The sequence below is a fragment of the Wolffia australiana genome, chromosome 15 (assembly GCF_029677425.1).
Source record: "Wolffia australiana isolate 7733 chromosome 15, ASM2967742v1".
Taxonomy (NCBI): domain Eukaryota; kingdom Viridiplantae; phylum Streptophyta; class Magnoliopsida; order Alismatales; family Araceae; genus Wolffia; species Wolffia australiana.
Genome location: NC_135849.1, coordinates 11,942,111 through 12,083,386, shown reverse-complemented (window position 1 = coordinate 12,083,386; position 141,276 = coordinate 11,942,111). Strand labels below are relative to the sequence as shown.

General features: G+C 42.3%; 10 protein-coding genes, 1 long non-coding RNA gene and 1 pseudogene across 13 annotated transcripts; 4 read left to right on the top strand and 8 right to left on the bottom strand.

Annotated features, from left to right (window-relative positions):
- Window positions 1-26,902: 26,902 nt before the first annotated feature.
- On the top strand, window positions 26,903-29,188 carry LOC144713045 (spindle/kinetochore-associated protein). Its single transcript, XM_078587525.1, has 5 exons — window positions 26,903-27,147; window positions 27,227-27,322; window positions 27,531-27,656; window positions 28,820-28,859; window positions 28,948-29,188. Exons 1-5 carry the CDS (start codon window positions 27,001-27,003, stop codon window positions 29,013-29,015), a joined length of 477 nt encoding a protein of 158 aa, XP_078443651.1. The 5' UTR covers window positions 26,903-27,000; the 3' UTR covers window positions 29,016-29,188.
- Window positions 29,189-29,897: 709 nt separating this feature from the next.
- WRI4 (Integrase-type DNA-binding superfamily protein) lies at window positions 29,898-31,677 on the bottom strand (the record flags this gene model as incomplete). Its single annotated transcript, XM_078586934.1, has 7 exons — window positions 29,898-30,404; window positions 30,625-30,701; window positions 30,977-31,027; window positions 31,117-31,190; window positions 31,260-31,348; window positions 31,429-31,437; window positions 31,539-31,677. Coding segments are annotated over 7 exons (774 nt in total), but the record flags the coding sequence as incomplete, so codon positions are not given.
- A 12,131-nt stretch (window positions 31,678-43,808) lies between these two features.
- NUDT3 (nudix hydrolase homolog 3) lies at window positions 43,809-66,280 on the bottom strand. Its single transcript, XM_078587053.1, has 21 exons — window positions 66,096-66,280; window positions 65,829-66,008; window positions 65,518-65,595; window positions 65,316-65,412; window positions 64,922-65,055; window positions 64,493-64,574; window positions 60,243-60,329; window positions 59,753-59,859; window positions 58,372-58,543; window positions 57,891-58,120; window positions 57,725-57,806; window positions 57,379-57,444; window positions 46,152-46,229; window positions 45,989-46,084; window positions 45,593-45,699; window positions 45,349-45,517; window positions 44,978-45,061; window positions 44,509-44,603; window positions 44,328-44,418; window positions 44,102-44,248; window positions 43,809-44,020 (listed from the first exon to the last, which is right to left on the bottom strand). The coding sequence occupies exons 1-21, from the start codon at window positions 66,161-66,163 to the stop codon at window positions 43,958-43,960; spliced, it is 2,313 nt and encodes a 770-aa protein (XP_078443179.1). The 5' UTR covers window positions 66,164-66,280; the 3' UTR covers window positions 43,809-43,957.
- LOC144712754 (uncharacterized) lies at window positions 66,248-67,746 on the top strand. Its single transcript, XM_078587054.1, has 5 exons — window positions 66,248-66,514; window positions 66,594-66,729; window positions 66,793-66,884; window positions 67,171-67,294; window positions 67,357-67,746. The coding sequence occupies exons 1-5, from the start codon at window positions 66,318-66,320 to the stop codon at window positions 67,516-67,518; spliced, it is 711 nt and encodes a 236-aa protein (XP_078443180.1). The 5' UTR covers window positions 66,248-66,317; the 3' UTR covers window positions 67,519-67,746.
- On the bottom strand, window positions 67,125-75,665 carry LOC144712752 (kinesin-like protein KIN-14A). Of its 2 annotated transcripts, XM_078587052.1 has the most exons (21): window positions 75,532-75,665; window positions 74,899-75,056; window positions 74,672-74,812; window positions 74,377-74,605; window positions 74,209-74,300; window positions 74,055-74,105; window positions 73,871-73,924; window positions 73,234-73,290; window positions 73,084-73,165; window positions 72,900-72,995; window positions 72,632-72,802; window positions 72,455-72,561; window positions 72,216-72,380; window positions 71,954-72,120; window positions 71,635-71,885; window positions 70,984-71,147; window positions 70,465-70,614; window positions 70,166-70,401; window positions 69,422-70,089; window positions 68,099-68,383; window positions 67,125-67,383 (listed from the first exon to the last, which is right to left on the bottom strand). In XM_078587052.1, exons 1-19 carry the CDS (start codon window positions 75,599-75,601, stop codon window positions 69,876-69,878), a joined length of 2,655 nt encoding a protein of 884 aa, XP_078443178.1. In that variant the 5' UTR covers window positions 75,602-75,665; the 3' UTR covers window positions 67,125-67,383; window positions 68,099-68,383; window positions 69,422-69,875. The 2 variants fall into 2 exon arrangements, with proteins under 2 accessions (XP_078443178.1, XP_078443177.1); XM_078587051.1 differs by having other exon boundaries at window positions 70,166-70,614.
- Window positions 71,826-72,684, top strand: LOC144712755 (uncharacterized). Its single transcript, XR_013583868.1, has 2 exons — window positions 71,826-71,955; window positions 72,057-72,684. It is a non-coding gene; the product is annotated as an uncharacterized LOC144712755 (long non-coding RNA).
- A 375-nt stretch (window positions 75,666-76,040) lies between the features above and the next one.
- Window positions 76,041-79,041, top strand: LOC144713194 (zinc finger (CCCH-type) family protein / D111/G-patch domain-containing protein). Its single transcript, XM_078587708.1, has 4 exons — window positions 76,041-76,275; window positions 76,429-76,749; window positions 77,065-77,125; window positions 77,784-79,041. Exons 1-4 carry the CDS (start codon window positions 76,135-76,137, stop codon window positions 78,818-78,820), a joined length of 1,560 nt encoding a protein of 519 aa, XP_078443834.1. The 5' UTR covers window positions 76,041-76,134; the 3' UTR covers window positions 78,821-79,041.
- A 13,656-nt stretch (window positions 79,042-92,697) lies between these two features.
- LOC144712666 (putative pentatricopeptide repeat-containing protein At3g25970 pseudogene) lies at window positions 92,698-94,584 on the bottom strand (annotated as a pseudogene).
- On the bottom strand, window positions 94,573-95,776 carry LOC144712757 (Peroxidase superfamily protein). Of its 2 annotated transcripts, XM_078587057.1 has the most exons (3): window positions 95,645-95,776; window positions 95,454-95,537; window positions 94,573-95,375 (listed from the first exon to the last, which is right to left on the bottom strand). In XM_078587057.1, the coding sequence occupies exons 1-3, from the start codon at window positions 95,648-95,650 to the stop codon at window positions 94,611-94,613; spliced, it is 855 nt and encodes a 284-aa protein (XP_078443183.1). In that variant the 5' UTR covers window positions 95,651-95,776; the 3' UTR covers window positions 94,573-94,610. The 2 variants fall into 2 exon arrangements, with proteins under 2 accessions (XP_078443183.1, XP_078443182.1); XM_078587056.1 differs by having other exon boundaries at window positions 95,454-95,678.
- Window positions 95,777-95,872: 96 nt separating this feature from the next.
- On the bottom strand, window positions 95,873-101,073 carry SDG4 (SET domain group 4). Its single transcript, XM_078587055.1, has 11 exons — window positions 100,641-101,073; window positions 99,625-99,771; window positions 98,739-98,900; window positions 97,798-97,824; window positions 97,548-97,659; window positions 97,353-97,449; window positions 97,163-97,256; window positions 96,844-96,922; window positions 96,556-96,727; window positions 96,396-96,476; window positions 95,873-96,080 (listed from the first exon to the last, which is right to left on the bottom strand). Exons 1-11 carry the CDS (start codon window positions 100,968-100,970, stop codon window positions 95,891-95,893), a joined length of 1,491 nt encoding a protein of 496 aa, XP_078443181.1. The 5' UTR covers window positions 100,971-101,073; the 3' UTR covers window positions 95,873-95,890.
- Window positions 101,074-110,924: 9,851 nt separating this feature from the next.
- Window positions 110,925-123,914, bottom strand: LOC144712901 (dynamin-related protein 3A-like). The gene is made up of 20 exons (XM_078587289.1): window positions 123,383-123,914; window positions 122,456-122,738; window positions 122,329-122,357; window positions 122,141-122,242; window positions 117,955-118,023; window positions 117,814-117,873; window positions 117,488-117,601; window positions 114,228-114,276; window positions 114,008-114,117; window positions 113,844-113,936; window positions 113,619-113,711; window positions 113,398-113,532; window positions 113,094-113,210; window positions 112,919-113,020; window positions 112,798-112,843; window positions 112,307-112,404; window positions 112,084-112,230; window positions 111,908-111,960; window positions 111,231-111,330; window positions 110,925-111,148 (listed from the first exon to the last, which is right to left on the bottom strand). Exons 1-20 carry the CDS (start codon window positions 123,785-123,787, stop codon window positions 111,041-111,043), a joined length of 2,313 nt encoding a protein of 770 aa, XP_078443415.1. The 5' UTR covers window positions 123,788-123,914; the 3' UTR covers window positions 110,925-111,040.
- A 14,348-nt stretch (window positions 123,915-138,262) lies between these two features.
- LOC144712665 (gamma-glutamyl peptidase 5-like) lies at window positions 138,263-139,670 on the bottom strand. Its single transcript, XM_078586933.1, has 4 exons — window positions 139,353-139,670; window positions 138,699-138,863; window positions 138,454-138,621; window positions 138,263-138,367 (listed from the first exon to the last, which is right to left on the bottom strand). The coding sequence occupies exons 1-4, from the start codon at window positions 139,668-139,670 to the stop codon at window positions 138,263-138,265; spliced, it is 756 nt and encodes a 251-aa protein (XP_078443059.1).
- Window positions 139,671-141,276: the final 1,606 nt, after the last annotated feature.

Genomic DNA, 141,276 nt, shown 5'->3' with positions numbered 1-141,276 from the left:
TGTAGCGCTTGGCGGCGCTCTAGTGGGGGTGGGTCTTTGCCGTCGTCATGTGTGCTGGAAGTAGTGCGCAGTGACGCTCTAGTCGGGGCAGGCGCGGTCCATGCCTCGTACGCTAGCGCTCCAGGCAATCCTCCAATCTCGCGGGCCAGTCCTCACGCAGAGGCGGCGTGTGCGGAGGGAGGGCAGGCCAAGACGATCGAGCTAATGGCATCCTCGGGCCATGGGTGGAAGCTCTTGCCAAGAATAGAAAAGTGAAGTGGGGGTGCAAGCTTGTACCGCATGGTTGGCAAGGGCATCAGCTGTTTGGTTGCCCTCTCTCAGCTGATGACGAAAGCACGCGATACGCGAGCGGCACCGCGTGATGTCTCTCCACGCTCGATGTAGTCGCCACTGAGAGCATGTGCCTGTACGAAACATATCAACTAATAGTTGTGAGTCCGATTCCACGACGATATTATGAAGGTTCCATTCCTCACAGAGGAGGAGACCGTCACGTATCACCATAGCCTCAGCTACCGTATTAGTTTGTACACCATAAAAGGAAGATAAGGCAAAAAGGAAACTCCCTGTGTGATCTCAGAGGATGCCTCCGCCTCCAGCTGGCCCCGGGTTCCCTTTCGCCGCACCATCTACATTTAGTTTGAGGTAGCCTATGGACGGTGGACGCCAATGGATAACTCGATACTGGATGGGGGTCACAGCGGGGGTCACCGAGATCCCAATGGAGCGGAGGAGCCTACACGCGAACTCTGATCGGCCGACTCGGGGGGGCAGAAGAGGATGAATCCGCCGAAGCCACAACTGAACTAGTCTCATGATGTCCGCTGCACGCATGGGTGTACCTGCAAAACGAGAGGAATTTTGCCCTTTCCAAATCTCCCATAGCAGGTAAGCTATGGTGATGGGGAGGATGGGGCTCCGTACAGAGCGAGTTGGCGAGAGGATAAACTTGCCAAAACACTCAGACGAGGTAAGAGGTCGAAGGCGATCGGTAATGAGATGCCAGCATGCCACTGCTGTCTCACTGTGGAAGAAGAGGTGGTCAACCGTCTCCATGTGAGGGTGGGTGGGACAGCAATGGCACTGTGAACTAAGGGAATAGCCTATGCGAGTCACGCGATCATCCGTCGGGAGGCCTCGGTGTATGAGTCTCCAAAAGAAAAAGGAGACTCGCGTGTGAATCACTGGATGCCAGATGCGCGGACCCCAGGCCTGTGGGGGGAATTTCTCGCAGTAATGCTCCCAAGAGGAGCGACACGTGTAGGTGCCATGGGGTGTGAGAGTCCAGATAGCATCATCAGAATGAGAGTCGAGGGGTGTTGTCTGGACCTCGAGGAAGGTGTCCAAGGGGAGACCGTGCTGCTCCCAGAGGTGGGGTGTGTTGCTTCTAAGCAACTGGGCTACAGTGAGGCGCACGTGGTGTGGTACAAACTGAGGATGGGAAGCAAGTCGCGCGTTGGCGTGCCAAATATCATACCACGCGCTAATGTCTCCTCGCCCGATTTGCCAACGGGTCACATGAATCATCTCGAGCCAGTGACGCTGCCACGTCCGCCACCTCTTGGAGCCTTTAATATCAGACTCGCGCCGGGCCCATTCGTCATATTTTGCTAGAATAAAAGTCCCCAATGGGGAGTGAGTGGTTCACATGCGCCAAACAAGTTTCTTTTGAAGCATGTCTTGGACGTCCGAGAGGCGTCTGATCCCTAGACCCCCCTCATCCATCGGCCGACACACTTTCTCCCAAGAAACCCAATGATGACGCCTCTCTCCCTCAAGGTGGCCAGACCATAAGAAGTGCGCGCAAAGGCGTTCCACAGAGTGGAGAACCGTAAGAGACAGGGAATGTACCGCCAAGGTATGTAGTGTGATACTCATTAGGACATGCCGGATGAGTTGGATGCGCCCTCCTGGGGATAGGAAACGAAGTTTCCATCCCTCCAATTTCTTTCTCAGTTTGCCTAGCACGGCATCAAAGTAATGATGTCGAGTAGGGCCGAGAAAGATAGGGCATCCAAGGTAGTCAAACGGAAGCTGTCCTCGTGAGTATTGTGTGAAATGCCGGATGATCTCCGAGCGCCTCATAGTGGTGGAGGGGCCCACAATGAAGCTGCTCTTTGAAGCATTGACGAGCTGGCCAGATGCTTGCTCGTACACTGTAAGGACACTCATAAATTCCTTAATGGACTTTTTAGATCCATTAAGAAATAAGATGGCATCATCAGCAAATAAGGAGTGCGAAAGAATCTGGCAGCCCCTCTTCGTGAAGTACGGTTGGATGAGGCCTTGATTGATCGCCCGTGTGAGCGATCGGCTAAAGGCCTCCTCCATCAATATAAAGAGGGTAGGTGAAATGGGGTCACCCTGCCGGAGTCCCCGCGTAGCCGTGAAAAAGCTAGTAGAATTTCCATCCATCAAGAGGGAGAAGTGATTCTCCCTAATGCAAGCATCAACAAGTGCGATGAATGCATCCATGAATCCGAAGCGCCATAACACTTCGAGGAGGAATTTCCACTCAACTCGATCAAAGGCCTTCTCCATATCAAGCTTGATGATGACATTGGAGCCCGGAATACGAGTGTCTATCGACTGGGCTAGCTCGTGTACTAGTGTGATGCTGTCATGGATTTGTCGACCCTTGACAAAGCCACATTGTTCTGGTGAGATAAGTCTATCAAGGAAGCATCCAAGTCGGTTTGTAATGATCTTTGTTGCGACTTTATAGCACACATTACAAAGACTGATCGGACGAAAGTCACGGAAGGAAGTTGGGGTATCCACTTTTGGAATGAGCGCCAAAAAAGTGGATTTCCAACTCCTTGCAAAGACTTTTCATTGGAACGCCTCCTTGATAGTGATGGCGAGGACGCCAATGCATCAGCCTGGGACACGTCACCGCAGGCAGTCGGGGTCAACACAGACGTTACGGATCCAAAGATGAAGTCAACAGAAGTCAACCCACCTCGGTCAACAGGAGTCAACGAAGAAGTCAACACGCCACAACCGTCGTCCGCCACGTCACCACCCGCCAAGACGTCTCCACGCGGCGTCATGACACGACGCCAAAGGCAGATCCACAACTGCCCTTTGGCGTGGCGTGATGCACGTTTTCCTTGCGTCTTATTTTCTAGTTATTTTCTTTCCTCCAAGGCCTATATAAGGTCATTTGTTTCAAGAACTCATTAGGCAATCATAATTCAAGAATTGAGTTTTCTTTCTAACTCTTCTTGGAGGATTGCCTACCCTCATCTTGCCTAACCTTCCCGCCGCCGCCGTCGCCGTCATCACCGTCGCCACCGCCTCCACCACCGCCGCGCTGCCGCTGCCGTCGTCATCACCGCCGCGCGCAGCCGCGCGTCACACGCCACGACCGCACGCCACCGCGCGTACCATCCCACGCCGCCGTGCGCTCCATACGCCGCGCGTCGCGCGGCGCCTCAAGCCGCGCGCTAGCGCGCGCGGAGTTCGCCGCGCCACCCGGGCGCCCCCGCTTCATAACGTCCACCAGGGCCGGACAACGCCCGAGCGCCCGTTCGATATCACGCCGCCGCCGCCACGAGCAGAATTACCTGCAGCCTCTACACGCACCACGGTGCCAGGTATACCTGAACCCTGTGGTGTCGGCGTGTTCTCCGCTCAGTATTTTCTCGAAGTTTCCACCGCCGTCGAATTAGACTTGGATTTCCTCTTCTTCTCTCCTTTTCTCGAGTGTTTCTTCGCGACGTGAATTCGAGGTATTGATTTCGGTGCTTAGGCATCGTCGCGGTGGGGGAAGACAGTACTCCCGCCCTCGATAAGGGTCGGAGCTGCACCACCAGATTTCATCGGTTTTAAGTCCGAGAATCGACCGTGATTTCTGTGGATTGTTTTATCCCTTAACCCATTCCTACCCATAGCCTCGTCATCCGCCCTAAATCGTCCATCCCATAGTCGTCCTACGTCAGATAGCTAGTACCAAGTCAGTGCCGACAACATCCCAGCATGCTATATAGAATTCGGCCGTGAATCCATCCGGTCATGGGGCTTTGTTACGGCCCAAGGAAAAGACTATCTCTTTGATCTCCGGTCGCGTCGGGGGGGCTAGCAAAAGTGCATTCTCTTGGTCTGTCACCAAGGAGGGGATGGAGGAGAGAATGGCCTCGCTCATAACAATGGGCTGCGAGGAGAGGATGGAGTGATAATACTCCACCCCTACGCCTGCTAGCTGATCAAGGTCCTGGTCATGCATCTCGAGTAGGGTCGTATAGTTTGATCGTGCTCTGTGGCAGATCGAAGCGTGAAAGAAACACGTGTTCCTATCGCCCTCTTGCAGCCATTGGATATGTGATTTCTGGAGATAAAAAATCTCCTGACGTCGCGTGGCATCCTCCAGCTGCTCTCTGAGACGGAGCTGATAGTCTCCCATGTCATCTGTCCAGCACTCCTGTAGGTGTCAGTCGACATCGACCAGTTTCTTTTTAAGTCCCTCAACGGGTGAGTGGACGTCTCCAAAGACATGACGGTTCCACCATTTGAGGTGGAGCTTGAGGTTCCTGAGCCGATAACTAAAGTTCTCCATAGGAGATGTAGAGATCGATCCGTGCCAGTGACTACGTACGTAGCTCTGGAAATCACTATGTTCCAACCACATAGTCTGGAATCGAAATGGTGGTCTACGGACTCGATGACTCGAGTCTGAAAGAAGGAGGATCGGTGTATGGTCCGAATAAAGACTCGGGAGGATCTCCACCATGAGGTTGCAATGCATCAATGCGATACTATTAGTAAAACAGCGGTCAAGCCGTTCGTATATACGCGCATCCGCTTGACGTTCATTGCACCACGTCCACTTCTCTCCTATGGTCGGCGGTTCCACTAAGGAAGTGTCGTGTATAAAGTCATTGAAAGCATGCGTAGAGCGCAGCCGTGGAGGGCAGCCCCCTTGGCGCTCACTAGCGTCCCGTATGCAGTTGAAATCTCCGGCTATAAGCCAAGGTAGATCAACTAGATGCGAGTGAGAGTGGATATGGTGAGCGAGTTCCTCCCAGAGGGCCTCCTGCTCAGTGTGTCTATGCGGAACACACACAATGGTAAATAGGTAGGGCTTTGGGGGATACAGCACGTCAAAGGTGACATACTGTGTCCCTTCAGCCAAGAATGCAATCGAATAGCCTTGCTTCCAGAAAAGCCAAAGCTTATTCGATGGATGGCAATAGACATGATCCATCCCGAGCTTCCTCGCAATGAATTGGGACTGGTCCGATGTAATCATCGGCTCGAGCAGCCCCACTATGCCTAAGCTGTGCCTATGAATAAGAGAGAGTAAGTGAGTTTGGGTGAGAGGGTTACCAATCCCTCTACAATTCCAAACGAGGCTGGGTATCATAAGTCTATCGGCTCGCGTGACGCACCCGAGAGCGGGTTTTATACGTACGACGTGAAGGAGATGATGCATCCGAGCGATGTGCCAGGTAGGGAAGTGAACCCATATCCGATTCCTCCGAGAGGGATTCCCCGTCCTCCTCATCGGTGGAATCCCGACCACTAGTCTCGTTGTACTTGTCCTATGAACTAGTGAGAGTGGCTTGACAATTTGTCAAGCTCTCCATCTGTTCTGAGGGTAAAGATGGGTGATGCAAGGGGGGTATGTGGGAGGAGGTGAGGATGGGTATGGAATCAAGAGGTGGGTGTGTGTGAGCGGGGGGATGGGGTGAGTGGGTGGGAGTGGGGGGAGGTGGGTCATCAGGTGGTGCTGAAGGATCATGGGGGGGTGGATCAGGGGGTAGTGAAGAGGGAGCATGGGGGGGCGGGGGGGAAGGAGGGGGTGAATCGGGGGGTGGGAGAGAGGGAGGAGGTGGAGAAGGTGATGGGGCGAGTGGAGAGGACTGAGAGGGGGGAGATGTAGAGTGGACGAGGGGTGTGGCGTGGGGGAGTGAGTGACGTGGAGAAGGGGGCAAGGGACACGAAGAGGTAGGCCGAGGGGAAGAGTGGCGAGGCGAAGCGGTAGGAGAAACCTGGGAGGATATACTAGGGAGGGACGTGGAAAAGTCGGTGGTAGATCTAGGAGAAGTGGTAGGACGGGCAGGGGGAGATTTACGTCCATCCGTCAGAAGGTCCCTAGTATGAGGCTCCTCGAGTACATCCAGAAGGGCAAAAGTGTTCGAGGTCAGTGGTGTGGAACTAACCTCTTTTCCCTTACAAGAAGGGACATCTCTAGCCCGTTGTGGGGTTTTGGGGTGCTTCGCAGCGCCCTTCTTCACCCACTGGGAAGTAGGAGCGGCAGCTTTAGCCACTTGGGGCTGAAGCTCGAGGGGGGGGAGGAGATACTACGGAGGGATGCGCCGATGTCACTACAGGGTGTGGGGCTAATGGTGGTCTCCCATAAGAACGTCGCCCTTGGTTGGTAGGGCTAGTGGCGACAATGTAGTTGTTATAATCCATAGGTGGGAGGTATTCCTCCTCTGTGGCCGAAGGAGCCTGCGTCGCCTTCTGGCGGCATGTCTGAAGAGTATGGCCTAATACGCTGTAGTGCGTACAAAATCACGGGAGGTTTTCGTAGACAATAGGTTTACTGATCATTTCGTCCCCATTACGGATGAGTATCATGCGATGTATGGGGGAGAGTAAGTCGATCTCAACGCATACTCTCGCATAGCCCGGACGACTGAAGAGGTGGACGTCCTTGTCCACTCGTATAAAAGTGCCTACCGCACTAGCGAGAGACTCTCCTTCAGATGAGAACAACAACATTTTACAATCGAATCATAAAACTACTGATGTGCTGAAAATTTGATCATTTATGCATTAAATTTAGATTAACTTATGTCTTCTTATTCAATTTCTCCCAACTAAGACCAAGCATTGGGCATGCTTCTGAATTAACTTGACCTTTATCATCATTAAATAGCCTTTTTGTATTGTTATCCATTTTATATACATGCATATTTAATTTAATTAATACTTTGATTTTTTGCTTTAGAGTGACCTTCTGATATTTCTCTTTGTTTTCTCAAAATTTTCTTCTTTCCCATTCTTTGTCATTCAAAGAGGCCAGTTTATATCCTGAAAAATATTATGTTTTAACTAAAATTATGTAAATTTAGGTTATATAAGGCTCAAAGTAAATAAAACTATGATTTTTCCATTCAAATTTAATTCGTCCGAATATTTTAAGAAGATTTGAATACTTCAAATATTGAATCAAGATGATGGGAAGTGTCTAAGACACCGTAAAGTTCTATAGATACTATTGCATCAAAATATGCTAAATGGCTTAAGTAAGCAAACTAGATTAGAAATTATATGAACTATAAATGCTCTGATACCATGCTATGGTGGAGACTTCTTTCTGATCAGAATGCATTTCAACTTCTTCCCTAAATTATGCAGACTTCTCCCTGATTGGAATACATTTGGGGGGATATGTCAAATAAATATATAATATCTGCTAGAATATATAAAAGTAGAGAAAATGAACAGATATTTGTGGTGGCAATACTGCAGAAATTTAAGAAAGGTATAAATCATTAGAATCATTAGTGAAAAAATCAAGAAGTAGATAGGGTTTAGACGAATGATGTGTCATTAATATATGTCATTTTGAAGAAAACGAGAGAAATTTTCATAGATACATATATGAAGCTACACAATGGCAGAGAATTTAAATAGTTTTAAAATGCATAGGTAACAAGAATGACTAAACTAATTATGATAAAATTATAATACTTTGATCGATAGTCTTTGAATGATTTTGCTAAATAGATTTATTCAAATGACACTAAAAAATAAAATAAAAATATCCATGAACAAATGGCAAATTCAAGTCCCACAGGTAATATGTCAGATCTTGTACTGATAAGCATGGAGACATGAAGCACAGGTAGTGATTTCTCTTTCTGAAAGTGTTCGTTGAACTGTTTTGTATGAATCAATGAACAATATTAGGTGGTAGTGCTGCTTTTTTTACTGTTACTCTTGTAGAGGAAAACTTAAAACTAAATTCTAATGTATCTTACAACCTTAACATCAAGTAACCTTATCATGGATTTGATATGTGACATGTGTGACTTGTTCATGTGTCCAACCTTTAGACATAGCCATGTGAGCATTGGAACCTTTAATCTCCTCCTCCATCTTGATGATCCATGTTATCTATCCATAGTTGTCTTCATAATGTTTCATATGCATAGACACTGGAGGAGAAAAATACTTGGCTTTTGGACCAAGCTTCTCTCAATGGCAATTTTTGGTTTTTGGGTTGTAACTTCTCAGTGTGACCTCTGATTGAGCTGAAATTCTTTTCATTGGATTGGGAAGGTCTGAATCTGTAGGAACTCAAAAAATTCACAAAATAGAGTTGTATAGCTAGGATTCTATGAGATTTAAGCTCTGATATAAGTTTTTTTTTCACAAACTTTTAATTCGTGACATCTCATGATTCTGAACAGGTAATTATGTCGAGTTTAGGTTATCCATTGATATATATATTATCATATGCATTTCTTGTTTTAATTAGATTATTAAGCACCAAAATTCCCTACATTGCACGAAATACGCTGCCCGCAATACAAGCTGCTACGTCGGATTGGATTCAAGTCCTGACATGACAGCCACATCAGCGGTCTAGCCTATCCCATCTGGACAACTGGCAGAGAAAGAGCAACAGTCCTCTAATTCAGTCTCTTCTAGGGACCATGTTCTCTCCATGTCAATAGGGAGATGCGTCTTGGCCATCGGATCTGAAAGCCTTGATGCATCCAACAATCCCCATAAATAAAAAAATAAATAAATCAAAACTAAAAAACAAGTAAATAATCTGCCATTGACTGCATTCTATGATGTTGAAAGAGAGAGAGTCCAACCCCATATCTGAACCGCTGGTCATGACCCGTGACATGATGGAATGGTCCAGATTATGGACCCACCCACAGTGCACCCCAAAACCATTTAAAAAGTTCACCCAATAACATTATATGTTTTTGGGTCAATTGGTGAGGAAGATAGCATCCCCACCATTGACGAGACCACATCCTACCAAGTGAATCACTCAAATCCATTTAAACAAATTTGAAAAGCGCATTAATTGCACCATTTTCCATTGGAGAACGTACGATGACCCCCTCATATCAGACGATTGGGATTCTCTGAGCTGAGAATATGGATTTAATTCCACCCCGTCAAGATGCCACATTGGTCCACACATAAAAAACATAGATTATTGCTTTGATTCCCACGCCGCCCGTAGTTCTCAACTTTTCCATTCTGTTGGGGCTATTCAATTCAATTCAACCACAACCATCGGAGGATCCCCATTTGCTCAATGAATATACTGACCTGGCTCATTCCTTGGCAAATCCCAAGGTGCCACATTAGCGAATGACCTAGTCCAATCGAGTAGGCTCGGCCAATTCTAACCAACTCGGCTCAATCGAGTCCGATAGACTCGACTCGGCCAAGTATGATTAGATTGACAAGCCGAGGTGGCTCTGCCAAATCGGAGTGACTCGGCTCGACCGAGTCTGACCCATTCAATTAGACAGAGTCTAAATTTTCTGGCTGGTTGGGTCAGACTAGGTTGACTCGGCTGACTCCGTTGATTCTGGAGTCAGTTGAGTCTGATCGGGGGCCCAGTCAACCCAGGCCCAAACAGGATGGGCAGCCCACACCCAAACAGGTAGAGCAGGTTGGGCCCAAAAAGGTCAAATGAGATGGGCAGACTAGCCAAAATAGGATCATCGAACTGAGCCTGCAAGGTCCGAACAACTAGGACCTGTAGGGGCTGAGCATATTGGGCCTAAATGGGTCACACAAACCGGGCTCAAGAGGGCTAGGCAGACAGTACCCAATATAGCCCAACCAATGACATGGGCTGCTCAAGTTGCTAGCCCTTCACATCGTGCTATTGTACGATAGCTACCGAAGACTATGTTTCTGCCTCGATACAATGATAGGATTTTGATGGTAGGTTACACTGAATTGGAGGGAGTGTGACTTGTTGCATTCTTCAAAAACAAGGTCTTGCTAAAGGCAAAGCCATTTTCCCATACCCAAGTAGGGAGATTTGCTACTAAGCGTCCCCTTATGAATGACCTCACATGGACATAATTAGCACTAGCTAACTTCCTTGGTCATGTGGTAATCGGAGCTCATAATCATCATAGTGTTTTTCTCTATTTCCAATTGGAAGAAGACTTTCAGAAGGCTTGGAGCCACACCACCTGGACGATTAGTGGCTCCATTATCCTCACTTTGTCCTAGAGTAAATAGGCTTCCGTGGACTACAACCCCGTCTCTTCATGCCCATTGCTTTTAATCATTGGCCAGTGTTGTAGGAACATTTATACATCTTGACAAAGATGTACATTCGTTCAACTTTCCTGGATATGCACTTGTGTGTAGAGATTAATCTACCAGAACCTATTCATCGCATGGTACTCATTAGGAATGGCGACGAGCCAATTCATCAGCCAATTGTGTATGAGAATATACCACAAATCTATACACAATACACTCTTGTAGGGTATACAATTCACATGTGTCACCAAAAGGCGATGCCAACTACCCCACCCTCTACAAATGACTTTCTTCCCCCTTGCCCTATAATGATTACATTGTAGAGGCAAGGAACACTACCCAAGGGTGTTGCCCTAATCAGCGGCCGCCCCCTGATAAATCCAAAATGATAGTAATATATATGTGCAATTTCAGCTAATTTATCTACTTCTTTATCTTTATCTAGATATATTATCAACATTTATGTTAAGTTGTGAAACATCATGAAAAAAAATCACCTTTTTCTAATTTGGAGTTAATTATTATCATTTGTGGGACTAACCCCACTTAACTCAATGGGTTAAGTGGAATGAATCTCACTCTCTTCTTAGTTTATGTGGAAGATGCAGGAATTAGGTGAAACTTTCATGAATAAAGGGGATAATTAAATGAAGAGGAAGCTATTTGGACCAGAGGAGCAGGCTCAGCCACAACCCTGGGCCAAGAAAGAAGGCCCAAAGCAAGACAGTTGGCTCTAGTCTAAAGGCCCACTAAGGAAGCTCCACTAAGCCCACTATGAGAGGCATGTTGGGCCAAAGAAAGGAGGGCAAGGGGAAGGTCCAGTCATGATTATTTATGAATATTTCAGGGACTTAAATGATGATTGGAGGACAACCTTGGACGTGGATCCAAGCCAAAGAAGAAGATCCAGCCATTCAATCCACAAAACATCCAAGGGTGGAGACTTAAAGATAGCACCTTTAATGCTAATTAAGGAAAGAAGCCTTGAACGTCCAGGGGGTATTTCAAAGGTCTCAATGCTGATTGGAGGACCATAATGGACGTGGATCATGACCCTGAAAAGAAGATCTGGCCATCCATTGTATTAAAAATCCAATGGCTCTCCTTTGCTCTCTCTCCCTATATAAACCCCTTCACCCTATTGTAAAATTCATCTTGTGATTCAATCCAAAGTAATGTTTGGTGGCCTAAGTGCAATTGAGTCATAGATCCATTCACCTCAGTGAGTGCCAGGCTGAGCAGGAAGCATCCAGGGCTGAAGAAGCTGGTGGAAAGGAGAAGAATAAGTCCCTTGGACCTTAGCGGGTGTGACAAAGAGGTTACCTTCTTATTTCTCCTTTTTCATTCTTTTATGTTCATCTTTTGTCTTTTGGTTAGTCTTAGATCAGCTAGCCAATATCCAAACGGTTCCAGTGCATCCAACCACGCTCTAAAATTCGTTCTAGAACTCATTCTAGAGTGATTTTAGTACAGTCCATTGTTTCTCTCTCCTCCACCAAGGCACCTTCCCCATTTGGCATCCGGACTTAGCCAAATTTTGACTAAGTCCAGAGCGCCAAACTGTTTCATTTCCTATTTTGTTTTAGTTTTTAAATACTCCTAAAAAATACCAAAAATTTATTTTCTGCCTATTAATATTATTATAATATTTTATTTTTCTTTGTTATATATTTTTATTTAATTAGTTATTTATCTTCATATGTAGTAAACCTACCTCTAAAATTATTAAAAAATACATAACTAAAGCAAAAATTCCTAAGAAAAAAACCCTTGCTCCCTGTGGATCGACCCTTACTCTCCCTACGCTAGTAAGGTTATTATAAATTTTTGTTGTTTTAATTCGGATAAACCAACAACACTAATTAGTGAAGTTAGCTCATCACTAATTACCCCAAAATCTGAAATATCACCCCCCTATAAATAGTCGAACCCTATACCCCACGGCGAGACGAATGCACGACCCCCCCTGCTTATGCTCTAGCAACCACCAAACCCACATCTACAAGTCAACAGTGGGTGAAAAAGGGCATCACCAAGCGCTCCATACCCCCTCCTAGGCGGTATCATTGGGCAATGACAAAGAGGCCATGATCCACGCACCAACCTCAGAGGCGCTTTCTCTCCTTAAATCCCTAGAAGGGATTGATGCCCAAGACTGCATTGAGGTAGGAGTGAGTCAGGCCAAGCATGCCTGTCCCGCCACTAGGCCCAATTCAAGTCACCCTTCTTTCTCTCGTACCCCATCATCACTTGTTTCTGGTCTGCCATCCTCTACATATCTCCTTATATGTATTCCCTTCCCGCCCTTGACATCCCCTAGCCCTAGCCACTTGTTTTGGAACAAATGCAATAAAATTCCACAGAAATGTAGATTTCCAGATAAGAATGCAATATATCCAATTTATCCTTTAATTAAATTCCCTAAAAATGAAATAAAATTTCAGAGAAATGTAATCAAATTTGAATTCTGAAATAATTCAATAGATCTGTAAAAAAATGTTCAAATTTGATTAATCAATCCCCACATTAAAGAACACTTAAATTTTTTTGTAGACATGCTATTATCACTTTAGAATAGTAACTCGAAACTCAATGCGTAAAATGAATGATGTAACAGATAATCAGGGGAAAAGGAGATAATTAAGCTTATTTAATCCGCAGATTAAATTGCCATAAAATTCAATGGATTTCCAAGAGAATGAGGAGAAATAAATATTCAATCCCTCATTGAGTAAGAATATAATTTATTTTTATACATGTCATTACCATCCTATTAATCACGATAAATGAATAATTTAACCCATAATTAGGGTAAAATCATATTTTTATATCTCATTTATCCTTTGTTACTTTGATTATAGATATATTTTAGTTCATAGGTAGGTATTTTTACATGTATAGTAATCTACATACTACTGGTTACTCCCTTTTTCTAATCCAAAATAGAAGGTAATTAATATAGGGCTAACCTATTTCTCTCAACAACTTAAGCACAAATATTGTAAACAATATGTGAAGGAATTTTTTCTGGGTTTCTGGAGTGTTGGATACAATCAATTTCATGGAATTATGTGACTTCTGATGTGCAGGATCGGTTACCCAAATTGGATCTAGGGGAATGTCAACATCTAAAATGAAAAACGAAGAACCCAAAGAATATCAACCTCCTGCAGTCATTATTCAACAGCCATCAAAATCAATCTCAGAATAATCAAAGTTTCAGTTAAGATCTCACCTCCCAAAATTTATCAATAACTAGATAACCTCATCCATTTGACTGAAACACACATGGAGTTAAGATAATTCTGAAGGCATATGGACTCTACCTTGTGATAATATGGATATGGAGTTGGGCTTCAGTAAACTCATTAAAACATAAACTGAGCTCTCTTTCACACCAACTATAAAGAGAAAATTATAGAAAAACAGAGACAGACCAACATGAAAAGAACCTTTTTAACATTGGTTAAATGTATATGTATAAGGGGGCAAACATCACCCACTAAAAAGGATTGTAACATAGAAAAAAATCAAGGGAGATAAATAAAGGAAAGAGAATGATCCGTTTAAGAAAAATGAATGAACAGTTTTACACAAAATCATACGAAAAAGTATGTGTGTTTCACACTAAAGCATAGAAATGTACGCCAAATCAAGCATAATTTTCTCCAGCTCCTAAGAAAATCTGATCTGAGCACCATATATATAGACTTCTGATAGGAAATGTGGTGCTCTGGAAATCTTTTTTTTTTCGTGGTGTAAGATTTTGAAGCATTACTTACATCCTCTGGACAATCATGCATCTATTCTAGGGTGTTTTAAAGGGAAGAAAGCCATTGAGAAAGATTTCTGAGAATAGGGAGTGTAGAAAAAGTCATTTTCATGGGTAGGAATTAGACTGATAAATTAGGCATAAATTAGTGGAAGTCTGCAATAATCTAAAAACCAAGAAAAAAATTTCATACCCTGGACTCATAAAGCATTAATTTCCATTGGTAATTTTTAGAGCATTGAAATTCACAAATGAGGGAATGTGAAAAAAATCAGCAAGGTTTTAGAATCATTTCCCACTGCTGTGTTGTTTTAAACAAAGGATGTGATGTAGAAAGATGGTGAACTAGCACAACTTACAACGAACTTTAGAATGTAGCAGCAACGTAAACCCGTCGACTGGCTTCCTATTTTTACCCCCTTACTCTGTTACATGGAATAGAGAGAGTTAAGAAAAGGAAGGATGCTTACGCACAGGTCAGAAAGAGATAGAACATAACGCACCATCAACCATCACACAAGCTGTCATCATCGGAGTCTGAGGAGGACTGGTCTACACAAAGGAACCATGCCCGAAGCATCATCAGCATCTCAATGCCCTCTACATCTAGGCATGATCTTTGATACGTGGTGATGCCTTGGCCACTTGAGTAATGACACTCCATGGGTGCACTGGTCGGGCTTACGGCGAGAAATAGGCCTGCAATTTTTTGTTAAGTTTGGAAAGTATTGCATCCCCACATCCTTCCACCAGCTTAGCAGATGATCCTCCTCCTCGCTGCATGGGATGTTTAGATACTTATCCAGCTCTTGTTTGGGCATGGAGTGTGGTTGCTGACGATTGCACATAAATGTTTATGGTCGTTTGAGGAAACATACTATGGCGGACGGTGGCTTTTTGACGGTTCTCCCTACTCTGAGTCACATTTAGTGATTTTTGAAAGAGATGCATATTCTAAAAGACCGCCAAGATAGGAAATCACATCTTGACGACATGACGAATGCACAACCTCTCTTTTGGAAAGGGATCCAATGTTGTTGCTGTAGCAAACTTATGATTGCCACAAAGTACCATTGCATATTGCGTCAACTTGGTATGTATAGCACTACACGCCAACCACAATGCATCCCTACACTTGGCATCCAATGATGCCCTTGCCTTGTACATAGCCTGCTCAAGGTGAGTCTTAAGCTCTGCAACCAATGATTTACCTCATTGATTAAAATTTTTTTGCCAAACACACAAATTCAGAACCCTCGCATAGTGGGCCGGGGATGCCCAGATATTCATCAATCAACTCCCAATCCTCCTGACATAGGACGTAATCCTTAGTCAAGGTCGAAAGGAACCTCATAGCCAAATGGTCCAGTACCTCTCTCTTGGCAAGAGCAAGCTCTAACATAATGAAAGTGGAGTCCCAACACGTTGGGTAGTCATCCTTTATCTTGTTCAAATTCGGGAGCTCAAACATTTTGCACATATCAACATATTTCTCCATTTGTTTTGTGGATCACTGAATGGCTTTAACGATGGCTCTCACGTGTGAAATGGCTTGTCCCATAGGTGCGATTGTCGGTCGGTTCATATGTGTCCAACGTTGTATCTAAGCAAAAATCTCGAAGGTGTAGCGTATTACTTCTTGGTGTCTCTAGATTACGAATGATCGTGAGTTCAGCCTGGACTACGAGGTTGAGTATATTGGCAATGTATGGTACGTGCCAGTCCATAGTGAATTGCGAGTTTACGATCTTCAGTTGATCCATAATGGAGGCCAGCATTATTCTATTGTTAGATTCATTGTCCATGTTGATGGCACAAACCTTCGACTCAATGCCATATTCGTATGCAACTTCCATGACGATCCTCGCCAAGTTGGTGCCGCAATGGGGTCCCTTGATTTGTTAGAGAGCAAGAAGTAGCTCATAGAGCTTCTAGTCGGTGACAATCTACTGGTCTGATACACCTAGAAGCCCGAGGCTATTTTGGGATGTCCAATCATCCACGGTAAGAGAGACACTATAGACGTCAGAAAACATCACTTATTTCCTGTGAACTTCTCTGTACATCTTTTCAGCCGTTGCTTTCCTCGCATCCAGACTAGGGGTGTCCCCAACCACTTGTCTCCCATAGAACCATGATCTTTGGAACGACTTCTTCTTCACAAGTCACCCAGGAAGATCGTTGTCGCAGATGAACCTAACAAACTCTTCCATCATCTGATCCATGTTGATGATGTGTAAGTACAACAAATGGGACTGTAATTCATAGTGGTGAATAGTTCTCTACTTTGTTGGGCCTTGACAAACCAGAATTTGGGATAAATAAGTCGTTTAAGGTTCTGATTTATGCAACAATATTTATAAAATTTTCCTTAGACTAGGGTAAGGTCGGATCCTCAAGAAAAAAGTAATGAGAAAGTAAATTGTAATTCAAATATATTTTTAAATAACTTTCTTTGGTGATTTTATATATTTTTGGATTTTAAAATATTTTGTAAAGATAAAATTAATCAAATGATAGAAAACTAGTCAAAACTATTTTAAATAATTAAAATAAGTATTTATGTTGTTCATTAAACCTTATAATATTTTTTTTATTTTTAAGAATGTTTCTAGGGCAATAAAAACTTTAAATATATATAGAACCTTAGGACGCATTTCCCGCGGTGAAATTACGACATAAATGAGTAGTGGACAAAATTTGTTTTAACTTTTGCAACACTACAAATTTTTTAGTGTCGTTTGATGCGTTGGAAAGCTTGAATTCTAGGCTATCCTCTGGAATTTCTACACAAAATTATAATAAAATTCAAGTCAAACGTTCAGGAGATCACACGGACCTTGTTATCACGTCACCCAAGGGCCAAGTGGTGCTCTTTCTCCACGAATCTTGATCACCCTTGAACTCTCTCTCCCACACTTTTGTAGAACAAGAATGGATCAAAAAAATTTGATGCACTAGGACTCCAACAACAAGTTGGGAGTTGAAATCCAAAATGAGATACAAAGATAGGGGAGAACAGGATAAATAAAAGTGACCTAACTCTCCCATCCATTAGATTTAATTCCAAGGGATTGGAGGGCTAAGATTTCTTGATTTCCAGCCTGTACCCACGTGCCCTACTTCTCAGATTTAAAAATATATCATTCAAATTTAAATTATAGGTTAGTTCCATGATTATTGACTTTAGTTGATTTGGTCTTTGAGGAGGTTTGAATGGACTTCTAGAATGGGCTTCTTGTGTATTGAGCCTCCTCTCATTATCCATTTGATTTCGAATTTCCTCCCATTTGTATCTCAAATTCACCATTACATTAACCTGAGTCCTGTCTATCAAATAAAACTCCAAGAAGATGTGATAAATCCACTTGACTCTAAGAGTCAAATGGGGTGAGTCTAAAAAATCAATAAAATATATAAAAATAGAGCTTCAGAAAATAAATAATAAATTTCTCATTTTATCCTTAAATGGGGAATAATGCTGGTACAAATCTAAAATATGAGGTAAAAAGTTAGTATAAAAGCATTGTTTTACTGATTTAATTTTAAGCCGTCAGGCCTCCCCTGATTTCATCGTGAAATTTATGGTGTGCTTTCTTTAGATGTCTCCAAAATACATTTGTGCTCTTATCTTTATTCCTCTTGATGATGACCTTATGGGTGGGGTTCTGCGATTGAAAAAGCGTACACTGGTACTCGTCCATGCCAAATTCAACAAATTGATTTAAAACTTTAGACTGATTATGTCTTTCGCTTCGACATGAAATGTTGTCATCAACTTATACTGGGAGGTACTCCACAAAGATTGATGATGTAGCCCTAGCCGTCAATTTTGGAGAGGTAGCGGATGTGGACTCCACTACTCTATCAAATTAATTCACAAGATGCAATCATTCTTACAGTGTGTGTGTGACATGCAATTTTCATGAAATACTACAGTCTCATTCAAATATAAAAAATGATGGTGATTTAAATAAATTTTTTTAGAACTCTAAGTCCACAAAAATAAAAATTACATAAAATAATGATGATGTATTACACTTAACCACGTGAAAGAAAATTATATCAATCAGATCAAACCATCCATCAATCAGATTTACTCCATGGACTGTTCAAATCCTAGGGCATTGAGTAGAACGGACTGATGGATCCATTACAGTAGTGCATATGACAAGGAAAATGGGTGGAAAGAACTCATTTCTTCTTCTATGTATTCTCAATCCCATTTAGTGATGAACATTAATAATCGAGCAAAAGTTTTTGACCGATTGAACTAACTATAGATCGACACCAAGTCTGAGTGACTCCAACACATTAATCACATAACACGTATGACAAATTGAGATATTTGTAATTAACACAGTGTAACTCTTTTGGGTCGACAACAGAGACGCAGGAGATCAGGTGCCTACGTTCGAGTTACATTTCAACCTGCTCAGTAGTGGTGGTATTGACGTGCTCAGCGATGCGGCACAGACTTCTCTAAAATCCAAGAAAGTTGAGGTAAAATTAGATATATGAACAATTCCAGACATATTAAGAAAGATAGAAAGCAAGACAAAGAGAGATTGAGCGAGATGAAGAGTGAGAGAAGGAAGGATTGAGAAAATTCGGAGAGATAACAAGCAATAGAATGAGAGATTGGAATCAATTGAGAATCAGATAATGAAATATTGAGAGATTGAGAAATATAGAAAGCAAGAGACAGAGATCGAGAGATGGAGAGAGATGAAGAGTGAGAAGATGAGATATTTAGAAATTCAGAGAGGTAGCAGGCAAGATAATGAGATATTGAGATGTTTGGAGCAATGGAGAGGGAGTGAGGGAGAGAGGGAAAGATTGAGAGATTGAGAAAAATAGAAAGCAAGAGAAAGAGACATTGAGTGAGATGAAGACATAGAGCAGGAAAGTTTGAGAAAATTTGGAGAGATAACAATCAAGAGAATGAGAGATTGGAATCAATTGAGAGTGAGATAAGGAAAGATTGAGAGATTGAGGATTATAGAAGGCAAGAGATAGAGAGATTGAGTGGTTGAGTGAGATAGAGAAAATTGAGGGAGGTATCAAGAAATATAATGAGAGATTGAGGTATTGAGAGAGATGGAGAGTGAGTGAAGGACAAATTGAGAAAATTCAGGGACATAGAAAGAAACAGAATGAGAGATTAAGATATTGAGATAGGTGGAGCGTGGGATAAAGAAAAATTAAAAAATTAAGTGAGGCAGAAAGTAAGAGAAAGAAAGATTGAGATGTTGGAAGATATGGGGAGTGAGTACAGGAGATATTGAGAAAATTTCGAGAGGTAGAAAGCACAGAAAGAGATACTGATATAATCAGAAAGATGGAGATTGAGAAAAGGAAATATTGAGAAAATACAAAGAAGTAAGAAATAAAAAAAGAGCTATTGATATATTAGGACAGATGGAGAGTGAGAGAAGGAAATATTGAGAAAATCCGAAGAAGTAAAAAGCAAAAGAAAGAGATATTGATATATTGGGACATAAGGACAGTGAGAGAACAAAATAATGAAAAAATCCAAAGAGATAAAAAAGCAAGAGAAAGAGAGATTAAGGCAGATTAAGAGTGAGATAAGGAAAGATTGAGAAGATTCAGAGAGGTAGAAAGCAGGATAATGAGATATTACAATAATGGGAGGGATGGAGGGTAAGAGAAGGAAGGATTAAGTGAATGACGAGTGAAAGCAAGATAAAGAGAGATTCAAAGAGATGGTGAGTGACTGACGCAATGATTGAGAAAATTCACAGTGGTAGAAAGCAAAAGAAAGATATTATTGAGAGATGGGAAGGGATGGAGAATGAGCAAAAAAAATAGTGAGAGATCAAGAAAGATAGAAAGCAAGAGAAAGAGAGATTCATAGATGAAGAGTGGAGAAAGAAATATCAAAAAATATAAGAGAGATAGAATGCAAGAGAATCATATATTAATAGAGTGGGAGCGATGGAGAGTTAGAGAGAGGAAAGATTGAGAAAAATAAGAAACATAACAAGAGAATTGGATTTTCAGAGGTTAAGACAAATGTCCATATGACATAGTGATGGAGCACGCCAGCCCGACCCTCAAGAAACATCTTCGAAGCTACCTCGTCGTTGATAACATGAATTTCTTGTGCCTTATATTATTATATCTATGTGTCTCTATGCATTAAATTATGCATATTTGCATGTTATCAAGCTTAAAAGGATTAAATCTATTTGTAGAACAAATTTCTGAATTTTTTGTATTTTTTAGGAATTTTCTAACAATATATTCTAAAAGAATATAACTTTTGAGACAGAATATGATTTTTCTGGGATTGTTTGATATTAATTTTGGAGAGATATGATTTTTTTGAGTCAAAGTATATATTTATACGTATTTTTTGGGCTTTTATTTTATTTAATATAAAATTTTAATTATTTTGGTTTTTTTATGGCATAGGGTGACGTGGCGCGCCGATGCGCTGCCACGTCAGTGTCGAGAAAAATATTTTTTTCTTTGTTTTTTGGTCCTTTTGTCATGTACATGTGGCACAGAATGAGAAAACCACGGAATACGAAAAACCATGGAATACAAAAAGCCAAATAATAAGAAAAGTCACGGAATATGAAAAGCCATGGAATATGAAAAGCCACGGAATACAAAAAGCCACAGAATACCAAGTGCTTTGACTTCTTAAATGGCACGAAACCGATGACATTGATGAGGAGAGAGAAGAAATTAAAGGCTAGGATTGCTTCAACTTCCAACGGCCATAACTTTTGATCTTCCCCTCCTCTTTCTATCCATACCCTCTGATCTATAATAGAGGCCTGGATCACTGTAAAATCATCTTGAACTTACTTCCTACTTGTGTATGCTGATTGAAAGATAGTGAGTTTTGAGATCCATCAAGAGTGTTCTTGATGTATAGAGTGTGTGGGAAGAAGCATTCAAGAAGAGGGGGAGCTTACCGGCACTCGTAAATCGCCGTGATCCTGGCGGAACGTAAGGATCTAAGGTAAGTGTCTTCGCCTTATGTTGTCTCTTTCCCGTCACTATATTTAACATAATTAGGATTTATCATCTAACTTGCACTCTCATTTCACTCTCGTTCCTCGTCTCTCCATCCTTGCCATCGTACCACTCCATATCTAACCACTATCCTCGTTCATACCGTCGTTCATCGTCATATCCATCACAATCACTTACTCTTTTCTTTAGATTAAATTAGCCTATAGTTACGTATCTTTTATTGATATCACTAGCTCTCGTCCTCAAATCTTGCTTTCATCGATCCTCTCGTCCATCATCACTAGTATAAGAAAGTAATTCATTAATCATCGTTCCCTGTGGAGACGATCCATACTCATCACTAACTAAGTATTTTTAAGTACAGTTAAATATATTTTTATTGAATAATCTCAATCACCAACGACGAATTTTAACCCTAAAATTGAGATTATCAGTTGTCATCGACAGCCCCGCTAGTCCGTGTCCAGCCCGACCGACACACGAAGGTACAAGTAAAGGTGCCCGGCTTCAAATACCCTAGGTGAAAGCACATTCGTATCTCTCTCGCGCAATGATTTTGCATTGTCTGTCATTTTTGTCTTTTTCATCGCCTTCGTCGTTTTCATCTTCATCATCACCGTCTATCGATCGTTTGAATTATTTTTATTGTTGTTTTAAGGAGGGTCCTCTTGTTAATGGACCCTCCATGTTGGACCCTCTTGTAGGGGCCCATCATGGTCCTATATAAGGCCATGACGGGCATCCGAAAATTTCAGATCTGTTGCATTTTGTGGAAGTTACTTTTGTTTTCAGATCTCACGTAAGAGAAGAGAAAAGAGGAAGAAGAAGAGGAAGAAGGAAGGCTAGAAGGAGGAAGATCTTGTATGGTCTGGTATTTCAACTGTGTTCGCATCCTCCTAAGAAGCCTGGCAAACAGTCGACTGATCTTCGATTGTGCCTGTTTGCGTTTCCCTGGTGCTATAACCGTAGTTGGGTTCTCCTGCGTGATACAGTGAGTGGTTGACCATTCCGTCATTGCGACTGACCAAGGGAGAACCTGTGGCGGCCACTACGTTCGCGTCCTCCCCACCATGCACGATCCGGCGACATCGTTGCCTGGTGCAACTATATCGATCATGATTCCTGCGCGACACGCTGAGGGGTCAACTGACCTGCGGTTGTGACTGATCGGTCACGATTTGCAACCCTCTCACTCTGCGCGACCTGGCGAGCGCTCAACCGATCAGTGGTCGCGGTCAATTGTGCAATCGGGGCCAACTGTTGTGGACGTGACTCTTGCGTATACCGAAGAGCCGCCAACTGATCAGTGATCGCGACAAATCGTGGTCTGGTGCCACATCTGCATGTGTGTTCCCTTCAACGATTCAGCAACCGATCAACCAACCATTGTTCGCAGCTGATTGCAATGCCTGGTGTAGTAAACACGATCACCACTCATGTTCCTTGTTCTGCCAACCCGCTGCCTCCGTCGCTTCATCTTACTAACTTGTTTCCCCTGTTGCAAGTGCCGCGCCCGCCTCGTACCACATTCCTGAATCGCATTGCATTGCCCTATTGCTGTTGCTTGCGACTATGCTTGTGTCACACCCGGTGCTGTTTGCAGCCGTCATTGCCTCTGTCATACTCAACTTTGACTATCTCTGGACAGCTCAAGTGCTTCGACTCCGTAGCATGTCGAGCAACGCTGTGTTTTCCTCCTACATTCCTCAACTACGTCTACTCGTAAGTGTACGTGCATTGACGATGACATCAACGACGAATGCCACCATCGACGAGGTACATTGTTCCCCTTGCTCATCAGTTATTTTACTTTTTACAATATATCTTTCGACTGCAATCCACCGTGCTCTGGATAGATAAGGTGAGAGAAATATATATCGAGAAAACTACAAATTGAGTGATTTCCTAAGGGTCAAACCCGTCCGTTACGTGCGAGCATTCCTTTCGACGACGTAGTCGCCATCACTGCTTCGACGAAGATCAAAAGGTCACCGTCATCATTATTGGTCGTCCATCCCACAGCTCAGTAATTGGCAAATTCCCATGAGTCGAGCCCTACACGTAGCTTCACTTTAGTCCCATCCTCATGTAGTTAGCTATCCCCTTAGGCATTTACACGTTGAATGACAACATTGACGACGTTCGACATCACATAGAAATGCACATTTCATCATATCAGAATGAATGCATGAATCATAGCTGAATGTGAGAATGCATATACATCGACCGTCATCGAGTCGTCGGTTAGTGAAGCGATCCTCGATAACAAAGAAGGGGCACATAGGGTGCCGAGAAATGAATGACGTAGACGAGGACCTCCCGTAGTAGGTTGGTAGCACCGGAAGAGATGGAGGACGGAGGCTGCAAACTGCTGTCGCCCTTATTCTTCCGTAAAAAAGGAAGAAACAACTAGGGCGGGCGTCCCTCGGCCTTGTTGTTTCAAAAGACATTTTATTAAATTAATGAAATATAACTGGTTTTTGTCCGAGACGAGAGACAGCATAGTTTCTTTCCTGGACGAGACAAAAAATCATCCTAAGAGGACTGGACGGGACGGTTTTTGAACCGTCAAATGAAAAAACCGTCCCATCATTCGTCCCTGAACTGACTCTAGACGTCCGATGGGACAAAATTCATCTCGTCCCGTCATTGTCCACATCTAAGACGATCTAGAACTATAGACACCAGGGACATCTCGTGAATGGATTCCTACAACTTACGCACCTCTAATCATGGGATTCAAACAAGTCATAGTTCAGATGTTGTAATAAGCTCATGGAGATGATTGAGTGGTCAGGGATCATCTGCCGTCGGTATAAGAGAATATTGACTCAAGGAAGTCGATGCAGAAAATCCTTGTCTAGGGTAGTGAGGATATTGGAGAAGATATTCTCTAATGATTCCTATTGCCTATAAAAGTACTAATCGAATGACGGATTAGGAAAAAAAAAAAGAATGACGGATTAGGGTTTGACGATAAACCATACCCTAAGTCATTTGAGTGTCTCACACGGATGATGGATTATACATATATGGTAATGGATGACGGTCAAGGTTCCATATGAAAGTTCAAACACTACTCGATATCTTCTAGAGCACGAGGTGTAGCTTGGCACCCCAAGGGTTGCAAACTTAACCAATTGATTTGGTTAAATCGATCCTTATTTGATTAATCTATATGTTAATACACCTAATTAATAAGGTTGGCCAATAATTATTATTGGGCCATTAAAGTTATCTACTAGAATGATACATGGGCCAAGAGGGTCACACGCATAAGGTCATGACGACATTGGTGAATATATTTCTTACGGGGTCATGCGTGGCTGCTGGTATAGATGATGAAAGGTGGCCCGCATGGGAGATATTCTCTTAATAGGCGGCAAGAAAAACTGAATAAGAAAGGCCCGACTTCAGGCGCGAGTTTACGAGCAAAGGGGCGAAGCGAATAAATTATTGAAGAACTTCTCTTGAAGATAATTATCCACTGGATGACATTATCCAGCAGATAGATGATAAAAGTCAAAGTAAAAGTAAAAAAAAAACAGAAAACATAAAATTAATCAGAAGAGAGTGCCCTTTTTTTTAGTCATCAATAGAAAGAGGGTCTCATGTGGAGACAGGCTGGCAATAAACAAAGAAAGAAGAGATGGGAGGGACTATAAGAGGCTGCTGCGGGACTACCAGAGGAAAGCCCACCCCCGCTAGCTAATACTTTGTAGGGTTTTTGAGAAAAACTTAAGTAAAATATTAATAGGGAAGGGGCACTCATTTCAAGCACCGAGGCCAGCCATATTTGAGAGCCCCCCCTTTTTCTACACTCTTCTCCACTCAACCAAGTAGAGTGTCTTCATGGTGAGAAAATCATCAAGATTTTCAAGAAGAGTTGAAGAAGATGAGGTGGAGATATAAGCACCAAGTGATCTTGTGAATACTTTTAGAGGCCGGACACGTGAACGGCTTCAGAACTATCGGAAAAGTCAAGGGTGGAACGAGTTTCCCATAAGTTACATTTGATTTATGTTTTAAAGATCGATTACAAATCGATCAACATACTTCCACATCCATGGAGGCATGTTTTCCATGGATGAACCAAGGCAAAGAACCCAACAAATTGTCCTTTAATTTTTTAACAAGTTTGATGATATGGAGCTTTAAATTTCATTTCCATATTCTATTCATTAGTTGTAAGTTTTAATATCTATTTCTTCATTTTGATCACTTTCTTTATCAACCGTCAGCTCTTTTCAAAACCACAAGGGCATTTTCATATTTCAGGGGGATATGCATAGAGGTGTATTTGATACTTTTTAAAAGTCATTCTCATTGTTTAGTTACCATGGGGAATGGATAATTCAATCAAAAATTAAAGTGCATTGATAAGGGACTTGCAATGAATTAAGTTTGGGGGATTGATAACACTTTAGTTATTAAATTAATAAATTAAAATTTTCCTTGTTTAAATTTATTAAAATGATTAAATATGGTTCAAATAATTTGGGGGAAAGGGGTAGACATATGGTACGTTACCATGCTGTCAAAAATTTCCCTCTAGTTTTTCTCATTAAGCCCATCAAGTGACTAACGACTAACAGTCACATTAATATCAGATTTCCATTTTTAAATGCACGAAAATGATTTGATATACATTTTCAAGATTAAAAATGAACAGATTTTTTTTAGAGTGATAGTATATTCGTAAAGACCGTAATGATAGATGTTTCATTATGGTATCATAGTTTGCAATCCCATAATGCACTAATCGTGGACTGAAATCTGCTTTTTTATGCACAGGGACACACGGTTGGAGGACAAAATTATCAAACTTTTATCTCTCTTTTGGATGCTCTTTCTAAAACTTCCATCTCTCTCTGCCTTTCCTTTTTCTCTCAAACTTCCATCTCTATCTCTACTAATATTTTTTCGTTTTGAAACCTCCATACATCTCTTTGCATATCTTGAGATATCTCAACCATCTATCTCTCTCTGACTATTTTTTCCCCCTTAAAATCACCATCTCTCTGTCTGTTTTCTTCTCTCCAAAAACTCCATATCTTTCTCTCTATCTATCTTAATTTCTGTCAAATTTCCATCTCTCTCTCTCTCTCTCTCTCTCTCTCTCTCTCTCTCTCTCAAACCTCCATCTCTCTCTCTAGCTGCTATTTTTTCTCTCTGAACACTTGTATATCAGTATCTGCGTATCTTCATCTCTCTCCCTAATTATCTTCTTCTCCCCCTCAATACCTCCACCTCTTTACCTATGATTTTTTTCTGTAAAATCACACTATCTCTCTCTGTGTATTTTCATCTCTCTCTCTCTATCACTTTCTAATATCACTTCTAGAAGCTTATATGAGATGCATACTTAAATGGGCTGGACCTCTCTCTATTTCACTTTGAATTTTCCTATCGAGAAAGATCGATCTGCCTGTTCTAATTAGCAGAGTAGTGGCTTGATTTACCAGGAAGTCAATTTCTGTCCAAATATAATATAATCATATCAATTATGTGTGAGCAATTGTAATGTATAGCTTCAACATGTATAAATGATATCTGAATAGCCCCTCTTTCTCTCCCTTATTATTGGAGGAATTGCCGCTCACACTCTTTCTTTATAGCTACAAAAAATCATATCTCATCCTTAGATTATACATATGAGATGAACCAATTGAGATTACAAGTTTCAAGAAATAGACTTACTACCTGTTCCAATGCGATTAGAAGATAATTATCCCTGCTTAATAACCAAACGTAGTCAAGTAAGATCAAGCAGTGAAAGTAGTGTTTATGGTTAAAATGAAGTTTAGAATCGGCTTTGAAATTTTAGGAAGAAAATTTCCATTTGAAAATCTTTGTCCCGTCCTCTCAGTTTGAACTTTGAAAGCTTGAGAGCCCGATAAAAACGACATTCAGAATCAGAGGGAAGATCGAAGGAAAGAAGAGGAATGGCGGAAACGAGGAAGGAGCGAGAGTGGCGACGTCAGCATCCTGCGCTCGACGAGGTAGCCAACCTTCTTGGCAAGGCCAACCGTGGCCTCTGCATCGTGCAGCACCATCTAGAGAAGGAGTTCATGCAAAGCTACCCAGATCACGTTTGTCCGCACCCTTGTTCCTAATCGGGCTGTTTTCTAGGTTTTTATAATCTGATCTCTTAGTTATTTTCTTCCTCAGGCTAACCCGTACAAACTAGTTTTCCGGATTAAGAAGATACAGGAAGAGTTGGCCTCACTCAAGGAACTATGTCGGGAACTTCTTGCTGATAAGCAGGTCGTTGTTTCCCTGTTTTCCCCATTGTTTCCTCGGCGATTGAATAATTTAGATGAATTCCTTCGGATGATTACGGCAAGTTGCTTCCATTGAACCGCAGTGAGAAACACTGTTAATCGAAATAGGGATCCTGATATCTGCTGAAAAATCATTACGAATTGATAACAGATTCCGAATGGGTTAACAAGCGACCATTTTTATTTCTCAGGAGTTGATTGACTCTGCTCGAACGACGTTCCTGGAACAGAAGACGTTGCTACAGCGTTTGCTTGTCTCCGCTGGTCTTCCTCTCATCAGTGATCAAGACAGTTTGGTGTTCTCAAACTTAAATCAGGTCACGCTGCTTGTTTTTCCAATGACATATCTTGCTCTTTGTTCCTCCCCTTTCACTGCTCTCACGATTTTGTAAGATATGAAAACGTTTGCCAATTCTATTCTTCCTTTACAGTAATATGAACTGTTTCTGCGGTCTGTTCTCTTACATAACTGCGCATCATTATTAATATCGAAGCCGATTCTCATTATGCTGTGCTTATCATCCATGTAAAGTTCTGGCACGATACTATAAATTAGAGCTCGTTCTTTTGTCATCTCGCATGTGTATTGAGATGATTATTCTTCTCATAAAAAAAGGTGATGCCGTTCGTGCTTCTTCATCTTCTGTTTTTATGTTTAATTGTAACAAATAGGATCCGCATACACCTTCAAAACGCTGATTCTTCTGCTGACCGGAGGCAATAAACATTTTTCTGAAAATAACATAGATTAATCTTTTAGCCAAAGAATCCTTTTCGTCACATCTTCAAATCTTTCTCTGGGTACTGGTACGTTTTTTATCGTCTGAATCATCTTGGGCTTTCAGTCGTATTTTGTTTGCCTCATGAGTGATAAACCTTTTCCTTAATTAAATCATTTACGTTTACTTGAGATGGTATTTGAACGCTGTATAACATATGGGAAAATCGGGGAATCGTCTGCAGCCAGGAGGTGATGAGAGATTTTTTGTATTCCATTATATTGTTTGAGTTGGCTTTCATTTCGTTAACGATATAATATTGGTCTCATATTTGTTGTTGACTTGATATCCCAAAGTCCTGAAACGATTCTAATTTCAATACGATGCTGCAAATTCGTGGTTAGTTCCTGAAATAGTAAGACGATGTAATCTGCGGATGATAAACTTATATCTGCCGTGTTTTGAATCTTAAGTACGAATATGGTTGTCATTTCGAAATCGTGCCTCTAGCTTAGCACCATTTCCAGCAGGCAACCGAAATCAAAGGTTGAAATATCAATTATTTCTTGCTACTGCTGGCCGTCCTGAGTTGTTGACTTTGCGTGTGGCTAGTCAACGTTGGGGGCTTGCTACAGTCCATCTTTAAATCTTTCTATTTCCTAGGAGTTTTCGGTGAACATAATTTCTTTCGACTTTCTTGACGTGATTCTAATTATCAAGAAATACATTTTCATCTAAGTAGCTCTGTACTATCCCTGCAGATCATAGATGAGTGGGCGGCGCAAGTCCGCTCAAAAGCTGGTAAGTTGTCTTCCTCGATGAACTTTTCTCTTGGTGATAAAAAAGAGGAAATTGAGGTCAAATATCTAAGTTTTATGGTATTATGCAGATGCTCAGGACCCTCTTTCTGTGGACATCAATCAAATGCTCTTTTCTTCCTTAGTTCAAGATGGCTAACGAAGATACTCCATCCCCCGTCCTAATACCGTTAGTTGTTCGTGATATAATTCTTTCCTAGACATCAGAAGAACTGGTACGTGTTCAAATTGAGAGTAACCATGAAATCATTTCCGTTCTTTGTAGTGGAAAAATAATTAATGAAACAATACTTTGAGTGTTTATGTTGCTTAGCTGTATTCTTTGCCTTGTTGAAAGTTCTATCCTCTTCTAGATACATTAGCAGCCTCTTTAAATCTCCGCATTAAAAACTAGGTCCAACCTATTATCTGACGTTGCTTTTTAATCATTCATTCTCCGGAGCAGTGAATCTAAATCCAAATCTGGTCCATTTTCCCTATCTATGCCATCCACGTGTCAACGTCTGGCTCCGGGAAATTCTAAAATCCGGAAATTTTAATTTCGACTGTTGGGTACTATCATAGTGTATTGGGGCATGTTCTTTAAAATTATGAAATGTTTATTTTTTGACCTTTTCACGTCGGTGTGGAAAATCTTCAGTGACGTTGACTTGATTGGAAGGACCGGCGTTGACCTCATTGGTTTGGTGGCTTGGCTTTGACTCAATATTCTTCCTCCCTTCCTCTACATTCCTTCTCCACATTTTCCCACATGCCCACCCTTATTTATCCATGTAGGCGGGCTTATATAGATAGTTACTCATATAGATAGATAGGTAATCGATAGGTTAGTGAGGTAATGAATAAGACAGATACAGAGGCTTAGATCAACAAAAATAGAGGGATGGAGAGATGAACATAGGACGGAGATAGAGGGAGAAAGTCAGATAGACAGATAGATGACAGAGGAGGAGAGAGAGATAGGCGGATGGACATGTAAGCAGAGGAGGAGGAGAGAGAGATGAATTGATGAGGAGGGCAATAAAGAAAGTTGGCCAAACTTATCCTCCGGAAATCAACATGCATTCAAGAGGGTTCCAGCACGGCAGGGAGGTGGGGGCCCAGGTAATAATCCAGGAAGTTATAGTGGGAGGGAGTTTAATTTCGTGTAGGCGAGGGACCTCTAGTAAATTTTCCAGCGAGCCAGAATCTACTCACGTGGAGTCGAGCTCCCACTGGAACACCGTGGAGACGAAGTCGTCAACGTCTTCGACGAAAGCGTCATCCACGTCGTCCGCGGCGGCGGCGCCGGTCTCGGGGTGGTCGAACCAGGTCTGAACCTCGTCAGGGAGGCACCGCCGCCGCGGCGGCCGCTCGCCGGTCTCCGGCGGCGTTCCCGGCGGCAACAGGCTCGCCGCCTCGCCGGGCCCGTCGGCGATCGGCCGTAGCCTCTCCTGATAACGGCTGAGGTCGAAGTTCGTAACGGCGTTCCGTCCCCGGTACTCTATCGCCGCCATGTCGTACGCCGCCGCCGCTTCTTCCTGTGTTGCTGCACCCACAAACCAAGTCCTCAATTTCTACATCTATACTTAACCTTCATGCATTTTGAATCATGCGAATAAGAATAAAATAAGACTCGGTTCCCTAGGAAGATCCTTTTTTATGGGGATTGCTTCCCTGATCAGATCTCGTAGGCTTGATCTTACTGTTCTTGAGTTTTTTTTTTTTCCCCGATGAAGGTCGCCATTGTGGAGAGAGAGATGCATTACCGTAGGTGCCAAGATACAGGTATTTGTTGCCGAAAACCCTCCCGATCCGAGCTTCCCACCGTCCATTGTGATGATGCCTGCAGAGAGAGATAGACGTTCGTACCAACGTTCATGTATATTTATGGAGATCGTGAGGGGAAGGGGAGAGAGAGAGCGTTTATGTATATTTATCGAGATCGTTAGAGAGATGTAGGTACAAACGTATTATCCATATTTATCGAGATCGTGAGAGATATATCTTAATACATATTTATCGTGAGAGAGAGAGAGAGACAGCAAAAGCCAGAAGGATGAAGAAGTGTGACTGCAACCACGTGAGAAGGGTGATTTACGGTGTTACCGCGGGTAGTACCTGGCAACACCTCTGTACTTGGAAACTCCCCGAGAGAACCCGCTGCTTTTCCTGAACGATCAGGAGGAGAGAAAGAGAGCCATTAGCTCACCATTGCAGACGAAAAACCTCGCCAAGCTCCTCTTTCTACCTTGCCTCACCTTCTCAGCGACCCGATATACTCCTCTCTAGATTGCTCCTCCATTTCCTTAATCTTTTCCTGGTACGTAGGGAGCTGCCATACAAGAGTTAAAAGATAAGGAGAAGATAGCCCATGGGGAGAAAGATAATTCAACTTGCTTACAGGAAAGTTCAGAACAGTGTCCTTTCCCCAGTACTTCAATGCCGCTAGATCGTACGCGTGGGCCGCTGCCTCCTCGTCGTCGTACGCGCCTACACCCATACGATTATCGCCGAAGATCACTCCTTGATAGAGGAAGAAGAAACCCAGAAGATAGAGCAGCCGAACTCACCGAGATAGACTGTTCCCAAGGCGGAGAGAAGACGGGCGATGGAGAAAGGCCGGCCGTCAGCGCTCGAAGAAGAGAGAATAGAGAGAGGGAGGAGATAGAAGGAAGCTGACCTTGTCTTCCTTTCTTCTTCAGAGACTCGCTCCACGAGTCTTTATCCCAGAGATGGGCCTCGAATCGGCCAGTCCAGCGATGTCTGGTGACGCCGCGGTAGACGGAGCTCCGCCGCGACGGCGAGTCTCTCTCGCTTCTCTCTCTCTCTCTCTCTCTGAGCTCTCGCTGCTCCCTCTCTCTCTGTCTCTCTCTCTCTCTCTCTCTCTCTCTCTCTCTCTGTCTCTCTCTCTCTCTCTCTCTCTCTCTCTCTCTCTCTCTCTCTCACTCTCTCTCTCTCTCTGTCTCTCTCTCTCTCTTTCTCTCTCTCTCTCTCTCTCTCTCTCTCTCTCTCTCTCTCTCTCTCTCTCTCTCTCTCTCTCTCTCTCTCTCTCTCTCTCTCTCTCTCTCTCCCTCTCTCTCTCTCTCTCTCTCTCCCTCTCTCTCTCTCTCTCTCTCTCTCTCTCTCTCTCTCTCTCTCTCTCTCTCTCTCTCTCTCTCTCTCTCTCTCTCTCTCAAACACTCTCTTCGTATGCGTGAGGAATGAGGGGGGATGGCAGCCGTGGTACTTTATACAGGGTCTCATTCGCATTAAATAATTGTGAAGTTAAAAGGAATTTCCATTATTGTCTACCATTGGCTCGCAGGCAGTATTTATTTATCATTATAAATTGAGCGGCATTAAAACTAATGTCTCTTAACACTTGACAGTCAATTTTTTGATAGAGTGGGGGAGCTACTTAGTATTTTTGGTGACCGCTGACTTTAGGTATTACAGGTTAAATTCGAGAAGTTTATCCATGTCATCGTCTTGCGAAAGTTTGATGATCGGGACGGTATTTGGGGCTCTGTTGGTATCATCCGTGGACCAAGAAAAACAATAAAAAAAAACTTGTATTGTGCGAAGAGGACTCATAACATAGCAGTACATAACCCTCGTAGTATCAGCTTGCTAAGGCGCAGGGCTTCGTGAGATGGGGTTTTGAGGTGCGCCGGTTTTTTTCCTTTGAAATGAAAATACACGCGACCCGGAGTCGTTGCTCATCTCTTCTCCGTCTTTCTCTTATCTCTGTCTCTCTCTCGCCTGACTGTCTGTCTCACTCTCTCTCTCTCTCTCTCTCTCTCTCTCTCTCTCTCTCTCTCTCTCTCTCTCTCTCTCTCTCTCTCTCTCTCTCTCTCTCTCTCTCTCTCTCTCTCTCTCTCTCTCTCTCCCTCTCTCTCTCTCTCTCCTCCTCTCTCTCTCTCTCTCTCCCCCTCTTTCTTTCTCTCTCTCTCCTTCTCTCTCTCTCTCTCTTCTACTCTCTCTCTCTCTGTCTCTAGCTGCTCATCTCTCTCTCTCTCGCTGCTCATCTTTCTTGCTCTCTCGCTGCTAATCTCTCTCTCTCTGTGCTAATCTCTTTTTCTGTTGGGGTGTGTCAGCCCCCACATTACCGGAATGTGAAGGGGGAGGGCTTGACTAGTCAAACCCCAATAAAGGAAGGGGGAGTTGAAAAGTTTTAACCCCCCTCCTCTTGTCTCCAAAGAAGCCTCTTCATATTCCCACAAAGAGACAAGAGGAGGGGGGTTAAAACTTTTCAACTCCCCCTTCCTTAGTGGGGTTTGACTAGTCAAGCCCTCCCCCTTCACATTCCCGTAATGGGGGGGCTGACTCCCCAACAAACTCCACCTTGGCAGACACCCCAGTCGCGCTAGGTGTTCTTGTCGTTTTCCCACGTCGCAGGCGCTCCACCTCCATCAAGGTACCTGCAACATGCACCAAGTCCAAACAATGTTTGAACTTCTCCACCGTGACAACCTTCGGCAACATATCTGCGGCATTCTCCTCCGTGTGCACCTTCTGAAGGATAATCTCCTCAGAATTCAACAGCTCCCGGATCTTGTGATACCGCACGTCAATGTGCTTCGACCGTGCATGGTAGACCTGATTCTTTGCCAAGCAAATGGCACTCTGACTGTCACATAACAGAGGAACTCCAGCTTGAGCAATGCCGAGTTCTTTGAACAAACCCTTCAGCCACAAGGCTTCCTTAGCAGCTTCCGTGGCCGCCATGTACTCCGTCTCCGTTGTAGACAATGCCACAGTTGACTGGAGTGTTGACTTCCAGCTCACAGGTCCACCGGCCACCGTAAACACATAACCGGTCGTGGATCTTCAATTGTCAATGTCACCTGCAAAATCAGCATCGACATAACCACATACTGAAAGTGAACTCCCTTTGTTGAAGAGAATTCTTGTATCAGTTGTGCCCTTCAAGTATCGAAGAATCCATTTCACCAGACTCCAATGCTCCTTCCCCGGATTGCTCATAAATCTGCTCACCAGTCCAACTGCGTGAGCAATATCCGGCCTTGTACAGACCATAGCATACATGAGAGAACCAACGGCACTAGCATAGGGAATAGACTTCATTTCAGCGATGTCTTCAGCAGCTTCAGGTCTCTGCGCAACGGACAACCTGAAATGGTTAGCAAGAGGAGTATTCACTGCTTTAGCATTCCTCATGCCAAACAGATCAACAATCTTCTCAAGATAGCTCCTCTGAGTCAACCATAGACGACCATTCGCACAATCTCTATGAATCTCCATACCAAGGATCTTCTTCGCAGCACCCAGATCCTTCATTTCAAATTCCCTGCTCAACAATGCCTTCAACCGTGCAATCTCATGTAAATTCTTCGAAGCAATGAGCATGTCATCCACATAGAGCATCAAATATATAGGAGAACCATCGTCACATATCTTCATGTAGACGCAACAATCAAATTCGCACCTTGAATAGCCAATGCACACCATGAATGAGTTGAACTTCTAGTACCACTGCCTCGGAGACTGCTTCAGCCCATACAAGGACTTCCTTAGCCTGCAAACAAGGTTCTCTACCCCCGGTACAACGAAGCCTTCAGGTTGCTGCATGTAGATCACTTCCTCCAAATAACCATGAAGGAATGATGTCTTCACGTCCAACTGCTCCAGCTCCATGTTTTCATGCGCAACAATAGCTAACACCATGCGAATAGATGTATGTTTAACAACAGGTGAGAAGATCTCATTATAATCAACTCCCTGTTTCTGAGCAAAGCCCTTTGCGACTAGCCGTGCTTTGTATGATGGCTGCTCTACCTCGTAAAGTGGCGCCTTCTTCTTAAACACCCACTTGCATCCGATGGCTCGCTTCCCTGCCGAAAGCTCCACCAACTCCCATGTTTGGTTCTTGTCCAAGGATGTGCGTTCCTCGGACATCGCCTGCAGCCATTTCTCTTTCTCGGGGCAATTCAGTGCCTCCTTGAAAGACGTTGGTTCTCCATCTCCTGCAAACAAAGCAATAGTCACATAATCCTCCAGACGTGCAGGCGGCCTCGTCTCCCGCCTCGCCCGCCTAACAGCAATGCTCTCAGAATTCTCTGCGGCCTCATCAGCTGATTCTCCACCATCAGCTGAACTGGGTGGAATCTGCACATTCTCCACCTCCACCCAAGTCCTCTCTTAGACATTGTCGCCACCTGAATTCTGATCTCCCTGCTCATTGGAAGGCTTCACCATGTGATTTTCGTCAAAAACCACATCCCTGCTGAACACAATCTTTTGCACTTCCGGATCCCAAAGCCGATAGCCTTTCACTTCGTCGTTGTACCCCAAGAAAATGCACTTCTTGGACTTTGGATCAAGCTTTGACCTCTCATCAGCAGGTGTAAGGACATAACCTGGACATCCAAAAACACGCAATCCACAGGTTTTCCAGTCCATACCTCTTCAGCCACCTTCCCGTCAAGAGCAGAATTTGGCGACCTATTCACCAAGTACGCCGCCATATGAACTGCCTCTGCCCAGAACTCCTTGGGCAATTCAGCATTCAACCGCAAACACCTTGCTCTCTCCGCAATGGTGCGGTTCATGCGTTCTGCAACGCCATTCTGCTGAGGGGTCTTCTTCACCGTAAAGTGACGCCGAATGCCATGCTCTACGCAGAACTGATCAAATTCAGAATTCTTAAATTCCGTACCATTGTCAGTCCGCAAGACCTTGATCTTCCTCCCCGTTTGGTTCTCAACTCTTGCACACCAAGTCTTGAACCGTGAGAAAACGTCCGACTTTTGCTTCAAGAAGTAAACCCAAACTTTCCTGGAAAAATCATCAACAAATGTTAGAAAATACCGAGCACCTCCACGGCTCATCACGTCAACGGGCCCCCAAACATCAGCATGGATGTAATCCATGACACCGCCAGTATCATATTTTGCCGCCTTGAACGTCACCCGGCACTATTTGCCCATGACATAGTACTTGAAAAAGTCCAATTTGCAAGACCTCACGCCGGGTAGCAGACCTCGTGCATGTAGCTTCTGCATGCCGGCTTCACTCATGTGGCCCAAGTGCAAGTGCCACAAGAGTGTGTAGTCCGTCCTTGGCTCCCGTGGTGTAGCAACTACAGCTCCACCGATCACAGTGCTCCCTTCAAGCTTGTAAATGTTGGCTCGTAGACGTGCCCCCTTCATCACAACGAGCGCTCCTTTACAAACTTTCAATACTCCGTCCGCGGCCTTGAATGTGCAGCCATTCGCCTCCAAGTACCCGAGCGAAATCAAACTTTGTCGTAGATCCGGCACGTGCCGCACATTACCCAGCATTCTGATTACTCCATCCAACATCCGGATCTTCACCGTTCCAACGCCAACAATCTTGCAAGGAGCATCGTTCCCCATAGAAACAACTCCTGAAGCACTTGCATAAGAGTGAAACCAGTCAGCGTGAGGGCATAAATGGTAGGAGCAGCCAGAATCCAAAATCCACGAGTCTACTAATTCATCAGCGGCGACCAAGGCAGAGTAGACGTCTCCGTCGCTACCCTCCTCAACCCTCGCGACATTAGCAGTGCTCGTCTCTGCAGCATCCGTCTTCCCATTCTTCAACTTTGGACAATCTCTCCGAAGATGTCTTTTCTCGTGACACTTGTGGCATGTCACGCTCTTCAACCAATTGGTCCGAGACTTGGACCGATGGTTCTTCTCTCCCGACTTCCCCTTCTCCTTCTGCCGTCCACGTTCCTTCCCATTCTTCACGTAGAGTGCCTCGCCATGGGTCTCTTCAGCTCCTTTCTTCCGCTAATAATACTCCATCAAGGTTGTAATAACCTCCTCAAGACCTGGCGCTTTGCTTCCATGCAACAAGGTCGTCACGAGGTGATCGTACGACTCGGGAAGAGAAACCAGCAGAAATATCACTTTGTTCTCGTCAAAGAACACCTCCTCAATCTTCATCAGATCTGTAATCAACTGATTAAAACAGTCAATGTGAACAGATAAATCAACACCTTCAGCCATTCGTAGCCCGAACAATCTTCTCTTCAATGCCAACTTGCTCATCATCGACTTTGATGCAAAGCGCTTCGCCAACTTATCCCAAATCGCCGCGGGATCCTTGTCGCCGAGAACATGATAAAGAGCACTATCAGACAAGCATGATCGAATCGTGCTCGCGGCCTTCTGCTGATACTTGTGCCAATCCGCTGCCGTAACATTATCAGGCTTCGGCCCGTCCAAGGTCAACGTCAAATCCTGCTGGATCAACAGATCGTACACCCGCTGCTGCCACAGGTTAAAGTTTGACGAGCTGTCTAGCTTCTCAACATCAAAACGAGATGAAGACGACGCCATATCAAATCCGAGTGAACCAACCAATAGCTCTGATACCACTTGTTGGAACTCGTTGAAGAGAAAACAATGACCCAAGACGCTACGGTGAAATGCGGAATCAACTCGGACAAGATAAGTCGGCAAATAGAGACAGATAACAAGAACCTCTTTACGTCACCAGCGTGATGTCAACGTGCAAGGCTCTTGGTGCAGGGCAACGACTTCTCGTGTGGTGCTACAGAGCAACTCCTTGAACTCCCAAGCCAAGGGAGTGACCACCAAAGAGTGATGAAGACAAACCAAGGTAGAGAGAGAGGAGAAGAGAGGAGGAGACCAGAAGAATGAACAGAAAACTCATATGCATTTCCTTTGAGAATAGGTTTGCCCTCTATATATAGAGGGCCAATTACAGTTTCAGGGAATGTGAAAGGTCTGGAATATGAAAAGCCATGAGCCTTTTCATATTCCCCAAACAAGCCTCTTCATATTCCCACAAAGAGACAAGGGGAGGGGGGTTAAGCCTTTTCAACTCCCCCCTCCATTATTGGGGCTTTGACTAGTCAAGGCCCTCCCCCCCTTCACATTCTCGTAATGGGGGGGCTGACACACCCCAACACATAGTTTGTTCTTCCTGAATCCATATCCATCTGGCAGACTAAAATCCGTAATGAAAGAGAAAACGGCGGAAAGGGAGAATGGAAGAGAGAGGAGAGACATAGAAGTGGTACTTGTATTGATAAATCATGGATTATATCGTTATTTACGTAGAAGTACGATGTCTCATGTTTCTGTCTCAATCTCGTCCATCGTTAGGATGTGGCTACGTATCATATTAGTTGGTAAGTTATATCTTATCTCATTAGCCGGCGACTTAACTCATTGATTTATTTCTTAACTCATTGATTTGTACTGAATGTTGTGTTCGTCAGTCCTAATAATGGTATCTGATGATGATAACGGGATGGATGATGTACTAGATATGGAAAATGGGAAATCAGGTATCCACTGTTCAATATTCGCAATTCGGATGACAAAATAAAGTATATGTTGCTAGAGTATCCATATCTGGTACCGTTACCTGTCCCAATATTGGCATACATCTTTGCCTCATGGGTTGGATGACGATATCATATATCGGTTTTTTTGACATTCGACTTATAAATTGAAAAATAGTTTAAAGAATTTTGTCTTATTATGAAACTTATAATTACATAATTAAGCTATTAGACTTATTTTTCTACTCAGTATGAACAATATTATCATTTATAAGTTAAGTAAACAATATTTTATCCAGTTGAACATGTTGAAACTGTAGGATAAATATGAAAAGTCAAATCAGTTACTTTTATTAGCCTGGCCCGGACCAAAAAGTGTTTGATATTGCAAACGCCTAGTTCGAGTTGACCAAGTGATAACATCTAGTAGGTAGTAATGAACACAAATATATTAGAGATTCCTAGAGCACATCAGTTAATGTGCTTGGTGTTCCTTTGAAACCTTCTATGGTGCTTTTCTTTCATATGGGACATAGGATTCCTGGAGAAAAAAAATAGGTTTCCTGATTACAAATATCAACACTCTATTACCAATTTCTGGTATGGATTTCGATATCTGATATCTGGTAGCAACATCCGCCATTCCTTAACCCTAAAATATCCATTCTAGTATTTAATATCCGGTATCGGGCAAACACTAATGGATGGGACGTTGGTTTGATGCTATTTTTGTATTGGATGTAATCGGGGTGCTGTCAACCAGTTTAGTTGTACCCTTGACCACCAATGTGAGGAGCTATTTAATTCATAATTAAATTTAGTGCTGTGGGAGTTGTTTTAGGAATGAAGTATTCTTGAAGAGACCCCAAACTATGCACAAGCCTGCTGGTCCATTCCTATGATAAAGGGAAAGGGAATGACTGACTTTACTAATTATCTTAAAGAAACTATACTTGATTATTACCTACAATGCCAGGCCAGGATCATTAATGACGATTGCTTGTTCATGAAGGATGGCTCCACCATTGGTTGTGGTTATGTTGGATGTGACATGCTGCCTCGACCATCCTTGAGGACATTCAATTAATTCTTTCATGACAAGGAGACATTCAATGTAGATATACACGGAATGCTTAATGTAACCGTTGGACTTCACGCGAATGCAATGCACCACTACCGTGGCCAATTAGGGTCAAGGTACATTGTAGATGTATTTTCAACATGCCAAGTCATTTCATGCAAATAGATCCATGTGATTATACAGGTAAATCATTGATAGGATGTAAACATGTTATGAGTTTGAGTACTCATCTTACATTTGGGGGAGTGCATTGGCCACTTGGATCTTAAATTTACTATAGAGCTTCAACTTCTATAGTAGGACTTTATTTTTTGAAATTGATTAAATATTTTATTTTATTTGAAAAAATATGTTTGCATTTTAATTGTCCTCTGAAATACATAACCATCCAATTTATTTTGATGGCCTCAGATCATTTGATATTCAGCAATGATTTGATGCACTAATCTTTGGGAAAATGTGCATTATGAATGTTTTAACTCCATAATTCACCAATCACAAGATGATATCAGTTTTGAAAATGCATAGGGACATGTGCCATGAGGATAAAAGCTATTATTAAATAAGCATTACAAAAAGATTCCATATGACATCACAAATCTTTATGCCACAATGACCTCACAATTAAATAAGCATTACGAAAAGATTCCAGAAACATATTCCGTGTCTTAAGTCACGATTTGAAATTGGTGCACATTTAAATCATAATAAACTACATGACAGAAATTTAAATTTAACAACATGGCCCAAAGAGTGCATGAGATGTTATTTCACATTATTATAAGAATAATTGTGAACATAATGCTCCTAAAATTATTTTAATGGGTGTATGAATACATGAATAAAATCAGATTCATCGCTCTTACCTCACATTATCTCACACTTTCACTGAATTCTCACCTCTTCTAGCACAATTTATCTCCTTTTTCTCTCTCGCTTGGCATTAAAAAAAAAGCTAAAATAAATTTTCATGGAAACAAACACACCTCAATACACCTCTGATCCTCTTGAGCATCTTCAGACTAGACGTTTTTCTATATGGATGGCCCATTTTTTTATTATAAGAGCCATATTTATTCATTTTTATAATATCGTTCATTTTAAATATTATTTAGGATGAGATTATTATTTTAATATTTTTGTGAGACTGACATCTCTCATGGCCATGATTTAATTCAAGAGATTTCAACATTAACCATTATCCACATATACTTACCCCGAAACGATATATTGTGTTCATTGTTACAAAAAAACTTATACTCTAATCCTCTACCATTACTCAGTTTGCATTGATTGGATTTTATAATTTACTACTCATAAAGCCTTGGAAAAAATAATATAATACTGATTTCAATTAATTTTGGTAATAATAGTAAAAAATAATGGAACTGATAGAATGCCAATAATCAAGTTTGTATGAATATCCAATTTAGGTATGCTTATAGAGTTAATGATCATTTTTATGTAGTTATATTTTTTTGACGTATTACTAATGAACTTTTTATGAATTATCACTTCATTATAGTTTCAATTCCATAGTAGATTTTTATTTATTCATAAATAAATGTTTCAATTAAGTGCTTACCCACTAAGCCAAAAGCTATAGCTAATATCAGTCCTGTTGCTTTATTTCTTAATATAGTTCAACCTGGTGACATGGCCTCCCATTAAAGCAGAATCTTGGAAGCTACCATACTAATCATATTAATTGATATTTAATTTTTAGAGTTATTAGAAATTATAGAGATGTTAATAAATGTCAGAGGTATTTTTTGAGTTCTTGCATGATTTTTTTTAAAAGAAGATAGCTATCAATTTATTAACTTTTCATTTTATATCATTTTATTTATTTCATTTTAAGCTACCTTAAAAATCAATTTATACCTTATAATTTGATCTCATCATATTTATTTTATTTTCACAAAACATTTCATTTATAAAACTTAACAATTGCACCATATTCCCTTTTAAAATATTTGTGTCTGTTTCCTAAACTTTAAAATTAAATTTATTTTTCCTCTTATAGCATCATATATCAGCTTTCATAATCGTAATGGATAAATATCCAAGTTTGAAGAAGCTTCTGTCAAAACCAAGTTCATAGACTACGAAGCACAGAAGTCGGAAAAGGTTGCTATTAGGTTTCCATTCTTGATTTCATTGTATTACCTATCTTACTGGTCATTATATATTTTATTCCTTTAATTTTTACTCATATTTTAATCCTCGTATATTGGTCACAAAACCTATTGAGAGTGAAATGCAATAATTACCATATCACGCGAAAATACAAACCTAATCAAAACATAGGTCATTATATTTTGTGAAAAAATGGAAAGGATATCTCATGAATCAACGTCATAAATGTTTTTGAAATCCTTTCTTTATGAATGTTCTTATTTCAAGAATTTTATCATTTGTGTTTTCAGAAATAATTTTTCCAAAATACAATTTGTAAACCACCAGTCGCATGAAGTTGCCTGAATTGAGAAAACTTTTAAAACTTGATTTGCTATTTTATATGAATATTTGATTTTTATTTGGGTACAAGTAAGTTGTAAGTTGAGTGAATGTTTAGGCTTGTGTTCCAAAATTTTAAAAATTTAGAATATCTTCTACAAGAAAATTACTTGTTAATATAAATTTATTATAATTTTGAATAATCACCTGATAATAAAGTACTGACGGAAAAATATTTAATTTTTTTGGAAATATATTGATGAAAATATGAATGGTATTGTCCTTGTATAATAAATATTTATTTTAATATGAATTCCGAAAAAAAACTTTATTGTTAATGTTGAAACATCTGTACTTAGGAAAATAAAATTACAATTTTACAAATAATTATTTCTGGATTGAATGTGAGTATTAGATAAATCACAAAGAAACTCATCTAAATATGATAAGAAGTCAATTCATCTGAAGGTTGAGGTGCAAATTTGTGAGCAGAAGAGATAGAGAGAAGAATGTTACAAAGTCAAGGAAGAACATATGAAGTCAGAAATCATCAAGCAAGAGACATTGATCTCACTCTCATATCATTAGGTATGATTCATTAGTAAAAAATCACTCAAAAATATTAAGAATAATGTAAAAACTGGGAATTATAGTTTGATATGCACATGACATAATGATATGAGGATTCAAATTTTTTGAATAAGCATTTCCAATGACCCCTCTCATTGGTTGACTTATGAAACATTTGGAACCAGTACGAAACATAGGGAATGTTGAGTTTGCAGTAATCATTAGATTTATTCCTGGCATACCTTGAATCTAGAATTTGGATGGATTAAGGGGAACTAAAAAGAAATTCAGGACTGAATTAATGACTCCAAGAATTTGGTTTTTAATGAGACTTACACAAACCTGGTCATCTAAAATTGAATATATTTTGTCAAAATTTTGATTTTACATATTTTATCAAAATGTTTTTTTCAAACTAACATTTTTGTGAATTTTAATCATGGATGTAAGGTTTCGACAAAATAATATTCAATGAAATTCTATAAAAAAATTACTTAAACTTATGTCAAGGTAGTATATGAGGGAATGGAATGACGAATGGATTTGGAATCAAATAAGGATCTATAATCATTCACTATGGATATCTTTGGAACTTTGTTAGAAACTTCCCCATATATCTTGAATGTTTTATGTTTCTCATAATCATTGCGTTAAATTGCTAAATAAATATTTTTTCATGGGCATTTCAATATAAATATATATAAATCACAAAATCGTTGTTTTTCAAGAAATTACCAAAATATGAATGTCCGTTTATTCTTCAGGATAAGTTAGGATCTGAATTTTCTATGAGAATGAGATGATTAATATTCTAATCGGTTTTTCGGGAAAAATTATTCTTTTAGAGAATTCAAAAAGATATCTAGACGCTAAAAGAAGGGCACTGCGCTCTGTCAAAATATGAATGATAATATTCATATACTGTTGACTTCAGATTTTAGAACAAAGAGGAGAAACGAAGGGATCCCAGAATAGGATACTTGTCTAAGATATCATATATAGTTCTACTCTTTGTAAACCTAGGGGGTTGCAGAATTGGAAACCAGTGGGAAAAGGGTAAACATTGAACATAACACTATTCCATTGTGGTTGGCCCTGACCTGCTATTTGGCCACGTTTAGATGTATCCTTTTTGATATAGATGGTATTAAATAATATGCTCACATAATTGTCACCATACACTTAAACATAAAATGTATCTGAGATTTATAAGCTGTGATATATTCAACTTTGATATTTGGGTCCAGTCCCTTGGCTTCAAAAAACAAGATAAAAATATTTATGGCTCCTCGGACAAATCTTGTCATCAAATATGCATATCTAATTATTGGTTACTCATGATAAAATTTAATCCTTCAATTCTGCAATATATTACTTGTATAGGGATAGAAGTTCTCAAAGGTTAAAAATATAAACATGAAATTTGACTCCTTCGGCCTGCGAACAAAATAATCAAAACATAGGCTGTTCCATTAGGAGTAAACCTGCATGGCATGAAACATATCCTTATGCCATAATGAATCTATATTGATAGTGGGTAACATATTGCTGCGATGGAATCAAGAAACGCCATCGGATGACAGCAATGAACTGAAATGAGGGTACAGAAACTTGCAAGTCCCAGTGATTGTGGGTAATAAGGTAAAAGTGGTGGAAAGAAATTTAAGGAAACAGGTAAAGTACCAATCCTCCATGTTACAGCAATTTAACGCAATCCATTCATTATTTTATCTGGAAAGGAAAATGTAGGCACTATGTCGACAGGTACCTGCAGCACAAACACCACGTCTTATGAATACTATATTGAGAGAAAAGAATAGAGAGAGAGAGAGAGAAAGAGAGAGAAAACCTGAATATTTTCCAACTCTTTCAATGCACTTTTCAGTGGTTGAGACAGGACTGCATACTGTCTGAGAAGCGCCTCCGCGGCAGTTTTGTCACCGTTAGCCTGGATCGATAGTATTTCCCTGCTCAGGCCTTCAACAGCAGCCTCAACCTTCCAAAGAGAAAGCATGTCAAATCAAAATATATGCAGATGATTACACCGCTCTAACAAACGTTGACCTAACAAATACCTTGTCAAAGTCAACGCAGAACTTCCCATTTGGCAAGGAAATAAAAGCCCTCTTCTCAATTAACCAATTGAATTGCAAAGCTTGTCCCTTCCTACCGGGTCCCAAAATTGATCAACTGAACATGATCAGCTAATACAACTATAACTAAAAAATCCTATGAAATCAAGATTTGGATCCCCACCCATGGGCTTCATTAAGACCAAATCGAACTGATCGGAAGCATCCCGCGAGGAAAGAAACGTACATGGACTTCTCAAAGTTTCTGGAAATCAGTCCCTGAAAAGTAAATATCATGAAAGTTTTAGGGACAGCTTAATAATAATATTGTATTTCATTTAATTAATTAATCTTGAGTGTTGGCAACTGTTTCAGATTTGATCATCAATATATTTTGTACGTACTTTTGAATCAACATTACATCTTGACGAATTTTCACTAGGAGATGGAATATTTATCTTCCGAATAATACTTGTACCAGGACATAATAGTGCAGCAACGTGATACACTTATATGACAAACATTCGATAGACTTTATGCACAATGAAAGGAGAGATCTTCATCAAATAAAAATTATAATTGAAATCACTTTTATTATGGTTATATTGTTTTAGTTGTCTCTTGTTGAAAAGAGAAAGAGGGTTGTTGATGACCTGGTTCATGAGAAACTTGACTGCCCATAGCCCAACAATGTCTGCCTTTGCTTCTTCAATGGCAGAATGCAATTCTTGAAGTTCCTACATGACAGAGGAAAAGAAAAGTAGAAGGCAAAGATTAGTGTCATCATTTAGGCGGTCACCAGTAAATATCAAAAGAATAAACATTGAAATACCGTTGGATTAATATAGTCCTTAAGCCAAAAAGTAGAAATCTTTTTTTTGAAAGACAAAAAATAGAAATCTTTCTAAATTATAAAACTTATCATTAACCAGGACTACCCATTCCTTCATTCGGGGGGCTGTCTAAATTCAAACTAGCATCAAAACTTGCAAAATTAATGGATGGTGTAAATACAGTTTCTTACCATTCTCACTGTTGACTTCTGACCGCTTGGAGGAGTAATCAAGTGAGGTCCAATCCCATGGCAGCACTCATGGCAGAGCGTATGAATGTAAAAGGAATCAAAATCAATAAGCTCCCGCTGCCCTACTTCAATGCAGACATCAGCTATGGGCTGAAGAATATGTTGGAACCTGCTCAAAAGGTTTAAGAAATTAAGTATAAAATCTCCAAGTAATTGATAAAAAATTAAAAATATTCAACAGTACTTGGCCTCTGATATATTCTTCAGCATGACCATTGATGTTCCCCATCTGCTCACAATACGTTCATCATTGGGCAAATTAAAGGCGACAGTTTGGGGGCCTTTAACATCCTGATTAAGATTCATAAAGCTGGTCAGATTATTTTCCCAGAAAAAAAAAATAATTACCAAATCAGAACTTGAAATTGAAGTCCAGATATAAAGGCAGCATACTCAACAGAATTTTATCACTTGAAGAATACCATTTTTAATATAATCCCTTCTGTAATCATGAAATTAGGAACCAACACAATTGTTTAAATTGAAAGGACATCAATAACTGCCACAAAATTTTACTGTTTGGATGCGACAAAGGAGCAGTAGTATCATGCACCAAGGACATAAAGCTATAAGACCATACCCCAGAATTGTAAACAAGTCTAATCACACGAATTGGTGCAGCAACGACATTTTCAGACTTGTACTTGTCATCAAGAGGAAGATTCCGCTCCAAAGTCTGAAAAATGAGATAGGCCAAATTAACAAAAAAATGGATACTTATAAGATATCTTTATTGCAAGTACCTGAAGAGAGTCTCCAAAGAGTTTCACTTGAGCTGTTGCTACATCATCCCGAATTCCAATGAATGCTTCAAATGTGGCCTTCAAAAATGTGAGAGAAGAGTCAAGGAACCCTAAATAAAACTTGGTCTGCAACTAATTATGATGGTAAATATCTTACGGAGAAACATAAATGTCAATAAGGCTACAAGGACATATTTTATTCTCCACAGGAAAAAATAATCAAACTTGGGATAATGCAATATGACACGGAACAGGATATATCAGCGGAAGGCCTAGTGACGACAGGAAATCATATGATGAGGGGCCCACTGAAGACAGGAAACATCTACTTCCTTCTGATAAACTCAAATAAGGGTAGTTATTTCCATGCATTAATCATCTTATATCTTCTTAAAGTAAGTACATCATTGCCAAAACTGCTTGTTTTTGCATAGTAATGAGATCATGCCTTTTCACTACCCTAAAGGTGAAAAAACTTACATTTCTACTTAACTAGTGTTTCCATCAATGATTTGACATGAATTTCACAAGTTAAACAGTTCTGGATTTACTCTTAATTGGATTTGAGGGATATTTCTAACCCCCACTTGACTCATTGAGTCAAGTGGGATATGAATCTAACGATTTCCCTAGTGTGTTGACTTTTCAGGTCAAGGTTGACTTTTCATGGTCATAAAATTACGAAATTTTATGGGAAAGTCAAGAAAGTAGTCTGAAACCTTGGGACAAAAATTCAAGTCAAAAGGAGCAAAGATCAAAAAGATACACGCTGACCAGTGGAGCTGACTCAATTGATAGGCTTGGTGCAAAGGAGCTTGAAGGAGACCTTCTAGAATGTCCTTGGAGGCTTCCAGGTTGATCAAGACATATGGGGGTGACTCCAGATGGCAGATCCTGGTTGGATGAAAGCCCAAGGTCGAGATCCAGGCCAGGATCCATGAGGTGGAACCCATCCATCCATCCATTCCAGCCCAAATCCAAGGGCTAGAGATGATTTGTAACAAACTCTAACCAACTCTAACCAACTTGTTCTGTTCCCTCCAAATTCGACCTGGGGGAAAAGAATCTGGTTGGTTGGGGTCTGTTCACCTGGATTGAAGCTTCAAGAAATCAATCCTGGACGTTCATCCATGATCCAACCACCAAGAATGACTGAAACAAACACATGTACCCCTATAAAAGGGCCCCCCTCACCCTCTTTGAGGGCATCCAAGAATTGAGTATTGTTTTCTTTACTTTGTGTCTTTCTTGAGCTTGTTCCTGGGTCCATCTTCATTCAGAAGGTGCAAGGAGTCTTCTAGAAGCGTCCTGGATCTTGAAGCCAGTTGGTAGGGAGTTGGAGCAACAATCTTGGGCCATTTGTGGTGTGACAAAAAGGTTACGCTGTTCTTTCCACCCTATCTCCTTTTAGAATTCTCTTAAACTTCTTGGCTATACTTAGGCAGATAGCCAACGTCTCAAGCTTTCCAACGCCTACTCACACGTGTCAAACCGATATCTGGAACTCCAGATATCGTCGTTTTGGTCCATAGCACGTGAAAGGACCTCCAGCAAGCGGAGCGAAGCCCAGCGCATAAGCAGTGGCGGAAGCGCCCAGGCTTGTGCGCTATCTCTCTCCTCCTCTTCTTTTTTCCATTCAATTAATTCAGAATTTTTTATCTCTCTCTAGAGACGATAAAAAATTCTGAAAAAATTCTCAAAAATCATTTTCAATCTAAACTTTCTACGGAAATTTTTTACACTTGGTAAAATTCATATCATCCTTCTTAATTGAACATTTACCTTCATAATCACTAAAAGCTTTACAAAAAAGGTTATATGAATCTTGAACTTGCAATACTAGTTGAAAATCTTTCAAACTAACTACCTAGCTCCCAGAGGGATCGACCCTTACTAAAATACTACTAGTAAGGAAATTAAATTGTTGATTGGTACTTAACTATCCTTACAAACGACTCTCAATCAAATTGTACCCCTTAGTTAGGACCAATCACCTTCTCTCACCCTTCCCCTCTCGTTATACTTCAAGACATTATTGCAAGTTGTTGGTCACAAGAATTCAAGGACGTTGAATACACGAGGAAGTTAACAATGGAACAGGTTCATCTTTCTTTAGTAAAGATGATTGCTGTCTCTCCTTTTCCAGGTTCTACCGGCATATGCAGCCTCATCTCTTCCTTCAGAACAATATTAATTGCTTCTTCAAGATTCAGAACTCTCTCCCTGTGCAAGCCTTAACGCCTCATACTCGCTGTTAAGACACATGAGGAAGTTGTAAACATGATCCTTCATCACATACTGCCACTCTTGTGACTCAGGATTCTCAATCTGTCTATAATGGTTGATCTACCAATAAAAGGACCATTAATTCAGCAGAATATTCTTCTACAGATCGCTCTCCCTGCACTAAGTTAGTAACACGAGTAACCAAGCATGAACTAGTGAATACCTTGTTTAGAGCTACTCAGTAGTGCATGGTCCCATATCCCTTTGCAGTCTTCGGGAAAAAAAATTCATAAATCCTTCCTCAGCCATGCATGAACCAGTGAGTCTTCCCATTTCCAAACTCTGTAGTTTGGATCTTCAGAATCAACCACTCTAATAAGGTGATCAAGTAGTCCCAGTTCTTCAAGAATCAACTTATCGTCTTGACTCCAATGAAGTAGGTTTAAGCCATCATACTTCACAGACTCAGTGATCTTTGGAAAAGAGATCTGGGGAGCTCTCTCACAGTCTTGGAGAGACACCACCCTTTCTGATGGAGCTTGACTTGCTCCAGAGCTCACTTTCATGTCTCCATTCACCATGACTGAACTCTCCTTGCGACAAGCTGGCCGAAGTTGTTGCTGAGGTGTGCAGGTGGATGCCCCAGATTAGGGCTCTGATACCATTTTAGGATCCCTTCTCGATCCTGTCATCTTCCCACTAACACCTGCCAGCTAGGGTTTTGGAGAGAAAAAAATGAATAGCCACTTACATTGCTTCGGAGACCTGTATAAATACAAGTACATCCGTAATGGGCCAGGCCCAGTTACTAACAAATACAAGGAAATGGGAATAGAATACAAACGGAAATAGAAGGAAATAGAAGCAGAAAGAAATAGAGTAATGGGCATTGGCAAAAAGAAAATGATAAAGCTTAACCGAGCCTTTTGGATAGGTATGGGCAACATGGCTCTATAGAAGAAAATGTTCCTGTCAACTCGATCTGAGAGAGAGGAATGAGGATCTATGAGAAGGGAGGAAGAGGGAGGAGCTCCAGCCCTGGGGACGGCGCCTGACAAGGAAGAGAAACCAACAAAAAAGAACTCACCCTTAGTCGGCTAGGGTTTGGGGCCTTTTAAAGGCCCCTACATAAAGTTCCCACGTGGGAGTCACTTAATGAGACTCCCACGTGGAGAATTCTGTCAACTCGATCTGAGAGAGAGGAATGAGGATCTATGAGAAGGGAGGAAGAGGGAGGAGCTCCAGCCCTGGGGACGGCGCCTGACAAGGAAGAGAAACCAACAAAAAAGAACTCACCCTTAGTCGGCTAGGGTTTGGGGCCTTTTAAAGGCCCCTACATCAAGTTCCCACGTGGGAGTCACTTAATGAGACTCCCACGTGGAGAATTCATTTAAAGAGGAGCCAGTGAGAAGGAAGAGTCTCCCTTGTGGGCCACTTATAGAGTGTGGCCCACTTACAATGGAGACGAGAGAAGGAGAGAGAGATGTCTTGAGAGCTCCAGTTCAACACCCCCCCGCAAGCTAGGTGTGGATGTTTTCCATGCCTAGCTTGACCACCAATGACTGGAAGCGTGATGTAGGGAGGGCCTTGGTGAAGATGTCCGCTTTCTGATCAATGGACGGCACGAACACAGGTCGGATGATGCCTCTGTCGATGTTCTCAGCAAGATAGTGTCGATTTAGCGCCATGTGCTTCGTCCGGTCGTGTTGGAATGGATTCTTGACGATTGCCAATGCTGATTGGTTGTCGCAATACAACGAGATGCCCTTTTCTTCATACAGGCCGAGGTCCTCCAGCAGATGCTTCAACCACCGACATTCCGAGACGCCTCTCTTCAATGCTCGGAGCTCGGCCTCAGCGCTGGACAGCGATACTTCCTTCTGTTTCTTGCTTCTCCACGTAACTAGGCTCCCACCAAGGAAGGTGCAGTAGCCTGACGTGGACCTTCGGTCAACCACAGATCCCGCCCAATCAGAGTCAGTGTATGCCTCAAGCTCAAGTCCCCCTTCCCGGGAGAAGAATAGTCCCTGTCCAACTGTATACTTCAAATATGCCAAGATTCGATATGCCGCCTGGAGGTGAACTTCATGTGGTGCGCTCATGAACTGACTAAGCAGACTCACTGCAAACGCAATGTCGGGCGTGTATGATTGAGATAGATTAGCTTCCCAATCAATCTCTGATACAGGTTCCTGTCAACTGCCGCGCTGTCGCCTGTCCCGATTTTTACATTTGGGTCAAGTGGAGTTGCTGCGGGTCTGCACCCTAGCTGCCCCGTTTCCTTTAAAAGATCTAAAGTATACTTGTGCTGGGTCAGTGAGATGCCGGCTCTGGAATGGGCAACTTCAATGCCCAAAAAGTACTTCAGCAAGCCCAAATCTTTCAAATCAAACTGTCTGGAGAGTGCCTTACTCAGCTCCTGATTTGCAACCACATCACTCCCAGTAATAAGAATATCATCGACGTATACAATCAGGAGGGAAACTGCCCCATTTCCGCCGTGTTTGATGAACAGGGTGTGATCCCCCCTTGCTTGGTGATAGCCTAGGCTCAACATCGTCTTCATGAATCGTCCAAACCATGCTCGGGGGGACTGCTTGAGCCCATAGAGCGCCTTTTTTAGCTTACATACAGACTGTCCTGTGCCCGGAGGTTGGAAGCCTGGCGGGAACTGCATGTAAACCTCTTCCTCCAGTTCCCCGTGAAGGAACGCATTCTTGACGTCAAACTGGTTGATTTCCCAATCGTGCTTGGCAGCAATTGCAATCAGAACACGTACTGTGTTGAACTTTGCGACGGGTGCAAATGTTTCGTCATAATCGATTCCCTGCATTTGGGTGTACCCCTTCGCCACCAGTCGAGCCTTCAATCGATCAAGCACTCCACTGCTGTGGAATTTGGGTGTGAAGACCCACTTGCATCCCACCACTCTCTTCCCTTTAGGAAGAGAGACAATAATCCACGTGTCATTCTTTTCTAGAGCCGACATTTCTTCTTCCATGGCTGCTTTCCACCCCGGATGTTGGAGGGCTTCCTCAACCCGGGTGGGAACCACAATGTTCCCCAAGGATGTCAAGAAGCTCCTGTAAGTTTCTCCCAGTTTTTCATACTTCACATACTGTCCAATCGAATACTTGGCAGTGGATCGACAAGACCGAACTCCCTTCCTCAGTGCAATCGGCCATCCCAAATTATCCGGGGGAGAATCTGAAGGCTCTTCAATCTCCAGCTGATCGGGCAGTGTCTGGCTATCTTCAGCATCTTCTGCAGGTGGAGGAGAGGTCTGAATTTCGGTATGAGGCGGCTCTTCTCCAGCTGGTACTGTGTGTACATGTTCGTCATCTTCCTCTCTAATTCCACTGGTGTTTGCAACATCGCTTGACTGCTCATCAGGAGACGGTACATCAACGACGACTGTAGGAATGGACAGAAATTCCAGTCCACTTGTTTCCACTTCTGCCATAGCCTTTGGAGGTTCTGCAGGTCCGTAGAATGCCTCGGATTCATGAAATGTGACATCTGCAGAGACGTAGAATTTCCGGGACGATGGGTGATAACACCGGTAACCTTTCTGAGTACCCGAGTACCCGACAAAGACACATTTCAGTGCCCGGGGATCAAGTTTACTGCCACTTCGGTGCACAAACACGCTACACCCGAAGATACCGGCTGGCAACCCGGAGAACAACTTCAAGTGAGGGAACTCGGCACTTAGTAGCCCCAACGGTGACTGATACTCCAGAACTCTCATTGGCGTCCGATTCATCAGATAAGTAGAAGTAAGGACAGCTTCACCCCAGTAGTGTTTCGGCAAATTGGTTTGAAACAGCAGGGAACGAGTCATGGCTAGGGTGTACCCAAGTCGACGTTCTGCCAAACCGTTCTGCTGTGGAGTATTAACACATGACGATTCATGTACAATCCCTCGGCTGGCGAAATAAGAATTTACTGTTTCATTAAAAAATTCAGAGCCGTTGTCCGTTCTGAATTTCTTCACAGTCCTCCCAAACTGTGTGGATATCAACTCGCAAAATTGTGTGAGGACTTCCGGGACCTCTGCCTTTGACCTCAGAAGGTATGTCCACATTGCCCTTGTACAGTCATCAACGAACACAATGAAATATCGGCACCCTGTAAGACTCGTCACGGGGCACGGTCCCCATACGTCACTATGGATGCACTCGAACGGTTTACGGCATCTTTTATCCACCAATTTATAAACTGCCCGACGATGTTTGGCCAGGTGACAGGCCTCACAAAATAATTCGTTGTCCAAAATACCACGAAAAATACTAGGATAGCATGTTTTCATCAAATCAAAAGGTGGGTGTCCCATTTGTCGATGAAGGTGTATCACCCGCTCCTCCACTGTCCGACTTCGCGTCACCAGGCACTGTTGCAGGACCGATCAAGGAGGAGTAGTCCGCCTTCCCTTCTAAAGGACGAAATCTTCTTCCCGGAGACCTTGTCACAGAGAAAACAAGTGTCACTGTCGAGGATAAAACGCCATCCGTAATCGTCTACTATTCTCTGAATAGAAATTAAATTTGCCCGAAGATCTTGAACGTGTAACACTTTCCGGAGAGTTCCAAGGGTATCAACTGGAACGTCCCCTACTCCCTTTACCGACAGAAAACCTCCACCTGCGGTCTGAACTCTGTGGGGGCCTCCGGCTTGGACATAGGTCTGAAATATTGATTGTTCTGGGGACATATGGTCTGTTGCCCCGGTATCAGCCACCCACACGGAGAGAGTGGGATTACCTGACTTCACAAGGGAGGTGGAACTCAGGCGCTCCTGGACTTCCCCGACTTCTGGGCCCGTGACAGCAGAGTTTGAACTGCTGGGCTGTGATGCTGCCACGAGGGCCTTCTTGCCAGGTGTTGAATTTTGGTTCTTCCATGCCAGCTTCCAGCAGTTCTCTTTGGTGTGACGGCGCTTCTTGCAGTAATTGCAAAATAGCGCATCTCGGCTATCCTCCCCTTCAATACTTGCTGATGAGTTTCCTGAGTTTGACTGCGCTGGCCTGGATGTCCAACTTCCCGTAGAGCTAGACCGACCCTCAGGCTTTCTGGTCAGCAGGGCAGAGGATGTCTGTCCCTGAGGGTCGGGTGTGACGCCAAGTCTGCTTTCAGCCTGCAGTCCCGCACTGATGGCCTCCTCCAAGGTGGGAAGTCTTTCCCGGTGAAGTAGCTGGCTCCTGACGGCTTCATACACCGAATTCAGACCCATAAGAAACGTGAATATCCTTTGTTTGAGAATATACTGGCGCTCCACAGACAGCGGATTCTGTGTAGGCCAGAGGTGATCGATTTCTCGCCATATTGCCTTCAAGCGGGATGAATACTGACGTATGTTGTCTGTTCCTTGACGGGCCTGGGACTCTTGCACTTTCAGTTCGTAAATCCTCCAGTCGTGGGACTGTTCCGTGGTGTACCGTTGAATCTCATCCCACAATTCCTTGACGGTGTTGCAGTAGAGAAAATCTCGGCGCATATCTGGCGTCATCGACCTCAGCATCCAGCCTAGAATGAGGGATTCCTCAGCCTTCCATTTCTTGAAGTCAGGATCTGCAGTCGTCCTAGGCAGATCAGTGAGGTGATCTCCCAGAAAGAGGCCATAGACGGTTAGGGTAACCATCTTGGACCATTCAAACATGTTTCCCCCATCAAACTTCACTTCTGAAGGGGGAAACACCACAGCAGGTCTTCCAAGTTCTTGCACCACTGTAGAGGAGCCGTTCTGGACAGCACTGTCTTCCTCCTGAGCTACGTTTTCATCTCCCTGGCTCCCCATGCCTTCACGCAGCCTCTAGACACCGATTAGAGGTAGTTGGGATGGAATCAAGAACCCTAGAACAGAATCAAGAACCCTAGAACAGGTTCGAGGGGAGAAACAGATCTTGGAGGAAGAACTTCAAGCTTCAGTCGAGGAGGATGCAGGATCTTACAGCTCTGATACCATGTCAACTCGATCTGAGAGAGAGGAATGAGGATCTATGAGAAGGGAGGAAGAGGGAGGAGCTCCAGCCCTGGGGACGGCGCCTGACAAGGAAGAGAAACCAACAAAAAAGAACTCACCCTTAGTCGGCTAGGGTTTGGGGCCTTTTAAAGGCCCCTACATCAAGTTCCCACGTGGGAGTCACTTAATGAGACTCCCACGTGGAGAATTCATTTAAAGAGGAGCCAGTGAGAAGGAAGAGTCTCCCTTGTGGGCCACTTATAGAGTGTGGCCCACTTACAATGGAAACGAGAGAAGGAGAGAGAGATGTCTTGAGAGCTCCAGTTCAACAGTTCCCTGTCGAGGTGTTCAGAAGTGACAAGCTGAATCTAGACTAACAAAATCCAGCTGACAGCATTGAGTATCTGATAGTAGCAAGATTATTTTGAACTTAGCCATAATTCAAAGAAAAATACTTTTTTGCTCACGGACCATTGACTCTAAATTGTGCAATGGTCATGACTGCATGCCTGGCCAACAAATAGCACACAATCGGGGTGGATGGACAGAGGGTGACCAATTGTAGAGAGAATGAGCTAGATGTCTCTGAGAGGCCAGAGTCAGCAGGTGCACGCGGATCACACCAGAAGAAGTGTGTTGTGAACAACAGTTTTGACAACACAATGCATGGAAGGCATATGTACTTAACAGATTCCATGATAGACGCTATGCAACAGAGATGGAATTTCCGGCCATTAAAATGAATGTGCAAACAGGGCGCCAAAACTGGTTTGTAGGAATCACACGATGAAAAATTGGTATGCAGACAGCTACAGGGCAACGTTCAGATGCTTTAGGGCTCTGATGCACTGAGAAGGCGACAAAGGCACAGAATGATTATCTTGAAAGAAACGGAATACACGGCTTGAGAGAGATAGAGAGAATAAGCATACATGGCTTAAGGGCCCTACTCTCTAGGAATACATAAGTACATTTTACAAAACATTCAGCATGTCACATTCGGGGAAAGTAGGATTTGTGAATAATTGGGCAACTTGGCTCGCACATTTATTTTTTTTTAAAGTAGGCAGGAGCATATTGATCAACTGGTGAAAGGTGAATATGCCAAGACATGAAGAGAAATACAAAGAATTGACAAGGAAAATGCCTCCAGATATCCAAGTATATACCAATTAGTCCAAAGGATGCACTGTGGTTCAGAAACGATGAGCCAGAAAGAGTGGAATTCAAATAGTTGGAGTTCTAGAGAAGAGTTGATAGGAGAAGGAAAAATAGAAGATAAGATGTAAATATTATTTTAGAGAAATAACAGAGATTAGGACGAATAAATATAAGAGATTAGACAGCTACAGCCAGGGATTAAACTGGGATAAGAAAGCGGCCCCAGTCAGAGGGACATCGCCATTCTAGCAGGGCCTTAGACATATTTGCCCCCAAGTATGAGACTTCTTCTCCGCCCGACTACGGGATGGCACCCTATTCCACTTTTGGATGGATCAATGGTCGTTGGGTGACCCTTTGCAGGAGGCATTCCCTCGGCTCTTTGTGCTTGCCCGATGCCCTGATGCCTCAGTGGGGGAGCGCTGGGACAACACTTGGAATCCGAAGGTAGACAGTGCCATGTCAGACCAGAGGGTGGCAGACTTCTTGGGCATGCAACAAACATTGAATCAGAGCCCATCCAAGACCCAAAGAACACAACGGATGGGTTTGGACCAGCACTTTATTTTCAGTTCAGAAGGCCTTTGCGAGGATTCGTCAGGGAAACAAGGGGGACCAATCAAATACTCAGGCATGTCGGGCCATTTAGCGCGTAAAGGTTTATGCATGTTGGGCCATCTAAAGCTAAGGATTTTTGGATCGCTCTTATTTCACAAACGACTGGTGATCCACGTCTTTAGGAAGAGGATGTATCCAGATACATCGGCGGCGTGCACTTTATGCACAAGGCAACGAAAACTGCAACCATCTATTTTTTGAGTGTCCCCTCGCCCTCACAATTTGGGCCACCCAAGAGCAGCTGACTATGAATTCGACAACTGAGATGGCCTTTTGGGAGTCCTCAGATGTCAGTGCTCTGGACAATGACAGTGCTCTGGGCAATATGGCTACATCGTTATGCAGGGGAACAAGGCTTCTACAAACAAGCTTGCCCACCAGGTCCCCTGAGGAGGGCCTACAGCATCATGGTTCCCTTGAGGTGTAAACAGATAAGGAAAGGGTTGACTATGTATGAGTAGAGCTTTAGGGCTCTTCACGTGTACCTTTGGGTGGTTAACACTTTGTTGGGTCACCGTCTTAAATCATCTTTAAAAAAAAACATGCATCCTAATCAAATGTAAAAGAGTAACAAAAGACTGCGAAGAGGTTTTGTGACAACACCTTGTCTCCCCTTTGAGTGTTTAAATTATCAAAAATGACACAGAATTGAGATAATGGATCTGATTTTCTCCACATTAGGATCATGAGCACAAGCACAACATATAATAAAAGTATGAGGGGGAAAAATGTATAGAGAGCTGGGTGGCTGGGAGAATTTAAACATTGTTTTTGCAGGACTGCTAATCAAAATATTTGGTTGAAAGACTTTAAATCCGGCACAGTGATAATAAATCCATAAATCCCAAGTTTTTTTCCCACAAATTTTTTAACGAATTCAAGTCAGCACTAAGAGAAAGCAGATTTTACAGGGAATATGGTAGCAAAACTTAAACTTGATAGCATTGATAAAGAAAACTGATATCTAACCTCAGGGAACAATGAAGACTATGATGTAAAATTAAAAATCTTCCTCTCTTTATGAGGCATAGAGATGAAAATTCAATACCAACCCAAGAACATAGAATATAGGCGATCCAATCAAATTAAACACCATTGCAAAAAAGACTACAGAAGCACCCAGAAAAATAGCCAGAATGTGCGATAGCTTTTCAACGGTGGAAAATGAAGGAAAAATTATCATACAAAGGAGCATTATGTCAGATGCTTTTAATAGGATTTAATTAATTAAATGATTTAAAATAATTCGTCACGAGGATACCTTGTATCCATAGAGTTCATCTTCATAAGTCTCATAAGGGCCAATCGTGATGTCAAGCTTTGAATCCTAAAAGAAAGCAACAGCACAGAAAGACCAAATAATAAATTACTATTACTGAGTATATTCAACTCTACAAATTGAAGATATTTTGAAGGCAGAAAGCATATGAATACAGATGGATCACAAATTCACACAAGAAAAAAAAGGAACAATTCAGAATTCAAGATGAACTTAAAATTAAACGATTTCAGAAACAAATCGACAGCACAAAATTCTCAAGGAGTAAAGCATATGGATAGAGCAAGCGGTGCCAACTTGATGGAAGCTAAGAGTAAAGCATCCTTACCAACTCCATCCAAGATATATCTGAATCGTAGTAGTCATTTGAAAGGAGAGCGTCTGCTTTACCTATGAGTAATTTCCTTAAGCTAAAGCAAGATAAAAAGAAATCTCAGTAAGATAACATTTACAAATCAATAAGTCGGAACTGTTTCCAAACATACACACAGTACCTTAAACAGTCTGACAACTCTGCAGCTTTGCGTAAAAGAGTTGATGCTTCATCCAAAAGAGGTCTATATTGTTCAGAAAATGGGACCATAACAAGATCATCTGGGTTGGCTTTGCTTAAGCCAGAAGCACTATCCCTGCTCAGTTCCCCCCGTCTTCTAATCACACTAAAATACCCAGCTGCAGCTTTCTGATCCTCCTTGCTAAGATTTCTTTTCCACAATTCGAATTCCTGAAAGACAGGCCAAGGGTAATGAAACAAGACAAGCCTGAGGATCCCATTATAATAAAAATATATTGGTACACCTCTAGGTGACTAATCAGTTTCAGATGATGAATTTATGATCAATAAACAATTTAGGAGGACTGATCCTGAGGTCCCTCCTTGATGGATAATATAAAATTGGATGACTGAGGTAAAAATGAAAATCCAGAACCAGTATTTCAGCAAAAAAATCAATCCAAGATAGAAATCATGTTTACCGCTTTCTCCATGTCAGAGGGATAGAAACTTGCACCCAGGGACTTCCTCAATGGAAAAGAAGCTTTATATTCGAGTCCTTTCCAACCAGGAACTGGTTTCGTGCAGTCCGAGTTTAGCTTGATTGCTGAGTCAGCTGTCGTAAGAAATGCCATCTTTTCATCAAGGACTGACCTGATATTAAAACTCATGTCAAAATTCTGAATGAAAAAAGTGTACGTCTACAAATATTTTATCTGGATTTGGAAGTGTTAAAAATAATGGGCTACTCCAAAGGATGCTCCTAATCGGGCCTTCACAGGCCTCTAATCGGACCCCCTAACGGGCTCCTAATCGGGCCTTCACAGGCCTCTAATCGGGCCCCCGAACGGGCTCCTAATCGGGCCCACTCAGAGCTTCAATTGGGCCCACCCAGAGCTTCAATCGGGCCCGATTCCCAAGACTAACGACTACTTAAACTAGCCGTTAGAGCCTCCAGGCGAGAGCCGTTGGAGTGGCTAACGGCCACTTCCTATTTACTATAAAAACTCTCCACTCTGTTGTATTGATTCTACCCTTTTTCTTCTTGAATGAAAGCCTTTACTTGTTGTTCAGTAAACTTATCAGAGCTTCAGTCAAATTTGTCAGGAAGTAATGGCTGCATTGGGCTGGAGTCTTTTGAGTGAGGGAGGAGCTACTCGGGTATATGTGTGATATTTAACTTAATTTTTCGTGAGCAAGTGATAGGATCACACAGGTCCCTATCTGTGTAGAGTTAGAAAAGGAGGGAGCAGACACCAGAATGGACGTCAGCATCCAGACAGGAGGTGCCAGGGTGGACTTTGGCAATACAAAGAGCAGGCATAAGCTCCTGCCTCCCCTCCAATGAGGAGAGCTACAACATTTAGAGGGGCTTGCAAGAAGATGAAATGACAATAATACCCTTAGGGATTGGGGTTTATGTTGGGAGAGCTATTATTATTATTTCGCAGCCTTATAAGTTTATATATTATGTTTATATCCCTATTCATTTTTTACCGTTGTGGACCCCTTGTATAAAACTACAGTTTTTACCTATAACAGAAACAAGTGTTTTTTTCTTGTTTTTCTCTCTTTTCCTGCAGTTTACATCAATATTCCTCCCTCAAGTTGGTGCACGTTCAGCAACATCTAATTTTATGGAGATAATCTGTAATCATCTTGTACCCAATATCTGGTTTGTTCTAAATACCAACTGGGAGCATTTGTATCAGGGATCCAGCATAATAACAAGATAGATTAAAATGGACCAAATGCTGTCTTTCTAGAACTAAATAATTTTATAAAGCCCAATAAAATAATTACAGATGCGATTTGACCAAGAGATTTCAAATTAAAGGTATACTCTAAATAATAGATGAGTACCATGGACCCTTGTTGATTGAGTAGTACATCCACTTCAATTTATTCAGAGTGGAATGATCGGATGATTTTTTCAACCAATCTCTCAGCTCTTGGTTACATTTCCAAACCTGAAAGTGAGCAAACTAAAATCAGCATCTTAAAGCTGTTCCAGAGCAGTTTAACATGACAATGTTATAAACCAAATTTGGCAGTTTTTTTTGCTCTGAAATAAATATAAGACATTAAGAAGATAATATTTGGCAGTTTCGTGTCATTCAGATCATGAGCTTGTTTCAAAAAATAAACAATTTCTTGTTGCGCCATTTATCAATATCCAATGAATTGAGCATTATTTAGTTTAACTTGAATATTGAGGTAATGACAATAATTCAGGACCGAGCTCAATCATATTTCAATGTTTACCTGTTCGGAGTTCAGATACACCATCAAATCATCCATTCAAGAGAGAGGGAGATAATTCAATTTGTCATTCAATATGTCAGTACCTAACCTGCCTGTAAAATATATCATCAATAATTGTGGCTGCTTTGATAATGAATATTAAAGCCTCCTGATTAGCTTCCGATAAACCCAAAAGCTGGAGAGAAAAAGAGAAACAACAGTTATCAAAAGTTATTTGGAGAAAGAAATTGCAGCTTTATGAAGACTACAGGAAATTTCACTTTCCACCATATGATTGTCCAAGAAACACGTCTCTTGCTGAAATCAAATTTCTAATTTACTGTGGAGATACATAATCAAGAAGAAGAAAAATAAATTTCACAAAAATGAACAATGAAATATCCTACGTTAATATTGATCCCAACAGAAGAATAATGGTTGGAAATCAGGATTTGCCTAACTAATCCTATAGTTTTTTTGAATAAGATAACTAGTGCTATATTGCTTAGATAAAATCCAGTGCTTTGGTGATCCTGATCTTAGAACTGGGCTAAATACGAGATTAGAAATGTGTGATCTCAGGATATAGTAAGTCACCGATAAGGAGATCCAATCTTCCAGAAGAAGGATGGGGTCGCATACAAGAGTTCGAATAGTAGAAACAATAACAAGGAATTGAAGAGCTAGAATGTCCTAAATGTCCTAACGAGGACGTTGTCAGCTGCGTCGGTGGAGAATCTCCTGCCGCTGCTCTCTTGACTTAACTGCTTCTTGATGGCCCTATAGAATGCCGGCACCTTCTTTTATATAGAGACTCCTAAGCTTATTTGAAAGGTCGCACGTGCAGCATCAAATTGCACACGCGGAGGAAGTCTTGTGTCTTCTCTTGCTTTGGCAAGTCTTCATCAGAGCCTTATCCATCCTCCAGAGATTCTTATCAGATACTAGCGGGGTCAACAACCCTATAAATAAAGACGGGAGCTAACACAAGGGGATTACGAGATTCAAGAAGTTTGAAGGCCTGTCAACGCGCGGGACGGGCTGGAGAGCAGGAGAGTCTTGCATCCAGATTTGGATCGAGAAATCCTGGTTAGCTATCTTCTCATTTCTTCAATTGGATGAGACAATTACCACCGCTGGTGGAACACCATCCATTCTATTGATTTTCTTGATTCGACATTTCCATAATTGGCTATCTTGGAAGAAGTAGCGTTTATCAGATTTGATTTGTTTGCGGATCTTATCTGGTTAAGACGGCACCACAGAGGCCTCAGAGATCTGTGGTGGCCCCAATGGAGTCAGAACTGGAAGACACAGACTCAGATGCAATCACAATCTCAGTCACGGGAGGGTGTGTTCTGCGAGTACTACAAGAAGAGAAATCATAACATCGAACAATGCTGAAAACTGCAGAACCAACCCCCCCTGTCAGGGTAAGGCAAACTCACCGACGGTCCAGGGTGGCACCAAGGAAGTGTGTGAACCAGTCGCCTCTGAAGAACCCAGAATGATGGCCAGGAATACGGGGGAAGAAATATCTGTCCTTGATCGGATCTGCTTCAATGACTAGATCAGGTGATTTTCATATTTCCTCTGTTTTTCATGCATCTGTCCTGGGAATGAGTAGGATGATTGACTCAGGAGCAACAGATCATATGACCCCTGCTCATTCAAAATTTTATTCATATTATTGCTGTGACAATCAGATAAAAGTGATTATCACTCAGGGTAAAATTCTCCAAGTGGCAGGCATCGGTACAGTATATATCAAAGAATTGGGACTTCTAAAAGATGTCCTTAATGTTCCTTTGTTAAGGGCACAATAGATTTCTCCGCATAGATTAGTCAAAGACATTATTTGCTCAGTTATCCTGAGATCTGAAGGATGTTTTGTATTTGATAAGGTACTAAATATGAAGATTGGATCAGTTAAAGAGAAGAATGGGCTCCTCAAGCAGGATGATGATACAGGGAAAGTGATGATGGTGGCAGGAGAAGACACGCCTGGAAGGCTGGAGCAGCCAAAGATGATCTGATGGATGTTTTGGGGAAAATGTTCCCAGCTTTTATCAAACATCTGATTCATCTAAATTTGTTTGTGACAAATGTAATTTGGGGAAGCATAAGCAGGTATCATTTAAAAATACTAGTGAGAGAAGCCCCCAACCATTCACCTTGATTCACAGTGACGTGAGGGGGTCATGTAGAACGCCATCTATTTCAGACAAAAGGTGGTTCATTGTTTTTTGACGATTGTACCAGGAGTGTGTGGGTACACTTGTTCAAGAGTAAAACAGAAATACCCAACATCATTTGGGAATTCTTCCACATGAACCAGTATGGGGTTGCCAAAAAGAAATTTCGGTCAGTATCTCGTCTCTCCTACATCTACGCTCTCTCTCCCTCCACAATCCCTGTCCTTTTGATCGTCTCTGCATCACCGCATCTTCAGGCGACTCGTCCTCGGCCGATCCCTATCCCCTCTGCTCAGCCTCCTCCCAATCCTTCCCTTTTCACCTCTCTACCCCGGGGATTTCTACCTCGTCTCGTCCTCTACCCTTGTTCCGATACGAGCCTAGATCAAGGTTCGCATCAGCACCCTGCATTTTTGGATTCCATTTGTTGTCCCAACATTCTTACACCAAAGCCTGAGGACTCCATGTGTCATCCCAACAGGCACCAAAATATTTATGGGCAGAGGCTCTCCTCTCAGCTGCTGATCTAATCAATAGATTGCCTTCAAGGAAACTAGATTACCAGATCCCAATGGAGTTAATGTCTGCCTTCTACCCTGACAGGAGAATGAAGAATGAATTTCCAATGAGAGTATTTGGATGTGCAGCATTTGCTCATGTGCAGAGTCCAGGTAGCAAACCCAACCCAAGGCCAGAAAAGTGTGTTTGTTTGGTTACTCTTCTTTAAGCTGGTGCATAGATGCTATCAAGGCCCAGCTTGGAGGTCATTTGCTCGAAGTTGCTTCTTGGGAAACCTTTGATCAAAATTTTTTTTTTTGGTCAAAATCTTGGGAAACCTTTGGTCAAAATATCGGCTAGTTGATCCGATGATGGGACATACTTCACCTGGATAATTTTGGAGTTAATTTTCTCTCTGATAAAGTGTTCATTATCTCCTCATGTTTTGTTCGGTCATGTTGGACGAGATTGTGTGCAATGTCAATTGTTAACTTACTGTCTATCTATGTTTATTTTGTTTACCCTTTATATGTTAATGTGGGCCGCCGACATAAGAGGCCCACTTATCCGCTAGCGCATCTACATGGGCCAAGCCCATTTACTTGAATCTCACTGGTTTTTAAACCAGCGAAACCATAGTCAATGTATCAGTGATTTTCTTGAGCTCTCTCGTTCTGACTGGCCGCTAGGTCAACAGCCGACCAGCCAGGGAGTTCACTAACATCCTGGAATCTCGAGAATCCTTCAAGAACAAATTTCTTACTTGAGTGGTTGATGTCACCCTCCACAGTATATGAATCTCCACCTCCTCCCCAGATCACCTTGGATTTCGTTCTCTTCCAGAGTTGCTGCCAGCAGAGCTCTTCACCGAATGTAGCCTTGCTTCCACGCGAGGTCTTCTTTGAAAGCATGAATCCCCATTTGTCCTTATTTCCTACCTCTGCCCTTTTATTTATACTTCCCGTCCTCAGAGGAAAGTTACTCCTTTCCTTTAATTGCCACGTGCTTCTGCACGTGCACTGTCCTTTTTTCTTCGACAATGGTTGTCATCTTCTTCCTCCTATTTCGTAACTTCTTTCTTTGATATTTCCATATTGGCAGCATAACAAATTGCCGCCAGTATTTCTCCAACATCAGTAGTACAAGACTGGCATATTGGCTTTTTGATGGTCTATTTCATTCATAGGATGTAGTCTTTGGGGCAATTAACATCCCTTCGATGTTCATGTGTCCAGGTGTATTTTGTCTCAGGTGGTGCTTTAATAAGAGATCATTTGTCCCAGTATATTTTTGTGTGCACTGTCTGGTGGTACAATTATACCACTATCAATTTATTTTGAAATAAGCATTTGGAAATTAGTGGATCCTTGATTGGTTAATTTTATATGGTAGCAAATATATATGTCCTTCCACTTAGTTTCAATGACCAAACTGATTTTATATCGTTGAGTAAATTACTTCCCAGCATAGTTTTTGGCACATAAAGTAAATATCTCCCAGGATGGTAGCCAGTTGGCCCTGCAGCTGTCCTTACAGCGTCACTGAGCCATGACAGAGTTAATTCGCGCATGACCTGATATTTTCCCTTTTGTTTTCTCTTCCGCTTTAGTAGTTGCTTCAGAAAATAAAGAAAAGTGAAAGCTTAAATAATGGAAAGATAGTTCACCTCTGCATGCAAGTGGATTGGAGCATAACGACTTAATTTCTTTTGTAGTGAAAGGCAACGTTGTTCCTCATCGACTTGATACCTTACACCAAAAATACCATTGAGAAATATCCCCAAGAGAGACGCAATCAAACAGGTGGAGGAGAATGGCATATATGAAAAGTCGCTACATATGAAAACAGAAATTCTTGTGCCTGATTTGTTTCAGCTGAAGTCTCTTCCGAGAATCAAAACACGATAAATATCGTCCATCAGAAGCCATACGCTCAAGTGGTCAATATTTTTCATAGCCCTCAAAGCTTAACATACAGACGACACAATACTCCAGCTCAATATTTTGAAACTTGTTAGTGTTGGTTTCAAATACTAAAAGGTTATATGGAAGCAACATCAACAAAAATTAAATGCCAGGACTCAAGTCATTCTTACCGTCTTTCAATTATGTCAAATAGCTGGCCATATTCTCCACTTATTTCATAAGGAACATAGGCTTCATCTTCTCGACAAAGACAGCCTTTATATTCCTCCAAAGAGATGTAACGAACAGCAGAAACTTCCGTCTCCTACGATAAAAAAAGTGAAGATTACTACAAAAGATTACTGAAGTGACTAGCAACTTGTGGAAATAGACAGGATAATTGGATAGAAGGGTTAACTATAGCACCCATATCCAAATTTACTGGAAAATTAAAAGAATTCATGCATCAAAGTTTAGCATCCTGGCCCTTTGATGGTTATCAATACAGATGAACGAAAGAAGGTTCGCAGAACACGAGAAGCCGTGTGATTCCAAAACGAAAAGAAAAACTCCCCGTCAATTTACCTGCAGCGTGAATGCCTCCAAAGGAATAGGCTCCAACGTCGTTACCAGGTATACATCATTAAACTCGTTATTAATGAACGTCCCTTCGTTAAGAACACTGCATCAGGCGCTCCAGACAGAGACAGAACGAAGGTTAATCGCCTATAATCTCTTCAAGGAACTATAAACGAGCCTTTCTCTAAAAGAACGGTCAGTTTACAACCTCTCCTGAAGAAAAACAAAGAGAAGCTCAAATGCGTCTTCCGGGAGACTAATCCCAAGCTCTTCTTCGAGCTCCCGCCTGAAATTGATGAACAAAGTAAAAACCTGCACAAAGGAGGAGCCACAAACAAAGGACACCTTGCTCTGTCGCTGCAGAACAAAATCTATGAAAACATCAAGTATTTGCTGAAAAAAAAAGAAAAAATCAAGCAAGACAAACCAGCACACTATCCAACTCTACGTTCAGCTAGTGCTAAAATGCTACACCGAGTAGAAGAGGTAGAATTCACTTGAATAATTTAGGATGCTTACCTTGCGGTGAGAAGAGACGAGCTGCCGGCAGAGATGTGACCAGCGCTAGAGATATCCCACAGCCCCGGCCAGGAGTCCTTGCAATCGGCGCGGCGTTGAAGAAGAAGCTCCCCCGTGCTCTCGGCGTAGATCCAGACGTGCACTGCGCGGTGGTAATCGCCGTCCCGATGAACAAGGCTCCTGCGCGAGAATCAACGAAGATTACTCCTCGATTTCCCGATCATCATCAACGATTACAAAGAAATCGATCAAAGAAAAGAAACCTACCTCGGTTTGGCGACGCCGGTCTTCTCTCCCGTCCTCGTGAGCACGTCGAAGCATTCTTCCTCCGCCATTGCTAATCCGCTCCCGGTCAGCGAGCTCAAGGCTTAAGAATCGGTGATGGGAGACGGATGACGGAACAGAACGGACGCGCCGGAACGGGACGGGACGGGATGGGGCTATAAGAACGAGCTAGAGCCCAAGCAGAAAGAAAGAAATCGAGGCGAGATGGCGGCTAAGTACTGGCGCCAGCGGTACTCTCTCTTCTCCAGGTACGATGACGGCATCGCCATGGACGACGAAGGGTGGTACTCCGTCACGCCGGAGGCGGTGGCGACGCGGCACGCCGAGCTCTGCGGCGGCGCCGCCGTCGTGGTCGACGCCTTCGCGGGCGTGGGCGGTAACGCGATCCAGTTCGCCAAGAGGTGAGTATCCCTCCGCCCTCCCTAGTTCTTAACGTGCTCCGGCGGTTCTTCGGTTGCCCCATCCGCTTCAGCCATACAGAGGCTGCCACGTCATCGCCGTCGAGATCGACCCCCGGCGGCTGGACATGGCCCGCCGGAACGCCGACGTCTACCGCGTGAGACACCGGATCGACTTCCTCGCCGGCGACTTCTTCCGCCTCGCGCCGTCCCTCAAGGTACACGCCGTTGACCATAAGTCAACGTTTGACTTCCTTGACTTATTGACCGTTGACTTTCAGGGAGACGTGGTGTTCCTCTCGCCGCCGTGGGGCGGGCCGGGGTACAAAGCCGTCAAGAATTTCAGGCTCGAGCTGCTCAAGCCTAAAGACGGGCAAGTCATTCTGCTCTTGCCACGGGTAAAGAAGGAAGAGAATGGTGGATGGATCAAAAGGACTTTGGATAGTCAATAGATAAAATAATGCTTAGATAGCTTAGGATAGTACTTAGGAGAATGTAGAGAAAATGAGGATCTAAAATTCTTTTCAAAATGGTGGATAATGATGGCAACAATGCGAGGGATGATAAATGCAATGATGAGCGAGTCCTTCGAAAACAAGAAACCCCGTAATCATGTAATCAAATACCGGTAGCTTTTCTCTAAAAAAAATTATTTGCAGATACTCAATATTCCAGGTTGCTCAGCAGATAACCCAAGACATCGTCATGTTCTTACCACGGAACATGGACCGAGCCCAGGTGGAGGAGCTTGCCTGGCTGTCTTCCCCGCCGTTGGACGTGGAGGTGACTATCTTCTTAAAGGGCCTAATATTAATCTCAAGCCCAGCTCACTTGATGGCGTGCAGATAGAAGAGCACTACGTGGAAGGTCACCTGAAAGGCATCACAGCCTGCTTTGGTAATCTAGCAAGGAACATGATCCAAAGGAGAAGGTACTTAGCTGAGGAGACCAGATGTGTGTATATAGTTCAGGGACCCGGACGGGACGATTTTTTTGTCCTGGGATGAAAAAATCGTGCCGTCCGAGGATACATACGAATTTCGGGACGAAAATTCGTCCCGGAAACCACCGGACAGGACGGTTTTCGTCCAGTGGGACGAAAAAACCGTCCGTCCGGAGGTCTCAGACGATGGACAGACGGATGTGGACGAAACACCGCCGGATTCACATCCGATGGTTGAGATCTTGCCATGCGGCCTCGCTATGACAATTTGCATCAGGGTCCCTCTATTTTTTCGCGCGTACAAACTGACGCCGCTCAGAATTAATTGTACATATGTCCATTTGCATTCTCTTTCCTCCATATTTCCCTTAAAGAATTTAGAAAAATCTATATTAATATATTAAAAATATAAAATGGGTTTTTCTCGTCCGGCACGAATTTTGGGACAAAAATTCGTCCCGGAAAACTGGACAGGACGGAAAACCGTCCCAGTATTATTGGACGGGACGGTTTTTTCCTCATTGGACGAAAAACCGTCCCGTCCTTCGTCCCTGAACTTACTCTGGACGTCGGCCGGGCCGAAATTAGTCCCGTCGCGTCCATCGTCTACGTCCGGGACGATCTGGAACTATATGTGTGTATACCTTCGCTATGAGAATCTTAGTTTTCCCTTGAGCAGGTTGGAGGACTTGGCCTTGCAGAGGGCTCTCTGAGTTCCGGAGAGGCCAGAGCATGGTTCTTTGGGGCTGAGGGTGACGGCGAAGTAGAGATATATGGTGCAAAGGAAGACCAAGAGAAGCAGCGTTGTGAGTAGAAAGCGATGGCGTCGGAAGAGGGCTGACCAATTGCCCAGCTCGTCGCGGCCTGGCCACCTCTTCTGGGATCTCCTGTGGGGTGATGACAAAGGCTCCATGACCATGGCCGATCTTCTGCATTCCAGAGAAGTTGACATTTCAGAGGGTAATTTGCATCTCTATTCTACTCTCAATCGATTATCTTCAACTATGAAGTTTCCAGCATTTTTTTCAGATTTATGCAGAAAGAGAGATTCAGATAGATAGTAATTGGACTGTTAAATAGCAAGGGATGCACATATTAGCCTTGAACATGATGGGTCAGAGGAGAACTACGTGAACAAAAGATGAGGATGGGATTTCTCTAGAAAAACTACAGTGTATAAGATTATAGCCCGAACTGCGCTTAAAAATATATAGACAGAAGCGAAGACGGGAAACAATGCCAGCATAATCTACTCCATATCCGGATGGAGCGCCGGTCTCCGCAGCTCTTCCTTTTTCCTTTAAAACTATAAAAGAATACTTCACTCTCTATGTTAGGCTCCCTCCTAACCACTCGGGACTTGAAAATTTTAAGTTAAGTTAGGTTCTTTTTTTTATTCAATGTAACAAAACAATATATTTAGGCTCGACTTTTGAGGGTTAACAAAAATGTAATCCATTGAAGGTTTTTTTTTCTTTTCGAAGCACAACTTTTAACTAAATGGGGTGAGAGCAATTAGCTCGGAACACACTGTAGAATTAATAGATTGCATTTCCATAGAGAACTTTTTCTCTCATTACATACGTCTTGCGCAAACCTGCATCACTAATCAAACAGCGAAAATACGGATGCATTCGCGACGCCAAGGAAAGCTTTACTTCAATCAAACTTTTATGACCCCAGCAGCGCGAGTACGGAATGCAAATCATTTATAAAAAAAGAAAAAAGAAAAAGGAAAGGCTGAGCTCGAATAGCACGCGAAAACGGAAAGCAGAGTCGCAGCCAAACCGCGACGCATCCATATCGTATCATCTCAGATAGAAGAAGCAAAGACACAATATCAGTTGGCAGACCGACAATCCTCGATTGCCAGTCGAAAACAAAAAGGATCAAGAAAGATTTGCAAACGAGATTAAGCGATTCCACCGTTTCTGAGAGTAACCTCAGTAACCGGACAATTCGCTTACCACAACGAACAATCGAAAAGAAGATCTAGCAAGAACTCGACCGCGAACCACAGATCTCTCGACACCGTCTTCCCCCGCAGCGATTGATCGAGATTACGGGCGCCAATCCGGACGTCAACTATGCGGAGAACCGGGAAAAGCACTAAAATCCCCGGTCGAGTACCCGTCAATTCCTATTTACTAGCTTCGCCCTCGGAAAGAATGCCGGTCACGCGCTTTCTATGGAGGATGACAACCTGGCGACCTCTCCTGGCCTGGCCAGATACAGCCGGTTGACCTACCCACACGTGCCAAAAGTTTAAAAAAAAATGTACTTTCAACGTCAGCCAATCAAATCTCGAGTAGAAGATTTGACACGAGTGCCAACGTCTGATTGGTTGGTTTCCTTCACGTGAGCAGACGCCGCCGCGCACGTGGGAATCCGACGTCTGATTGGTTGGCTGTCATCGTCAGGTCACAGCCATTGGTTGGCAGCGTTAGTCGTCTTCTTCTTCCCCGCGACTGCCGGAGTCGGTTTCCCGCCGAGAGAAGATCTCCGCGAGGAATAATTTCGCGGAGACGGGATCTGGATCAGCGATTGCCGTCGCGCGGCGCGCGCGCCGGCCGGCACCGAGCAAGGGCTGAGCGCCGGTATTGGCTTCTTCTCGCGCGGTTTTTGGTGATCGTTCCTGCGAGAAAGACGAAGATCAGCGCGAAATAGCCAGATTTTTGGTGATCGGATCGTTACGGAGGCGGCTGATATACCTAATTTCACCGTTGATCGTCCTTCCAAAAGTCTGCAACGATTTTCTGAGGTAATTTCTGCTGGAGCGGAGATGATTTGACGAGCGGTCTGGATTCTTAGACGCGGATCTGGATCCGCCGTTTAGTCCAGGTACTTGGATTTCGATCGAGGAACTGACGGGATCAGGAGTGGAATCGCTCGTCGTTGCCGCTTCTTCGTGAAGAGTGCGCGCGCGAAGATCTTCGGCGGATCGGAGCTGAGGCTGCAAGTCAGAATTGCACAGATCTGTCGAACGACGAGGAAGCAGTTTCGAACAAACCTCGGAAATTTTCGCCTGGGGCAAGGGACTCTTGTTAGGAATCCGGCCGCATTCTAGGCTCAATCGCCGAGAACGAAGAGGAATCTTCTGCGACTTTCTGCACGGGGTAACCTCCGATCGCATCGCGATCGCTCTCTTCAGACTCTCAACCTGCAGAGAAAACGGCGACGCCATTTCAAAACCGTCCCGTCATCGATATCGTCAACGACTCTCGTAAATGCTTACGATCCCGAGTTTCCAACGGACGGTTGACGGGTCCAACATCAACTATCAACCGTTATTTTACGAAACTTTTGGATTAGATATTTTGCCACGTCAAGGTCATCGTCCCTAAATGTGGACGAATTTGGCTGATGGACGGTTGACGATGACGTTGTCGGGATGATTCTGAATAGTTTTCATTTGAATTCGTCAACCATCGCCGTTGACGTAGTTGACGAAATTTTCCAAGGACAAGCACAACGTCATCGTCATCCGGAATTGCCCAACTCTAGAAGAAAAGAAGGAATGTGAGCAGACCTGTTCTGTCAGCTTCCGGACCTCAGAGCTCTCCTTGTTCCTCTTTGCGGCCCCCAGCTCAACTCTGGAAACTCTCTGGGCGAATCTCAGCGTGCTGACCGTCTCCTCATATGAATCAATATCTGGGCTGATGTGTGCCAACATCAATGTCTTTGCCTGCCCCCCTGCAAATATGAGACGGATGAGATAATTCCATTTATTTTCGTTGGTTTCAAGTGCTTACCAACTGTGCTAAAAGCTATAGATTATATAGCAAGGGCATGTATGTTCATCTTTAAGCAACACTCCCCCACAACTGCCGCTGGCTGATTTATGGTCCAAGCATGCAGTGTGTTGCTTCTGGGATTTGAACCTGCCACCTTGCTTAGATATCATGTTGGATTCAAGTTGCTTCTGGGATTTGAACCTGCCACCTTGCTTAGATATCATGTTGGATTCAAGCGCTTACTGACTGTGCTAAAAGCTATTGCTTATAGCACCGGCGCTACTTTTCATCTTGAAGCAGGATGTTGTTCTTCAACAGTTTTCATACAGATGACAATGACAAGTTTGTCATTATCATCGCGTCAATTTATCTAATTTCTCATTCCAAATGACGATGACGAGCGGAGAATTTAGTCATCGTCAGTAAACGCCAGAATCCTCACCAACCTAAAGAATCCTGGAGGAGCTGGGTAAGTTTGCAGCTCCTGTACGGGACGTGGGAGCTCTTCTGGCCGAGCGCCGCCATCATGTCGCCGAGGCAGGAAAGGGAACTATTGATGTGCTGTGCCTCCCTCAGCCGGTCACCGGTCACCTCCGACCGGCCCACTCTCTCGCTCCCGGCAAGGTCAACGAGATACAACCGGCCACGGACTGCACCGCCAGAGACCTCCTCCCCATGAACGTGGACAGTCAGAACACTGCAGCAACAACAACAACAAGATTAACCGACGATACACGGTTAATCAGCTTCTTAATTGACCACAACCTGTGAGAGCCACTGCTTGTCTGGTTAAGTGCAGTGCAGTTTTTTGCTCTGTTGCTCTGGCCAACTCTCATCAGTCTCTTGATGTCCTCTGGGGAACTGACAGTGTGGAGGGCTGCTTCTGGAATGCTCATCCCGCCATCGCCAGAACAAGAACGAATCTCCACCTTGCTCACCGTCAAGAATGAAGCAAAGATGGCAACTTTGTGGAAAAATATGAGAAGGGAGAGAATTGACGGTTTTTTTGGGAAATTCAAGGATATTTTGCCGCAGTTGGATCATCCCCGAGGAGATCACGAGCTTGATCATTGTAGATCTCGATCATCTGCACCTTGATCTCGTACTTGATGCAGTCGCTCCTGGAGCTGGAGATCTGATAGAGATCGTGCAGAGCACAGTGGATGACACCAGAGCCATCAGTGCCTCCAAACTGTGATGAGCAAGGTACGGCACAGATTTAGCCACATCAGAGATCCAAAGATGGAATTGAAGAAACGAACCTACCATTGTGTGGGTCTTCCCTGATCCTGTCTGGCCGTAGGCAAAGATGCAGACGTTGAACCCGTCCATCACAGATCGAATCAACGGCTGGGTATCCTTATAAACTTCTTCTGCAGTGTTTGATTTGGATTTAACATGAGAAAGGAAGAGGCTTTGGGTTTGGAGAGTGAGGAAACTTACCCTGGCTTGCAGTGCCTCCGAATACTTTATTAAATTGAAAGATCATCTTTTCATCCTTGGGTTTTGATGGGTGGATGATGGTCAGTGACTCATTATCGCGACCAAGTTCTATTGAAGAGATGGCACCAGGTTCAAGGCTTGGCCTGATTCTGCAGTAGACGCGGATATTCCCTGAAAATAATTCCTTCAAGTCAATGCTTCCAGAATTTGTTTCAAAATTCAGGACTAATTTATGGTTTAATATACTCAGAAAGGAGAAGATAGGGACCCCTCAGATCTTGGAGCGTGTTGTATAAGCTTCTGTTTTCTTTCATGGCTCGGCTGTACCTTAGAGCAGAAAATGAGAGGCCTTGGATCTGGCTTCCTAGATCAACAAGAAAATCAAGGTGAGCGAGAAATGAATAGTTGTTTTGTTGAAAGTAATCATGAGGCGCATACATAATAATGCTTACCCAGTAGAGAAAGATCACTCTCAAGTTGAGACTGAGATGATAAGAAGTCCGCTTTCATATCGGATAGAAGAACTTTCAATTCCTGCTACCTTTTTAAGTTTAGAATATACAATAGTTTTGGTGGATGCAATATGCAAACTAAGACTATACCCCCAGCTCTTTCTCCTGCGCCTCCAGGATCTGTCTATGGTTGCAGCGTTTGTCATGCTGGATTTCAACATTAAAACCCTCTTTATTTCTATCCAGGAACATGAAAAGAATAAAATAAACGAAATAACTGGTAGAAATTGGTTAACCCACATCCTAAAAAAATCAGGGAAAGGAGCTACGTATTATTGCAGAAATCGTTTCTCTTTTCCTGGCCCATGATGTTTTTTGTTAAGATAATGATAGTTAACTGATTCATTATACAGTGATACATAATAAATAGCTATTCTAGTTTTAGAATAAAGGTCGAGATAATGATTGTTTATTATTCTATTGAACATTGATACTTAATAATTAGTTATTCCTTAACTTAATACCAGAGAGTTTATTAGAAATTTCTATTGAACTGATTCATTGAAGTTCAAAGAGATAAACAGGAAATCGAAATTTCCCAGTCCAAAGTCAGTCCAGATGGTCTGTGATGGATTTGGCTAGAAACTTCTCCTCCTGAATAATCATGTAAAGGGTACGAAATAATGCTAGGAGTGTTCTGCCTAATATGATAATAAAATTTTGAAGTCATCCAAAACAAAAAAATTTAAAACGGTGAGCAAGTAATTTTTGGCAATGTAGACCGTACCTTGCATAACGTTTTGTCCACGGCCTTTTTCTCCGGGGAAGAATCTCTTTTTTTCTGCACCAAAACATGAACAATTTGTAGATAAAACCATGTCCACCAAAAATTAACAAGAAACTATGATTATATGAGACATTCACATGGGAGAAATTCTGACAAGGAGAAAGATCATCATAGATAAACCTACCTGTTCTCCTCGAAGACTGGCTATCATTTCGGCAACTTTATGCCCTGGATTCTACACAATTATGTGATGAGGAAAGAACAATGTTACAGAAACACAGCCATGAACTACAACAGGAAATATAAAATTTAAAGTGATCAAGCTTGTGGGCTATTACCGATAGTCTACTGAGTAAGGGCGCCAGAGTGTTGTGATCTACGTTCTCTTTGGAACGGAATATATGGTCGCATAATGCCTCGACTAAAAGATCTGGATGATTGAAGAACATTCAATGAAGTCTACATTAAATCTTAATTTCTCGTCCTTAAATAATATTAAATCATACCTTCATTGTATGCTTGCTGGTTATTAGAAGAACCCACAGAGATCAAATCCAGACGCTTGCGTCTTTCAGACTCTGAAGATGAAAACTTGCAGGGAGGATTTAACACAACTGGAGACTTGGTGTAGTTTGAAAACTTATTTCCTCCGTTGTATGATTTCCATTCGTGGAAGGATTTAAGAGCAAGAACGCAATCAACAATCTTACTAGTGGAGCCGGAATCCAAAGCTTCCTGAAGCCAGTGGTTTTTCTCATTAAGATGAGTGATTTCTTGTGTATTTCTCAAATGTTGACTAACCTTCTCCAGATCAGAAGATTCAAAAGCTGGTAATTTCATCTCTTCAACAGCAACTAGAAAATTGCGGATATTTTCAAAGTATTGGTAAGCAGGAGGGGGCTGAGCTTCGTGGTTGAATCTCATCGAATGGTTGTGCACCACCTGGAATGATGAAGATATTATACGGATTGAAGAAACAAGTAAGAATTCTTAGAAGATGGGGTTAGATTACTGATTGTGATTATTACCCTGGGAATTGCTCCGGGTTGAATCTTGTTGATGAGATTGCAGAGGATAATACCGTTCCTCAAGCAAGAAACAAAGTCTGCCTCTGAAGGTTGGCGGGGTAAATTTAAGGGTCCAACCATGCTGTCAAGCCATCCTGCCGCTCGGTACCGCCTCAAGGCTGTCGCGCAGAATTTAGAAAAAAAAAAACTTCGAATGAGATTGGCGGACTCGTATTCTCTGGATCTAACGAGTTTCATACAAATTAAGAAATCCATTTGAATAAAAATAAAAAAGGGCCGTAGACTACTAACAAGAATGGCGGGTAGGGTTTTGAAAACGGGAGATTAGGATGAAAGGAATCAGAAATACTAAAGCGCAAATCGAAGTAAAGTGATCATTGAACAAGAATAGACGCGGAATTCAGAAAAAAAACTCCTTATGAGACCCAAATTGTCCAGATCTCCCGATTATCGTACAAATTGAAGAACTCATTTAAATGAATGGCGGATAAGAAAAACTTGAGAAACGGTTTTGAATCCGATGCTCAAGCTGAAAGGAATCAGAAATCTTGAAGCGTAAATCGTATTCGGCTGATCATGGAACAGGAAACAAATCGCATAGATCAAGACGAATAATCTCAAACGAGTGCATACCAGCCTCCTCAGCCTTCCTCGAAGCCAGGCGGTTATCACCGAGAGACAATATCCTGTTATGCACCTCCATGAACTCGCAGAGCTCTCTAGTGAGGAACGAGTTCTTCCGAGAGTAGCGATCTCGCTGCCTCTGTTCTGCGCTTAGTAAAGAAAGCTCGGACTCGATCCAGACGTTCTTGCTCGGCTCCGAACCAACGTTTGAATTTTTGAACAGTGGGTCCCACTTTTCCGTTACAAAATGGGCCTTAATGGGCCTGCTTGACCTGACCGCCTTATGTAATTGGGCTAATTTGGGTCCCATCTTTCCGTTGTAGAAAAGGGGCTTAATGGGCCTATTTTTCCGCCTTATTTAATTGGGCTGATTTGGGTCCCATCTTTCCGTTGTAGAAAATGGGCTTTAATGGGCCTATTTTTACCGCCTAATGCAATTGGGCTAATGTGGGTCCCACTTTTGCTAATGGGTCTTAATGGGCCTATTTTTACCCCTAAATGCCATTGGGCTAGTGTCCCGAAATCGTCGTCCGTCTTCCGTTTTCCGTCGTCCGTTGTCCGTCTCCGAAGCTTAACTGGGGAGGAAGGGGGGATGGTGAAGTTTGCTGTTCAATGATGGCGGAAGACGACGGTGCTGGGCAAGAGGGGGCTTTAGAGCAGCTCTTAGAGATGCAATTAGTGGATCAGAAGAGTACTTTGGTTGCCCTTGATGAAGCCCTAGACGCTGACCCCTCAAACGATGAGCTTCTCGCTGTATCGATCAATCCTTTTGATTTGTTTTTCCTCGCAGATATTTGGTTATTGTTGCTTAAATTTGGAAAAGAGTGATGGGTTTTGAGCTTCTAGTGAAGCATCGTAGCGTGGATTTGGAAAGTTATTCTGCCGTTTTTTTTTCTTTTAATCTAGGTTCGTGAGGAGCTCATACTGTCGATCAGGGATGCGGAGGACGGGCTTCTACACTTGAAACGCTCGCGACTTTTGAGAGAGGTTGACAAGATTGCATCTATTAAAGGGTCGGATTCGTCGATTAAAGACACGGAAAATGTAAAGCGTCAGGATCCTGCTAAAAATGCCGTGGCCAATCAAGAACATGGTTCCTTTGCAGTCGGATCTAAGTGTAGATTTCGCTACTCGGATGGTCGTTGGTATAATGGTTCTCTTGTTCGATTAGAAGGTCATGATTCGGCAAGGATATCGTTCTTAAATCCGACATCAGAAAAAATGCTGGTGCGTTATCTTTCTCCCCTGATCATATTTTTTATTTAAGTACCGCAATTAATCTCTACTTTTCATTATTTCATTTTTCCTCATCTTCTTCGGCGTGTCCTTTTTTGGTAAATTCTCGATTTCACGATCTTCTTGATCACTTCTTTCACGTTGAACTCTTCTTTCATTATTGGTCTTTATGATCCAGCCCTGATCAAAATGTTATTTCTTTTTCCTAAACGGGGCTTTCAGTTGTTGGCAACTTCGTCAAAATTTTGAAACTTCTGCCCATTTTTTACTTGAGAAGAGGACTGATATATTTCTATCAATGTGTAGCTGTGCAAATTCTTTCTTCAAGAGCGGTGCCGTTTTGGCAACAGCTGTCGTATGTCACATGGTATGTCTTTTGCCATATCACGACTTTACAGGGCGTTCTATACTATTATGTATCTGGGGATTCTTAAAAGTAGTGCTCGCCCATCCCGAACCCCATATTGGATGAGGATATCGGGACGGATGCTGAACTGGATCTCGGAAATGGGCTATCAAATGACGATATCCTATATCTATCTATATTAATATCCAGATACCAGATGACAATATTGGATATCGGATTCGATATCTGGTACCGGCATCCACCATGTCCAGCGTTGTAAGATATCCGTCCTGATATCCGGTATCGGATGGATATTTGATATCCTACTGGTATCTGATATCCGGTATCTGAAACCGCGTGGATTTTCTCCGGATATCAGATATCGGTTCTCCGATATTGGATATCGAACAGTTGAACCCTACTTTAAAATCATTTTATTATGTTTTTCTGTCCTTTCCCATGTCATATATCGTTTTTCCTTTTTGCTTTCTCCAGGTATGTTATCAATTATCTGGTAGTTAAGGGGAGAGAGAGAGAGAGAGGAGTGTAGAAATTTTCAAGTTCTTGGCCTCAGATAAGACCACTTAATTTGCCCAGTAATGAAATTCTTAAGATCAATATAACAATTCAATGAGTGATCCGTTTCGGTGCATTCTTCTGACAAAATCTTCTCCTGCAGGATTCCATGTGCCCATCTCTTTTTTGAAACCCTACAGACCAATATTGTGGGAAGAGTCATTAGTTGGCTCCCACATCTGGGCAGCTCCTGGGGGTTCCCTCTCTGCTATTTGGAGGGAGGCCGAGCTCGAGTCATGGGACGACAAACTCAAGCTTGCCGGTGTTGTCTTCAGGGATGGAACCTCTGAAAAGCTGGCAGTTGACTCACTCTCCCTCTCAGCCTACGCTCAGTTGACTGACGACGAAGACCAGGATGAAGAAGAAGAAGATGATGAAGATGATGATGAACAGAAAGAACTGAGCTGTGGTTCGTCAAGCTCGAGCGAATTGGATGAGGATGACTCTATAAGTGTGCACCGGGGGCTGGGGTTGCTGAAAGCCTCAAGCTCGGAGGGGGGGGTCCAAACTGAGACCGCCATCTTTGCCAAGTGGGAGCATCACACCCGCGGAATAGCTTCAAAGATGATGGTCAGCATGGGTTACAGAGAAGGCATGGGCTTGGGGGTATCTGGTCAAGGCATGGTCAACCCCATACCCGTCAAAGTCCTCCTTTCAAGGCAGTCCCTTGACCATGCCGTCCGGTCTACTCCAGAAGAACCCACGGGATCAATCAGGAGTAAGAAGAGAACCAGAGGTGGGCAGAGAGAGCGGGAGAAGAAGCAGGCGGCCATAGCTCGAGCCAACCCGGAAGACAACCACCGTCAATCTGATGTCTTCAGCTTCATCAATGAGCAGCTTGCTGGGTCCGGGAGCTCCAATGGGTCCAGCCATGGCAACAAGGGAAGGGACCGCGTGGAGGAGGGAGAGGATCGGAGGTCACTGGTGGCACATGGGGAGAAGGTGAAGGATCTGAGGACCCGGGTGCAACGGTTGGAGGAGATGGTGACCCGGAACAGGAGAGATAAAGGGGTATTTGAAGCGGCTTCCAGGAAGCTCGACGAGACGCGGAAGGCTCTGCACCAGGCAGAGGCTGCCCATGCGTCTGCTTCTCATGCAATCGTCAGCAAGGAAAAGGAAAAGAGGTGGCTCAAGTTCTGACCTTCTGGCACAGAATCCCAGGGAGCAGGTTAAATATTTTGTTGAGAAATTTTTTGGGGGTGCGACTTGGAGAAAGAGAAGAAATGGCTCAAGTTCTTGTCTTCTGGTGCAGAATCTCACCGTTCTCTGGGCTCTTCTTTTGTTCTTTGATCCCTCTCAATGATGTAAAGTCATTCATGGTTCTGCAGTTCATTCCCACAAGTTGTTCGTGGGTTAGTTAAGTTATTGTTCAAATTTGGAGGGCACTATGAGAAGGAGAAGAGGTGGCTCAAGTTTTGATATTTTTTGTGTTGATGTTCACCATTCTCCAGGTTGTATTTTACTTTCACCTTCTCCCTCCTAAGGTTTTCTAAATTGGTCCCCTTCCATGCCATTGATTGTACTAATTCTTGTATGAGTTCAAGTTATGATCTTTCATGCAGAAACCCATCATTCTTGGCGTATTTTTTGCCTCCTGATCTCTCTTGATGTTGTGAAGTCGTTATGGTCTTGTATTTTAGTCCCTTGTAAATCATCTTATGGCTTCATGGTTAATTAATGTATTTATAAAAAATGGAGGTTGTTACTTTGTTCACAAGCCCATCATTCTGTGGGAAATGTTTTTTTTTTCTTTCATCCCGCCCAACTTTGTATGTCTTTACAGTTCGGTAATTTCATCCCTCTCAATTTTGTCTCTCTTTATGTTCTCTAATTGATTATTTCCGTAGAAACTCATAGGGAGCGAAAGATAAATCTAGAAATGAGAGAAATTATCAAATCCCTCGCCCACTTAGCAATTGACGGTTTCCCCTACTCCTAGAAATCAACTTGAAGCTTAAGAGAGTTAATTTTTTGGTATACGGACCACAGGTCAGACCTTTTACATGTCAGGGAATGAAATTTTCAGGGCATTGATTAGCAAAGGACAGGAGTAGCATTTTTCTATTTTGTGGTTGTCAATTGCATTGATTGTTATCTTCATTATTCGCAGGCCTGACGGCTCAATTCCTTAAGACTGTTGATAGGATATTGCAAGGTAAAAACTCTTCAATATGATAATACCTACAGAATGAACAAGGTGCTTGCCTTAAAGTTAAAAAAAATACTTGTGTTTCTTATGGTCTTCCACCATTCACATTGTAGGACTATACAAAACTAACATTTTAATGGTTATTTATTCATTTTCTTTAAACATTTAATCCATCAACATCTTAGGCTATTCCCTATCGATATTGACTCAATAGTGTTGTGACTTGTTAGGCCCCTAACTAGGCATCATTCCTTGCCCATAGGCATGTGTGCTTATTGGGAGGGCATGTGTGATCTTTCAGGCCACCGCCCCAGTAAGTGGTGATACACTACAGACTATGCGTGTGCCCGTTCACGCTTAGGCGGGACGGATCAGGTGAAGTCTGCGCATATTGGGCGCACGTGCCGATAGGTGTGAGCGCGCGGGCTCCAAGCGCCGCGCGCCAGCACCAAGCGCCAGGCGGGGGCACCAATGCCTCACGTGAGCGCCTAGCGTAGCGCAGGAGCGCTAAGCGTCGTGCGCGGGCGCGGGATGCGCAGGCCGAGCGGTAGTGCCGCGGGGTAGCGCGTCGAGTTGCGCGGGAAGCCGGTAGCAGCTGCGTGGGTCTCGTGTGCATCACGTGTGTGGGGCGCTGGGCGCGAGACATCCCGCCAGGAGATCAAGGCAGTGGCGTACAATGAGCACCGAGGCGGCATGGGGTCATTGCGCCCCCGCGGGGTAGTGTCAGGCATGCAGCGCCCAGCTTGGGCCGCCAAATGCGGTGGCGTCGCGCGGTCGGTGTGCGATAGGTGTCAGCGCGGGTGCTGGTGGTGTGAGTGATCATCAATGCAGGGGTCGCTGATAACATGCATTTCTAGTGCCTTATATTATTACATTTATGTGTCTTTATGCATTAAATTACTGATATATGCATGTTATCAAGCTTAAAATGATTAAATCTATTTTCAGAACAAATTTCTGATTTTTTTGTATTTTTAAGGATTTTTCTAACAATATTCTAAAGGAATATAACTTTTGAAATAGAATATGATTTTTCTGGAATTGTTTGATTTTAATTTGGGAAAGATATGATTTTTATGAGTCAAAATATATATTTAAACATATTTTTTGGGCTTTTATTTTATTTAATATGAAATTTTAAGTATTTTGGTTTTTTATGCCATAGGGTGACGTGGCGCGCCGATGCGTCGCCACGTCAGTGTCGAGAAAGAGATTTTTTATTTTTTATCCTTTTGTCATGTACATGTGGCACGGAATGCGAAAAGCCATGGAATACCAAAAGTCACATAATACGATAAGCTACGGAATATGAAAAGCCATGGAATATGAAAAGCCACAGAATACGAAAAGCCACAGAATACCAAGTTCTTTGACTTCTTAACTGGCACGAAACCGATGACATTGATGAGGAGAGAGAAGAAATTAGAGGCTAGGCTTGCTTCAACTTCCAACGGCCATAACTTTTGATCTTCCCCTCCTCTTTCTATCCATACCCTCTGATCTATGAATAGAGGCTGGATCATTACAAAATCATCTTGAACTTGCTTCCTACTTTTGTGGGTTGATTGAAAGATAGTGAGTTTTGAGATCCATCAGGAATGTTCTTGGTGTCATGAGTGTGTAGGAAGAAGCATTGGAGAAGAGGGGGAGCTTACCGGCACTCGCAAATCGCCATGATCCTGGCGGAACATAAGGATCTAAGGTAAATGTCTTCGCCTTATGTTGTTTCTCTCCCAACATCATCGTTATCATAGTTTTAGTTTTTTATCAATATTTCATTTATCACTTCACTTACTTACGTCCCCATTCTCTCGTCTTTCTATCCTTGCCATCATACCACTCCACATCCAACCACTATCCTCGTTCATATTGTCGTTCATCATCATGTCCGTCACAACCACCTACTCTTTTATTTAAGTTAAATTGACATATAAATTAAGTACTTCTTAATTGATATCACTAGCTCATATCCTTGAATCGTGTTTTTGTCGATCCTCTCATTGATCATCACTAGTTTAAGAAAGTAATTCATTAATCATCATTCCCTGTAGAGACGATCCGTACTCATCACAAACTAAGTATTTTCAAGTACAGTTAAATATATTTTTATTGAAATAATCTCAATACCAACGACGAATTTTAACCCTAAATTTGAGATTATCAGTGGCATGTGTGATCGTCACGCCCGCGGGCGCTTGACTCCCGGTCAAGGGGCACATGTGTAGCGGCAAGACTGGCGGGCGCGCGTGCGTGTAGCGGTGGGCCTCGAGGTGGAGAGGTGACACTACTCTGGCGCGTTGTGCCTCATTGCGTTACGTTGTATCATCCCTGGTCTTCCCCCATGTAACTATCATGACTATGATGTAACCATTTATGATATTAATGTAATGACCCTATTCCTCGATGGAGCTGTGCCCCCACACTCTCCTCTAACCCCTTCTATGCGATCTTAAGCTATTGCTAAGAACTTCCCCTACAAGAAATCGAGGCTGCTCAGTGTTCTGATCCAAGCACTAAGGCCGACATGTGCCAGATTTGGCAATTGACATAGCTCGGGATTTGACCGCGTGACGCTAGCGTCTAGGCCATAGATTGGGTTGGTCTGTTTCACGAATGGAAGAGTTGGTGATGGAGCGCGCCAACTTACTCCATTAGAGACGTCATCGGAGCCGCCATCATCATCGTCGACAGCACGTCGGCTCGCGTCCAGCCCGACCGGCATGCCGAGGCAAAAGGTGAAACACCCAAATTCGAATACCCTGGGAAAAGCATGTACCCATATCCGATCATTATGATTTTCATCGGCACGTGCTTCTTATGTTTGGTGTTTTATCGCATTCATGTGTTCATGTTAGCCGCGTTCGTGTTTGTTGTGTCTTGTCAGTATCGTCATCAGTTGTGTTGTTTCGTGTTCTTGTCGTTGAACACGTGTCAAAAACGTATTTTAATTTTGTATTAAGGGGGGTTCAATGTATAAGAACTCCTCCCCCCTAGTAAGGCTAGTGCCCTTACTAAGGGCTCCCCTGCCCTTAGTAAGGGCAATCGTGTCTCTAGATAAGGGGCACGATGGAGGCCTGGCCGACTGAGACAAGGAAATTATCATTTGAAATCGTTTTGTTCCTTCTTGGTCTCACGAACAAAAGAAAGACAAGAAGAGAGTTGATGGCGCACGCGACCACACACTATCACCGTACGAGACACCACTATTGCACGAGACGTCCCGTGTCATGACATGTCACCAACGTCAACTTCAGAACTGGGATCCGAGCGTCATTTAAAATTAGATTTGACTTTTATAGTTATCTTATGTTTTCTCTTTCCTCCAAGGCCTATACATAGGCCAATGTTGTAATGGACTACTTGGTGATTTTCTTTTGGAATTGAAGTTTTCTTCTTCTAAGAGAATTCAGCCCTAGCCTCCGACAGCCGCCGCCGCCGCTGCCGCCGCCACTACCGTCGTTGATAGGAGGCTTCCCTACCAACTTTGTCGCCCGCACGTCGTCGCCTCCACCCGCGCACAGCATCGCCCGTGCCAATCACATACAATGTCGCCTGCCACAGCTCGCACGGCCGCCCTTCCCGCTTTACGCACGGTCGCCCGCGCAAACCACGTGCACGGCCGCCCACGCCTGCTTCTTGCACAACTGCTTGTGCCCGCGGCATTACCTTGTGTTCTGCCACTGAGCGCGACCACCGCCCGCATGGTTCTCTACGCGCAGCCACTACCTGTGCCCATTTTGCATCAATGTGCTTCAGACCCTTCCTCCTGCATCACCCCGCCTCATTTACAGTTAGGTTTCGGGGTGCTGCCCCAAACCCCGCAAGGGGGCGACTCCGCCCGTGACCCCCCGCCAACTGACCGCACAATTGGATCCGCGACACCCTATCGAAGCACACGTCACTCGCCTCGCCAATGACGCGTCGAGAATTTTGTGCATCGCCTCTTTACACTACTCTCGTGCCAAAGGTCCATTCTTCCCTCTTTGGAGTCTATGTTTCTTGTATGTTTTTCCATCGTCGTCGGACATAGTTGAATAGGTTTGAATCTTCTTGTGATTGACCATTCGAAATATCAGATTTGGAGTTTTGTTTTCACCGCGGTGGTTGTAAAACAGTCCTCCCACCCTCAACCGAGGAAAGGGGCTGCACCATCAATATTTTCACCAAATTTAAATATTCAAAATCAATCATGTTGATTTGTGGTCTCTTTTATCCATCCCTAGTTGAATTAGCCTATCCTACCAGTGTCACTCCTAGTCATCTTGCATCAAGACGGAGTAGGAAGGGAAAGAACGGGAAGGGAAGAGAGTAGAGGGATCAGGAAGGGGCCTCGTCCTCCCCGTTCCCCCTTCAACAGCTTCACCCAAGCCTGTCGTCACCTTTGTGGAATCGCTTGCCCCATTGACTCATCGGCCTCTCACCGTCCCGCTCGTCGTCCACTATTCCCATAGTCGCGTATGTGAATAGTAGACGTCATACACTACACGTGACAACTCAACCGCGCCAGTCAAACGCTGCTCTAAGCTCTTGCAACACCCATTGTTGAACGGAATCCGCAATGCTTGCATCCATGGTGATGGGTCAACATGGTCTCATTCCCGCGGCGGTCTGCGAAGATTGCACGTGCAGCGCATCTCCACGGCATGAACGAAGTAGTGCTGCGATCATGCGGAACTGCACCTGCATGGTACTGCCTGCGGAACTACACTTGCGCAGACTTACATGTGGAACTGCACATGCATGGAACTACCTGCGAAACTGCACCGCGACAACCGCCGCGCTGCGATCTATGATGTCTTTGTCAGTAGCACGACCTTCACTCCATCGCTGCAACGACCACGCCATCGCCTCGTTGCTGAACCACCTGCACTTCGACCCGCCAAATGTGCTCGCTGCCTGCGTGGCCACACCGCCCAATAACCGGCCATCACGCGTGCATGTTGCTTGTTTGACTATGTGCTCCAGCCATCTTGCTAGACGGCCTATTGCCCACGTGCCCTCCCAGTCAACGTCGCTTTGTGCCATTTGGCTTGGGGGTTACTGAACGACCTGCACCTTGCTCAGCCGTTGACGCTGCATCCACCGCAGCGGCCACCTTTGTCGATGTTGGTTGCCTGCGCATGCTGTCACTGTGCAACACACCACGCGTGATAACCGTCGTCTTCCTTGTGAGTTGGTGCCCCCCGCTGGAGACACTCATTGCCACCGCACCTCTGGACTGTGCTCTGCCTTTGCGCCGTCGCCTACCGCTAGCATCCACTAATCGACCCTACCGGCACTGCCCCACTCTAGGATTGTGTCCCCCTTTGAGCTTGGCTGGTTGCTTGAGCCGCGAGGACGTTGCACGCCTCTTTCTTCCTCTCGTCCGACCTCCGGTTATCGCTTAAGCGCTGCGCCATAGCCGCCTCTCGAGTTACCCCGTGCCCATCTCCCGCACCACTCCACTACTCCTGGCCGGACTGACCCGTGCACCGACGAAGACTCCAACGATGAATGCCACCGCCGAAAAGGTACTTCGTTCCCCTTCGCTCATGAGTTATATTACTCTCTTTAGTATATTTTCAGCTGCACTCTACTGCGCTCGGATTAGTTTAGGTGTGAGACTACAAGCCGAATGATTTCCTCGTATGGGTTGAGCCCATCCGTTACGTGCGAGCGCAGTAGAGTGCAGCTGAAAATATACTAAAGCGAGTAATATAACTAACGAGCAAAGGGGTTGAGCCCATCCGTTACATGCAAGCGCCAATGAAAATATTATGTTCAACGTCGTAGTCGCCATCGTCGCTCCGACAATGGTCAGAAGGTCACCGTTACCATCATCGGTCTCCCACTCCAGAGCTCAAAGCTCGGCGAATCCCCACGAGTTAGGGTCTGTGAGTACATCCACATACAATTGGTATCGGAGCATCGTCGGAGCATCCACATACATCCACATCCACATTCATCGCATCACGTAGTTACATCCCGTTAGGGAATTATCCGTTGGACGATGTCACTGTCGACGTTCGACATCATCTTGGTATCAGATCATTGTCTCCATACCCAATTAGACGACCTCTCCGACAACGTCCAGTAACAAATTGGTATCGGAGCATCATCTCAATACCCGAACAGACGATGTCCCCGATGACATTTGGCATCATATTGGTATTAGAGCATCATCTTAGTACCGTCGGATGACATCCTCGACGACGTCCGACATCAGCTGTGGTGTCCCTATTTCAAGAGAACAAAGGGTTCATAAGATAGTGTTTCTTATGAAAAGAAGGAAGGATGTTCGTCAACAAATGAAAGGGTCCATTTCCCCTGAGAATCAATTAGATGTAATTTTTATCATGCAATTATGTATATACCATCATCATTTAATCTGTTAAAGCCATGAAAATATTAATATCATGTAATATCATTCATATACCATTGGTAAGATGCATAGGTTACGAAGGGCACTCAGAAAAGTTTAAGAGTGTGTTAATTCCTCAACACACAAAAATGTTAAATTTTTTTAATGTGTGGATCCTCCATAACACAAAAGCTTTCAACGTATTTCTACCAAACGGTATTCCATGTATTCTAATATAAGCCCAAACACTAATTCTTTCACCACTTATTCAAATATATCTTCAAAGCAGTGGTCCTACTCTTTCGATCGACGCAGCGTGTTTTGAAATTGCTTGAAAAATAGAGAAAGGTATGGGAAAACACCCTAAATTCGGTCTTTATTTCAAGCAATTTAGAACAATTTTATGCATTTAACGAGATTAAAATGGGGTTTTTATCACATTTTTACATGAAATTAATGTTTTCAAGTGATTTCTGATTTTCCCCTAATTTTCTGTTAATTTTATGAATTTTTTGGGATTTATTTGAGCTTGAAATAATTATCTTTAAATGCAAAGCAGGTTTAAAATTTAATTTCGAGGTAAACTAGTATGGGGATGAATTACTAATTTTCTAGAATGTTATAGAATTTTCTAGATTTTTCTAGGATTTTATTGGATTTTTTGGGAATTTATTCAAGGAAGAAATGAATTTTTAAATAGGAAAAGGATATATTTATATGCAAATATGAGTTTTAGAGCAATTTCCAAAGTCGGAGGGGCTTTTCATAAATTTTAATTGCAATTATGCCCTCAAAAACAGCTCTCGGTTGTGTGTGCAGACGTAAAGATAATATTTAAACAGTTATAGGGTTTTATTGCAATTACTTAGTATTTTTTAATGGTTTTTATGAGAAAAAAGAGGAGAGAGAAAGCCAAAATGACATATACATAAATATTTTTAGGGTGGCGTCCTTTGCATGCGCACATTTAAAAGGAGACTTTTTGCAAATTTCTAGGGAATTCTCTCTCCCTTGTAGTGCATACACAGCGCACATACCGGCGATGACGTGGTGCCTTTGGACTTGGAGGCACCAATACAAGCTCACACACGTGCAAAGCACTTTATACAATGTTTATTTTTTCTCTTTATTCTGATTTCAGGAAAGGGGTACGTGGCGCAATGAGAATGCATCCGCCATTTGAAGTTTAAAATTCATCATCCAATGAGAAATCGACACGTCATTGCGTGTTTCAAAAGAATATAATTTAATAAATGTATTTAAATCCAATGGTTAAAATTTGTTTAAATTCATTTATTCATAACTTTTGATCCTGAATTCTGATTGAGATGATTTTTTTTATGGATTTGCTCGTCTTGATCCCATCTTTTTCTGTACGGTTGGATCATTCACATCAGGCCTACATTGATGGATAAAAATTCATTATTAATTAGGGGTAAAATGGTAATTTTTACCATTTAATCTAAGTATAAAACCAAATTTCGAGAGGAGTGGGTCATTCTGGATGGTGCTCTATCACAGCTGCAAGACAGAGAGGAGCTCCATCTTGGATCAACCATTTTGGTACTTTGTTTCTTCTTTGTATTTGAACTTTTAGTGTATTTTGGATGATGTTTTAGTTAAATTTCTTCTTCAATCTTCTTGATCTTGGTCTGAACTTCTAAATCATTGGGCTTGAGCAAAATGTACAAGCCTTTACTGAGATTGAGAGATTTACCTAGCTATTCCAAGTGCACATTAAAAAAACTATAAAAAAACTTCAATTTCTAGGAGATTAAATTTCCCTTTTTATTATCTAATAGTGTAGTTATTTCTGAATTATCAAACCTACAAAACCAACCAAACCAAATCAAAATTTCCCTCTCAACCTCTTTAATTGACCCCTTTGACCCTTCTCTTTGGATCAAAGAAGCCAATTTAGAACCCCTTAATTCTTCTATTCCTCTCATCTCTTTTAGCCCCCTTTCTAACTTCCTTGTCTAATTAAGTTGACTTGATCTTCATTGAAGATCAAATTAACTCTAATTAGGGTTGAATTACTCATGCAAAGCATCAAATTGGATTCCTTACTAGCTTCCCTTGGACGATACCTTTACTTATCACTCTACATCTTAAGTTAAGGTTTTATAAATTTTATTGTACAAGCCAAAATTGACAACAACGAGGGATTAAATTTGGTAAAATTGACCCCTATTTTTGGCTTATAAGTATGAAAGTCTAAAACTAGTGCTAAGTCAATATCTGAAAAATAATAATAATGTTGCATTGTCACAAGGATGTGATTGGGTGAGTTATACTTTGATTATGAGCCCATTCGTGGGGAGATTTTACAAAAACTACTTAAGATGATAAATTAGTACCTTTCTACATCAACATGTTCTCCCATAAATCACTTTGAGGAGAATGGAAGGCCTTCAATCCTCTCATTTTCATTTAATGTTCATTTAATTTTTATTCCCTTGGAGCTCATCTAAAAACTTTTCATCCAAAAACCCCATAAAACAGTTATACTTCAGTAAATCTCCCTATGGACTGACGCCATCTCACTGGTACAGGAAAAATTAAAAATTCAAAGTGAATAAATATTGAAGATATTGATAGTATTTATATAAAAATGCAATTTATTAGCACAACTTGCCTTATCACCGGACATCATTTCCAAGGAGACGAGCCAAAAACTATAAATCCGTGTCTTTAAAAGCAAAATTACTCGTTTACCAAGTAATACCATTGCTGGGGAGCATTAAGGTAATTTTATTATTTTTACTATTTATTTTTATTCTTCAATGAAGAATTTTTCAAAGGTGAACTTCAGAGGTATTCCTTAATCCTTTGGCTATTATTTTATGGCCATTAAGAGATTTAAGAAACCTTATTATGATTTAGTAAAATAAATCATTGCTTTTTGATAACATCATATTAGATCAATAAGAATATGCTTTTCTGCTTCTTTTTTATCACTTATTTTTTGGTTTGCACTACCAGTATTCATCATCTTAGGATAAAATGAGAAATTTATGATGTATTTTCCTAAGCTCTATTTTTATATATTGTATTGATTTTGAGACTAAACCCACTTGACACCTAAGAGTCAAGTGGATTTCTGACAAACAGGACTTCAATAAATACAATGGTGAATTTGAGATAGAAATGGAAGAAAATTAGAAGTCAAATGGATAATGAGAGGAGGCCCAATACACAGGAAGCCTAATCTAGAAGTCCATTCGAACCTCCTTAAAGACTAGGTCAACTAAATGCAAGAATTTTAGAACTAACCCACAATTTGAATTTGAAAGGTCTATTTCAAATCTAGGAAGGAGTGAAAATGGGTCCAGGCTGGGAATCAAGAAATCTTAGCCCTCTAATCCCTTGGAATTAAATCCATGGCTGGGAGAGTTAGGACGCTTCTCTTTATTCTCTTCTCCCCTATCTTTGTATTTCATCTTGGATTTCTGCTCCCCAACTTGTTGTTGGAGGCCTAGTGCATCAGATTTATTTGATCCATTCTTGTTCTACAAGAGCGTGTGAGAGAGAGTTCAAGGGTGATCAAGATTATTGAAGAAAAAGCACCACTTAGCCCTTGGGAGAAGTGACAACAAGGCTCGTGTGACCTCCTGAATGTTTTATTTGAATTCTCTCACTGTTATGTCTAAGTAAACATTCCAAAGGATAGACTATACTTTAAGCTTTCCAACACATCAAGCATCACTCAAAAATTTCTCGTGTAGCAAAAGTTACAATGTTTTCAGTCTACTAGCCACCTAATGAAGCGCTGCCACCCGCAAATTGCTGCCCAAGGTTTTCTTCAACGTTAAATCTTATTTATTGCCCTAAGAACTCTCCAAGAATAAGATATTATTATTATAAATTATCTAAAACAAAATTAATATGTATTAATTTATTTAAAATAGTTTTGACTAGTTTTCATTTATTTCATTGATTTTCCTGTTTAGAAAATACTTTAAATTTTAGAAAAAGTAATAAATCACCTAAATTAATAATTTTCAAGATATATTTGAAATGCAATTTACTCTCTCATTACCTGTTCTGTGTGGATTCGACCCTTACTTACCCTATTCTAAGTAAGGAAAATTTTATAAATAGTGTTGCATAAATCAGAGCCTTAAGACGACTTATTTAACCCAAAATTCTGGTTTATCACTTTAGTATTATGTAAATCATATAAATACGATGATGAGGGGATATATTCTTGAATTGGATTTTGAATAACAAATCGATTCTTGAATTGGATTTCCAATAATAAATAAAACATTGATGATGGGTGTTTTACACTAGTACTAAGTACTCAACCCTTTGTTTGCATGTCAATTTTGGTTTACCTTGATATGTTACTGCTACCGTTTAAGAAAATTTCTCATGTGAATCCCATCATTAATATGAGTCTTCCTTTGGCAGAATAATTTTAGACTCAATTTAGGGTTTGATGTAGCCCAAAAGCCCATTTCATTGGTCCCATTTGAAAATGGTGGTCCAAGAAGGATATCCTTCTAGAAGCTTGCAAGCTCTGAAGAAGAGTACCTGGATACCCAGAAAATACTTGAACATATTTTTCTCTAACAAAAGCCAGTAACAAATTCTTCTTTTGCCAGGATTTTCAGAATATCTTTGTTTCACTATTTAAGATGTGTTGATCTTCTGTTTTGTCTTTTCAAAATCTTCTTGAGCCACACAATATCTTGTTTCAGACTCATCATGCGCCAGAATCTTCATAATATATTTACTCACGCTTTTTTTTATCTTGTCAAACTTGTTTTCCCTGGTGTTTTAAGTTTTCTTTTCAAGGATAATGTCAAATGGACGCCCCTGCGCATTTAGAGGCCTATATATTTTTATTGAAGTATTTCATTTTGGTGAAATATTGTTCCTCCTGTGCTGGTTAGAGAATTCTCAAGGGTAGGAGAGTGCTGGTCAGAGAATTGAGTGTTCTCTTTGTTAGAGAATTCTCTAGTGCTGGTGGACTCAAGCACAAACCCCTTGTGTACTCGAGGGTAGGAGAGGCTATTTTTGTGGATTAAATACTTGACTGCTTCAAGTATAACAAGGCTTGCGTCAATTTTTGTTCCTACACCAAGGTTGTGTCACGATTAATGGTGTAGGCATTGTTATTAGTGAAGTATGCACATGTTGAGCAGACGATGATATTTCCTTGTTCTTCAAAATATTATTTAAATGGTGTGCCTGAATTAACAAAGTAGTTTTTTGTGCAAAAATATTTCAAAACAATTAGGGCACACATTTCATGCATGTATCCTCTCCCCAAAAATATGTGTACTTTGTTTCTAACACACAAAATAAACAAAAAGATAAACAATCAAAGGCACTAAAGGTGTTTCATATTTTCCTCTCTACTACATCATTGTCCGTCTTCGTGGTTTCTCTATTTCCTTTTGTTTGTCGCACAAGTCCACTTATTCATTTAGAAGCAAAAAAAAAAGGCTACCTACTAGCCTTTATTAACAAAACCAAAATTAAATCTGAACTTAATTCCTGATGTATATGTTTTTGTATTTAAAGTGTATCATTATGACTAGCGTGGATGATATATAAGGAGAAAAGCAGCTCTATCCTAGTCATATATAAGGATCATAATTAAGAGTGAGTTGGAATATTCTCTATGGTAGGAGACTGATAGTAAATCCTATGTAATAATCTTAGAGGGTCTAGTTAGTTTATTGGACAACTATTTCATCCCCAGCTCTCTTCTATGCTGTGTTGATCTTGTGTTACCTTAGAAGGCCCTCCATCCATCTCCATCTCTCTCCCTCTCTCTCCCTCTCCCTCTCCCTCCCTCTCTCTCTCTCTCTCTCTCTCTCTCTCTCTCTCTCTCTCTCTCTCTCTCTCTCTCTCTCTCTCTCTCTCCCTCCCTCCCTCTCTCCCTCCCTCCCTCTCCGTTATCTCTCACACTTTCCGTTCTTTCTGCAGCTCCAGTGGTGTGTAAAAACTATAGCGCAGGGATGCAGACATAAATCAGGACAGAAATTCATCCGGGGACAAACAAACATGACGTTTTTTGTCCAGTCAGAAGAAAAAACCGTCCCGTCCAGAGGTCTCGGACGATTTGCTTCCAACGGTTGAGATCTTGTCACATGGCATCGCCTAATCAATTCCTTTATATTTTGCATCAAAGTCCTTGCTTTTTTTTTGCACGCTCAAACTGACGCTGCCCAAAAGTATTTGCACATATTTTCGACTTTCTCTCTCCCCCATATTTCCCTAAAAACTTAGAAAAGTATATTAAATAATTTAAAACGTGATTTTTTTGGCCGGGATGAACTATTTACTCAAAATCCGGACAAATCTGCGAAAGTTCTGATGCAGGAGGGGACAAAAATAGTCTCGTCCAGTCCAACGTCCACGTCCCAGACGATCCAGAACTATAGTAAAAACTGGCTTAAAAGCAGAATAAGGGCGAGAGAACATCAAGAATCTCGTCCAATCAAGAGCACCCTACTTGTATTTAACCACTGTATCAAAGAGAATATTTTATCGCCTGAAAGAACCAACACTCTACCCAGACGCTGCATCCTCATCGTCCACTCCATCATCATGGGCCATGGCGATCACCTCCATCAGCTGATGAAGCCAGCGATAAATCTCCACAGACCGGGGGTGAGACCTGTCCTCGGCGTTGAAGGCCCACACCCTGTTCTCCACCTCCACCCAGCTCCACCCGGGCAACTTCCCCCCCGCCTTCTCCTCTCTCATCCTCCTCCGCAGTCTCGCTCTCTCCCCCGCAGTCCCGCACACGTTCCCCAACAGCACGTACACCGACTGCTCCGCCGCGCCGAGCGCCGCCAACCGCGCCACCGCCGCCGCCGCCAGCCCCGCCTCCCCGCGAATCCCACACCCCCCCAGCAGCGCCCTCCACACCATCCCCCCCGGCTCCCCCTCCATCGCCTTAATCAGCCCCGTGGCCTCCTCCATCAGCCCCGCACGTGCGAACAGATCCACCCCGCATGCGTAGTGCTCCCGCTCCATCTCCACCGTCGGATCCTCCTGCATGGATCTCAGCACCCGCCTCCCCTCCTCCACCCGCCCCACGTGGCTGCATGCGGAGAGCACGGCCACGTACGTGACCCTGTCCGGCTTCACCTCCGCCGCCGCCATGGCGGCGAAGAGCGCCAGCGCCGCCGCGGCCTCGCCGTGCTGCGCGTGGCCGAGGATGGCGGCGTTCCAGACGACGGCGCAGTCCTTGTCCGCCGCCGCCTCGAAGACGCTCCTGGCGGCGGCCATGGCCCCGGCTCTCGCGTACATGCTGATCAGCGCGCTGGCCGTGAAGGCGTTGACCGCCGCCGCCGCCGCCTTCTCCGCCGCCGCGTGCACCTGTTGACCTAGCCCCAGCGCGGCGAGGTCAGCGCAGGCCTTGAGAGCCGCGGAGAAGGCGTACTTGTCGGCCTTCTCCGGGCAGTCTCTTCTCATCCTGACGAAGAACTTCATCGCCTCCTCCGCCAGCCCGCGCTGCGCCAGCCCCGCCATGGCCGTGTTCCACGAGACTCTGTCTCTGGACCCCATCTCTTCGAAGATTTTCATGGCGTCAGCCACGCTGTCGTGCTTGGCGTAGAACGAGATCAGGGCGTTGGCGACGGAGACGACGTCGGCCAGCCCGAGCTTCTCCGCCAGCCCGTGGACGGGCCGCCCGAGCTCGGCGCCGTCGCAGGCGGCGATGACGCTGGTGAAGGTGTAGGCGTCTTGGGGGAGTTGTCGAAGCCGCATTTCCTCGAACAGGTTGAGTGCGTCTCCCGGGGAGGCCGCGATGGCGGCGTTCCAGGAGACGGAGTCTCGCCTGGTCTCGTCCATCTCGGAGAAGACTCTCAGGGAGTCGGCGACGAGCCCGCGCTGGGCGTAGGCGGCGATGGCGGCGTTGCAGACGACGGTGTCGGCGGCCCAGCCGGATCGGAGAAGCTTCGCGTGGATGGAGGAAGGTAAGAAGGGGGAAAGGCCGGGGAGAGAGAGGAGAGTGGAGAAGGTGGCCTGGTCGGGGGAGACGCCGTCCCTCTCCATGTCTTTGAACATGCGGAGCGCCGCCGAGGCGGTGGCGGCGCCGCCGATCATGGCGTTCCAGGAGACCGCGTTCTTGGCCGGGAGGGTTCGGAAGACGGCCAGAGCTTCGGCGGCGCGGCCGCTCTTCGCGTAGAGGTGGAGGAGCGCGCTGCCGGCGAACACGTTCAGGTCGAGGGCGGCTTTCACGAGCGCGGCGTGGATCTGCCGCCCGCGGCGGAGGTTGCCGCCGCCGCGGGCGGCGGCGCGCAGCGCGCTGGCGCTGCTGAAGTCGTCGGGGGGAAAGCCCCGCCTGGCCCTCTCCACGAAGACTTCCCACGCTCTCTCGCCTTCCCCGCGGGCCGCGTGGGCGGAGATGGCGGCGTTCCAGGAGACGACGGCGGCGGCCCGGCCCATTAAAAACAGGGGTAGAACTCTAATTATTATTGTTGGTTGGGGCGGGCGCAGGTCGCGCGGATCTCGCCCTTGGGAGCGGTTTTGACGTCGAGGGCGGCGAGGCGGAGGAAAGACTGCTCCCAGAGCCGGAAGAACTGGGCCTGGTCGTGGGCCAGCGAGAGGACTAGCTTCTTCGTTCGTGGGTCGGCGGACAGCTGCGAGTCCGAGCCCAATAAGCCCCGGCCCACTAACAGGTTCCGGTAGTACTGGTTGTCGAAGACGGCGGGGGTGACCGGCTCGATGCCGACGGTGACGTTACCGCTGTCGTCGCCGGAGCAGCGGCGAGCCAAGCCGGCGGCGAAGGCCCGGTCCATGGAGGGGTCCGCGGGCCGCCACGTGCCGTCGTCGGACTGGTCGAAGCGCTCGCTGAAGGCGCCGCAGTGGGCCCGGCCCAGAGTGTGGGCCCCGGAGAGGACGACGAGGTCGTCGAGGGAGAGGCCCTTGGACTTAAAGTGGTCCAGCATCTCGTCGAGGGTGAAGGTGGTGTCGATGATGTTGGGGAGGACGGAGGACGAGAGGGAGATCCGGCCGTCCCTTCGGCCGAGGGGGACGCCGATCGACGGCCCTCCGGTCATCTCCACGGCGTCTCTGGCGGCGAGGACGAGGATGTCGGCGCAGGATACGGTCGCGGGGCAGAATAACTCCACCAGGCGCTTGGCGGCCTCCACGGCTTGGAACCCGCCGAGAGTCGAGCTCGCCGGGGAGCTGCGCTCCGCCCCTTCGCCCTGGACGAGGACGGACCCGTCGCAGCCCTAGAAAATGCAAAATCCCCCGATGTCAGGCGAAACCATTGGGAAATAATCTCCATGTAGTATAGTTTTTTGGTGTACCTCGACCATGCAATCGTGGAAGAGGAGGCGGAGGAGCTTGCCGGGGAGAGAAGGGTCGACGGCCGCGGCTGTCTGCACCGTTCCCTTCACGATGAACTCCACATTGGGGCAGGAAGTCGCGTAGAAGAACGGGGAAAGCTCGGAGGCAGAAGAGGGCAATAACAAGAGAGAAAGCAGAGGGACGAACATACCGCCATGGAATTTGCTCTGGTAAGAATTCATAGCTTTGCTCTCCCTCCACGGTAGATATCGCTCTGCCGCGGGATTAAATAAGATGGTGAACGATCGGAGGGGGAGTCTTTAATGCCGACGCGTCGTCCCTGACAGATCCATTAAATGCAACAAAGTAGACAGGAATCCGAACCCTAATCCTGGTCTTAAAAGCATTGATTGAAGCTGGAATTTGGAAGGAAAATGTATATACAAGTGACGACGAGTCACACTCTCGGTGGAATTTGGGAGGAAAGTTTGAGGGAGGTTTTGCGGATGGATGATCTCTTCCTCTTAGATCCCCAGGCGGGATCTAGATTGAGGATCAAATCGCTGACCTTCTTCTTGCTGCCGAGGTAGCCGCGGCAATTGAAGGCCCCGCATCGGCATTTCACCATAGGCCCAAAATGAACGAATCTGTATGAAAGTGAACCATAGGGATATCATTTTTTTTGTCCCAAGGTCCAGGGAGCAGTAATAAAACTGTCTGGCCATTCGCTAACATACGTGTTATTGCAGAAAGTTCTGTGAGAAAAGTAATGCCAACTTGCCAGAAATTCGAACACGTGGTCACATGAAAACATCGGTGCAAGGAAGAAAAGTTCTGCCGCAGGAGTAAATGGGTTGCAGAAAATGATAGAGATAAATGGCCTTCGGGTAAAAAACATGCTTTGTCACCGAAAATTCACCCTTTGTCATCCGTGTAATTAAAAAGTAGAATGAAACCCGCACCTGTAATCATAGGTTAATGCTTCGTGTGGTTGAATGTCCCGAGAAGCAAATACACCAACACGGGTTTCCCCATCTACGTGCCTGAATAAGAAACAAAAGGACTTTAATTTTAAAAAATGATACGGATGGGGAGGGAAAAAAAGCGCGAGAATTTTTTTACCATTTTTCAAGTACACAATTGGGGTCGCAGCTGTGGTTTAAAAACCGCGAAGAATTCCCTTTGAATGTCGCATCAATCGTGAAGTCTTTCGTGATTTCACACATGTAAAATTTTTGGTCTCCTCTGTACTTCATGTCCCAGAGTCTTTTCTCGCATAGGGCGTCACTGATAACTGCATTAACGAAATCAGGTAAAATTTTAAGTTACAGCTGAATTGAGAGGAGTTATTTTCTTAATTGACAAGCATAATGAGGTAAAAAGAGAGAATATATGGAAAACTGTTTCTACCTTCTCCGATGTACTCAATAACAAATTCTCCTTTCTTAATCGCCTCCGACGCCTCCACTCCCCACCCACAGTTTTCAGTCTGTGAATGAACTGATCATAAGCTGAATATCCGGCAGAAAATGAGAGCAATGGAGTGTAAAATAAATCGAATTAATAGAAAGGAGAGAGCGGGGCTCATAACTATTTCCCCCATTACTTTCTGGATGAATTCCACTTGGAAGGTCGGTTTTCTAGTTAGCTTGGTTTCGGAAAAAATATTGATGCAACAACGGGAATGGAAAAAGAAATAGAAACATTAAAAGACAGAGCGAGCTTTCACCTTTACAACTTTAACCTTCTTATCCTTCCTAAACGGCCGATTGGCGCACAAATCCGAGCAGTTGCATGCTTTTGAGCAACTAATCGATTGACCTCTGTCACAACGGCATGTACAAAAGGATAGAAATAGCTCCAAAACTTTAGTCCGAAAATTAAAGTAGCATAAAAAATGTAGTAAATAGTTAAATTACCGGCATTCACATTCATCATTACAAGGTGAATTGCGATCGCAAGTGCATCCAACGCCAACATATGCATCATCTCTCTTCTTTTTAATGAGATACGAATCTTTTCGTGGCTAAGGAAGAAAAGGTGGGGAGATCCAATTATAAGTTCTGAAAAAAAAAGTATTTCTGAAACGAAATGATACGCCCAAAAGAGGATACTGCGTCTAATGTGTATATAGGGAGTCGGCTCCTCTTTTCTAAAATCTTTCAAGATAGAGTCGACTATGAAGTCTTCAGCAATGTATGGTATTGGCAAGCGGGAAAATGCTTCCTGGAAATTATATTGAAGATAAAGGTTAGGAAACTGATATGATGAAAGAAATTCCGTCGACAATCGAAATATTTGAATGGTAAACGACATTTACGTCAAAAGCAAAGACAACTACAATGGGATGATAATCTAACTAACCTCAACATCTTTTGTCATGACTCCACGCTGCAATGCAATAAGGTACATTATTACTTCATGTACCCTATGAAGGATAAAAATATAACGGATGAAAAGATGGAACAAAACATTTTAAATGAAAATAATAATTGTCAGCAAGAGGCATAGATGTTCATTTGCTTTTTCGTTATATTTCTTTTTACACTCTTGGGCCATTATGTTGTGTAGTCTAATGGGTCTGTCTTTTAGCTCATCTCGATATTATTACCGTTACGAAATATTATTACCGTTGTATTGTTTCTAGTTCTCCCCAGGAGTTTCCTAGAGAAATCCATGGTCAGAAATGGGAGAAATCCTATAGTCATTGAACACAAAGGCAGCAACAACCTAGAGTTGGAAAATAAAGAAAAGTAGCTCGACTTGGTCTCAATATCTGCCACATGGATTAACAGTTCAATAGGAAAATCGTTGTGGAAATGCACTGAAATATTGATAAGGTCCTTCCGAGGACTTAACACTCCAAAAGGGCCAGACAAAGCTGCCAAGATTGTACAACGTAATCCCACATGGACAGATTCAAATAAAGGCGGGACTGGCCCTTATTGGTCCTATAAACAAAGACGAGATCGACTCTGGGGGTATTACTTTCGAATTCCCACGAAGCAGTTACTCTACTTGGCTGGAGTCGAGAGATCTTCTCGTTCAGAAGGGTACTCGTTCTAATCCGAATTTCCACTCCATTCTCTTTTTCCTCTGTTCTTCTTCACATCTATCTTGTACGACAACTGGTTCTTGATTTTATTTCTGGATCGGGAGATACGGCAGCTCATTTCTCCTTTTGGGATTGACCATATCATCATCTATCAACTATATCCGACCCCGAATATTGAAGGTTCGTCACAAATACCCATGGATTCAAGGATCAGTGTATTTTTTTCCGACTAAAAGATTTGCAAGTTTACCTCTACCACTCGCCAATTGGCAGGATGTCTCCAGCACAGAGCTTGTGACTTAATCTTATTCACATGTGTCACAGAATCTGGCCAGGGAGAGCATCTGGTGTGAGCTGAGACGTGACAACGAATGCAATGCCAACATCCTACTTGCTTGCAAATGATGCAACCCTGAAAAAAAAGGCATTTAGCTCAAAATACAGTAACAAGGAGCTAACAGCAAAAAGGAATCAGACGATAAGTTAAAAGAATCAATGGATGCATGTAATATGAAGAAGCTGGGTCAGAATCTTTCCATTTAATCTGTCCCTTGGCTTATCTGAATCATGTTTTTCCGGAAAATTTTCCATATTTTTATCATATTTCTGCACCCATTTCGGACTCACGATTTTCAAATTTTTAGTGGCCACAGAACAGAATCCAGGTTATGAAAAGGCTTTAAGCGACGAAGTATCTTGGCTGCTATGTTAGAATTAGCTCTAATCTCTTTAACCCCAAGTACCTAAGAAGTTATGGGATAACAAATCGAAGCTTCTAATTCCAAATCTTATTTTGCTCTTCAAGTTGACATAGACAAAAATACGCACACAATACCTAGACTTTTGGAGGTCAAGGATAATTTATAGTATAAATATAATTATATTAACATCGAATCATTCTCGAATGACTAAGTCATGCATGAAATCTGAAAAGGGTAGCTTATCCTGGCTGTCAGCTCTTTTCATGCACTGAATCAAACACGAACATGCAGACAATGAACTCAGGAAGAAGTCTAATATAAACAAAAGAAATACAGAGAACTCGTCAAAATACTGATTAGAAAGATCTTATTTGTTCTTCATGAGTCCCAAACTGTGGAGAACGAGAAAAAAAGGAGCGAATAATCAAACCATACATGTCGAGGACACCTGAAACTCCGAGATTTGGAAAATGTGCCACTTTGTGTCACGCAAGACATGTGATATTTTTCTTTACAGCCGTGGACAGTGCACACAATTTCATCTCCAGGATAGATTGGCCTACTACAGAACCGACAATCGACCTGAAAAAAAATGATTGCAAACAGATGAGAAACGGAAAACCAAATATGGAAAATTACTCTTTCTGAAAACTATGAGTACACTTCCAATGAAGAGTTCACATGACAAAGCTGCGAATGTGAAGAATATTCGTAATATTTGGATAACTATTCCATCTGTTGAAGTACGATAAAATCAAGCACAGATGGAATAAGTTTAGAATTCATACTTTGTCCTGTGCTAGACGGCTTTAGATTACAACAAGCATCGATAGTCACTTTTTTTTTGGAATATCGATAGTTACTTCATAGATAAAATTAAAGAAACAGACCAGGACACCATGTTCTTCAGAGACATTTCACGGGGTTAAGCAGACCAGAACCCAAGACAATTTCAGCTCACGGTTTTCAACCAATTTTCAGGAATAGGCAAACAAATTGGCTAATTTCATCATCCACTCTTGGCATTGTGGTTTTACGTTTCAACATTCTTCGATACGATGCAGGAAAGAAAAATCAATGCAGGGGAGATAATCATTCTCCCCCATTGGCAGTAGAGATGAGCTCACTAATTTACAAGAGTGGATCATCTCCTGACGCCCCTCGAAGTCTCATCAAATACCTAATTTCATCACCTAATAGTCTCCAAAGCAGAAAAAAGCAACAACATTAGGTCGACCTCCCTTCTGAGATTTTTCATAATCGAAAACTTGTTTTTTTTGGGATTCTAACAGATGAAGCTGCCATCCTGAACAAGCTTCCGAAGATCGTGATTTCAACTCACTCAGAGAGAGAGAGACCCCGGAAATAATATTGCCATGCACAAGAAGACTCCAATCTCACGAAAGATCAGACCTTGGCTACCAACTGAAAATTAAAAAAAGAAATATTACCATTCTCGGCGAGTTCGCAAGGAATGGCAAAGAACACTCAATCAAACGCTTCCCAGATTCCACCTTCCTCTTCGTCCATGCGTCGACATGATCCTCAAAACTCTTGGCCGACCTCTTGCCTCCCTTCCGCTCTCTCTTCGGCGCTGCTTGCCCCACCTCTCCAGCACCCGTTGTGGAACATGTCACCGCCCTTGACGTGATCGGCAACCGCAAACGATGATCCCATTTGCAACAGAGAGCATCCTGTCCCTCCTCCCCCAAAATCGATACCGACGATCCGCACGACGGCATGCAGCGCTTGAGAGGGGGCAGATTGCTCAGATCTGGCATGGTTAGGGCACAAGCATTGCGCCCAAGGAACGCTCCGGCAAGAAATTTCCCCAATCTCCAGCTCGAGCAGACTGACTCCTCTCTAAAACTAGAGAGAGCGGGCGGGAAAGATGTTATATTTTCCCATTCAATTAATCTTACTCCATTCTTTCTAAACTTAGTAAAATCCGATCATTTCAGTCATTTTTCCCATTTTTAAAAAACCCGTCATCGCCGTCAACGAAATCGTCATAGGCCGTCCCGTCTCTATCCGATCAACGTTTAACCCTCATTATTTTTATTATTGAAATATATTTTCTCCTAATTATAAAATATTCTAGACTCTCTTGCCTTCTATTTTTTATATTCCAAAAAAATGACATCGCAGTCGAGTACAAATGGAGGACAGATGATAGGTCGTCGTCTGTTTCGTACCAGTCTGTCATAGACTGAGTGATGATTATAGTTCCGGATCGTCCCGGACATGGACGATGGATGGGACTAGTGTTCGCCCGTCCCGATACCGGTACCGGATGCCAGTATCGGGACGGAAGCTGTATCGGATACCGGAAATGGAATTTCCGGTATCCGTTTTTTTCAATATCCGGATATCGGATGTCGGTATCGCACATCGGTTGCTATAGTGCCGATATCCAATACCGATATCCGTCTCGATGTCGGCATCCGTCTCCGTCTCAGGGGGAAGGATGACGGTAACGGATATCGGGTGTGGATATCGGTTTTCGATATCCACATCGAATTTCATTAAATTAATTAGTTAATAATTTTCGTGTATTTTTTATTCAAAACTTTGAATCAAAAATACACGGAAGAGGGGAAAGAGAGCTGATCAGCTGAAGGTAGCGGACGGCGGAATAGGCGGACGGCAGCATCGGCAGAATCGTTGGGCGAAACTACATGGGTACGTTCCAGCATTTTCGTCCGTTTAAGACTCGTATTTTTCGTTGGTTTTAATCTTAGACTATGCCGTTTAAGACTCGTATCTTTGTTTTCTGTTCCTAATTCATCCGCTCAGCGGTCGAATTGTAGTTAAAATGACTATAGCATTGCATCCAAATGCTATACTGAAATTAAAAGATGTCATTTGCAGAGATCATTAAAGAAGTTATTTCATTTATTCGATGATTCTTCTATGAACTTTTTTTTCTCTAATTCTAACTCTCTGATTCTTTTTCACTGCTTTACCTCTAAGTCTCCTCTCCTCTCATTCTCTCTTACTCTCCAGTCTCCAATTCTCCATCGCCCCTCTCTTCACTCTCGATCATTCTCCCTTACTCTATAATTCTCCCTTTCCTTCTCTCAGTCTCTCTTACAATCTAATTCTCCATCTATCACTCATTCTCTCTCACGCTCTGTCTCTCATTCTATCTCTCAATCTCAATCATTCTCTCTCTCTTCTCTCACCCTTTATTACTCTCTAATTCTCCCTCACTCCTCTCTTCTCTCTCTCATTCTAACTGACTCTATAATTCTCCCCCTCCTCTCATTTTCTCAAACAATCTAATTCTCTCTCTCTCTGTCTCTCTCTGTCTCTCTCTCTCTCTCTCTCTCTCTCTCTGTCTCTCTCTCTGTCTCTCTCTCTCTCTCTCTCATTCTCCCTCACGCACTGAAAATTTTTAACTTACTCTCTCCCTCTATTACTCTCTAAATCTCCCTCTCTCCTCTCCTCTCCCTCTCTCATTTTCCCTTACTCTATTATTCTCTCTTCTCTCTCTCATTCTAACTTTATAATTCTCCCTCTCCCTCTCTCATTTTCTCTTACAATCCAATTCTATCTCTCTCTCATTCTGCCTCACGCTGTGTAACATTTTTATATTTTTACCTCAAATTCTCCCTCATTCTCTTTCACCCTGTCTTACTCTCTAAATCTCCCTCTCTGTCTCATTCTCCCTTAATCTATAATTCTCCCTCTCCCTCTCTCATTTCCTCTTAAAATCTAATTCTCTCTCTCTGTCTCATTCTCCCTCACCCTATGTAACATTTTCATCTTTTTACCTCAAATTCTCCCTCATTCTCTCTCACCCTCTCTTACTCTCTAAATCTCCCTCTTTCTCTCATTCTAACTTACTTTATAAGTCTCCCTCTCCCTCTCTCATTTCCTCTTACAATCTAATTCTATCTCTCTCTTTCTCATTCTCCCTCAAGCTCTGTAACATTTTCATATTTTTACCTCAAATTCTCCCTCGTTCTCTCTCACCCTCTCTTACTCTATAAATCTCCGTCTCTCTTATTCTAACTTACTCTAGTATTCTCCCTCTCCCTCTCTCATTTCCTCTTAAAATCTAATTCTCTCTCTCTCTCATTCTCCCTCACGCTCTAACATTTTCATATTTTTAGCTCAAATTCTCCCTCATTCTCTCTCACCCTCTCTTACTCTATAATTCTATCTTCTCCCTCTCTCATTCTCCCTTAATATATAATTCTCCCTCTCCCTCTCCCATTTTCTCTTACAATCTAATTCTATCCCTCTCTCTCATTCTCCCTCACGCTCTGTAACATTTTCATATTTTTAGCTCAAATTCTCCCTAAATCTCTCTCACCCTCTCTTACTCTAAAGATATCCCTCTCTTACTCATTCTAACTTACTCTATAATTCTCCCTCTCCCTCTCTCATTTTCTCTCACAATCTAATTCTATCTCTCTCTCTCATTCTCCCTCACGCTCTGTAATTTTTTGACTTACAGTTCCACCTCTCCCTCTTTTCTCTCTGACCCTCTATTGCTCTCTAATTCTCCCTCTCTCCTCTCTTCTTTCTCTCACATTCTCCATTACTCTATAATTCTCTCTTCTCTCTCTCTCATTCTTCCTTACTCTAAAATTCTCCCTCTCCCTTTCCCATTTTCTCTTACAATCTAATTCTATCTCTCTCTCTCTCTCATTCTCCCTCCCGCCTTGAAAATTTTTGACCTACAGTTCCATCTCTCCCTCTCTTCTCCCACCTTCTATTACTCTCTAATTGATGAAGTGTCGAAGGCTTTTGGCCGTAAGGGGATGGTGACAAAGATGTCGAAGGATGAGTGGGAGTTAGTGAAAGAGTTTTGTCGCATCCTTCGTCATTTCGCCGTATCCACCGACCATGTTTGCAAGATAGTGACGCCGGCGATATGTGACGTACTATACCTCATAGACGGCCTCAAAGAACAAATGGAGGAAGTGGTCCAGAAAATCGAAGATGGCAATTTCTTCACATGCGTACGACGATTGCATGAAACAGATCGTTCCAACATGGCGCAAGCATGTAAGACGATCGCTCTCGCCATCGAAGAATCCAGACGTGGTTAAAGGAACGCTGCATTTATAAAACTAGGAATTTCCGAGTCTAGGAAGGGATTCTCCGGTTATGATATTTACTTTTAGGGTTTTGTACCTTTTCTTTTCTTGCTATTACGCTTAGCTTTGCTTCTCTTTTGGGATACGCGCGCTAAGCTCATGCAAAAAAAGGTACTTTAGCGTAAAAGGACCCGGGAGGACAGCTTTCATCACTCCATGATGGAACAGATTCTCCTATCTCATCATTTCGGAAGTCTTCTTCCTTTAGAATTGGAATTTCCTAGTTTTATAGCGTAACGAGTGGAGCAAGAGAAGAGTGAAGTACGACAGTACGAACGGTCTCGTAGCGAACACGAGTGGAGCTATCAAGCAGTGGAGCGAAGCGAGCTAAGCGAGCGAAGCGGTCCAGTGTTAACCATGGAGGAAAAGCAGAGAAAGCGGAGCCCCTCGTCCCTTAACTCCTTTTCGAGCTAAACCCCTCTAGTGGAACCCTCCGGTTCCACCTCGGGCCATCACCCTAAAGTGAAAGGGGCTCCAGACCCGTTCACGTACCTTTACCCTTAAAGAAGAAGCTAAAGCTTCTATTCGAATAAAAAGGAGGAGGGTATTTCCCAATACCCGATTCCAAAACCTAGTATCTTGGGGGCCCCTTCTTCACTTTGACTTAAAACACTTGAGGCCCCTTTAACTTATCTCTTTAGAATCGCTCGGGGGCCCCATAAGGTCTCATTTAATTTAAGGAGATGAACTACACGGGTTCATCGACCAAATACACAAATTCAAAAATTCTCCGTTCGGGGATTCTCTTAATGTTGTAATTTAACATACTCGATTTTGAGAGGGCTTGCTTCTAAATAGGCGTTACCCCCCTAAATCCCCCTCGGGGGGAACACTACGGATTTGATAAGGTAAATTCACACGAACAAATCCTAAAATCGCATTCGAAGTAAACTTCTCCTGCTCCTCCTTATTAAAAGGCACCGAAACCTATAGTTTTAACACCAAAACTCCGGGGTTTTCTGGGCCCTTACCCTTAAGTGCGCAATGCAAATTACCAAGACCCACTTTTCCTACTCTTGAATACTAAAAGGAGGGGAAAAACTACAGAGATTTTAGTACCAAAATGACCTATCAAACTTGTTCAAAAGCCCTTGTGGATCCAACACTAAAAGGGGGAATTCCACTAAGTCCTCGAGGATAGTTTCGCTTGTGGTGCCATCGGCCAGGCGGCCTCGAATCCGCATCGCAGCTGGGACTTGAAACACCAAAGCTCCAGAACTTCGGAACAGGTTGGACTGCCTTCCCGATGGGAGAGCTGCTTTTCCGGACTGCTTCTCGTTGGACAGCAAACTCCAGAACTCCAAAACAAAACTCAAAAACTCTCATTCAACCGTAGGAGAGCGGCCTGTCTAGTGGCAGCCTGGCAAGTTCCTGCTTTTCTGAGCCCCTAACACCAGGTGCCCTCGGCACGTAGGCCTCGAGGATCGCCTCGTTTGCTCCCGTTATTGAATGAACTACAACAAGCTGCGAGTTCCTGTCACTTTTCTCCAAAATAAACAATAGGAAAACGAAATCACATAGATAATCATAGAACCTTAGTTACTGACTTTTCTTGGCCCCTTTTGGAAGTCTTGCCATCAAGACAAAGGCCATCCTGCTTTTTCAGGGTTTTCAAAAGGACTCCGGAAAGTCTACAGTGCTAAGACGAGAAGGCTATGACTAACAAAGGCACCTTGATGTGCGGGTTCTACCTTTGTTTGCAAGACTCTAACTGAGGAGTCCCCGACCCGGGTACATATTCACCGCGGCATGCTGATCCGCGATTACTAGCGATTCCAACTTCATGTTCCCGAGTTGCAGAGAACAATCCGAACTGAGGCAATCTTTCCGGATTCGCTCCGCCTTACAGCCTTGCTTCCCATTGTAATTGCCATTGTAGCACGTGTGTGGCCCAGCCCTAATTGATGTAACCTCTCTAACGTCCGAAACTTTTTTGACTATCAATCCCCCTGGAATTAGTTAGAGTCGCGAACTTATAAAAAGTTAGCAGTATTTTAGTTTCCTTTTAGAAAGAAGATAAGAAAAAAAAACGAATAAGTTTATTAAATGGAATTATCATACATATTCGTGTCAAAAAAAAGGGTCCACTTAACGTAGTTTTACATTTGTTGCATTTATTAACTATCGGATTTGAACCGATGACTTACGCCTTACCATGGCGTTACTCTACCACTGAGTTAAAAGGGCTTAAAACTCACTAAATTCTCAATTTTCCATTATGAGTCTACCGCGGGTATATATGTCCATATATTACATCTACATATAGATGTATAGGAACTTATGCAGGAACAAGAAATTATATAGATTTAAAACTAAAGGGTTGAAGTCCTAAGTCAAGTCTAGCAGAAAGTTTGTCAAAAACCTTACCAATAAACTAAAGTGAATTGTTTCAATGTTACTTTAGCTATTGTATTTGATCTATTGTCTTTGCTTTTGAGGGATCATGAGAACAATATTGAATTAATTCCTACATATACAAATCTTACAGAGATGTATGAGATCAAATCGTATTTTATTTAAAGAAATCTATTAGGGTAAATTAAATTCAATAACTAAAATTTCTATACTTTTGATCTTCGATCAATCACTACTTCAACTAATTTGATATAATGTTGTAGACGTAGATAGAAATCTAATCTTTTTCAATGAAAACGACATAAGGAACTGTGGACAGTTTTTGAAAAAGGACAAGCATTTTAATACAGATCCAAATAAAAACAAATTAATGAAATTAAAATTGTTTCTTTGGCCCAATTATCGATTAGAAGATTTAGCTTGTATGAATCGGTATTGGTTTGATACCCATAATGGTAGTCGTTTCAGTATGTCAAGAATACAGATGTATCCACAATTCAGAATTTATTGATGGTATATTTTATATACTATATAAAGATATAATATAGTGTAGTGTGTAGTGTGTGAGTGAGATATTCAATATACAAAGGCCGAAAGATATACACATATGTCAAACCAAAAAAAAGACCCAACAAGCATTATCTCTCCGTGAAAAGGAGGTGATCCAGCCGCACCTTCTAGTACGGCTACCTTGTTATGACTTCACTCCAGTCACTAGCCCCGCCTTCGGCATCCCCCCCCCTTGCGGTTAAGGTAACGACTTCGGGCATGGCCAGCTCCCATAGTGTGACGGGCAGTGTGTACAAGGCCCGAGAACAAATTCACCGCCGTATGGCTGACCGGCGATTACTAGCGATTCCGGCTTCATGCAGGCGAGTTGCAGCCTGCAATCCGAACTGAGGACGGGTTCTTGCACAGTATTCCAAGATCTTGTGGGTGAATGAGGCAATCTTCGTAGTGGCATTGATGGATCCATTCCACAAAGGGTCAACGCTCTGTCCGGGCGTTCGAGAGGCAACCATCGCATACGTACGGTTCTTGTTACCATGTGACTCACCGCCGCGTCGACCAAGAGGGGACGCTGAAGAGGGACCCAAAAGAGGTAAAGAGTTGGACACTTGGCTTGAGAGCATTATGTGGAAAGTCCAACCGGCATGTGCGGCAACGAGGTCGGCTTGGGACGAGTTCAACCAATGCCTGACGGAGGTCGTGCCTAATGAGGGAGTGTTCACTCCACTATCCTGGTGGCCCAGCACAGGGGCGAAGCGTTTCCCCTTGCTGCCGTTACGAGGGAGCTATTGTCCGTATGTGCGACAAGCGCTCCTGCCGAGAGCATGTTCTCAGTGGGCAACGCTATTGTCACATATAAGAGATCACGTTTGTCGCCGATAAGCATCGAAGCACTAATCACTGTGAAGTGTTGGCTCCGTGCCGACAACAAACGATGGTACACTGACGTCAAGCTGGATTCGGATGGCGATGATGAGCAAGATGGTGTTGTCGCATGTGCTAGAGGTACACATCAAGTTCATGAACTACATGTTTCCTGTTTTTTATGTAATCATTGTTTTTTATTTCTTAACTTCCGCTATGTAGGTGACGAACAAGTAAGTACAAACCTCTGACAGAGCCATGGTCTAATGCCTAGGGGAAGAGCATGTTTTTGACATAGCCTCCTTTGTTTAAGACTTTGCACCGATGTCCTATATATTTAGTGAATTTTGTTAAAAATTAAGAATTCTCCATGTATATACTTTTATATTTTTTATTGATTTTTTGAAACATTCTCATGAAAATTTGTTGAATTTCACTAAATTAAAAATTCGCACCAAATCAAACAAGTGTCGTACTTAGATCAAATGTGCACTTTATTTAGTATTATAAATATTGGTTCCAGGATCAATGTTAAAGCACCACAAAGTGAGGGAGAATTTATTAAATTTTTTTCCAACATTTTCTGAAAAAGTTATTGAACTTTCAAAAATCAATAAATCACATTTAACCGTCCAAGTAAAATAATTAATTCAAATCTGCACTTCATTACTTATTATAAATATTGGTAAAATAAACTTATTGAGGCACCTAAAGGTGGGGAAGAACTTAATTAAAACTTAATTAAAATTCTGTAAAAACTTAATTAGAACTTAATTCTCCTGAAATAATTGTTAAATTTCCCAAAATTAACAATTCTTTATACCCGTCATTACTATATTTCTCTACCCTATCCTATATATAATCTTAATATCACTCAAAATGAATAATCATTATCATTAAATATCATGATAAGCTTAGTATCCTTCCTCCTATATCTTAATTATAAATCTCAAATAACCCCTCCACTATTATCCTGCACTCTCCCCTTACTATTAAACCGTCAGATTGATTATTCCTCTTACTAACTATTATCTATTAAAAGTATTAATTATATTATGCACTTTTATTTTCTTAAAATTACATTACATTAATTTTGTTAAAATATTAAAATTAAGTCTAAAATAACCCTTCCACTAATATCTTAGAGTCTCCCCTTATTATTAAACTGTCAGATTTATTATTCCTCTTACTATCTATTCCTATTATCTATTAAAAGTATTAATTATATTTTGCAGTTTTGTTTTGTTAAAATTATATTAATATTAATTTTGTTTAGATATTAATTGTAAGTCTAAAATAACCCTTCCACAAATATTTTACACTCTCCCCTTATTATTGAACCGTCAGATTTATTATTCTCTTACTAACTATTTCTATTATCTATTAAAAGTATTAATTATATTATGCAGTTTATTTTCTTAAAATTACATTATATTAATTTCGTGAAAACATTAATTGTAAGTCTAAGATAACCTTTCCACTAATATCTTACACTTTCCCCTTATTATTAAACCGTCAGATTTATTATTCCTCTTACTAACTATTTCTATTATCTATTAAAAGTATTAATTATATTGTGCAGTTTTATTTTCTTAAAATTACATTATATTAATTTCGTGAAAACATTAATTATGGCCCACATATATGTTGCATTTTCGACATATGACAACAATACGTGAAAAGGACATATCTAATTTATTCAATACGTAGCATGTGTGTGCGCGCAATGAGATTTACATATACGATGGCTGAGGCAAATATAAACTCCAAAAGAATTTAGAATTTTCCCATATGGGATCGCGGTGCAATGAGAAAAAATAAGCAGATATCAGTTTCCTATATCCGGATATCAAAAACCGATATCCGATATCTGGTATTCGTCGCGTCCCTTTACCTACGGTATCTGGTACCGGTATCTGTCTAACCCTCAAAGACGGATATCGTCTGATATCCGATATCCGAAACCGTCCTACTTTTTCCCGGTTATCGGATATCGGTTGTCCGATACCGGATGACGGACGGATACCGGTTGGGCGAACAGTAGACGGGACGAGCAAATTTCAACCCATCCGACGTCCAGATTCAGTGCAGGGATGAAGGATGGGACAAATTTTCGTCCGACGGTTAGAAAATTGTCCCGTGTAGTCCTCCTGGGACGAATTTTTGTCCCGTCCAGTCCTCCTGGGAGGAATTTTCGTTCCGTCCCTCGTCCCGGACGAAAAAAACCCATTTTATATTTTTAATAATATTAATATAGATTTTTCTAAGTTTTTTAGGGAATTACAGAGGAGAGAGAATGCAAAGGGTCATATCTACAATTATTTCTGAGCGGTGTCTATATGCACGCACGTAAAAAAACAGGGACTTTGATGCAAATTGTCATTGCGAGGCCACGTGGCTACATCTCAACCGTCGGATGTGAATCATGCGGTTTTCTGTCCAGATGCATCCGTCCAATGTCCGAGACCTCCGGACGGACGGTTTTTTTCGTCCCATGGGACAAAAACCGTCCCGTCCGGTGGTCCTCGGGACGAATTTTCGTCCAGAAACTTGTCAGCATCTTTGGACGGGACAATTTTTTCGTCCCGGGATGAAAAAATCGTCCCATTCGTGTCCCTGCACTATACTGATGATGGATGACTGATGACGGAAAATTAAGGAGAGTGAAAGAGAGGATTGAGAGGAAGAGAGTGAGAGGGAAAGAGCGAGCAAGGTCAAGAAAGGGGGAGGATGAGAGGTAAGATGGTCCGTTCCTCTTTTCATCCAGACAGGCGACAGAAAGGGACTGATGACAGAATGGTGACAATGACAAAATGTGGATGGATGACTGAACAGATAGTGGTTGATGGATGCCTAAAACTATCATCAAAGAAAAAAATGACAAGAATTCCAGTCTGCAAGCAACTGACTCCAGTTGACTTATTAGAAACCAGTCAAAATCAGTCAAAAAAATTATAGGCTGACTCTGTACATGGAAAAAATAATATTAAAAATATGGGAGTGGTGGCCGCTTAAATCTTGAGCTCGTGGAGGTACGAGGCAGCATCTGAGAGCCCCTCCTCTCCTGGTCTTGAGCTTCTAGAAGCGTCCTCCAAGTCAACGGGGAGAGCATCCAAGGTCTGCACAGTAAGGAAGGTCAACGGGTGACGTCATCCAATCGCCGAAGAGAAGTGGAATGAGGATAAAAGAGGGAGGGCAGACGTGAACGGCTTGTTGCAGAACGGAGAATAGCTCGCGACAGCGCCGCCTTCTCGCTGCCACCTCTTCCCTCTCGCTCAGCAAACCTTCTAGAAGATCCTCCCTAGTGAGAGGACACCATCACAAAAACAACATTCAGGACTTTCCAAGGAAGAAAAAAATAAAAATATCCTCGGGTTATTCACAAAAGAAAATAAAACGGAAAAATACTAAAGACATTGTTTTCTCAGGATATAAGAAAAATAACATCGTTCACTTTCTCATAGAAAGTACGAAAAAAGTTAGAATAAAGGAAATACTGTCGATTTCTCGGGAAACTAAGGAGAAAATAACGAAATATGTGGAAACAAAGAAAATATCCTTGACTTTCTCACGAAACTGAAAAGAAAATAACGTTGTTGACTTTCCAAAGAGAAAATAAGAAAAAAAGAAAACAACAGTAATGACTTTCTCATGAAATAGAAAAAGAAAACAACGCCATATACTTTCCAAGAGAAAATAAAGAAAACACACTGTCGACGTTCTCAGAAAATAAAAAGAAAACAACCTTGACTGTCGCTGAGAAAATTAGAAAACGAAAGGAAAAAGACAATCAAGTTTCTCAGGAAATGAAAAAAACGCCGTTGACCATCTCAAACAGGAATAAAATAAAAGAAACTCGGTAGCAGAGTGTATGATGCCTGTAGAGCTTCTGAATGAATGTGCTGAGTAGGTTCCTCTTCGAATGGTTGACCTAGAAAAGGTAAAAGAGTCAAAGAGTCAAGTTTTTTCATCATGAAATGTTTGGTCAAGAAGTCAAACGTGATCAGATTTTTCTTTGTTTTAGTGAAGAAAATAAAGTTTAGTCGAAACTGACCAGGAAGTGCATGACGGCCTTGGGAACAGAATCTTGGGTCTTCTTACGAACGATGTCATAATACGAACGTAGCAGCAATCTGGTGACGGCAATCTCGATGCTTTCGTTCTCCGTCCTCTCTTCCGATGGCCGCAAGGTGGATGGCGGCTGGATGGGGAGGGAAAGAAAGTTAACCGCGGGATAGTAAATAAAAAAAATGAAGGATTGGGTCGTTGGGAATTACCTCTTTTAGGATGATTGTTTGCTGAGAGAGCAGATTCTCACGAGAGGAATTTCTGGAGCTCCCAAACAGTGACGAGATTCCCCAGCCACCAGAAGGACCTGAAGATCCCAAGAAAGGCGTTTTCTCAAAGTCAACAGATTTTTCAAATAATTATAGCTCCAAAATACTGGGATTTTTTTCAAGGCCCCGGATTTCTAAAGCACTGATATTTCAAAGCCCCAGTTTCTTTTCCTTTCTCCTTCCAAGTCATCGGAGTTATTTTCAGTATTCAAACTCATTGTATTTGTCAAATATTGATAGTTCTTTTTATTTTTTTCTCTTAGAACTCATCAGATTTGTCAAATATTTATAGTTCTAAACACTGGGGCCTTTTCCTTTTTTACAGTCATCAGATTTGTTAAATTAACGATCTGTATAAGCACAGGTTATTTTTTTTCTTTATTCCCATGTTTTCCTTTTCAAGAATTCATTTGCTAAGCATTGGGGATTACCTCCTGATGCCGTTGGTTTTTCATTAATGGATATATGTTTACTGCCCTGCAAAATAAAGCATTTCATGTTATTTTTTGCGTACCTCTATTTATTTTTTAATAAGTATTCATCAAGACTAACCTGCTCAGGAGGGGCTCCATTGGCCAAAGATTTAGGAAGGAATCCACGGCCTCTGGAGCCTTTTTCTCCTGACGATGTCATTTTATCAGCATCCAAAGCGTCCTGAATTGGGAAAAAACAGTGTTGCTTCAAAAAATTGTCCAATACTTGCAATAATTAAAAAAAGAAAACTAACTTTTGACTTGGCAAGACTCTGGCCCAAGAGATTAGGGGTTTTCAGCTGCTGAATTGCAATTTCCACAGCTTTGCTACCCCCAATAAAACTTGGATTGGATGTATTAATATAATCCATCTGAGGTAATTTAAAAAATAAATATATCAGACAACAATAAATAACAATATAATAAAGAAAACCCAAACTTCACGCCCAAAGGTATTGACGGCAGTCATCAAATGCAATTAAAGATGCCGTACTAAGAAATTGCATAAGATTATGAAAAGTACACAGAAATTTCTATTTGAATTCACATGGAGAATACCTCCATCCCAATAAGATTCGCTATCATCCTTTCAGCAGGCTTCACACCATCTCGTAAGAACTTGCCCACCACATCTTCGATCCGCCTGGTAAGAAGAGGAAATCGCTGCAGATCCGCTGCGCAGGAATGGCTTATCTACAGTGTATTCCATCATGAGGTCTACGAAATCAAACCATCAATGTCGAAAAACTGAACGAACAAGATAATGTTTGTGGTATCACCTTAATTAGTTCGTCATAGATGAAACGTAAGCACTGAAGGCTGGGGTCCAAAAGCCGAGCAATTCGTCTCCTCACCAGAATCTCAAAGGGAACCTAAATCAAAGTCCTGGATCTTAAGTAACATTCCAAATTAAGTTTAAACTTATTTATTACCCTTAATGTTTTTCATAATGTCTTTATGACCTCTTAAAGGTTAAAGAAAGGGAGAGGAACTATAATCCTGACCTCTGGAACAAATAATGCGGTTTTAGTTCCGGTGGCATTTTGAATGGCCATTCTAATTTCATCGTCTGTTAAATCTTCACAAGGATCAATTTCCTGTGGATTAATGCACACAGGTAAATAAAATAAAATGCAGAAAATAATAATACAAACGTGAATCAGGTTACCTCGAGATGCTTAACAAATATTGACTGGAAGATGTACAGAAATCGAGCCCCCCCTGACAACTCAGTCGTTGGCATATCCAAGTATTTTCCGTCAATCATTGCGGAGAAGTCTGATGGCAGAAAAAGAAAGAGAATAAAAATATATATCAAGAATCGTTGGAATCAGATCAATCCCCCGAATGAAATATATCTCCAAATCGGGTACGGCTTTTATGCATACCTTCACAATATTTGGTCAATACGTTCAAAAGAAATATCCTCTTTTCCTCCTATAAAAGAAGAGAAATGCAATTGTCATTTTAGAAGAAATTCACGGAGGATAACGAACGCATCAGAAGAAACGGACTTGTTTTTGAAAAAAACAAAAGCAAAGGAATATGGATATTTAAATAAAATCGTTCAAGCGATTATTCATTTCCCATTGATTATTGTATTCATCTTTTTTATTACGTGAGTGCAAAAATTAAGTATGGAGGATTCAGGCAAACAATTAAGATTCAGGCTGGCATCAAGACAAAAATAGAGAATAACAGTTGTTAAAATTCTTTCAAAAACAGTCCCGACAACAGATTCAGAAACCAGAGAAGCAGAATTTCACCAAATCTTTCAAAAGAATTGAAACATGAAGCAAGAGACAGACTAATTAAATAAACAGAACTATCAAGATGCATATGATCTTGTAAGAGTCAAGAAGACTCCCTTCATCTCAAGAACACCCGTGCTCCCATCTTTTCTTCAAATGCCGGTTGGCCCGGGCAGTGTGGGCCAGCCAGTCTATGAAATGGGTGGATGTATCCTCAGAGGAGGCCTCCTGGGACTCTCTACGGCAGGGTTGGGGGGGATTGGGATGGCAAGTTTCTGTGCTTTGGGCAATATGGCTACTAACTAAATATATAGGGAGGATCACCAAACCCGGGTGACCTTCCCCCTCTTTTTCAAAAAATAAATCCCAAGAACACTCATCTAGTCTCTCTCCAACCTCTTAACCTTCCCTCTCAAACACCAAGCCATCTTCTCTTTTTGCCACTGTCTCAAGCGGCCATGAGGAGGTTGCTTCAACTGCTAAACATGGCAGTACAGTTACAGGTGTACTTGAAGTTGGTTTCCTCACGTCCACAAGGGTAAACAAGGGCAAAGATCAGTCTCAAAGATCGAGAAAAGTTGTGTTTATCCTTGTTTCAAGAATTCAAGGATTGGAAAGGGCAAGGCAGCAGAAGAGGAAGTGCCAGATCAAGAATATAGAAAGCTAAACTGAAAATCACGAACTTTTAGAAGTCAGACACAAACTGTATTTGTTCTTTTCCAGGGTCTTTATGTTTTATCCTCAGCATGTATTTACCGTTATACTCTTTAGTAACGACTTTTTGACCTTGTAAAGAACTGGTGTCAGATATTAAGATTCAAACCTGACATGAACATTATAACTGGATGTTCATCCTATTCAATAGATAACAGGGATTTAAATTTGATTTCCTGAGCTCACTCTCTCTTCCGCTCTCTCTCTCTCACTCACCCATCTGATGCCAAAAGATTCGCTCACCACTGACCAACAGAATCATTGGCGCACCATGGAGGTCAGAGCTTCCACCAAGTACTGTTCAGAGTTCACAGATTGGGCATGAAACAACTCCAGCTCATTATTTCCTTTTTGTACTCTCTTTGTTGAACTCTATCGAGAAAATTGGAATTTAACCTTCATCTTAAATTCTCCAGTAGTAGGAAAGAGGTAAATCTCACCCGTAACTGATAGTACCTAACCATAATTGTTATTATTGTTATTATGATCTCAGATGAAGCGTGCTAGAAGTCCCTAAGGAGGAGGGCGGGTAGCGAACGGACGACCTGGGGAAAGGTTCTTGCGGTGCTTTGGACATTGTGGCTTCACCGCAATGACGTGGTATTCAAGGGGAAAGCTGGGTCGCTGGAATCGTTGCTACATGATATAGGGAAATGTATATCCTACAGGTTTGGTGGGACATAACGGGGAAAAGGGACCCGGTGGGCAGGACATGTACTATGTCACGATCACATATGTTAATAATATTTCTGGGTTGACCACTGAGTTCTGGGTGGTCTTCCCTCTTTTAATTCAAAAAAAAAAACGATCCCATGGGAAAAATATTTGAAGGAGAAGAGGAAGAAAGATAGGTCAACAAAGAACTAATTCAGGAGCATTGCCAGGTCAGCATGTGAATACCACATGTGCTGGCATAAACAGAAATAACGAGGAAAAGAGCCAACAGGGGGAAGGCTGTGTTGACCCACATGGCCGTGATGCCTAAACAAGGTGGGAATATGGTCCCGTAGTGAGGGGCCTATATAAAGGGGAAGGAGAGAGAAAGACAGCATTCATCATCTTCTTAGAAGTTATGGCAAAGAGAAGAAGGTGAGGCCAATTGAGAAAGGAAGGAGACGAAGCCTGTGCAATTCAGATCTTCAGCCAAGGGAAAGCATTATCAAGGTGGGAGGCTGCATTTGACTCACTTGTACAAGGACATCTGTGTTAATAGGTGATCGACATTACATTAGCAGAAAGTTCCTTCTATCTTCTCGAAGGAAGTTTGGACGAGTAACCAGAGAGACTATTTTTTCAAGTTGACACGTGACTTTCATTATGATGTGATAAGGAGGCGCACATACAAACATCGCCTTCGGCCCAAACACAAAGCGAGCGGCCCGGCCCATGACAGGCCAGGCCCCAGCAGTTCTTAAGCTCTCCAATACCAAAGGAAGGGCAGTTTTGGTTCCCAGGTGAATGCCTTTGCATCCCCCCGTTTCCTAAGCTCTAACTTACCGTTCCCTCTCGCAGACAATCACTCCTGCAAGCGAGGAGCAAAGGTCCCCTCCCTCGGCGTTGTCTACTCCACTGGCTTCCTCTCTAACTTTCTCGCCTTCTCAGCCTTTCTCTTCTCTCCCCCTCGATCCCACCCATTCTCCTTCTTCCCAAGGGGGGTGCACTTATAGGACAGCAAATTATCCTTTATCTTTTGATCATTAAAAGTGGAAATTGGTTTCTACCACATTAGATACTCTGGTTTTACTTTCCTGTAATTTGCGTTTGGCACATCAGATTTATATTCAGATCCCATTGAAACGGAAATTTCCTTTTTATACTCTCTTATCAAGTTCAATGGAGAAAATAAGTAACCCCAAACTTATTGGTATCCTTCTCAGGGAGAAATTTGTAAATCTCATCCGAAAACTGAGGGCATCTAACATCTGCTAGTATTTTATACTTTGGATCCGGTTTATAAGGAAAATTTTCCTTTATACTCACTAATGGAGCTCCTTGGAGAAAATTGTAGTTTAAACCACATCTTTTCTGCATCCTTCTCCGGATGAGGGAAAGATGTATTAATATCTGTAACTGAGTGTATCTAAGGCAAATGAGTTATTATGGATCCTGTTTAAAACCACCATGATTATAAATGTGCTAACCAACAAAAAAGACAACTGGGGAAGAGATTTAAGAAAACTTACAATGGATTCCATGGTTTCTCCATACGATCGCAACTCCTTGGTGACTGCAATCATTTGAGCGTTCAACCGATTCTTAAGTTCAGGCAGAACCAACCTTATGTGTTGCACCAAGATCTGGGAAAAAGGCATAGATTAATAAAATTTACATCAAAATCATGAATTGATAGCCTTTTAAACGGTGTTAAACAAAATACGGGTAATTGTTTATAAATTACGGGTAATTGTTTTCTTCATGAAATTTTGATAAAGTAAATAGCAAAAGATATTAAGCGGGGAACTTCTACAGCTACAAAATATTAGAAAAAAAGGATGACTACAAGAAATACCTGATTCAATCTCTTTGCTAGTTGGGGAATGCCACAGCGATCAGCCAGAGCATGGTACACCTAGGATATTTCTCAAAACGTATCATCTGAAAAGCCAGTCGTTCCTACAATTCAATAAATTCAAGTGACAGAGATACATACTGGACGACTTCGGAAAAACTTTTCCTCATTTGCCAGCGCTTCAGAAATACTACGGTTTTCAATGATGTCCTGTACAAAAGAAACTCCAAAAAAGTCATTGAAACAAAAAGAGGAAAACATTTTTACCCAAAAAACTAGAAATTAGGGTTTTAAAGGAACAATCATTCCTTTAATAACTAATAGCTCAGAAAAGTAGGAGACAAAATGTCATGACAATAGTCGGAAACAAACCAAGGAGAAGAACTGTTAAGATTGCAACCCAACTAATAATGTAGATAAATTCATTGTTATGTACTGACAGTTTAACTCCATGCATACTCAGAAGTTGGAATGCCAAAGTTGGCTTTGCAGATTACAAGGAACCGTCAACTTGAACAAAATTTAGGAGAGATTTTGGACATAGAGAAAGGAAAAACCAATATATGGTACAACCAAATGCAAGTTTTGAGAATAACCCTCTAATAGCTGACATGTGTAACTGGTCAAAACAACCCTCTAATAGCTAATGTTGGCCAGAACAGATCCGCCTATTTTAACTTGGATTGCTTGTGGCTACGTGAGAAGGGATTCAAAGAAGAAGTGATAACATGGTGGACAAGTCAATAAGCACAGGGCACAGCCACGATGAGGCTGGCCACCAAATTGGCAGGTCTAAGACAACACCTTATCGGGGTGAAAAAAAAGATCCGAGAGGGAAGACGCCAGTGAAGAGATGAAGCCCTTTCACAGGTCCAACAGCTGGACTCCATCGAAGACACAAGATGCCTGGTTGACTCCGAACTCAAGGAAAGAAAAACATGCAGAGAGGTAGTGGAGGAAGAGGATAAGAAGCTAGAAATGGATTGGAGGCAACAGTCATGGCAACTATGGCTGAAGGAGGGGGACACCAACACACAGTTCTTCCATATGGTGACGAATGGAAGGAGAAGGTCGAATCTTATACCACGAGTGAAAGTAGGAAACCGTGAAGTCGTGGGGGCACAAGGGGTGGGAGAAGCACTAGCAGATCACTTCAGAACAGTCACTAAGCGGGGGGCTCGCAACCAGTGCAGATGGGAAGGTAGAAGCGTATCTCGGTTATCACAAGCACAACAGGCTGAGCTAGTGAAGCCTTTCTTCGCGGAAGAGGTACGAAATGCGATCCAAGGTTTGAATGGAGAAGGAGCCCCGGGCCCTCATGGACTCCCAGTCTTTGTCTTCAACGAATTCTGGGATGTTGTAGGTTCAGACGTGATGGATACATTGAATGAGTTCCGGATGGGTAACTTTGGTGTGGAAAGACTGAATTGGTCACATTTATTTCTGTTGCCCAAGTGCTCGGGAGCGGTGAATGTGGGCGACTTTTGACCCATTGCTCTGTTGCATTCTATCTATCTCATCATCGCCAAGGTGTTGGCTAACCGGTTGAGAGGGGTGATTGGGGGCCTAATCATACCCTTTCAATCGGCCTTCACTCCGGGAAGACAATTGCAAGACAGTGCGGTGGTGGCGGGGGAGATCATTTCAGCTTGGAAAAGAAACGGGACGAAGGTTTTATTTGGAAGGTGGATTTTGCAAAAGCCTATGATTCACTCGATTGGAGATTTCTTTGGTCTGTCATGTGAAAGCAAGGATTTCCCGAGGACTGGGTGGCCTGGGTGCGACGTTGCGTTACGTCCCACTCTTTCTCAGTCTTGGTCAATGGCCGGGCAGGAGGATGGATCCGCCCACAGAGAGGAGTCAGACAAGGTTGCCCATTAGCCCCATTATTGTTTGTCCTTGCAGTAGACACTTTGGCCACATGTACCCTTAAGGCATGCTAACATGGCCTACTGCGCGGCTTTCACACGGCAAGCTACCCCAGGGGTATTCCACTACTCCAATATGCGGATGACACAACATTCTTCATGGAAGGGGCTGCGACAGAAGCTCACATCATATCATCCCTGTCAGAATTATTTGCTGATTTCTCAGGGCTACGACTCAACAGAGAAAAGTCAGCCTTTGAAGGATTCGGCCTGTCATTGGAGGAGGAGATCCAATGCGCTAGGCACACCCTGAGGTTTGCTACCAATGAAATACTTGGGTCTTCCACTGACAGGGAGACGCATCCTTGCTGCAAACTTGCAGCCAGTGATTGACAAGGTGGAGCGCAGGTTGGAGGGCTGGCAGAACAAGGTGTTATCACGAGGGGGTCGCCTGATACTTTTGAGGTCAGTGCTCTCAGCGATCCCTATATTCTACCTATCGGTATATAGAGCACCAGCAGTTGTGACAAAGCGGCTAGAGGGATTAATGTGGCGGTTCTTTTGGGGAGGTGGGGGAGAGGGGGATCTTAGGGGGATACCCCTAGTAGCGTGGGATGTGATCCGTAGACCTCTGAAACAAGGAGGGCTGGGGGTTCTCCACTTGGAATCCATGAATTTGGCATTGGTGGCTAAATGGGTCGAACAAGTTATGACACCAGCGGAGGGTCTTGTTTTCAATGTCCTAAGAGACATATATGGCCGTGATATGGATTGGGAAAGTCGACGGGTGAGAAGTAGGGGGGAGACCCCTTTTTGGCGCAGCCTACGTCAAATCATCCCTCACATCCGTGAGTTATTTGATCCCAAACTGGGAGATGGGGAAGGCTTTCGGTTCTGGCATGATAACTGGTCAAAACAAGGTCCCTTGAAGTTGAAGTTTCCCAGACTATTTGCTCTAACAAGGAACCAAACTGCCACAGTCAGCCAATGTTGGGACGGGGCATGGGTCCCAACACTCTCTGAGACATTATCAGACCTTCGGTTTGAGGAGTTGTTGGGAATGCAGGAGATCCTCCTACCTCTCAGCCCATCAGCAAATAATCGAGACGGATGGGTATGGCGGGGGCCACCTTTCTCAGTGAAGGATACATACTTGAAGATTCAAGGGGTGGCGAGGGATGAGCCAGAAGTCAGGCAGGCATGTCACATAATGCTGAAACTAAAGATTCCTCTTAAAGTGAGAATTTTTGGCTGGTTGTTGAGGAGACGGAAACTCGTCACATGGGTCTATCAGCGGAGGTGGGCACCAGCGGAGCCCGTTGACTGCCCCTTGTGCGCTAGGGGCGAGGAAGACTGCTCACACCTTTTCTTCACATGTCACCTCGCTCAAGGAGTATGGGCCTCGCAACAGATTTCAGGGGTGAATATCTCCTCAGACGATGATTTTTGGGCATCAGTCACGACAGGTGGATAATGGAGCAGAATGGAGTGGGGGAGAATTCTCGCAATACTGTGGGCGGTATGGTTGCACCCAAAGGAAGTTGTGTTCAAGGGAGGAAAGGCTTCAATCGAGAGTGCCATATTTGATGTTGAGGCGCTAATATCTTTTTGGGGGATAGGGGGATAAAAGCAGGATGTGCGGTCATAACTGTAAATGATGTGTACATGCCTTTGTTTTTTTAATAGTATCACGTGGGCCACCGGTTTTAGGTGGTCTGCCCTATTTTCTTCAAAAAAAAGAAATAGCTGACATGTGTATGAAATGAAAGAAACTGATACGACCCCGACGTATCTAGGCCCTTTTAATCCTTTAGCCCAATAGGGACATGTTAGTCAGTGGACTTCTGTAATTCCTTTAAATAGAGCAGCCCTCCCTTGAGGAGGGCAGCCAAGAAGTATCATCAAGAATGAGTCTGGCCCCCTCCGGCGACGTCCATTCCGCCGGACCCTCATGTAGGCAACGTCTGCTCTGCCTGCCCCTACTTGCCGTAGTCCATCCTGGCACGCCGACGACCATCCCGGTGCCTTCTTGCTCTCTTCCCGTCTTCTCCCGATATGAACCAACTAGGTTCGTAACATCGAATCAAACGCATGAATACACTGAATACACTGTAGGAAAATTGAATACACTGTATAATACATCATGAATATAAATGAATCAAACTGCAGGCGGAATGTAAGATGTCAACCGCATGATTGTAGATGAAAGAGAGTCGATTAACAAATAGGAGAGAGAAAAGGAGATTAACCTTATTAATTGGGTTGCTAGGTAAATATCACTTAAAGCAGAAATATAATCTTTTACTATCAATTGACAATCACTGAGAGCTACACAAATCGTTGATGCTAAATTCTGTGGATTATTAAATGGAATTCAATAAAGAACCATTAAAATAGTTCAAAAAAATAAAATAAATAAAGAACAATTAAAAACAAAAGCAAGCCACGCAAAGAAGCACCTGCTGACTTCGATTGACAACCCCAATGTACCCCAGACGAAGAGGAACAACTTTTCCCAGCAAGAAATTGCAGGCATCAGTCCCCCTGTCCATGATATCGAGCTGACAGAAAACCAAAGAAAGAAAACACCGATCAAACTCAACATAGCCAGTGCGACTGAAAGACATCGTAAATTCAGTCAACCAACCTTTGTTATCACTCCAATTGTTCTAGAACCTGTTGACAGATCCAAATCAGAGATATTCAACTGGATAACTAGAATTAGTAAAATTCACGGAATAGTTTTCATTTAAAAAAATACACGCAATAGTTACCGCTAGGATCTGCAATTCTAGCCATTTGTAGGGCATCCGAGTTTGCAAGGTCGGAGTTAGCTGGTGACACTGCAAGTATTATGCAAGTCTCGTGCCTGATGTAGGACATGATCATCGTCCTTATTCTGAGTTCGATGTCGCTAGGTTGATTACCCACTGGAACCTTTGTAATTCCGGGTAAATCAACAAGAGTGATATCAAGGACACTTGGGGAGAAAATTTTGAGCCGAATCTGTTTATCCGATATCCCTTGGTTCGTTCCGGATTCTCTTTCTGTCTCAATCTGGATCAGAAAATAAAGGTCATCACTTCTCCTCAAGCATCGAATCCAAAAAAATGTAAATTATACGTTTTTTCAAAAGTTTCATCGTCAACAAGATGAAAGTGTAAAATAAAACATATAAATACAGAGAAAAATCACCATGAAACAAGTGTAACATTCAAAAAATTTAATGTTGGACTGAAACAGAATATAAGCATTAATTCAGAAATAATGTAAACTGTGTTATGTGAATAGCTTTAAGTTTCAATGTCAGCTAGATGAAATGGTAAATTAAACATATAAATACATGCCATAATCACAATAGAAAACTTGCATCATTTTAAAAAATCAGTATTAGACTGAAGTAACAAAAATGTTCAACGGGAAAAGTATGTGAAACCCCGATTTCAGTTTCGTTCTGCGTGAACAAACCTAATCAGTTCTCCTCAAATGCCATGAATTTAGAATTATACGTACTTAATGAGAGGACAACGAACAAATTCAAGAATCATGCGTCGTATGATTGGTTCAAAGTTTCAACATAACTTAAAAACAAGCGTCCATACCCAGAAAGATCCCAATAGAACAATTGCATCAGTCAAAAAAATCCAACATCAGACTCAAATAAAAATACACTCAAAATGAAGAAGAAAAGCTAGGGAAACCTCAATCTCCCTTCGAATCTCGGAAAAATCCTCGAACCGCTGCCCGGGGCGATGGAGAAACTCTCCCCATTCTGCCCCTCTGGATCCATCAGCAGGAGTAACATGAACAAGTTGCAGAACAAGAGGCCGTCTAGTACATATATCATTCCCCCGGGGAAGAAAATCCCTACCCACAAGAGCCTCAAGCACGCTCGATTTACCGCTGCTCTGGCTCCCAACAACGGCAACCTGAGGCAATTTGATCGTGGAAACGTCACCCAATTGGGCGAAGATATCCTGGAGCCGATTCACAATCGGTATGACGGCCGAACCCAGCGAGGCTTTCCCATGGTCGGACGAGGCCGATGATGAAGACGACATGGGCGAAGATGAAGTGGGTTCAGAGGCCTGCTCCGAACCCATCATGCCCACTGTTCTTGCCACAGACGCGATCGAATACCCGTCAAAATTTCACTGCAAATCTGCCATGATCCTCTTCTTCTTCGCCACTTCGTCTTCAGCCGCTCCTCCGAATGTGATGGAAACGAGGGGTAAAAAATTAGCATGATTTCCTCCAAATATCATATAGGAATGATACTGCTATTGTTGAAAAAGAGAGGGACTAGATTGCAAAAAACAATTCAATACTTTTCCTTGATTTACTATGTCTTGATTAGATTTTTAGGAATTTTCTACATTCCCCACCGATTAGTTTACCGATTAATGATTTTGTTAAGACAGAATTGGGGAATTGATAATCTGGCTATTGGTTTCAGCAAAAACCTAAACCTTACCTGTAGACAGGTCCCGCCTCAATGTGGTAGATTGGTTTCGTCCGGGCCAGTAAGCTATGTTGGTTATGGTCAATGACAAAATAGAAAAGTCTCAGAATAGTAGAAAGAAAATTAAGAGCACTTATCAAGAGATAAACCTACAATTTCATTCAAGAACTAAACACAATGAACCCGATGAATTTTGGGCATGAATCTCCAATTCTAGGAATGTTGTATAATTAAATAATATATTAAGCCCATTTTGTAAATATGAAGTCCCCATTTCAACAAGTACCACTGCACCAGACAAGGCATTGGTGCTAGATAGCGTTCAAAATGGAAAACAAACTTTGAAAACAGATGTGATCTTTTTACCATGTAAAACCTCCCTGTCATGAACAGACATATAACTCGGTTTTTGTCATATGGAGTATAATGGCTATTTAGATACTACAATTGAAACATCTGAAATATAATGTCTTTGCTGAACTCACTCAGTCTGAAGCTTGTTATGTTGCATAAGTTAGAAAAAAGTATATAGAATTAGAGGTTATTTAAGGATGCAAAATAATTTGAGAGAGGGAGAGAAAGATAGAGGAATGGAGGTAAAGTTAGTGAAAGGGATGGACTGCCGAGGAAATGGAGTTAGGGAGGGAGTGGGAATGGGGGAGTCAGATATAGAGAGAGGTAGGGTGTGGGGGTACACAATTGGAAAGAGCATTAGTGAGAGTGAGGAAGATAAAATTAAAGTAGGAGAGGAAGTGAGAGTGAGGGAGATAGAAATAGAGGGAGGGAGTGAGCGGAAATAACAAATATATCCAGTATATTTTTACTATAGGTTTATTTTTATGTAGAAAATTATAAAATATAAGGTATAATCCAACACAATCTGGTCTGACAATTTTTTATCAGTGATAAGCCAAAAATAGGGGTAAATTTTATGCAATTTTTAACCCTGTTGTTGTCAATTTTAGCTTATACAATAAAATTTATAAAAACTCTAGTTAAGATGTGTAGTGATAAGTACGAGTGTCGTCCAAGGGAAGCTAGTAAGGGATTCAATTTGATGGTTTTCTTGGTAATTCAACCCTAATTAGAGTTAATTTGATCTTCAATGAAGATCAAATCACCCTAATTAGATGAGAAATTTAGAAAGGGGGGTAGAAGAGATGGGATGAATAGAAGAAATAATGAGCTCTAAATTGGCTTCTTTGATCCAAAGAAAAGGGTCCAAGGGGTCAATTAGAGAGGTTGAGGGGGAAATTTTGATTTGAGTTGGTTGGTTTCGTAGGTCTTATAATTCAGAAATAACTACACAATTAGATAATACAAAGGGAAATTTACTCTCCTAGAAATTGAAGTTTTTTATAGTTTTTTAATGTGCGCTTGGAATATCTAGGTGAATCTCTCATTCTCTCCTCTCAATCTCAGTAAGGGCTTGTACCTTCCGCTCAAGCCTAGCGATTTAGAAGTCCAGACCAAGATGAAGAAGAATGAAGAAGAAATTTCACTAAAACATCATCCAAAATACACTAAAAGTTCAAATACAAACAAGTAAAAGGTACCAGATAGGTTGATCCAAGCTAGATCTCCTCTCTGTCTTGCAGCTGTGATAGAGCACCATCAAGAATGAACACCTCCTCTCGAAATTTGGCTTTTATACCTAGGTAAAATGGTAAAAATTACCATTTTACCCTAGTTAGTAATTAATTTTTATCTATCAATGTGGGCTTTATCTCAATGATCCAACCACACAGATAGAAAGAGGGATCAAGACGAGCAAATCCATAAAAAAATCATCTCAATCGGATTTTTGGATCAAAAGTTATGAATAAATGAATTTAAACCAATATTAGCCATTGGATTTAAATCATTTATTCATAATATTTTTCTTTTAACCGCTCGCTGAGGTATCGTCCTCCCATTGGCAGCGACCTTTCAACTTCTTCAAGGGGGTGGATTCTCGTTGCGTCACGTACCCCCTAGCGAAAAATAAAAAAAGAAAGAAAAAAATGAGAGAAATCAGCCCCGTAAATATCGCCAAGCACCTAAGGTGCCTTTGCTCAGTGCGCCATCCACTCGCGGCGCGCCACATCACCGCCCGTGCGTGCGCTTTGTATACACCGCACGGGCGGTAAACTTACCTCCCGGCGCTGACCCTCATCAAGCGCCGTCGGATGCCAATCCGACGGCAGTGATGAGGCCACGTCAGTCGCCTGAAAATCCCTCTAGCTCTTTTGCAATAAAGCCCTCCTTAAGAGTCGGAATTTCCGCCTGACGACGCCCACAGGTAATCGTGTATATGTCCTCAGCGCATTCTCTCGCCTCCGATTTTTTTCTAAAAAACTTTAAAAACAAATATTATATAATTGCAATAAAACCCTAGAATACTTTAAATAATATCTTTATGCCTGCAACCACGACCGAGAGCTATTTTGAGGGTATCATTGCAACGAAATTTTACAAAAAGCCCTTCAAAGTTAAAAAATATACTTAATACTCAATTTTTTTCTTATAAATATATCTTATTTTCTTAGAAAAAATGCATTTTTTCTTCAAATAAATCTCAGAAAAAACCTAGAAAATCCTAGAAAATTCAATGATTCATCCCCGTATTGATAAATCTCAAAATTAAATATTAAACGTACCATTTTTATTCAAAAATAATTATTTCAAGCTCAAATAAATCCCTTAAAATTCATAGAATTAACAGAAAATTAGGGAAAAATCAGAAATCACTTGAAAACAGTATTTTCATGTAAATAGATGATAACAACCCCATTTTAAGCTCTTAAAATGCATAAAATTGTGCTAATAGCATGAAATAAAGACCGAATTTAAGGTGTTATCAATCAGATTGTGACCTTCCCTGTTGGACTAGGTTACAATTTCCCAAACTGGTTTAATAACAATTGAGAATTAAAATGTTTGAAAAATATCGTTAATTTATTTTAGATATTTTCCGTTGGGTTTGGTGCCTTGGTTCATTTATGGAAAACATGTCTCCATGGAAGTGGAAGCGTGTCGATCAATTCATAATCAATCTTTTAAAAAAAACATCAAATGTACCTTTTGGGGAACTTGTTCCACCCTTGGCTTTGCTGCTCCGAGATCGTTCTGAAATCGTTCATGTGTATGGCCTCTAGAAGTATCCACACGATAACTCGGATCTTGGATCTCCACCTCATCTTCTTCAAATCTTCTTAAAAATCTTGAAGATCTTCTCACCATGAAGACACTCCCCTTGGTTGAGGGGCAAAAAGAGTGGAGAAAGGGGCTCTCAAATCTGGTTGGCCTAGTGCTTGAAATGAGTGTGCCTTCCCTATCTATATTTTACTAAAAGTTTTTCTTAAAAACTCTACAAAGTAAAATTTATCCACCGATGCCCTTATGACCTTATGCTTGTGACCCTCTAGGCCCAAGTATAATTCTATTTAATAACTTTAGTGGTCAGACAATAATTATTGGCCAACCTTATTAATTAACTATATTAACATATAGATTAATAACTAAGGATCGATTTAACCCAATTGATAGGTTATGTTTTCAGCACGTAGGGTGCCAAGCTACACCCCGTGCTCTAGAAGATACTGAGTAGTGTTTAAACTCTCTCATGGAACCTTTACTGCCACCGGGTACTGTGTATATATAATCCATCATCTGCGCGAGTCTCTCGAATGACTTAGGGTATGGTTTATCGTCAAACTCTAATCTGTCCTTTGATTAGTATTGATGCATTATGGGGATCATTGAAGAATGTCTTCTCCAATATCCTCACTACCCTGGCCAGGGATTTTTCTGCATCATCTTCCTTGAGCCAATCTCCTCTTATACCAAGGGTGGATGATCCTGTCTTGACTACTCAATCATCTACGTAAGTTTCTTACTTCATCCGACCTATAATTGATACGCCAAAAAATGTGTGTAAATACGTCGTTGTTTGAGCGTTTAGACTTATACAATAAAATTTATAAATACCCTTAATTACTAAATACAGAGTATAGAGCAAGAAAGAGGTTGAACCACAAGGAGGCAGCAAGCAAGAATTTTATCCAATTTTTAATAAATTAATTCAAGAATGAATTCATTTTGCAATTAATAGACCTTAATTATACTCAATGATGTTTTTAATTAATCAAAATTAAGTAAAAAATTAATTTTGATTTAAAATATTTTCAATCAAAACACTCAAAATAGGATAATTTTAATTAAAATATCAGAATAATTCAAATTATTAATTTCCCAATTATTAAAAAAATTTAAGACAATTTTTATGAATTAAAATTGGGAATTTCATAATCAACAAAGGGGTTTTGAAATTGGACTTCAAGATGGATGAAATTTTATATTTAGGTTTTTTATATGTTGAATTATTTCCAAACAATCAATTTTGAAATCTAGAGAGAGAAACTAGATGAATTAACCTAGAGGGATAAAGTGAAGAATTTGGGGAAATGGTGAAATCCGACAACTATTTAAAAATCTAAAATTGTAGAATTGTTCCAAATATATTTAAAAATAAAGATTAAAAATCAGATCTCGAATCAGACTCAAATTCTAATGCTAATTTCATTCAAAACAACTTCTAGGGCATATACATTTCACCCATGCCGAGGCCTTTTAGAATCTCTCAAGAAGAAGTTCAAAATACAAATCAGAAACTTACAACTTTGAATGAAGAATCAAGATCTGTCAACTTCCAAAGCAACTCATGTGTCCTTCCTGGTCAAATCCTTGGGGAGAGCTTCAAAAAGTGAATTTTGCCTTTTTGCAGACCTCTATTTAAAGATCCAACCGTAGGGATCATAGAGGGGGGAAAGACAAACATGCCCTCAAAATTTCAGCTCAATCGGACCGCTAGATCTCAAGATATCATCATTTTATTGAGCATTAATCCTAGCCGTTGGATTAATTTATCTCTCCTCCAAGAAGCTAGGAAATGGCGCTTTCTGATTGGTTGCCGCATTTTTTTCTCATTTTCCCCCTTCTCGGATCGCGATCTGACACGTCATTGTCCACCTCCGCACCATGCAATCATTGGATAATTGATGCTATGTTTCAACGGCCAGAAACGCTCCGCGTTACTCCGTCAGCCTGTTTTTAAAATAATAATAATAAAAACAAAACAATGTCCTTAATCATTAGTGCATGCACCTTTTGACTGCCGCGTGCATTAAATGCATGCGACGAATCGATTGCGCGTGCCAAATAAAGACAATTTAAAATAAGTGTGTGTCGGTAGCCGCGTGCATTTAATGCAAGCGGCTTCCCGACTCCGGTACGAGGTAGAATATTTAATAAATGCAGGCGGAGATCGATTCTCCACATGCATTTATTGCACGAAAAGTAACGAAAAAATTAAAATTTACCTTTACCTCGCCGCTCGTGCCACATCGTCTATTGAGCAAATCATTCGCCCATTATGGTATCGCGCATCGCAATGCCATAATGAGCCAATAATGCTCTTTCTCTCTCTCTCTCTCTCTCTCTCTCTCTTAATTATTTTAATAATAGATGCCACTTGATATATATAAATATATTTAAAATGTTTTCTAAAATGCCATATAAATAATATATGTATTATTTAAATTTGAAAAAAATCATTTCTTAAATAAATATTGGTCAGAAAATTATGTAAAAATATGGAAAAATTCCATAAAAATTAGGAAAGCCATCACCAACCTCTAGCTAATTATTTAAGGCCATGTAAAAATATTTCTCCAATGAAATGAGGTTGAATACCATGTAAAAAATGATAAAAATTAGAAATAATAGTAAGATCAAAGTGTAAGTCATTTATCTTCATTTTTATATGATAACATGCAAATATGGTCATTAAAAAACATAAATATAATGTAAAATTCATCAATTAATCATGTTAATTTTTAAGTTATCAATAACTTATGTGAATCCCATGATTAGAGGCTCGCAAGTCATAGTCAAAACGTAGTGGTCCACTCACGAGATGTCCATAGTGTCTCAGGTTAGTGGATCACTTATACAATCGTGACTTGAATCAGCCTCATTGATGTTTAGGTATAATATTATTCAGGGATTCGTACATATCAATTCAATGAACTCTTTCTCCAAAGAGCCAAAACACTATCTGTCCTTAGTGTTGCCAAAACACTAATAGCCACATGATCAACTATACTTATCATATAAGTAGGATATCTAGTGATATTCTATCTAGATAATTCGATGTCTGTCTCAACTATCCATCGAATAGGAATATTTAGAATCCATGTTTAAAGACTAGAGATCATGTATTATGATCTCATTATAATTCACTAAGCCATTGCAACATATTCATGGATTTCATTATAAACATCACACGGAATAATAATGAACATAAATATTTTATTCAATGAACTTAAATAAACATGGTACTGCGATTGGCTTGATGGCCACATAATATCCATCATTTTCTAGATAGGTATTTAAAATTCAAAAGATATTGAATTATATGATGATGATATATATATATATATAATATCATTCCTCAATATGTGCATTGATTTTAGTAAGAGGTTAATACATGAAGGAACATACTACTAGTTTTAAATATTTATTTTCTATTTTTATTTATAACATCATTTCCAACATGGTTATTGGTGGGATTATTATTAGTAAAACTTAACCATATTTCCTACTCTCTGTGATTTTCAAGATGTTGAAGTGACCTTAAACCATTTGTGATGAAATCGGTTACAAAAAAATGCACGAATATAAAGAGTGAAACTGAAAGTGGATAAAAGGTGTTCCTGCCTCTAAAGCTTCCAACCACCTTCTTGGACAATTTCACTCAGACTAAAATAGTGCTCATTAATAATGAAATAAAGAGATATAAAATCCCCAATAGTAATTTTTCCCCGACGAGGTCACCAATTGATGAACTCAATTTTAGGGGTTTGATTTTGTGTCCATAATTAGGTTCATCAATAGTAAATGGCATTTATTCTCAAAATATGATTAGATGATTATCATAATGAGCTCAATCCTCATGGAGCATATATTAGGGACTTCATGAATTTTAAAATGGGGATTAGATAATAAATATAATGAAACATGATGGGGATATGAGAAAGTGATAAATAAATATTCTGTAGGATGGAAGATATATATTTATTAAATATATTGGGGTAAATGGTATAAATTTAAAGGGAGGACAAAGATAACAAGTATACACATATACTTCTATAAATATAAATTATCAAATATAATAGGGGGTATGGTGGAAGATGATGACAAAGAGTTTAGGGCATGAAATAACTGGACATAAAATGAGGGTGCTGAGGCAAAGATGACAATGATAGTGCTAGGAACTCACCTATCATCTTTATATTATGAAAACATTGATGAAATTTGGAACCATAGGAGAGCCCTCCACTTCTCTTGACCTCAAAATTCAATATATGATGTTGACCAATAATTTTGACGGATCTCAAAGTCCCTTTACTCAAGTACACCTACCCTAGTAGATTCAAATGTATGGGTAGAGGAGACAGAGACAAAACCCATCCTATTGTTAGATATCACGTTTTGTATTTAGATGATAATCATTAGCCATAGTTTCTATTATTATGCTACATCAATTCACATGTCAAATTATAAGTATGGAAAAAATTCCTTAGATTCACCAAATATTCTGCTTTTATCTTTATTTTTTAAAGGTTTTTTACACAACATGCCAGTAAATAAAGTGCCACCTCAACTTCTCCAATTCAAATTCAATGATCGGCATAAGCCTAAGTATTTGTTGAGCCATTAGTCACCCTTTGAAATGTGTATCGCAGAAGTCTCATTTTTCCTCATCTTTTTGTACAATTCAATTGTGACCTACTTATGTCCCTGTGTCACGATATTTTCTTTTTGCTCCAATGTGTATAATATGACATTACACATTTATTGTGATTTAAGTACTTAAATTTTGTTCCGCCTTTACATGCCCCTGTATAATAACAAAAAAAATATTTGTTACATGATTGATGCATTATGGCCTCATAAACAAAAAATCCACAATGGCACCTTATAATTGTTGGGTTAAATTAATAATTGGTGGTAACCATTGATTGGCTGCAACCAATGATTATCTGCAATTATCAGATTGTAAGTCATGATCTGTTGGCATTAACTCATGATTAGTATCCTTTTATGTATACAAACCATTTAAAGAAAACCATAAACATATGTATTCCATAACATAAGTAATGATGCCAAAAATTCATGATACAAAAAATCATAAAAAGCATAATATCAATATATAGATAGATATAATCATTTAAATATAGATGAAATACCTAAATGACCACATAAATACAAATAAACATGCAAATGCATTATATTAATGTATGTTATTATGGATGCAGGGGTGATGGCATTGGGGATCATTAAACAACGATGGTCATGGAGAATGTATTTTTTGTGGCAGTAAGTGTGGCAAGCATTTTTCTCATGCCAGCTGTGGTAATTGAAGTTGAGGTGGTTGTTGGAACTGCCAATGTGGTTGATGTGACTGCATAGCATTTACGATAGGCATGATTATGGTAATGATAACCCTTGCAGCTGTAATTGTGGCTGGGTTAACGTTGGTGACAATCATTATGGATTTTTTTCTCTTTGGTCATAGATTTTCCATATATCATAGAAAAGGGGGCTCTAAGGATTTAATATAGATACTGATGGAAATATATGTGGCCGGCAAGCCAATCACACATTCCACATCTCGTTCCATGTTCATTAATAGAACATATTCATTATAGTGCACGTGTGATGCGTATAATGAAGTCCATGAATACATGATCAGACTTAGTGAATTTAGATGAGATCGTAATATGGAGATCACTAGTCTTTAAGCATGTGCTCTAAACATTCCTATTCAAAGGATACGCGAGAAGGACATCAAAGTATCTGGATAAAATAGCACTATCTAGCCTCACTCATATGATGAGTATGGCAGGTCTCGTAGCCATTAGTGTGGTGACACTAAGGATAGATAGTGAGTGCTCTTTAGTGGAAAGAGTTCACTGAATTGATCCGTACGAATCCCTGAATGGTATTATACTGAACTGTCAATCAGGTTGATTCACGTCACGGTTGTGTAAGTGGTCCTTAGACCTAAAACACCAAAGACGTCTTGTGGACGGACGGTTGTACTTTGGCTATGGCCAACGAGTCTCTAATCATGGGATTCTAAACGGTCTTAGTTCGGGTGCATCAAGAAGTACATGAAGGCGATTGAGTGGTCAAGATGGGATCGTCCACCCTCGGTATAAGAGGTGACAGCTCAAGGAAGATGATGCAACGAAGTCCTTGGCCAAGGTAGTGAAATATCGGAGAAGAGTTCTCCGATGATTTCTGAATGCATCAGTACTAACTCGGATGATCAATTAGGGTTTGACAGTTGACCATACCCTAAGTCATCCAAGGAGCGTCAAGTGGATGAGGGATTATACATACACAGTAACCGATGATGAACATGTTCCATGAGTGAGTCGATACACACTCCTTTGTATCTTCTAGGACACAAGGTGTAGCTTGGCACCCCACGTGTCGGAGTCTCAACCTATCGATTGGGTAATATCGATCCGACATTAATTAATCTATATGATGATATAGTTAATTAATTTGGAAGGCCAATAAACGTTATTGGGCCGTTGGAGTCGTTAACTAGACTGATACATGGGCCTAGAGGGTCACACGCAAATTGTCTTTTGGACGTTGGAAGATATACTTAAGTTTTGGGGGTTTTATGAAAAATACCCACTTAGTATAAATAGGGGAAGGCCCTGAACGAAATTCACCCAGGCTAGAATTGTTCAGGGGCGTTTTCCTTCTTCTCCACTCTCCCCACTCCCCCTCTCCATCCCTGATGTGATCGGGATGACGTAACGATGCCGACAGAGAAAGAACGGGGCTCATCAACGAGATGGAGGAGATCTGACACGCCGAGGACCGCGTGGATACGTCTAGAGGCTGCACACTTGAGCAGCTCGACTCGTCCCACTCTGGGATTGAAGAAATCACGAATGAGATTCGTGCAAAGGTACTCATTTCGATGTTTGTGTTGATGCCGTTCGATTCGAAAAAAGACTTCCGCTGCGCATCGTTTTGATTTGTTTATCCAGATCTAGGCCACTAGAACCCAACAGATACTCCATGGGCCTCTTACGCATCATCCAAATTCACCTCTCAGTTTGACATTTAAAGGCATGCCTGGCATTGACGAGCATGTTAGGGCATTCCATACGTGCCACATATTCTATATATTCTGCCTTTTTTCACACAAGTGTGGCAATGGTGAGTGTAGAAAAAGTGTTTTGGTTTTAGCATCACTAGCAGCTTGTGATGCTACTAGTGGTCATGGAGCTAGAGAGGCCACAATTTCTTGTATACAATATAAGTATCATTTGGGAAAGGATTCATGGCAAAATAATAGACAGTGTTTGGGGATGGCATGACAGAAATGTAGGGGGAAAATTTGGTGAACGGGGTTCCCATCACATTATCTACTGTAGTGAACCTTGTTGAAGCTACGGGACTGATAATGTCAATGGAAGTGGCTTCCAAGGCAAAAGTAAGTGAATCTTGAAGTGGCAATTTTTTTGTTTGTAACAGGTGTGGTGATGGGGGTTGAATAAACATTGACTATAGTGTCATATGTGCTGGTTGGTACCACATGAAAGACATTTATGGCAGATGAGCAGAGGTTCTCCAAACCATAAAATCTTGGAATTGAGTGAAAAAAAACATAATATGTGACTATTTTGGTCTGAGTGATGAATTGTGGATTGATAGAAATGATAGAGGTCTATCAAGTTGGCTCTAAAATAAATATTATGAAGAGTAATCATGTAAAGATAAAAAATAAGAAAGTAGAAGAAAAATAAGAGAAGCAAGAATGGGCTAAGGCGAAAGAACTTTTGAATACTACAATCATTTCCCTCAATATTGTTGTTCATACATCAGAAAATCCTAGAACAACACATGTAGATCAGATGGAACAGATGAAGATCAACATGACTTTAAAATTCATCAAATGTAGATCAGATGGATTCATGAAAGGTATCTATGACCCTATGATTATTCAATAATGTTTTTTTCTCATCAGATGTCCAATCACTTACTGGCCCTGCAGTGGATTAGGTTTTCTACATTAAGTCATTATACATTTAGGGATCTTGATATAGATATCTATCAGATCTCATAAAAAAGCAATTACTATTTAAAAATAATAGAGAGATTAATGGAACAATCGATATATGTATGCACTTGCACCTCCTCGCAAGTGTCTAATGCCCAAATTCTCCAACTAACTTATTATCTGACTTTAATGATGGGATACTTGTATCTGGAGAGGTCACATAAGAACTAAAAATAGAATTACTCTTATAAAGGTTTGGTGATTGTATCAATCACCCCCTCTTTGAGCAATAGGTCATCCTTAAGCTATTTCTTATTATTACTTATGCCAAGCATGTGTGTTTATTTTGTCACCTAAGTTCATATAACTCGGGATGGATTTTTCAGTAGTGCAAGAAATAGATAAACAAATTCCCCAATATTTAATTGGACCACTAGGGACTGGAACATCTGGGTAGCATCTGGCATACTGACCTAATATGTGGCTAAAGTTATTGGAAGGGTGTCTACCGTTGAAGGTCAAGTGGTGGTCAGTACAGTGGCAAGTTCTGGTCGGTGGAGTAGATAAAAATAAGAAAAATATGGAGTAGATAAGATGCATCGTCACAACTTATAAAAAAATATAGTGATAATTGATATGAATGTAGTTTGATTCCCAGGAAAGGTATAGTTGCATGTAATAAATATATCCCCTTGGTTACTGTAGTGCATAGGTATGAGTATTGGTAAGCCAAAGCCTAGTGTTCCAGTGACGAACATAGCAAAATACCTCAAATTGAGAGGAAAATACCTTAAATCCAAAAAGAGTGTTTGGAGTCATGCTATGGAAGAAGAGTTGGGTTTAATTGAGAGGAATGAAACATGGGAAATGCTGGCTCCTCCACCAGGATTCAAGCCTATTGGTCTTAAGTGGGTTTATAAGGTGAAGCGGAATTCACATGGTGATATAGTAAGACATAAAGCCAAACTTGTGGCTAAAGAGTATGTCTAAAAATATGGTATTGACGATGAAGAAGTCTTTACTCCAATGACAAGAATGGAGATTATTCGTACAAGTCATCTCATGGATGTCAAGTCAACATTCCTCAATGGTGAGTCAGAAGAAGAAGTATACATGAGACAGCCAGATGGTTTTATCAAAAAGGGAAATGAACATGCAGTGATGAAACTTAATAAGGCCTTTATGGTACACCAAGTTAGACAAGTGTCTAAAATCTTGTGGGTTCACTAGAAGTTCTCAAGAGCATGCAGTCTACTACAAGAATTCAAGTACCTCATGCCTCATAGTTGGTGTATATAATGATGGCTTGTTTGTTATGGGATTAGAGGCTCATCAAATTGGAGAGTTCAAGATCCATATGAAAAGTAAGCGTGAGATTAGTGACCTTGGTCTACCCTCCTCATATCTTGGGATTGAAGTCACACAAACATTTGGAAAACAAATTGAGTCTAAGGATTTATGCCTTCAAGATATTGGAGAAACATGGTATGATCGACTCCAACCCATAACACACTCCAGCACAAAGAGGATGCAAGTTTAGAAAGGAAGGGTCACATTCTAAAGTGAACTCTACAACCTATCGGAGACTAAGGGAAGCCTCAAGTACTTAACCCACACAAGACATGATTTTATGTTCTCAGTTGAACACTTACGTAGGTCTATGGATAATCCAACAACTGAACATACTACTACCACAAAGAGATCCTGAGTTATGTGAAAGGGACATTATACCCTGTTTTGGTTTATAAGAAAGGAGAGACAGACATGAAGTTAGTTGGGTATAGCAATAGTGATCATGCGGGAGATCCAGATGATAGGAAGAGCATAAGTGGAATGGCTCTTTCTCGGAACCAACTTAATCTCATGGGCATCTTAGAAGCAAAAAGTTATGTCTTGATCATCATTTGAAGCTGAGGACGTCGCATCCACTTATGCACTTACTAAGGAATATGCTTAGCAAGATTAATTGGTGAACTTTTGGGTAAAGATGTGATATCATTGGCATTAATGGTCGATAACAAATCGTCCATAGGACTGTCCAAGAAACCCGTATTTCACAGTAGGTCCATGTACATAGAGACCAAGTTTCACTTTAGAAGGACATGCTTGGAAGAAAAGAAGATGGAGCTGGAATTCATAACCTCAGAATACAAATTGTCTGACCTTTTCACCGATGCATTGGGAAGACAAAGTTTTAAGAAATTCATCAACGTTTCGGCATACGAAGCATCACAAAAGGCATCATGTTTGGGAGGGAGAATGCAGTCTTAACATGGTGCGGCTACTCCAGAAGTTTCTCGAGAGGCCGATAGACAACTGAAAAGACATCCATTGAATGCCCTTTTAGAGCCCTACGTTTCTCTCTCTCTCTCATGATCTCTCCAGCTTAATCTAGAGATGTCTTCTCATGCCTATATAAGCACCCTTTGACCCTCATTATAACTTAACTTTGGAATAAAGATCTCTCCTTAGTTTTTTGTGTCACTTTCCTTGATCTAGAGGAGTTTAAGTCCCCTAGTCTACAGATGAAACAATGGTTAAGATAAAACTGCCCACCCAAAAAAACAAGTGTGCGCGCACACAAACACACTTTATTTTACTCTTTTCAGGGAATTAGTTACACGTCAAGAACCTTGTACCCATCTGCTAAACTATCCATGAAACTCTCGCCTTTGTTGCCCCCAATCCCAGAGCCAGATACCAACCCCGCTCATCTATAATCGCTCTGTTGCCTCCCTCTCCGCATTTAAAAAAGATGCTCTGTTGTGTAATTCTTCGCAAGTGAATAGTTCGTGATGTATCATCTTTGCAAATTTACTCCGAACGATTTTTCCTTTTTGCTGTTTCGACATCAAACAGGTTCACGACGGAGTGAAATTCGCTGTTTAATCAAATAAAAGAATGTTCTTGTTCTTTTCGTCAGTGGGAGATACACAGTCAAATATCACTGTCCTTCTACATGTCCGACTTCATATACGGTGTTTGCTATATGTTTCTCCCTTTAAGGAAGCCCCTGCAGACGTTGAGCCAGAATCTTCTGTCTGGCTCGGAGTTATCAATGTTCGTCTTTACATCCTTCACAAAGTCGCTCTGCAATTGCATCAGAGCTTTGTTAGAGGAATAAAAATACAAGAAATATATAATCGACAAGAGGAATTTCTCCGTCATTCCCCCACCTCTAGCTTGTCTTGGGCAGCGAGGCGGTCAACAAGGTTGTTCAAGATGTCTTTGGTATACTTTGGGTGGCCCTGGATGCCTAGTAGACGATCTCCCACTGAGAAAGCTTCAACAGTCGTATGATTAGACGTCGCAATGATTTTTGCGCTGGGAGGTAACTCCCAAACCTGCGGTTTAGTATTTAGCTTACGTTAGAAATGAATTGAAATGTTAAATATTTGGGAGAAAGTTAACCAATAATCACCTCATCCTGGTGGATCTTAATGAGAGAAGGAGTGGTGGTCTCCAGGACGCTGCCGCCAACAAGTCTTGATGGATTAGTCTCATCCACCAGAGTTACCCTTTTGATCCCGATATTCCAGCCCTGACGCGATCTTCCGACCCTACCGCCCAAGGCCCGGCACAAAACCTGTCATGAACGAGGTGAATCAGCAAAAAACCCAAAGGAAAGCACGAACAGTTGCGTTTTAATTTCCTTAATGCACAATAATATGTATTATTCCAAAGTACAAACCATCATGTAAATCCCAATAAAGCTATTCAGTTGAGTTAATATGAGTTTCAATAGATGTGAACATGTTATATCTATCCTAATCAAAATAATGGAAAATATGAACTGTTGCGTTTTGCTTTCCTTGATGGAGAATAATATGTATTACTTTAGATTACAAGGTAGCATATTAATCCAAATTAAGTTAAAATGGGGTTCACTAAATGTAAGGCCCAATTTCTTTGGGAGCCCCCATTACTCTTAAGAAGTTAACCAAGAGCCCACCTGTTGATTCAAAAGCCTATCCTTCAAGATCAACCGTTCTTTATCTTCTGTTTATTAATTGTTTTATCCGAAAGTATCCCTCAATGAACCCTAAATATTCTTGGCACATGAAATGAAAGATACCTGGTGACCGAAACAGACGCCGAGGACCCTCTTCTGCATAGCGTGGAGTGTTTTTATTAGTAAGCACAGGCGAAGTACCCAAAGTTCGTTGCCATGGGCGTCATGAGGACTTCCACTGACCACGAAGCCGTGATATTTGACTAGCTCTCCAATCTCCGGGAACTCGCCGTCAACAACCCGGAATACGTCCCACTTCTCCCCTTCCTCTCCGAAGGCTTCAACAAAGACGTTGAAGTATCCTCCGTAGGCTTTTGTAACGTAGTCTGAGTCCCTGGCAGCTTGAAGCAGCGCGTATCTCCTCTCCCCGGCCACCCTCATCTTGTTTCTATTGTGATGGAAGATGAAGAGGACACGAGAGCGGAGCTTTCGGGTGAAGAGAGGTAGAACAGTGAAGGCTTTGTGTTCCCATATCCTGTCGAGTGCCTTTTATATAGGAATTGAGTTCTATGCAATCGGCTGCATTCTTAGCCGCGTTTTTGACTCCCCATCGTCAAACATACAACATTAATGAGTCCACAACCTTGGCCGCCGCGGCCAGTTTGACGTTTCCCGCACTGACAAGCAATTGGAAGCTGCCTTACCGCGTTTTTCTCTGTCTAGTAGACCCGTTCACTGAAGCCGCCGGCCTCTCTCTCACTCACTCTCTCTCTCTCTCTCTCCTTCTCTCCCTTTCTCTTTGGCAGTCTCCCTCCTTAGCGCGATCTCTCTCTCTCCTTCTCCCTGTCGCTCTCCCTCTCCCTCCCCCTCTCTCTCTCTCTCTCTCTCTCTCTCTCCCTGTCGCTCTCCCTCTCCCTCTTGTTTGCTCTCTCTCCCTCTCTCTCTCTCTCTCTCTCTCTCTCGCTCTCTCTCCCTCTCTCTCCCTCTCCCTGTCGCTCTCCCTCTCCCTCTTGTTCGCTCTCTATCCCTCTCCCTCTCCCTCGTCCCCTCTCTCTCTCTCTATGTCTGTTAGTGTCACACGGTCGAATCTCGAGCTAGGACTCTTCGCTCGGAATTGACATGTACCGGCCTCAGTGCTTGGGCAGAACACTGAGCAGCCTTGATCTCTTGCAGCGGAAGCACTTGGGATTGCTTAAGATCGCATAGAAGGGTTAGAGGAGTGGTTGGTGCTAGGCACCGTCAGTGAATATGGTCATTGCATTAATATCATCAAGAGTACATCGTAGTTTACATGGGAGAAGACGAGGGGTGTTACAAGGAACGAGACGAGGCGCCTTGAGCCGAGGTAATGTCGCTACAACGCCTCGGGGCCACCGCTCCGCGCGCGCGCGCCCGCTCTGCCGCTACACAAGCGCGCCGGGCCGGGCGCCGTGCGCCCGCGGGCCTGGTGATCACACACGCCACCCCTGCCTTGACGATCACACACGCCACCGGCACCCATGTCGACACTCTAGCATGCAGTCTGCGCGACGCCGCCGCATTCGACGCCCCCAAGCTGGGCGCTGCGCGCCCAGCACTACCTGCAGGAGCACTGCGCGCCCGTTGTGCCGTCTCGGCGCTCTCCGTGAGCCAATTGCCTTAGTCTCTTGGCGGGATGTCTCCCTACCGCACGCCCCACACACGCAATGCGCACGCTGCCCGCGCGACCGCTGCGCAGCAACCCGCACAACTCCGCGCGCTGCACCCGCGGCATGCCGCCCGGCCTGCGCGTCCCGCACCCGCGCACAGCACTTCCGCTCGCAGCGCAGCGCGCTGGCGCTGGCGCCAGTGGCGCTTGGCTTTGGCGCACGGCGCTCGGCGCGCGCGCGCGCGCGCACACGCCGATCAGCCCGCGCGCCCAGCACGCGCGGACCGTACTTGATCCGTCCCGCTCTAGACGTGGACAGGCACTTGCGCAGTCTGCCGTGAATCACCACCGACAGTGGCAATGGCCTAATAGATCAGGTATTTGGGCATCGCTACCCATTTGACTCAGTACTTAAGACTT

What these genes read in the sequence shown, in the direction of transcription:
- LOC144713194 (XM_078587708.1), top strand. Translation starts at nt 76,135, where the DNA reads ATGATGGCGGAAGACGACGGTGCTGGGCAAGAGGGGGCTTTAGAGCAG. An exon ending in CGACATCAGAAAAAATGCTG is followed by an intron (nt 76,750 to 77,064) that starts GTGCGTTATCTT and finishes ATCAATGTGTAG; the next exon opens with CTGTGCAAATTCTTTCTTCA. An exon ending in CAGCTGTCGTATGTCACATG is followed by an intron (nt 77,126 to 77,783) that starts GTATGTCTTTTG and finishes CTTCTCCTGCAG; the next exon opens with GATTCCATGTGCCCATCTCT.
- SDG4 (XM_078587055.1), bottom strand. Translation starts at nt 100,970, where the DNA reads ATGCCAGATCTGAGCAATCTGCCCCCTCTCAAGCGCTGCATGCCGTCG. An exon ending in TCATGACAAAAGATGTTGAG is followed by an intron (nt 97,660 to 97,797) that starts GTTAGTTAGATT and finishes TATAATTTCCAG; the next exon opens with GAAGCATTTTCCCGCTTGCC. An exon ending in CTATATACACATTAGACGCA is followed by an intron (nt 97,450 to 97,547) that starts GTATCCTCTTTT and finishes AGCCACGAAAAG; the next exon opens with ATTCGTATCTCATTAAAAAG.
- NUDT3 (XM_078587053.1), bottom strand. Translation starts at nt 66,163, where the DNA reads ATGGCGGAGGAAGAATGCTTCGACGTGCTCACGAGGACGGGAGAGAAG. An exon ending in TCGTCTCTTCTCACCGCAAG is followed by an intron (nt 65,596 to 65,828) that starts GTAAGCATCCTA and finishes CATCAATTTCAG; the next exon opens with GCGGGAGCTCGAAGAAGAGC. An exon ending in TCAAGTTTCTCATGAACCAG is followed by an intron (nt 44,604 to 44,977) that starts GTCATCAACAAC and finishes TTTACTTTTCAG; the next exon opens with GGACTGATTTCCAGAAACTT.
- LOC144712901 (XM_078587289.1), bottom strand. Translation starts at nt 123,787, where the DNA reads ATGATGGGTTCGGAGCAGGCCTCTGAACCCACTTCATCTTCGCCCATG. An exon ending in ATTGACCAAATATTGTGAAG is followed by an intron (nt 114,118 to 114,227) that starts GTATGCATAAAA and finishes TTCTGCCATCAG; the next exon opens with ACTTCTCCGCAATGATTGAC. An exon ending in CCGCATTATTTGTTCCAGAG is followed by an intron (nt 113,712 to 113,843) that starts GTCAGGATTATA and finishes ACTTTGATTTAG; the next exon opens with GTTCCCTTTGAGATTCTGGT.
- LOC144712757 (XM_078587056.1), bottom strand. Translation starts at nt 95,675, where the DNA reads ATGAATTCTTACCAGAGCAAATTCCATGGCGGTATGTTCGTCCCTCTG. An exon ending in TCCACGATTGCATGGTCGAG is followed by an intron (nt 95,376 to 95,453) that starts GTACACCAAAAA and finishes TGCATTTTCTAG; the next exon opens with GGCTGCGACGGGTCCGTCCT.
- LOC144713045 (XM_078587525.1), top strand. Translation starts at nt 27,001, where the DNA reads ATGGCGGAAACGAGGAAGGAGCGAGAGTGGCGACGTCAGCATCCTGCG. An exon ending in TGCAAAGCTACCCAGATCAC is followed by an intron (nt 27,148 to 27,226) that starts GTTTGTCCGCAC and finishes TTTCTTCCTCAG; the next exon opens with GCTAACCCGTACAAACTAGT. An exon ending in AACTTCTTGCTGATAAGCAG is followed by an intron (nt 27,323 to 27,530) that starts GTCGTTGTTTCC and finishes TTTATTTCTCAG; the next exon opens with GAGTTGATTGACTCTGCTCG.
- LOC144712752 (XM_078587051.1), bottom strand. Translation starts at nt 75,601, where the DNA reads ATGGAGGTGCATAACAGGATATTGTCTCTCGGTGATAACCGCCTGGCT. An exon ending in AACCCGGAGCAATTCCCAGG is followed by an intron (nt 74,813 to 74,898) that starts GTAATAATCACA and finishes TCATCATTCCAG; the next exon opens with GTGGTGCACAACCATTCGAT. An exon ending in GCTCCTCCAGGATTCTTTAG is followed by an intron (nt 71,148 to 71,634) that starts GTTGGTGAGGAT and finishes TCATATTTGCAG; the next exon opens with GGGGGCAGGCAAAGACATTG.
- LOC144712754 (XM_078587054.1), top strand. Translation starts at nt 66,318, where the DNA reads ATGGCGGCTAAGTACTGGCGCCAGCGGTACTCTCTCTTCTCCAGGTAC. An exon ending in GCGATCCAGTTCGCCAAGAG is followed by an intron (nt 66,515 to 66,593) that starts GTGAGTATCCCT and finishes TCAGCCATACAG; the next exon opens with AGGCTGCCACGTCATCGCCG. An exon ending in GCCTCGCGCCGTCCCTCAAG is followed by an intron (nt 66,730 to 66,792) that starts GTACACGCCGTT and finishes GTTGACTTTCAG; the next exon opens with GGAGACGTGGTGTTCCTCTC.
- LOC144712665 (XM_078586933.1), bottom strand. Translation starts at nt 139,670, where the DNA reads ATGAGGGTGGCCGGGGAGAGGAGATACGCGCTGCTTCAAGCTGCCAGG. An exon ending in GCGTCTGTTTCGGTCACCAG is followed by an intron (nt 138,864 to 139,352) that starts GTATCTTTCATT and finishes CGTTCATGACAG; the next exon opens with GTTTTGTGCCGGGCCTTGGG. An exon ending in CTGCCCAAGACAAGCTAGAG is followed by an intron (nt 138,368 to 138,453) that starts GTGGGGGAATGA and finishes ATGCAATTGCAG; the next exon opens with AGCGACTTTGTGAAGGATGT.